The 125,810-nt window shown below is 37.7% G+C and overlaps 4 protein-coding genes across 6 annotated transcripts in view; 1 reads left to right on the top strand and 3 right to left on the bottom strand.

Annotated features, from left to right (window-relative positions):
• Positions 1-24,772: 24,772 nt before the first annotated feature.
• Positions 24,773-76,800, bottom strand: ATP6AP1 (ATPase H+ transporting accessory protein 1). Its single transcript, XM_054399847.1, has 10 exons — positions 76,688-76,800; positions 68,721-68,847; positions 68,547-68,615; positions 60,704-60,897; positions 59,615-59,658; positions 54,619-54,704; positions 36,671-36,912; positions 36,020-36,073; positions 29,615-29,852; positions 24,773-24,982 (listed from the first exon to the last, which is right to left on the bottom strand). The coding sequence occupies exons 1-10, from the start codon at positions 76,798-76,800 to the stop codon at positions 24,773-24,775; spliced, it is 1,377 nt and encodes a 458-aa protein (XP_054255822.1).
• Positions 76,801-84,514: 7,714 nt separating this feature from the next.
• On the bottom strand, positions 84,515-105,241 carry IQUB (IQ motif and ubiquitin domain containing). Its single transcript, XM_054399977.1, has 11 exons — positions 104,779-105,241; positions 103,838-103,999; positions 103,557-103,732; positions 103,206-103,361; positions 101,707-101,917; positions 98,599-98,774; positions 95,993-96,163; positions 94,422-94,598; positions 92,559-92,807; positions 86,855-87,040; positions 84,515-84,682 (listed from the first exon to the last, which is right to left on the bottom strand). Exons 1-11 carry the CDS (start codon positions 105,239-105,241, stop codon positions 84,515-84,517), a joined length of 2,295 nt encoding a protein of 764 aa, XP_054255952.1.
• A 3,474-nt stretch (positions 105,242-108,715) lies between these two features.
• On the bottom strand, positions 108,716-113,285 carry NDUFA5 (NADH:ubiquinone oxidoreductase subunit A5). Of its 3 annotated transcripts, XM_054399421.1 has the most exons (5): positions 113,213-113,285; positions 112,630-112,674; positions 111,027-111,143; positions 110,257-110,322; positions 108,716-109,714 (listed from the first exon to the last, which is right to left on the bottom strand). In XM_054399421.1, exons 1-5 carry the CDS (start codon positions 113,231-113,233, stop codon positions 109,613-109,615), a joined length of 351 nt encoding a protein of 116 aa, XP_054255396.1. In that variant the 5' UTR covers positions 113,234-113,285; the 3' UTR covers positions 108,716-109,612. The 3 variants fall into 3 exon arrangements, with proteins under 3 accessions (XP_054255396.1, XP_054255398.1, XP_054255397.1); XM_054399423.1 differs by lacking the exon at positions 111,027-111,143; XM_054399422.1 differs by lacking the exon at positions 112,630-112,674.
• Positions 113,286-122,770: 9,485 nt separating this feature from the next.
• The window catches only part of ASB15 (ankyrin repeat and SOCS box containing 15), an 8,093-nt gene continuing 5,053 nt past the window's right edge, over positions 122,771-125,810 (top strand). The window contains exons 1-4 of the mRNA XM_054399708.1: positions 122,771-122,886; positions 124,173-124,225; positions 124,319-124,450; positions 124,831-124,989. Of these exons, the coding sequence (XP_054255683.1) occupies positions 122,771-122,886; positions 124,173-124,225; positions 124,319-124,450; positions 124,831-124,989 (460 nt within the window). The remainder of the gene's footprint in view (positions 122,887-124,172; positions 124,226-124,318; positions 124,451-124,830; positions 124,990-125,810) is intronic.

The following is a 125,810-nucleotide window of genomic DNA, read 5'->3' as shown; positions in this document are numbered from 1 at the left end:
GAAATATATTTTAATTGAAGACTGCAAAGGAAATTTCTGATAAGATGTCAGAAGTAAGAAGAATAGAGGGATTTAGTAAACAAAAGGGAAGGCAAACTGCATACAGTCCTGGGGTATTCAACATTCTCTTTGCTTGAGTCTTCACAAAGGTAAATGACAGTCAATTCTCTAATGAAATTGATTTTAACATGGAAAAGGGAATGCACTATGGGCATGGTGCTATAGGACTGCTCAATATTTAGATTTAATATATATTCCAGTCAACATTTCAAAATGAAATTCACCCATGAATCATGGGTGAGAATTCATGCAGTAATCTGAGAACTGTTTTAGAATGTATTTGAATATATCCATATCTAAAATGGTCACGATAACCTCTTTTCATAATATACAGAAGAGATGTAAGTGCTTCCACCTTGCTTAACTGAGGTGCTTATACCAGGCTGAGGTGAATTACACTCTAAAGACATGTTTGTCTTCACTGATGTCAAAAAGCCCTAAGCAAATGGGTTGGATCAAGATGCCTAACTCAATTTTAGATGTCTGTGCTAGGATAGAAGTGTTCTAACCCCTGCCTGTTTGGGAAAAAAAAATCTTAAGAAGCTGTCTGCAGCCAAGAATTGCTGCCAGAGACCTGGAGCACTGAGCAAAGAAACAACTCTTTTTGCCTTCAGTCCTACAGTTTAAGTAAACAGGATACAGCATGTACTCACCAATAAACGAGGCTGCACTGGAATTATAAAATTCATTATTATTATTGAATAATTAGCACTGACCCCCTCCTTATCACTGCATGAAGTGGAAAACGTTTCAAATTTTATTAGTATATTCATTGACTATTGACTGGGATCAAAGTGATTCTTTACCACCAGAGAAAGTTGAAACATTTTTAGTATGAGCACAACATTGATTGTCACCTTTTGAAAGCTGCCACTGAGAATAAATATTTACTAAATTTAAAGTACACAAATTAAATCTCAAGCAATGGATCCCCAAGATCTTGCATATGTAAGGCTTTTAACTAGCTCAGGAAATTTTGCCTGCCTGCTTCCTGTTGTTACTGCTCATTATTTTTCCTCAGATTTTGGGACTGAAATTTCCTGAATACAATTAAACTCTCTTTCTCCCTCTCTTTCTCCCTATTACAGTTGTGGAAGAAAGGAAATTAAAGTAGCCAGAATTACACTGAGGATTGGTGGTGGAATTGGATGTGTAGCCACAGCTGTCTCTCATCAGAGACAGTGTCTCCCATTGAATCAATGGTGAAGAGAAATGATAAGATGAAAGTGCTGGGCCTTGATCAAGAATTGTTTCTCTAAAAACCACAGGGGAATCAAAGCAACAGATGTTGAGAAAATGCAATAGCATATCTAAGATTAAGCACCTAGTGGTCTCAGATGAAATCCCACCCTGAATAGCTCTAAGTACACATCCAATGTACTAAGTACATATCCAATATAATAACAGAAAACCATTCCAGCAACTACAAACGCTCTAAAAGCTCTGCAAGTTAGCAAATCTTTATGGAATGCAGTTTGATGAATTTTAAACTGTATTTTCTCATTTTTCCATTGGACTTCTCCTGAAAACTGTCTCCTAAGGAACAGTCTCCTCTAAGTTTAGCAGATTCTATCATGGACAATGAGATTTTTATGTAAAAGGAAGTAAACTGACATGCAGAGCAACCAGCAAATAAGCACCTTTATGGAATTTCACTAGCATGAGATTCAAGACTCTGAACAGTATGCAAGGTTTATCACCACACTGAGGATGGAAGCTTCTGAAGTAATTTGGATGTTCCATTCCTGTGATCTTTGCCTGATTTGCTGAAGAGTGGTGGTTAAAAAAAGCCTACAACCCATTTTTTCTTTCCAATTTTCCTTGCATTTCTGCTTCTAAACTACATAACTGTTGGGAAAGTGCTATTTGGAAGAGATTATTGACAATGTTTTGAGAAGTAGTTCACAGAAAGCAGATGAAATCTATTTTCAACATGTGATGAGAGAAGAAACACATTTCATACCTGCATTCAAGCTATATTCCTGAATGGACAGAACCTGACATACTGAATGTGTTTCCAGACTCCTTACTGCATAAAAGCAAGTAAACTGAAGAGAAACAAAACCAAATGGCTTGACTTTAAAAATTTTAATGGCTAAAAACTTCACAATTTGTTGTAAGGAGGTTGTATGATTTCTTTCATTTCTGAATAAAAATCCTCTGTTCCTGGAGGATATCAGTGCCATGATTTTTTAAAGATTACCTGTACTTACAGCATTTTTCTTAGAATCACTTCAAGTGGTTTAGCAATTACTATATAATCTTCCATCATTCTGAAACAGAATCCTGTCTTCTAATGACACTAGATAGCACAAACCTCCTCTAATATGCTCATTATTCATCCCAGATATTCTATTCCTGTGAATCTTCCCACCAGAATCACTGGCCAGTGACATAAACTACTATTTCCAAGATGTAAACGACACGTAAAATTCCCTTATAAGTGTAAAATACAAATGAACAACAGGATTTGAAAACAATAAAAAGCCCAGATTCTGGTCTCTTACACATGAAGCACCCTGAAAGCTTAAAAAAGTCCAGTTACTTGAGACTAATTATCATAGAATCATAGAATCATAGAATCAAGAAGGTTGGAAGAGACCTCAAATTATACTAAGTCTCTCTCTACATCAGTCTATGTCTCCCAAACCACCCCTTGGTAACACTTCACTTCTAAAGTGGCTGTAAGCAAGCTGACTTCAGAACTGGAAACAATTTAGCTTCATCAATGCAATATTGTGTCTACAGTAAAGTTCTGCTAAGAGTGTTACCTGAATGGAGCATGACATTAAGCAGGTGAGTTCAATTCCAAATACTGGAACCCATCCTGGAAACCTGCCAGGGGAACCTGCCAATCGGCTTCCACAGCATGTCGTTTACTTGGTTGGGACCTCGCTACTGAGCTCAGTACTGCCCTTCTTGATGAAGGAACTGCCATGCTCCCACTTCATCTGATGCTTTGCACCACTCTTATTCCAGAAACTTCACTGAATATCTCAGCCTTCTGCACATGGTTGTTCAATGTGCCCTTTCATGGATGTCATTCTGCCTTTGGGCAACTGATTGCTGTGCTCCTAAATTCTGGCAAACTTTCCTTGCCAATTATCAATATGCAATGAAAAACCCATGAAGCCTTCAAACACTTTCCATCTTGCTACACATTCTGCTCACTGACTGAACAAGCAATAATATCATTCTTTAAAAGACACATCCTCCAGGATGCTGTTACACAACTCTAGCACAAAGCAGAGCACTAACCTTGAATCATTTACAGGCCCAATTCACCATTTAATAAATTTTTGCCTCCCAAAAATATGGCCTCCATGTTTATTCTTGTTGCATGATTGCCGTGTAGTTGGTGCTGTGTGAATCCAAGATTGCTGTGTGCCCCAAAGCTTTAACTGACAGTGAATCTTTGTGGACAAGTCTCCTCACTAGAAGAGATGCTCCCAAAGCCTGGGCAAGTCTGTGTGCCCACCTGACTGGCTAGAGAGGCAGATATGTTTGCCATGCACCATGGTCTACTGCTCTCTTGGAGTATTTAGCACAGACTTTTCAAACACCTTTGCATAGGAATGTGTGCATTCCTTACAGAACAAGGTGATAAAGACTGTGCTAGAGGAAACAGAGATCTGTAGGCCTTCTTGTTTAACTAAGTGCTAATAATATTCCCCAAACTTACAAAACACAAGCTTGGCAGTGAATTTCAAAATGTATTTCTCAAAATAATGCACAATTTTCAGAAAAAAAATCTGAGCTGCAATGAATCAGATGTCACCTGATTAAACAAAATGCCATGCTGTAGATTTTTATCCTTTCAGAGGAGGAATGTTTTGTTTATTTGTTGTTTTGGTTTGGTTTTGTTTTAATTAGTTGCACAATACGATTTCCAGATCGGGGTTTTAATTTTGGAAGACTACATGTTCAAGGTCAAGTTGGATGGGTCTATGAGCAACCTGATCTAGTGAAAGATGTCCCTGCCCACAGCAGGGGAGGTAGACTAGATAAACTTTAAAGAACCCTTCCAACTCATACCATACTATCTTTAGTCTCACACAGAATGCAAAAGCAGAAGGGGGAAAAAAAATCTGCCTAGAATGGCACTGTACAGTGGGGCTTTGTTTACCAACAAAATCTATTTTATTCAATTCTGTATCAAGTAAAATTTGGGTCAATCATACCATAATGATGTCTGTTGAGAAGCAACATGAGAAGGGAAAATATTTAAATAATTTCATCAGTTGTTTGCTATCTTAAGAGCTTTTGTTGATTAATTATTTCAGGTGATGACAGCTAATTGGAATTGGTATAATTATACTTTTTGCAACTGATATTTTCTGTGTGTCGATAGCATTAGGGTGTCATTAACTGGTCTGGCTTTTGTCTAAGATGTTTGATCAGTTATTCCTGTTGTTCAGAGGAAAGTTGTTAATCAGCTAAGCCCATTAACTATTATATTTGTTTTGTATTTAAAACAGAGTTCAGCTTCTGTTTTTTTGGATGGCACAGAGGATCATTGCAAAGAAGAGTACTAAATTTATTCTGGTGAAACACAATATTTAGTATAGTTTGTTGAAGGTACATAGGAAGTTTTAAGTGATCAAAGTCACTACGTGAAATTTCTCAGTGGCATAATTATTCTAAACTGACAATTCCTAGACTTAATCTCTTTTTTTTTTTTTTTCATTTTATAGTTACTAATAACATTAACAGTTTGTTTCCTTTCAGTAAAAGACATCTATATTTTCATTTCATTAATACTTTAAAAGTTCCTACATTTATTTAACACTCCTCCATCACATTTAACTTTGTAGGAAAATAAGTGCTTTTTCTTTTACCCCAGGAGGCATTTTATTGGTCAAGTTTCTATTCGATTAACTCTATGGTCTCCACAATCACGCTATGCGTGAAAAGTCCTTTTCATCTTTTTGATACAGATTTTTTTATCTCTTCATTAGATCTTCTCCTGTCTTGACCCAAAACTTCACATTACTACTTTGTTCTCCATGGTATGGAGAATATGGAGAATTTTCCATAAGTGTCCACATGTAAAAACACAGGAAAAGATGTATCTTATGTGTAAAGGTTGGACTCCATAATACTTTTGAGTTTGGAGGTATATCTGCTCTGACAATATTATGTATTTTTTGTCTTTATAAGGCTTACAAAACTGCTAGACGAGTTCATCCAGAGTCTCTCATTGATGGACATATATATTTTAACTAATCTTCAATTTCATTTTCCTTGTCCTTTCCTTCAATTTTCAGTCATCCTTTGTCTCTTTTTCAGAGACCAGGTTGTCATCAACAATAAAACTGTGGCAGTCAATTATGCTGATAAGGTCCTGAGAATATTCCATAGCCAAATCAAAGTCAGGTTTATATTAATCAAGATTTTGCTTTCTAAACTTTCACTAGTTTTGGACAATAAGCACAGAGATATATTTACTCAGACATTCCTTGCAATCTAGGCTCTCTCAGAAGAAAACATCTTGCTAGAGAAGTTTAAATCTCAGGTTGAGGCCCCACTGATGAGAGGAGGCTGCAGCCAAACAACTTCCATTAGGGTGAGGTAGGGGTGGAGGCAGTCTCAACGCCCATCTTCATGCCCATATAAATGAGTACTTCTTTTACTACTGCCTGAAATTAATCATAGAAAATTACTGTAGCTATGTTGTTAATTAACATGTCTTAAGAACAGTTCAAAATGTAGACACAGTTTTGGGATGTTTGCATCTACATCTGCGTTGCCCCAGTGTTTAAAATGTCCTTGCCAAGAGTGCTCGGGCTTGTTGCCACAGCAAGACTTGCTACTGTCACAGCAAAGAAAGTAGTAAGTTCTGCTTCATAAGAATATATTTTAATAGATTCTTTTTTCAGCATTATCACAGCAATTATCTGAAGGAGTAATTGAATGGCAGGAAAAAAATATCATCTGAGATTTTTTAAAAGATTAATGCTTCTGAGATGGAAAATGACCAAATGTAAATTGTCTTACACCCACAGACTTATTCTGCATGAATTAGTAGGTGTTTGCCTTAATTTAGATAAGCAAAGGGTTTTCAGCTTATTATCATACAGCTTTTGGGAGCCATCCCCTTAATGCGTCGTCAGATGCACAAACAAGACTTCATGTGCCATGCAGCAAATGATTTTTTTCTTCTAATAAAAGTGTTTCTTGCAGGATAAAAGTGCAGTCTCACAAAAAGAGAGCACATTTGTATCAATGCAATTTAATCAACAGTGAAGGAAAACTTGTTTCAACTAAAATATACATTTCAAGGAAAACACATTTCAGTGAGTAAAGACTAACATTCAGATGTGAAATCACACTATAAACCCACCTTTGAAGTAATACAGAAAAAAATATAGATTAATAAAACATTAATAAATTATTTCTTAACCACTAATATTTTCTTTTTAAACAGGTCTGTTTCAGAGATTAGGTCCAGACTTGCACTGAACCAGATTTTAAGGCTGTTTAATTTGCCTCATTTGAATTTGAATCAGTATGGAACTCTAACAGTCTGAAAGAGATATGACTACCACCTATCCCCTTCTCTCTTATTCTGAAATAATTACTTATTTCAGATTCAAAGCAAGCTATAAAGTAATATTAGAAGGCCCATGTTATTTTTGTGGAAAAATACAGAATTCTTAATTGTACCTAAGAGGATATGTAAAAATCACAGAAAGCTGCTATTACTTTGTTATTAGAAGTAATTCTGAGCTTGTACTTAGGATCTTAAGATATATTTAAGAGAATTTTCTTCCTTGTATGTGCATTCCAGGTCTTCAGCAATTGTTTACTTAAAGCCTATCTTTGTGATCCTTTAAAGTCAACATGAGCTCTCAGTACATAGGGGACACATAATGAATAAAAAAATCTGTTCAGTTATACTGCAGTCTGTGGTAATATTCACACCTCCTCAGGAGCTGTCCATGACAGAAGAAAGAATAGAAGCCATAATGATTTCCCACAGAAATGGCTAAATGCAAGAAAAGGTTCAGGGATAGGAATTCTGAAACAAGCTGTTTGTTGGACACTTCTTGTCCCATGTTTGGAAATGTTCTGCAGAAGCTCTGACTCCCAATGATGAATTTTCATTGAGTTTCCTTCAGAATTCTGCAGAAATTGGTCCTTCAATAGAATCTCCCAGCTCCCTGCCAGCTGATTCTGAGCCTCCAGCCTCAGAGGACAATGGGTTCACACAAGTTTACATCAATGGTGGACAAGGCTTCTCCAACATGTGAATTCAACAAACTTTAGAAGATAGATTTACAGCATGTCAGCGATTGCCTTTGTGCAGAAGATAAGAAGCAGGAATGAATGTCTGTTCTAGACAGGAAAGAAACATAGAAACTGATCCACAGAAATTTGTTCAGGTAGGCAGGTTGCATTTCCAGCAGCAACTTCCAATACCAATGTCAGATGGACGATTTAATTTTGCAAACATCTTATGCATTAGAAGGATGTGCTTCCCTCTCTCTTCACTTACTAACTGGCAAAAAGCAAAGGTAAGTTTTTACATTAACAACTCCTGTGAACTGGAAATGTCTTGCCTTTGCCAGCTCTGCTGACCCATTCTAATTAGCTGCTTTCCTGGAGGATCTGCTTAGGTCAGAGAAATCAAATTAGTAGATTCAGTGGGTGTAAATCAGAAAGAAAGTGACAGAAAACTTTCTGTTAGGTCAGAAAACAGAAATATCTTGTATGTCTTACAAATCAACAGTTTTTCATCACATTAATATGAAAGGTTTCATTTGCTGTATATTTCCAATTTCCAAGAAAATCTGAAGGAAAAGGAGGAGACATATACATCTCAAAAAAAATATGTGAAGTCTGGAATTCCTTACTGAATTGAGTTGTGGAGAGACGTTAAACACTGTACCCTCTAACTTGGCTTCGGGTCACTACGTTCACTCAATCTTTGTAAAGATTAACAATCACCTAATTTGCACATATAGCTCTGTAAAAGATTTACAGATACAGATTGTAAGAATGAGCTCCAATTATCCCTGAAAGCTTTCTGTCTTTCTAGGTCTTTCAAGTTAAGTCCTGGCTTATGTTACTTCCCTGTCTTCATCCCCTTTCCCCTCTTGGCCCTCCTCTCCACCTAAAATAAATTCGTCCAGCCAGAGTGGAACAATAATTTTTAAAAATACAAAAAGTACTTATTTGCTTTGATTTTTTCAGAACAGGGTAATTTTTTTTCTACTCATATCCCAGGTGAGTATAACTTTAACCATCAAGAGGGCAGAAGCAAATAATTCAGGGGGAAAGATTGTGTGCTTCTAGGTAGGAAGACACAGCAGCTCTGGACTCTCAAAGACTGGATTCCTACTTAAATGAACTTCCTGACTAATTGTTGGATACGGTTTGAAAAAATTGTCAGCATTTTAACTAAATTAACCTTTTCTTTCCTTTCCTGTTGTGTGACACAGTAACTTTCATGGAAAAAAACCACCCATACAATCCCAGGTCATCTTCCCTTGTGCTATATTGTTTCCTACCTGACTCAGCAGTTTATAATCTCACTATAGCGTATCAACTTGTTCCAGACAAAGTAAATACTTCATGAAAATGAGAATTAATGTTCCAAACTCTGGTATTCGAGACCAGACAGACACTGTACCAACTATTAATCCCTCAACAGGGGCAACACACCTTCTTTTTTCTGTGTCATGTGTTGAGATTGGCACAGCTCAGTGTTGGCTTATCCTGCATCTCAGCTTTTCCTACAGGCCACTTCCACTAGGTTCCCTAAGAAGGGGCAGCAGCTGGTTAACAGCAACCATTACCCAAACAGCCAGACTCCTCCTGCCTGCTCACAGCTGCCAGCAGACTGCACAGACCAACTCTGCATCCTTGGGCCGCTGAAGGGATGGTAGCCTGACCTGTGGTTTCTGAAATCAGACATGTCTCTTCTGACTGCTGATGCCAAAACAGTTTGCAACAGAGATTTCTGCTGTATGTCTTAAGAGCATCCACCAAATGGGCTCCTGTTTAATTTAGGGTCCTTGTGTTCTAGATACATACAGACAGTAAGTACTGCTAATCAACTATAGCCAAGTATGCAAAGAGTGGTCACGACAGCTCTCCCTATATGCACACCTCTATCCTGAGGTATTCTGAAAAATGGCAATGGAAGGTTTGTGAGAGTTTCTGTCAGATTCTGGAAACTCTCTCCTGGCTAATCAAGCAGTCTGCAAATTCCTCTGTCACAAGGTTCAATGATTCCACATTCTTTTGCAAGAATGTCATGCTGATCTAACAACAGGAAACCTACTTCTAGTGGTTGCAGAGCAACCAATGAGACAATTTTCTCTATTATAACCACCTGGTCTTCAGCCAGGCTCAGGTTCATGTTGCTGGAGCTGGGAAATATTCCCTGACACTCTGCAGGGCTAGTTAAGATGAGAATTAAATTTTATAAATAATATTTTCTTAATACATAGCTCTGCTTCTCCAGCACAGTCCTTTAATTCTGGGCTGGGTTAGCCTAGTTTTGTGGCTTCCTGACCATTGCAAATTCTGCACAGACTTTCCTGAGCTGAAGAGGCTTCCCCCTATCCCTGCCAGGAGCTGTCCAGAAGCTCACTGCTCCTCACAGTGGTTCCCATCTCTGAGTTCAGGTTCCCGGCTCCATACCTTGCTCTCTCATTACCTGCCCAATGCTTCATCATGTTCACTCACTCAGGAGCAATTTCCCCCATTCTGCCTTTTTCCAGCTGGGTGAAGCTGTCCAAATTTCTATTTCAGGAACCAGCATGAAAACCCCTATACTACCAAATCCACCAAAACCAAAATAAAAAAGATGGCATAAATATAATCAAAGCAAATCCATTTAGAAGGTTAATGTTTATTCGTGGTATTCATTCAGCTCTAGTTGTTATGTATATTCCACTTTTCTTACTCTGGCCATTTTGCTGAGATTTTCCTATAAACAATGCCTTGTTCTCAGTATCTGAAGCAGCTTTTCAAATGAAAAATTAGATTTCCCAGTGTTTTCTTATATTGTCCTTCTTTCTTTTTCCTTTTTTTTTTCTGTTGTGGTTTTTTGTTTGTTTTTTTGTTTTTCATCTCAGTTTTGGTACATTCTATTTATTTCTGTCACTGTGCTCTGTCTTTCCTTTCTATCTGCTCCTCAGTGGACTCACTGGCAGTCTGACCTCCAGAAAAATCATAATTAAAACTGTATTCCTTCCAGCTCAATGCATTTCACCACATCATGATTCATGTCACAGTCAGAAAAAAAAAGCAGTATTACTTCAGGAGAAAGGGAGAAATTTTCAAAACTCGCTTTTCAAAACACTCTACTTCATCAACACTAAAAGTCTCCAGGTTTCAAAAGAAATTTAACCCTCTGGATTATTTGTCTCTAGTCAAAGCATAAAGTCAACCTGTTAGTTTTCATTAATTCCTTAGATAATGAAATATAAAAATTAGTATCATGCACCTAAGATTATTTAATGTCTACTGGGGTCTAAGGGTTACTTGTCAAAATGGTGTTCAAGGAGGACAGACTTCTACAGGAAGAGTAAGGGATTAAATGTGTGGAACTTTTAAAAATCTTTCAAGCAAAAGACTATCTACCAAGCTTTTCTGTTTGTTTTGGGGTTTGTTTGTTTGTCTGGTTTTTTGTTTGTTTTGCTTTGTTGTTGTGTTTTGTTTTGTTTTTTCAATTCTTACACAATTAAGAAGTCAAAATTGTTTCTCTCTTCTCCATACACCGTAGAGAAACGATGTGTGTTAGATGCCTGAGATTCTGATACAGGTACATACTGGATGCAGGTTTTAAACAGGTGAGGAAAACCACGGTGGGAGAATTGAAGAAATTAAAATGTTCTGAACATTTGACATTCTGGAAACAACAAAACAAATTTGAGAGTAGATAAGATATTCAGAGTAGTTTCTGAAAGCACAGACAACAGGAGAACTCTAATCTGGTATTTTATGTTCTTATCATTTTGATGGAATTGTTAGGCACAATATTGTGAAATGATAAAATAAGAGGGCAAAATAGCAGTATGTGTCAGTGGTTTGAATGTCAGGCACAAAAAAAGCAGAAAGAATTGGGGTTTTGTGAAGAACTATCCAGGCTTTCTCTGCTTCTCAAAAGCAGGTTAAAAAAGCAGTGGAAGAGTAGAACAAAAAAAACCCTCAATAACTAGGATTTGTCATTTTGAAATAGTTTCGTATTGCTTCATATTGAAACACAAACAAGAATGTAACTTGCTACAGATTCCTTTGAATTCTGGGAATCCTTTTTTCCAGCTACTTCATTTTCATCATCAAAACATGTTGGAAAATTTCTTTCCTCCAGAGAAGTGTTCAACTTAGATTCCACTACAAAACAGGATAAAATTATTAAATTTATTGAAGTAACTTGGCTAAGTAAATAATGATCAAGGTTTATGTGCTTTGGGTTTTTTTTTTTTTTCTTTTTTTAATTAGCCCCATCTGTGTGATAAATTATTTATATTACAGTCTGGCCTACAAGGCTCAAACTGAAACTCTGGACACATTGCACTGAGGGTTTAATGGCTAATTTCCTTCTACTTTAAAAACTTGTCATTATCTTGAAAAAAGAAAAATATAAAAATCTGCAATAAACCAACCAAAATAACATTTAAAACTTCTTTTCATTTATTCAGTGAAAGAAATCTTGCTTTACCACTACAATAAATGAGGGGAAAAATAGGACAGCTGTCAACAATCTAAGTACATTTTATCTAAAATAAAAGCTTCTTCTTTTCCAGTTTATTATGAACTAATGCTGCTTCACTGGAACAAAAGAAATAATGGGTCAGATCCTTTACCTGAAAAGTAACCTGTTCAGCTATCAAAAGACAGATAAAACACTTTGCAATTCCACAGCATAGTTTTCTTGGGCATCTCATGGCACATCTTGGTGATTCACCATTTTACCTGAAGCAGAAATTGAGATGCACAGAGAGGAAGGTCTGAATTTTTGAAAGTAGCCTGTAACTGAGAGTGTTCCTGTATTATGGAGACCAGCTTTTTACAAAGTTAGTTTCTAGTCTCTGAAAGTTTAGGTTCTATTGGTATAATGTTTGCTGCATTGGACAACCTCTGCTTTTACTAACCAGCCTGGTGTTTGAGGGCCTTTTCCTCAGTTCTGTGTCCAAATTCCAACTGTAGGTAACATTACCTTGTATCCAAAATTGATAATGATGATTTGCCACTATTGGTAAACTAAAAGACACTCAGAAGAAAATGGATTTGCACAGTTCTGAGCTACAGGTAACATTGCCTCTGCACTCCAAGTCTTCCTGATGTACTTGCAAATCTTTTTTTTTTTTTTTTTTAAGAATTGTATTTAGGAGCTTAGTATTTTAAAACCTAAAGAACACTAAGGATGAAGCATTTTATATCAAGTGTCTGCTTCATACAGAGTAAATTAGAAAAGCAGTACAGAATAGTGATCCAAAAAGATTAACATCAAGCACTAACAGGGGAACATCTATCAGTGATACCTACCTCTGTGCTGGACCAAATATTACGTCACAGAACAGATTTCTGCAAATGGGAATAAACTCACAGCTCCTTACCATGTGTGTCCTACTGTATAAAAGGAGGCAGAGTATCAAATTGTGTACTTATACAGAGAGCTTCTGAGGGGCAGCAAGTTCTTTTATTTACTCCTAAAGTGTCCTTAGAAGAGGATTGTAGAGTTTGGTGCAGAAAATACCAGGGTATGCAAGGGCTGGATAGGAGCAAGTGCAGAAGGGTAAGTCATAGAACTAAAACGTCCACCAATCTCTTAGTTGGTTTACAGTCATGGAATGAGAGGAAAACAAAACAAAACAAAAAAATATTTGGCTAACATGACTGTTGAGCACTTAATCAGTTTCAGAAATTGATTAACTGCAATCCAACAGCGGTTACTTTGTCTGCTAAAAATGGCCATATTCACTGATTACTTCTTGTTCTGCTCAATGTGAAGGCTATGCTGTCAGAGATGTGACAGAAATATTCTTTAAGAATAATTGGTTCATTTAAGTGGTGCACTTCTAGCAATAAAGTTTTACAAGTTCAAGCTTCAGTTAGGGAGCCACTTAAGCAGTTACTTGTATCACAACTGACTCATCTGATGCAGTGAAAAACAAACCCTGTTGCCTTTGGTGTTCTGTTGGGTGTGCTTTTGCACTTCTTCTTGCAACAGCAATTTCTGATTTGTTTACTAGAGATGTATGAGAGCAATTTTTGTTAATGAAACCACATGCTTTTGTTTGTATATCAACACTTCATTTAACAACTCTCCCTTTTCTCACAGTGTGTGTAAGCCTAATAATAAGCCCTTTGACACATGGACACTGTAGCCATCTCTGGTGATACCTGCATGAGCCAAACAAAAGAAATGGAGAAAGTGATATAACATATGGATCTGAGAAGTTAAGTAATCTCTCTTTTTCCCTGCCTTGTGTGAGGGGATGAAAATCCCAGGGACCAGATCTGATTTAGACTTAGAGGAGGTTCACAATCCTGTCAGTCAGCCATGTGCTTCATGATCTCTTACTCAGTAGAGCATGAAATGGGCTATGCCACATTTCCAAGACAGGTCAAATCTGAAGCCCACAGAAAAAGATGGAAGAATTCCAGTGCCTAGGAACAAAGCCTAAGGGATGCTGTCCCTTAAATCCAGTTATCATCACAGGGCATCTGCTGGATAGTGTGTGTTCTCTTTAGGCAGAGGGGGAAAGGGGCCCCACACTGTGCTGGCTCATGCCCTGTTTTTGCAGGGATGAGGGATGCCTGACAACTGAAAGAAATCAATGCCAATTTGCTTGTAACTTTGTCAGAACATCAATTACTTCACTGATTAAATAATCAGTTAACAAACAGAGGTAAAATTCAAGTCAAAGGAAACTCCACAGTGTTGCTATGTAAAATTTTCTTTATTCAATTTTCAAGATATTATATGGTCTGATGAAGTCTTACTTTGTTCTCTCAGAACCAGTTGCCATGGAAGTGACTGAAATATTATAAGTTAAGCATTATAGCCTCTATTGCCTAAACAAATAAGTAGCTTTTCCCTCTGCAAAGGACCACAAATGGTACTTGTGCTGGTCTCAGATAGACATTGCACTTGTCAAGCACTGAGCTCAGCTCTTAGCAATTGGGTCACCTAACAGGAAGGACCAGCTGGAAGGTATTGCCTTATGTGTATGCAAAAGGGGGGGTATTCTTGTGTTTCATTGTATTTCCAAATCAGATGAGGTCACACTCGCTTCTGCTGTTCACTAGCAAACAGGCTCAATGTAAACATGAAGAAAAGAAGCAGCAAAGTGAGCTTTGACTGAAGCAAAGCTTAAAGTCAGACATGCAGGTGGACAACAGGACAACATAGTCTCAGGAACAAAAAGGATGAAACAACAGAAGACTCAGTATTCACCTGCAAAGCCACTTCTGCCTGATAGAGAGCAGAATGAGACCGTGTTGGGTCTTTTTGGAGAAGAGGCATAATACTGTGCCTGATGTGCCTTTCAGAAACACCCTGCATTCAGAAGACCAAAGATACTGATGTTGTGCCTGCTGATTGCAAGGATAGAGAGGGAGGAGAGAAGGACACCTTTCTTCCCCATTTTATAAAACACAAAAAGACAGAGGGCAAGTCATCCCATAATCTGCAAAGGGGTGGGTCTGAACACCACAGCACGTGTTTGTTTTTCCTGCCTGACACATTCAGTACAAGCGAACAGGAGAACTGGGACCAGCCTGATGCTGCGAAGTCTCCCTTGGAGACCATATTCAGAGAACAAATATAGCAGTGTTCACTTTTTCAGTACAGAGAAATCCTTTCTCAGAATAAAAGCTTAACTCAGAGAAAAAATCTGTTTGCATGTTGTTTTTCACAACATATGCATTCCTGCTGAACGATGTTTGTGGTGACTGAAACATTCTTGACATTTTAAAACAGCTGCTATTTTGCCCCATTCTGTCACATTTTCCCCATTTATTTGATTTTGCATTATTCCTCACAGGAAGAAAACTGGGAAGAAGAGAAGAATTTCATCTTCTGTACAGGTTTCTAATCAAAACTTTTGTAGCATTTCATAGATTTATACAAAAGTCCTATATCCTGTGCAGGTGTTCCAAACTCATTCTAGAGCTGCTGCATATGAGATGGATTTTATTACATCCCTCCGCTTTATAATTTCTAATTTGAATTTATCTAGATGGGAGCAAGTACAGCACTTTTCATCAGAAGAGGTCTTAAGATTTGGCCCTTAAATATTGATCCTTTAAACTAAAATGTTTTGGAGTAGATTTAATTTCTGGGTTGCTTCTGCTTTTGGTGAGCTTACAAAAAATGAACTTTGGAAAAACTAGTTAATGGCTCATGATCTCCAGTCCTAATCACTTTGCCTAGGACTGAACAAGCTAAGCAAGGTCAGGTGCAGTCAATGAGATCAGCAGACCTGGTGGCTGTGACTGGATGCTGCACTGGTGAGTGGTACTCACCGCGGCATGGTGGTATTTCTGAAAGGTGATGGTAATACCACACTGCAGAGACATAAATCTAAGAAATCTTTACATTAATATTTGTTGGTTTGGATAAAAACTTCTACTATTAATGTTTTGGCCAGACTGTATGGCCTATATAAATAGTGTCATCCCAGATATAACCTCTGCTCTTCACTTAATAGAAATTTTCACACCATGCTGTACCACACCAAGAAATAGAAGCTATGCTCCGTCAAAAAGTCTTTCCATACACATGAACCAATTTCCATCAATATATTTTGATTTGGAGACCATTTTGGGTATGAAATTAATACCACTACAGCATCACCAGTAGAGCAAGGTTACTAAGTTCCTCAACAGAAGTATCTAATAGGCAATTGTTTACCATTGGACTTAGTGTTTAAAGGAAAAAGAACATCCTCCTTCCTCCAAATACAGTAAACCAATAATATGTAGTGACAACAATGAAATATCTTTGCTTAGAACACTAATAACAGATATCACCTCCTCTGCTGCAAGTGTCTATTAGACCTGCTTTCCTACAAAGCATACAAAGGGCTGGAGCACAGTTTGTATTGCAGTTGAAGATCTATGTTAACACTTTGAGACAGGAGGCCTAGTATATTACAGTATGAGAGTAATACCTGAGCTATTATTTTGATCACTGTGTAATTTCCAGATACAACAAGGGCCTCACCATATGCAGCTTTTAGAACATGACTTCCATTGCACAGCAGCTAAATCGAGCCCTGGATTTGCATCAAACACACTCCTGATTAGACAAGGTGCCGATTTTACTTAATGAATAACGTGAAATCTTACTGAACCTTTGAAGTCAAACCTTTGGCTATTCCAGATGTAAATAATGACCCTATTGAAGGAGTCCTTAACCTTTCTGATGAGGTAAGGTGGTAAAAGTAAGTAGCTCAAGTGTTAACCAAGAATTTCATAAGAAACAAAAGACAGTTGTTCTCATTAAGCAAAACCCCATGTCTTTCTAAATTCTTAGACACCAATTTTATCCAGGGAAGAGTTTCAGATATTACAGTTATGAAGACTGACTGTTGATATCCAGCTCATTTATCTGTTGACAGAAACATGCTCAGTCCAACAATATATAACCAGTAAACTCTTTCATGCCTCCTTGAGCTTTGAAATGCTATAGAAAATAATTACAGCAGAAATGGGTTCAAATGATGTCATGAGCAAACTGATATATCCAATAAAACGTATTTTTGAAACTTAAAAAAAAAAAAGACAACCACCTTCCCTTAATTTCTCCACATTTAGGTATCTGGTAGATATATTAGACCACATAAATTGGTAGCAATATGACATTAAGGTCTAAATTCTGGCCTCAAAATAAAACATTTGTATTTGACTGCTAGAATATGACATTTCAACAAGTTTTAGTTGTGCATTATTTGTTTTTCTTTGGTGTTTGGGTTTTTTTTTTTAATGGGGAAAAGTATCCACTCAAACTGCTGTTTGAACCTATTCTGATTGAAAAATTGGAATCATCATATCTGAAGATGAGACTGGGCATGGAGACTTCAAGCCTTTTTTGAAGGGTGGAAATCTAAATCAGTGAAAGCTGATGCAACTGCTCCACTCTTGCTTTGTAACTACACATCCATGAATGTTCTACAAGCCAAAGCAGATGATCTGTTTTGTAACTGTACTACTAGCTAGTTATAATAGGATAGATGAACCTCCGATTTTTCCCTTCAGAATTCAACTGCTTGTTTCAAACATTCTCAGGGTTCAATTCTGTCACTTTGTACACATGGCAAAATAAAAGTGGTATAGCTGCAGGGTTCCCTTCTCCCACTCACTTTCAGAGTCTCTGGAGGACAGCCAAAAGCAATAGCTCCTGTCTTAATTCGTAGACAGTCCCAGTGAGTGGTTGTGGGAAAGAAAGGTGAGGATTTGGGCAACCTTCCAAGACAGCCCAGCATCACACAGGTGTGCACACTCTCACTGGCAATGGCAGGACCCTTTGCTGCCATGCAAGGACTCCAGTGACAACTCAGAAGTGCAAGGAAGTGAGGAAAAGAGGATCTATATTGCCTCTTCTCTTTCACATTTGCTTTTCCTCTTTTTTACTAAAGAGAAGGGTTGAGGCAGTGGAGGGCCTGGGACATCCCTGCTCAATTGTAATCTAAAGAAACAGAGTGAGAGAAGGTCACCACAGCTGCACCTTGGTGATCCTTCGGTCTTTAGGTATCTTCTGCCAAGGACAGCCTTTAAGGGTCTTTGTAGCAGGATATATTACAGAGCACTCCTGAGCTTGCTCAGGAGGTTATTAGCTGAACTGTATTCAGGCATGCAGAGGCAGGAAACTCACTGCCTAAAGTGGAGCCAGTCTTGCCTTTAGCCTGCAGACTTTAACCCTGACAAGGCACATGGATGCTGGCATGCTTTGTTTTCCCCTTTTGACAGCAATAACAGAAGTCCTTCCCCAGTTTGCTTCTTTGCCAGGATTTTATTACTCAGCAGCAGAAATGACAGACTCAGACAAGGACCTGCATTTCAGCCATTCTATTGCAAATTCTGATATATTGCATCCTTGGTGGGAAAAGAGAGCACAGCGGTGTGAACTTAATGAACAACTGAAGTGCAGTGCATGTGAATGAAAGGGTAGGGAGGGATGGCAATATTTCAAATCATGCCAGTACGCATCAGTGAAAGTGATCTGTTACATAGCTAAATTTATCACTCTGCTATCCACATGTGTTCATATTTATGCAGAATAAACATGATACACACAATCCTAGTTCAAACATTACATCAGAAAGTTGTTCACTTATCCACCTTCCAAGAGTACTTTTATGGAAGACTGGGGAGAGGAGGGGTGGGGAATAACAGGGGAATGTAGTTCATGTTGCAAACTTTTTTTTTTGCACAGCTTGCATTAACTAAAGAAAGTCACATATGATGTCATGGTGGCTGCACACCATTCATTTTACAATATTTCTGTACAATTAGTTAAAGGAGCGTTAAGACAAACTCAAAATGGGTTTCCACTGGACACCCACGTTGCCATTTGCAAAACAGAAAATATATGATCATTCAATAAACAATCTTCTGTTATGGCAGTAATGAATGATATATAAACCAGTCTAAAACTACGTTCAACTACAATAATTCAAGAACATACCAGATCCGGGGCTTATGCAGAATTCCAGCCAATCTGGAGCAGGGAACCTGTGCTCAAACTGGAGGTATACAAAAAGTTACAGCGGAGATAAGGAAGCCACTTCATGTGTGGCAAATCGACAGCAGATAATTTGCTCTTGGTTTCAGTCACTGTTGTAAGTCTCCCTTCCACCCACACAGGTAGGAAAACTCCAAAAAGACACTGTCCCACGTTGTGGAAGTGAGAGGTTACTTACTTAGGGAGCCACCCCTTGGCAAGATGTCTTGTTTTTTGGTTTTTTTTTTTTCCCTGTACTTCAATAATTTTTAAGCCTTTAGAAATCTGAGTCTGAAGAAACAGCTCTTTTTTTTTATTTAGCATTAAGTTTTGATAGGGAACAGACTAATGCATCCTATCCAAGAGCAAAACCTTCATTTGCAAACTGCTTCAGTTTTCAGGCTCTTTTGCTAGAAGATATTAGACGCTACAGGAATTTTTGTCATTAGAGCCGACTGAAAGTGTTTTAACTCTAGTTTTGTTTTTCGCTATTCAACCTATTTTAATCAGGAATAAATTAATCTTCCATAAGTGTTTTACCCATGATGGTAACTGGTGAGTGATGTTGCTGTCTTTATCTTGACCTACAAGCTTCTCCATCTTATTTTCTCCCCCTATCCTGTGGAAGAGGAGGAACAGGAGGAGTGAGAGAGCAACCAAGTGGGTGTCTGGCAGCTGGGCAAGGTCAGCTCACCACAGGATGAAACATTAAAAACAGCCTGCAAGAAAAGGAGTCACTGCCCATCATATGTGGGTTGTCTCATCTTGTTCAATGCTTATCACTGTCCTTGCCCCAACAATCATCATCGTTGCTAGGGTTTTTTTTGCCAGCAGTGACAGGTATCCAACATTTGGGCTTATTGTATCCCTGATTATCTTAGGACTTAGCTTTTTTGTGGTCATTTTGTGTTTTCAGCATCTATGGTTTTCGCTGCTTGACTCCATTTTATGCTGAAATAGTTACAGAGCCTTTTAATGCCTGAACAGTCTAATGCCTGAACACTGCCTAACAATTCAGCTGATTTGGATTTTCATATTAATTATTTGCCAGTCACTCAGAAGGAAAGAAGGAGCCAGTTACTTCATTGAGTCTTCCTTTGACAGATGGGTTCAACTTCTCAAACTGATGCTCTTTCCATCATCCCCTACCTCTTTCTCAAAAATTTTCATACTTGGTAGAGAAATGAGCTAACACTCACAAAAGTCAGTACTTCTGATAACTTCAGGGAGCTCTACAGAAAGTCTTAAAGGCTCACAGCTTTCAGACAGAGCTAATCCTCTGGCTGGAACAGCTCCCAAAGCAGGCATGTTTTAACAAGTGCACCTATGATTAAGCCAATTGTGAAATCAGAAGTACACAGAACTGGAATGCCCTTGACAGGTTTCTAACTTTATTCAGAAAAGTAAACAAACACAAGGAGGCACAAAATCCTGTCAGAATTTCTGGAGGCCCAGCCCTATGTAAAGGCCCTGTTACGGAAGGAATCCAGCTCTGCAGAAATCAGTGATCCGTTTTGTTTTCTTCAGCCACAGGTCACCATGATGTGCAGCTGCAGGGGTTCAGAATGGCATAGGGACTCTCCCTGGTCAGACAGGAAGAACCAGAGTACTGCACGTGGCATGCGCCTGGGGCTCCCCTTCCCTCTAACTGTGGCAGAAGGGGACTGATTTCTTGGGGTACACCTAGTAGGTGAGGCACTGGCTCGTGGGAATGAGTTGGTGCAGAGGTTATCTTCAAAATTCTGGAGCCAGGCTGACACTACCTCCACAGGCTGTGTGTCCTCATCCAGATAGTATGCCAATGCTAGACTGCTTGAGTACAATGCTGGAGCACCTTGGATCACTTTCCTCCACATGGCCCGCGTGCATGGGACATCCTCTGGGTCTGTGGAGACACTTTGATCATCTAAGTCACCATAGATAACTTCCAGCACTGCTAATTCTCTTAGGTACTGGATGCCTTCATCTGCAGTGTTCCATTTCCCTGGAGAGCTCATAAGGTCCTCCTTGCATGGGTACCTTGCCCTCACACTTAACAAGAGTCGTCTCCAGAGGCTACATATGCCTGTCTCCTTTGCAATCCCTTTTTCAATACCTCTGTTTCTGGCAATGGGACCCAGTTGTTGGGCCTCTTTCCCTTCTAGCAGTTGACTATCAGCCCCATTGTCCCAGCACCGGAGCAGCCAAGCAGCAATCCGCTCTCCTGGCTGGCGGCTGTAATCCTTGCGCAAGTCTCTCAGCTCTGCCGAGGTTAAGGACCGAGTAGTTTCTGCTTCTTGTTTGATCTCGCTCACTGCCTCTGATCTGCCAGTTGATGGACCAGCCTCTTGATCATAATCTTCCTCATCCCTTATCAATCGATGAGAGGGACCTGTTGACCTCCTTGTCCACTGTTTCTTTTTCGCTACTGGGGCAACCTCTTTGGCTGTCATTTGGGTCCCCATCTCAACCATGATATCCTCAGGTAATGTTTGAGTACCTGCCTCAGCCACAGTTCTCTTCGAGCACTGAACTGTGGCTCGATAAGCATGGGACAGGCCCCAGTAGAGTGCAAGAAGTTGTTGGTTCTCACTGGGATAGGCAAAGCACCCTTGTATCAGATGGCGAGTCAGCTTAGTGGGATTGCTCAGCTCTTCTGGGGTAAAGTCCCAGGCTATGGGAGGAGATAACCGTCACAGGAATCTGCCCAAATCCTTCTACACACCCTGCCACCCAGGGACTGACCACCTCAGGGCATGTTTCAATATATCCCCACCCAAGGGCTGTTTCCTGTCATACCATGATGGAACCAAACTCCACAAAACCCGTAACACGCCAGTGACATTGATTAGCAGTACTAGAGAGCTCACGTAAGGATGGATCAAAATCTTGGGGGCCTGCATAATAAAATTCTCTATATTCATTTCAGGCAGGGAGAAAGAAATGATAACCTCTCCAGCATAGCTCCCACAGAACAGTAGCCCTACAAGTAGGAGAAACAAACACATAGCCATTATCTGCCTCCGCATGTTCCCAAACAACCGAAGTGTTTCCAAAACAAAGCAAATATTATCAACAAGCCATGTGACCAACACAGAAGCTTGTATCTTCAGCAGGCTTATAGACAAAAATGCAGAGTTTACAGCTATATTTTATATATATATATATATATATATATATATGTATTTTTTCTTCTTCCAGGGTTTCAGCACCAAAATAGACTGTGGTGGTTTGGCCCTGGCCTGGAGGCCAGATGCTCACCAAAGCCGCTCTATCACTCCCCCTCTTAAATGGACAGGGGGAGAGGGGAGGAAGAAGAAAAAAATTGACCAACGCTAATAATAAGATAGAGGCGATTTTAATAACAATAATAATAGGCAAAGCAAGAGACCGCGCGGAAGCAAAAAAAAGGCAAGAGAGAGATGTTAGTCTCTACTTCCCATTAGCAGGACGATGGTCGGTCTCGGGAAGCAGGGCTCTCTAAGCTTGATAGTTGCTTGGGAGGATAGACGCCATGGACCAATCCCCCCACTTCCTTCTTTTACTTCATTCTTATATCTGAGCTGATGTCATATGGCATGGAATACCTCTCTGGCCAGTCCTGGTAAGCCAGCTCAGCCATGTCCCCTCCCAAGATCCTGCCCATCCCTCAATGTACTCTTGGGGCAGGGAAACATTGAAAAGACATAGCCTGGATACTTATTCAACAGTAGCCAAAACACTGCTATGTTATCAACTGCCATTGCAAAACACAGCACTGGAGAATTAACTCCAGCTCGACCAAACCCAATACACAGATCTCATAAGAACAACTGTACCACATCAAGGGCTACAGCACATGGCTGCAGCTTTCCATCACATGCATATCCAAACTCACTGTCGAAACAGACTCTATGCTCCCACAGGCCCTACTTGCTAAAACATTCATAATATCACTGCTATGTGAGAAGGCAGAAGGAAAAAACTATTATTTTTAATTAAATCCAGAAATGTTTCCCCCTTTACCCTGGAACATGTAGTATCAAACACTGCAGACAGTCCAGTCTGATCCATTTCAGATGGCATCAGTTTTACTGAGTTAGCTAAAAGCTAACCCAACAAACATTTCTTCAAACATCTCTTCCAATCTGAGCTCTTCTGAAAGAGGCTTATCTCTTTCCCATGGTACAACCTGTATGAGATTACAGTGCCTCACTACAATCAGGACACTGTGAGCTCTAAGAGAGTCCACAGGCTCAAGAGGAGGCTGAACAAATTCATGGATTATAATTATACCCAGAGTTATTAAATGCAATGACACCACTGCTGGCTACAGAAGTCTCTGAGCTTAGATAGTGAACATGGAAGAATATCTGCAGGAAGCACTACCATACTCATTCATCAGCTGGATCTAGGACCCTGAGCTGGGTGGCCTTGTAAAGCTGTTCTTCAATTCTTCTATATCAACCCAGTGGAAGAAAATATGTTCCAAACTTTGTTGAATCTAGATAAAAGTCATAAGACAGCTGTCTTCCATAAACCAAGTCCTTTGTACTAGCCTTCCTCTCTCCTAGCTATCACATATTTATTATGTCAATTTTCAATTGTCACATTCATATAACTTGCTTTGAAGGGAGAATTAATAAAACAAGTCCAATTGTCTCTCCTAGCAACTAATTTTTGTGAAGAAAATGTACCTAACGCAGTGTTCTTGTGTACAGCAAATGGCAGCATTCTTTGAGATATTCAGAAACATTTGGGGGAAATATTACAGCAGAGTAATATGCCAGTTAGATGACAGCTTTCTTTCTGTTTTCCAGGTTAGGATTGAATTATTTGGGAGGAATAGCTTCAGGCAGCATTTAATTTATCTCTTTGACTGCATAATAAAAATGTGACATCCAGGAATAATGGGTAGAAACTATTGTTAGTCTAGTTAAACAGTTGATTCTAACTGTCTTTCCTCTTCATTATTGTCTTATGTTATGGATCAAGATCAGAAAAGTTAGATTTTTTTTCCAGGTGACTAATGTAATTCTGTCAAAATTATATCTGTTTGTTCTTTAGCTACTATTAGAGCCATCACGAAACGTTACAGAAGAAAGAATGAACATGTTGTGTCTTTATTAGTTGCAGAAGAATTCAGGACACACTGCTTTCAGGCTTCATTGGGATGACCATAAACATCCTCAGACCTACACAATACAGTAGTACAGTGCTTCTAATGACTCTTTTTTAAAATGCAAACTTCATAACTGCACCAAAGATACTTGTAAAAGGAGAGATAATATGAAAATTTCCTTGTCTCTGTGAAGATGCTGTCTGCACTGGCACATTGAAACATACTAGGTTATGAGCTTGAAAAGTTGCATTCATTGCCATGACACCAAGTATAATTTTGTGATCATTTTGGACATGGACCTGTCTTGCTTTGTAACTCCATCAGCTGTCCACGGCTAAAGCAAACACATGACTTAGAGTTACTTAACATAATTCTCACCAGCCTAAGATAACATTAGAGGGAAGGTAATCCTTAAGGTAAACCCATTCTCATCTGTGATACCACATCTGAACAAAGCGATGGAAAGACTGTTCAAGACCATGTATTTAGTGACTTATACTCTACTATTTCTATACATTTTTCATTGGTTTTCTCAGGAGAAAAAATGACAAGACACAGTTTCAGATGTAGCATCAACATCACATACTGAAATAAGTACTTTCCTATCAGATAAGTTATTTTATTCTTATTTATCTCTGTTGTGATATCATTTCTTTGCCAATAATATATAATCTGAAGGCAGTTTGTAATGGGCTTTCCAATAGCCAGGTAGAGTGATATCTCTATAGCTTCACCTCAGACCCTGAAGACAGATAGTTGTTAATAAGTGACAGTAATAACCGAGTTGAATTACTATGCCAAGCATAAGGATCCCTTTTTAATGTAGCTTAATTATACCTTTCTGCTATGATATCTTCTGGGTTACTTTACTATGAAATAGAAATAATCATAAATATCAGATGAGGAAAAGTCATAGCAGCATTAAACATTAGGCATTAACATGGCTATTCTGTTTGAGGAACCGACAGAGCTGGACCTTTGGGATCATCAAATCTGCTGTTTGTTGTGAGCTGCATGATCATATGGATTCCATAGGCCAGGATCCACAGTAAAACTATAGATGTCACCAAGCCCATCCAGATTCCAGGAGTGAAGAAACCTGTACAGTCACTTGCATAGGAAAATTGGTTGTTTTCAACATTAAAGCCTTGAATCTGAAAATGAAGAAAGGTATATTAGGTGAGGGCTCTTAAGTGTGGAGTGCAGGCCCTACTTTCAGGATATATGTGGTAATTACAAAGAATGCACCTACATTCTGCCTGTTAAAGAGTGAGAATCCTTTAGGTAACGATTTTCACCCAGGAAATTAAAGATTCAGAATTCATTTTTTTGGGAAGAAGCAGGTTTCCTAGTTCAGAAATTTGTGTTACTTTTAGAAGAAAAGTCTCAAAGGGGACATATGATCAGTGTTATTCAATGACCACTTCAGAAACAGGAAATTCAAGGCACTCAAAGACATGAGAGCTAAGGTCTCCTTCCCAGGCCATGAGATTTGTTAAAATACTAATAATTCCTTGAGAAGAAGGAGTCCTGAAATCTATTTTACAATGCATCTAATGAAGATGGTATTTTTGGATGAGTTTTAGTGAAATTCCAAGGAGAAAACAGTTGTGAACTTTCTTCCCTCCTCCTTAGACATCAGACACTCCAGAGAGTGTCAAGAGAGAGGGTTTTCTTTATTGAGATGTGGGAGCTGGGTATGAAACCCATATAAACTTTTCCAGTAGTTAGAAAAACCTGTAATATCTCTCCTTTGTATTCTTGAAGATAGCCACTGACTGAATTCCTACCATATTATTTTCTCCAGAAAAATCAGCTAATTTGGGGAATCTATCTTCTGCCTAACTGCCAATTTTGCAAAAGCAAAAGCATTCAGCAAACTGAATGCCTTTGAGTACACTTAAACTTTCTAAAAAGTTCCTTAAAACCAGTCAAAGCATTAGAAAACTGTGAAGAAAGGGAAGATATTCACCCCTCTACACACATACACATAATGACATAAGCACTGATTACTTCAGAAGGAAGGGAATCTAACTAGTAGAAGAAAATGAAAGAAGGAAAGAATTAGTGTGATCTTGGTTTTGAGTCTTTCTTAAATAACTACATTAAGACAAATGAATCCTAGGATTCCTATGTATTCTTTGCACCCAATATCACAAACGCAGCAGAAAGAAAAGAGACCTTAAAGAAAAAAGACCTTAAAACAGACTATTTTCTATAAAATATTATATCATAAAATTTTAAAATTATTATTTTATTTAAATCTCTTCCCTAACTAGGCACTAAGCAAGGAAGCAGATAATGGATTTCTACTTTTCTATGTTTCCACTCCAGGGCTACTCTATACTTTAAAACAAATTAAATGGAAAACTTTGTGGTAATAAAAGAGTTTGTACTTCCTAGGAAAGGTGTTGGTACAAACATTGAAGAAATTATTTTGTGGCTTGTATACATGCATTCTGGGTTTGAGTTTATTCATGCTCTGGCATCTAAATTTAATGTGTACAGAATATGTGTGTAAAAATAATTGACTATACCTTCCAGAATGCTGCTTAATAAAACTATTATCATATGCAGAACTAAGGGCTATTTAGATACTGTGAAGGTGAAGACAGTTTTAGCAGTTCAAACTTTTCTCGGCCTCTTTTCATGGTAGCTAAGTTGCAAAGACTGCCTATTTTCACAACAGGCAGTCAGACTTCTGATTTAAGCAGGATTATGGAAAATAAGCTTTTGGGTTGGATAACTGTTTTCACGGTTTTAGAGAGTACAGGTAATTACCAAAGCCTTTTCCTGTTAAGCCACTGCTTTGACCACAGATGAGAATGTGAATAGGAGTAGTGAAATGTTATCTGAAAGACTTATCTACAATAAAGACAGAAGCAGGTTATGATTTATGTCATTATGTTCAAAAAATGGATTAAAATTCCAGAAAACAATTCCCACAAGAACTCTATGAAACACTACACAGTTTTATTTGGTTTAGAAAGACTTTATCACTTCTGATTTAGACCCAGAAATACTGAATTTTATAATGTCAATCCTGTTGTATTCGTTTGGGTTTTGGTTTGTTGTTTGTTTTGTTTTTTTTAAGTAGGATTATGCTTACTGAACCTTCAAGGAGAAAGCTTTAATTGTGCATTCTTAAAAAGCTATGTCTACTTTTAGGTGGGAGATGAAGTATATTCAGGATTCTTTTATTGTTTTTCTGAAGTTTTATCATTTCTGTGGGGGTGTTAGATCCTAGGTAGGAGATAAAAACATGACTTCTAGCAGTATTTCTATCTATAGAAAAGCTAAAAATACTTGTGGTTCTCTAATTTTTTATGAATGTAAAGCCATTTTGGATAGAGGCCTCTGTACCGTGGAAGTTTTGATTTTAGTATTTGGACCAGTGTCATTTGTCTTGGTCATAGTGGTCTGCATTTGCCATGATTTTTTTTAAAACATTTTTTGGAATGGAGTTTTCTCATAATTTGACCTTTGGCAAAGGCTTCAAGTAAAATTTGTTGTTTTCATGGCTCTTAAGTGGCTCTTACTGAACATCTAATTTTTGTAGCTTAGAAATATTTTAGCCACAAAGAATCTTTATATTCTTAATTTTAAAGTTTTTGGTAGAATTTTGTAGGAACAAAGGGGATTCTAAACCACAGTGACACGTTATAAAGACAAGCAGCACTTCTGGTGGCAGCTTCCTCTTCATCAACAATACTGTGATACTCAAAAGGATAAAAGGTATTGTGGTAGAAGAACCATTACTGTAACAACCACAAAGTGAAATCAAAAACCCCATCAAAATCAGAGCTGTTTGGTAATGTGCACCAAATGTGGTGACATCCCACAAAGGTTCTTTAGGTGGAAGTGACTGAGCTAGCTCTAGAACTAAAATAAAAGGCTGCACCCATTCAGGCTCCTTGGAACAAGCTATGCAAGACTTTGCCATGCATGTGCCATGTTCCTCTAGTACCATGATACTGTTTTTAGGACTCAACATTGCAAAGTCCAATTGTACTAGCTAGAGTGGCATTGGATCCTCTTTTCTAATGTATTCCACAACATGTACATAAAAATCATGTTCCTCAGCTTCAGTAACAGGATTTTGTGCTGCCTGCAACCACTGAGTACATCCCATGTGGGTTTTTTTCCACCACGCAACAGAGCTTGGACATTTCTAAACCTCATTCTAGGACAAAGACTTATAATTAAGATCAATTGGATTTCACTATGTATCATTGGAAGATATCTGGCAAGGCATGATCTACTTCAGAATAGTGTCTTCCTGTTTTCTGCCACAAAAGAAGAGATCAGAACAGGACTGAAAACCAGAAAAGATCAGGACTGGTAGTTGAGTTAGAGTTGGACTCGATTTTAAAAGCCTTTTCCAACTTTTATGATTCTTTGACTTTTCAGGTTGTGTTTCATGCTTTGGACTTGACCAGAGCAATAGGCCTTTCCCAAGAGGAACCAGAAGTTCTGTTGTCAGAACAGTGGAAGCAGCTACTGCTCTGAATAAATAAAGAAGGTGAGAAACCTATGTCTTCTACTCATGATCAAGGCCCCAGTGAAAGGATGCCTGCTATGGACGGCACTTATACTGCTCTAATCCTTGAGAAGGCAGCAATGTCAATGTAGGTAGAAATTCAAGGAAAACATATGTTGCAAGTGGAAACTTTATATTTTCATAGCTCGTGTACTTCCATAGTCTCATGATTCCAGAGTCTAACTTCAAAGAACTGACTAGGGAAAACACAGTTGCATGGACTCAGATATTTTCAGACCTTTCCATAAAAAATACCATCAGGAAGAATCTTCACAACATTGGTGTGTATTGCTGCATTGCTTTTCAAATAACTGTCAGACTTGACCCTGGAATTTGTGGAAAATAAATCTGAGGAATGATGCTATTCCTTTAAGATCTCCATTTTTTAAGCAGAAACATCAAATCTGGACTCAGATTACTGAGACTTGGATTGCTATCAAAATCATAAATACAATTACATCAGCATTTGTCTCCATTATCATGGGGCTAGCTCATCTTTGACAAATGGAGTACAGTTTGGAATTATTCCTGTCATTTCCATGATATCTTTATTCAAAGAGATCCCATGGTGCAATGTTGTTTGAAGATAAAAATGCTGCTGTGCTTCTCGAAAGTCAGAATCAATGATCGCAATAATAAAGGTACAATCACCTCTACCTCACATATCTACTCTTGTACTACAATACTAAATACACATAAAATCTATGCCAGGTCAATATGGCATCTATTATTGCTTCCAGTTGAAGTCCATGGCAAACCTTTAGCTACATCTAATTGCACTGGGCTTTGTTTCTATCTGTAGAAGTGCAGACATTCTAAGCCACTAAAAAAACAGGAACCATACTAAGCTGTACTTTCCTAGGTAAACAAACTGCAAAGAAATCAGGTGAAAACAGAGTAACATAAAGCCACTGGCCTAAGAGGATCACGTTTCCAATAGCAGCCCAATTCATTAGACAAGCACAGGGACTTAGACATTCTTTGCCTGATTAAGCCCGTGTGGGTTTTTTCTTTTCTGTAGACAACTTCAGAGATTTTTGTTTTTCAAAGCTGTGCTTTTGTGTTCTTATTGTTCAGCAACTGCCATCTTTTTTGCCCCTTTTTATTGAATAGCTCACCTAGGGGGAACAGCTTTTCTTTTACATTTTCCCTCAGGGTGAAATGAGAATAAGGGAATTACAAACGTGTGTCATTCAGCACCTACAATAGCAAGTAATAGTTCTCTGAACTGGCAATGTGTACTCACTTGCAAACTGGAAATGAAAACTTCCCAGTTTTTTGCCTCATTGTTGGATGGAATCAACCTTGCAGGATAGAGATTGCTTGTTCCCACCAGCTGACAATGAAATGAATACTCTGCAGGAGCAGAGATGACAGAAACATTAAATTTAGCAAACTTTTCTCCATCCTGTACAATTTCAACTGAATCTAGAGTAGACCAGTTTCTAGCTGAGCCTCCGTAGAACTTGTTGGACATTAAAAACCTAGGAAGACAACAGAGGAAAAAAAAAGTCAAAATAACAGAGGAAAATATGTTAATAGTCATTTGATAAAGTACTGGTGGCAGATAAAAGCTCAATATTACTAGCTGCAAACGTCACAGTTGTTATCTTAGATTGGCCTCCCATGTCATTAGGTTTGTTGATAAGAGAAGAGACTCTGAATGTTTTTACTACTTCTCAGAATTTCATCTCATAAGCACAGCTTTCCATAGCTGTGGCAGACAAGGATCAAATGCAATTTCATTTTTCAAGGACCTCTGCCAGTACAGTATTTCATCAGTTACCAACAGTATACAATCAGTGGAGCAGAATGTGAGAGACTGCCAGTAGGCCTGCAGTGGCTCTCAATAAACATTTTATGGGATTTTTTTTAAGATTGCTTTTGTGATAGGTACAGGCATGATAATCTTTCTGATTTATCATTGCAATTCTTCACTGGCTCAAATGCCTAAATGGCAATTTCCTTTGCAAAAGTCCGAATCTGCAGAAGAGTTTTCTCTTACTGAGGGTGGGAAGGGGTCATCAGCTCTAGTTTCTCAATATTTTGCGGGTTAAGCACAAATAAATATTTTCTCATTTTGAAAATGTCTATGTGCAGTATTGCAGCAGTTTCCAGTAATTTATAATCATGGGATTTACATATATTTTAGTATCACTGTATTCTGAACACCTCCCAGACGTTCTGACACAGAAATAATTGAGACTATTCAGACATACATCCTGATCCTTTACAGATCAGGACTATGTCCCAGTCTTCAACATTTTTCACCCAGTTACTTTTATGTATTCAAGTTATCTCATCAGGAAACAATAAACTTTTCTCCTTACTGCATGTTGGTATAACAATTTAACCTTACTTGAACTATGTATTCATTGTTCTATATAGTTTGCTGAAGATTTATTTTTACTTATTGATAACCACAACGCATTTAGAAGAGGAATCTTTTTAGCAATAAATGAGACTTGCTACAAAATAAAGTACTCTAATATGTCTATACACAGTAGATAACAATGTACGTGGACTTTAAAATTTGGGATAACACTTAGATACAATTATGACAGGTTTGGAAAATAAGTAGTCATCTATAAACGTAGCACATTTATAGAATATTTTATGCTCTGTAGTGCATATGTATACACAGAGAGAATATGCCCTGTTGGTTTTAATTGTGTTTTCTCCAGTAATCTGTGGCTTTTGATTTATAAATCATCATAATTCTTAAGCGTTTCACAATGCTCTGAATGAATCGTAGAACTCAGTGTCATTCAGGTGAGAAAAGGACTTTTTTTCTTACAGCAGTCCTTAGGTCTTGAGCATAGACTGCTCTTTCCAAATAACATTCAAATGCAAGCATCAGTGAAAAAGAAAAAAAAATTTAATTTCATCGAGAACACATTCACACATAATTAAAAAATGTTTTAGCCTAGACATTAATTGCTAGAAGAAAGGAAATTTTCCCTGATATATAACACAGTCCGAAGAGTATTTCCATGGTGTCTCACTAGCCATGTTATAGGTGCAAGCTAAAGGCCAATTAAAATCACAGAGAAGTTTACTTAAATGTCTGTGCCAACCACAGGTGCTGGGTGTGCTCGGTACTTTGGCTGAGAAGGTAAGAAAAGCAGTAAGCAAGGAAATTCTTTGGAGTCTTATCAAATGTGAAGAAGTTTTATATGGCTATTCATGTGAGCTCAGTCTAAAGTGACAGCCAAGGAAACACTGTCTCATCACTTTGCACCAAAGACTAAAGTTTTATATTACTTGTAGATTTATGAGGATGAAAATTCTACTTAGTGAACTCTTTGAGCATGGCTAACTTAATAATACAGGCTTTTATCCTTATAATTTTCTCAAACAACTGATAGTGAATGGTCTCCAACAAGCAGACATCTAACTGATACTTGATACAACTATAATTCATTAAATTACAAAACCAAAACCAAACCAAAAACACCCAACATCAACAAAACCCCCAAAACACATTCAAATGGCAAAAATCAATAGAAATAGTTCATTTAGTCTAGTGTTTTCTCAGATGAGTAGATAGCAAATAGAACGAGCACAATATTGGAAATGACAAGAGGAGGAGAAATAAAGATTTTCTTTACGAAAAGGAAAGTACCTTGGCTTTTACAGGAAATGCTGTGTTCTATTAAACATCAGAGCAAATACAGGAAGCAGGCTTTCTCACAGCCAATATGTACTGCATGTATTGTGGCGTAAACAATTCCTGGTCACAGGCTACACTCCCTTTGTGTGAGATAACTGGATGAACTGTAAATGCCACCACCTGTTACTAATGATAATCTCATGTGGCTAATCATTCTGAGGAGAGATGTTTCTGAAAAGGAATTGCTACTGTTTGAGAAGACTCAAAGAGAAACACAACTGTTAGCTAAAGACTTTAAAACATGTTCTTGGACCAATTCTATTCTATACATATACAGACAGGTGCTTGAATATCTGGATGTCTTCAGCTATTGAGAAAGCTGAGATGACGCTTCTTCCAGCAAAAAATACTGCCCACTGCTCCTACTTCTGCTGCAGAGTTCACTTTTCTAAAATTAGCACAACCAGAAGCATTCTACAACTGCTCCCCAACAGCACACCTCTCTGTGGCAAGTGCAGGAGAATGAACGGAGCTACTGCTTGTGCTAGAGAGGAAGACAGCATCTGTTTGCACAGGATGAAGCAACTATTACAGCTGATGGTAGGAGGTGGGATATATCTAGCTGCTTAGTGTCAGTTGGTAGACTAGTGGTGGTAAGGGCAGGCTCTGGATCCACATCATGCTGATGAAGTTAGAGCCTCTTTTATTGATGAATAGATTCATCTCTTTGAATGTGGTCCTCTCTGGTGTGACTCTATGTCTTCAAGAGATGATCTCCTAACACTTAACTAAATGACCATTATAGGGGAAAAAATGCAGGCTTGGCTTTAAGCTCTATTTCTTCCCACCTTTTTGTCTTGCTTGTGTCCTGTTTATTGAGGCAGACTGTAGTCTTACCAAGAGTCATCTTGAACAGGAAGTGTAATCAAAGTTAACCAGAAGGGAACACAGTTTATAAGCTATCTCCACAGGTTTTAGAAGGTCTTGACAATAAACATACTGAGGCAAACAAGGTGAATAGTGTTGTTGAATCGTGAAAAGATCAGTGGATTGTTCTGGTTCTGCTGAGTATACCTTTTCATTTGCATTATATGCCATTCAATGTTGAATTATGCTACCTAATAGAGGTGTAAAATTACACAACTGTCTCATAATCAAGAGATAATCCGAAAGAAAACAGCACAAATAACCACAGTGTCTTTATTAGAAAGTTTTCTTTATAAACACTCTTGAGTTGATGTCAGCCAGCAGTCAAGCACTCATGTGGCCACTTGCTCATTCTCTGTCACCAGCAGAACAAGGGGGGAGAACAGAAAGAGATAAAATGAGGAAACTTATTGGTTGAAATGAAGACAGCTTAATGAGTGAAGGAATGAGATAAAAAGGTAATATAGGATCAATCACTTTACCTCCCACAAGCCACAGCAGAGTTGAATGCCCAGACAATGATTACCTTGGAAGCCAGCCCCCAACTTCTTCCTCTGTTCTATTTCTCATTGCTAAGCACCTCTGTCACACATTAAAAAGAATCAATTTAGACATCTTTGTGTCTAAATGGCCTATTAAGGCCTATTAAAAACCTGGATCACACATAGTCAAATGGCATAAATCAAACTCTCCTGCAAAACTCAGCCAGCCGAACCTACTTCTCACTACTACCTACTACTCACCAGCCATGGCAGCAGTCAGGACTTCACATTCTCTCTTTTCAGGTGCTCACCTATTGTAGAGCCTGAGTTTCTTATCCAGTTTCAAGGGCTGTTCATGTATTTTAGTTTTTAGTTATAGTGTATTTCAGCAGAAGCACAGGTCAAGAGAAATTTTTGTGAGTAATTCTGCCTTTACTACAACAGGATCAAAGGATGTAAAAAAAAAGTTCAGAATAAGAGAGGAAATATGAACCATTGACCTTTTGTACTGATGTTCTCCTTTAATTTAGTAAGTCTGTCTGCAAAGTTGCTTCATATTTCTTCTCTTCAGATGCACCTCAATTTCATGACCACACTAAAGTTTTCTTGCAATAATTAATTAAAATTATTAGATTTTAACAGACTACTAAACATAAATCTGAATAATTCTTATTAAGTCCATATGCATGCACCAACATCACATTTGGTCTTCTTAAGTCTGCTGCAGAAATCAGCATCTAAGATAAATGTTTCAACTGCCAAGGTATTTATAGTAGCATCCTAGGGTTTGCAATTTACTGTTGTAGAGTTGAGTGAAATCTGTTGACTGCTTTAAAGAAAACAACCCCTCTAAGATCTAATGGTTAACTTGGTAGCTAGTTTTGCAGCACAGTGTCATACTCCATACAATTTTCAAATGCTCCATGGTTTATATTTCTTTCTTGAAACTGTAATTTTGCTAGAAAGCATGGTATTATGCTGAGAATAGTCACATTCAGGACAAATGTAGAAAACAACCAGATTTATTCACACAGAAAGAGATTACAGGAAAGCAGCTAAGACCTTCACTTAGCATGAGCGAAAACACAGAATGAGAATCCATGGCACTGTTTTGGTCTGTATGAGAGTGAGACAGGAAAAGCAGACATCAGACAGAAGCACCAGGATAGCAGCAGAGGAAGTGGTATTTTGTGACTTGGAGTAAAAGTAAACACACAACTTGGGCAGAGTCTTCATTTGAGACTAGTATTTTTGTCATGAGATCCAAGGAAATTGGAAATCCTTAATTCCCTGTGCTGTTCAGGGAAATGCATGTCCCTCTGTTAATTTATAGTTTTGAAAACAATAAATGCTTGACTCTAACACAAAGATAATTCTTAAGGTCCTATATGCAGCTAACCACAATAGCCAAAAGAGTAAAAATGCTATACTAACAGCAGTCTTCCCTCATTGAGGGAAGATATTAAATAACAAAGCAATTTTGTTTTGTTGATGCCTATCATGATCACTGCTGATGACTGCAAGTGTCTCTGTGCACTCCTAATACAACTCCAAACTATCACTGACTCTTCAAAACAAGTCCTTTTGGGGGTCCTTTTACCTAAATGTAAAATGTCCTTCTATCTTACCGTAAATACTAGTATTTATACATTTGTTCTTATCATCTTGGTGCCACGTGCCTCTTTTACTCTCCTACCAAAGCACTGATCAAGTTCTATCTCCTCCATTATCACTTTAAGCTTCCTCTCCTTATTTCAGCTTCCCTTATTCAAGAAAGATATCATTTTAGATAGCAGAAGTTATTAAATCTTTCTGCCTCCCAAGCTAATATCCAGTTCATCCTCTGATATATGCAACTTTAATTCAGTGCAAGTTCCTTGGCCCTGGTGCTTCCCAAATAAATTTGAGCAACTAACTGTGAGGTACCTAAATGAAAAAAGCATTCTTTGCCACAGCTTAAGAAAATAATTTTAACTGCTGTTCCTGCTGCTGAGGAAAGAACTGCCTGTGGACCAGCAGCTGGAAGGCAGCCCTCAAACAGTAGCAGATGCTTTCTGCATCCATAGAATCCACCAGTGAGAGCAACAGTTCCAAGTTCCCCCTTTGCTTTTTCATGTAAAGTCTTCCAATTTCTTGGCTTTTCTTTCCACATGGTAGGAGAAGTGTGGTCTTGTTACCATCCATGGAGCAGAAGATTTTGCAGCTCTCATTAACCACAAGCTAGCCACGACAAAGTACACCAGTAATGCACAGTAGGACTAAATACAACCTTGGTCATGCAAGTAGATTTCAGCTGTCCCTAGAACTGTTCACAAATCACAATTAGATTTCCCTAAGACAGGATTGTGATCTGATCCTATCAGCAAAACAGGGTGTTTCATCTACCAGATCCTTATGGCATGATTGTTTGCCTACCCCAGTTTTTCAGATCTTTACCTGGACATATTCACACATTGTGTATACAGAGACTGTACTACTGTTCTCCCGAATAATAACTCCTCAAAACAGAAAGTAAACCATGACTTCAAAAATATTTTCACTTAACTCCACCTCTTTTTTTTTTTCCTCCTAATTTACAAACAGGCTTTGTACACCACAAAGATATATTTAAGAACAAATCATAAGTTACCTTATCTCTAGGCTGCTGATTCCATTCACAGGCTTTGTGTATCTTAATGACAGTCTAAGAATAAGAAACAGATTTTTAATGTTAGAGTAGTCAGCTTTAATTAGATCATTATGATATTTCAGTCAAAGGGAATATTCTAAATCAATAGGCAATTACAAAAGTCATATAGCAAAGGTTCAGTACACAGAAAAATATGACAAAATATTTCTAGTATTTTTCTACCCAAGAGCAGGTGCTTCAAAGTAAAGGAAAACAGAGATCATGTTTCATTAATGTACTTCCAGCTGAATTACTACCTAGTAACTGGCAACTCTTCCCTTCAAGGGAATTTTTACAATGAAATGATGATCTCATTAATGCCAGTGGAGATTTCTGTGGTTACCTGTGGGTTTCTGTGGAAACCTGTTTGGACCAAATATAAACAAACACAGAAGTACGGAATGTAAGAAGAAAAAATTTTGAAAATAAGATGCTGCATCAAAACAATTTTTTGATATTTATTCAATCTTTCTTCTAAGAATATTCCTTTTTTTTTAAATTTTGATCCTTTAGAAGAAGAACATTAAATTAGTGTTACTTGACTGACATTGCATTTCTGATTAGCTTTCAGAATCACATATATTATGATGTGAAATTTCTTGTGCTACTCACGTTGTGTTGGTGTCTGAGCACTCAGAGGAAGAAACATCCACATTCTGGGTTACAAATGTCACATTTGTCAAATCTATAAAAACTGAATTATTAGCTTTGAGGCTGAAATTTCTTGCATAAAATAGGATGCATGTATCATTTCCAGCGGTTACATTCAGAGGAGGATATGATAAACTGTCTTCTTCCTCAGTGGCCATTAACTGCCGTCTTAATTTCCACACCACATCAGTTCTTCTAGAAATCTGGAATAAAAACACATTAACAATTCATCTCCTTTGCAAGAGAAAATCTCAACCAAACACAAACCTTCACCATTTTGTACCATCCACCTTTCTTAAAACCTCAGTATTTGTCATTGTCTGTTGATTTAATTGCAGTGTGGTGGTGTTAACCTAGATTCCCATGGTCAGGTGGCCACATATGGAAGCAAGCATCAGTGACCTTTGGTAAATGAACATAAACCCATGTTGTTAATGATGCCTTAAGACACCAGTATACAGTAGTGATAACAGGTAGAAGAATTAATTTTTTTTTACAGAGGAATGTACTGAAAGAACTTAACTTCTTTTTTTTTTCTGTGACAAAATCACAAAAATCCTTCAACTTGCCAGTTCAGTAACCACTCTTCTTAACAGCAGTAACAGTTTTTGCCCTCCTTAACAAGCATGAAAGGACACTACTTAACTACAGAGTGTTATATTTAGATTCTTCAGGCAGCATCTGAAAAATTGGTGCTCATTTGGCTGATATAATGAAACTCCATACCTTACTACATATATATATATATATTTTTAGAAGGTTTCCAAGAATTTTTTTACAAATGTGTTCAGGACATCCTGATAAACCAGCCCCATTAATATTAATGGTAAATACTAGATGACTTGATTGAACAACAACTTAATCGTGTTGTTCATATCTTACTGATCATTTCTCACTCGGTCCATATCTGGGCTATTTAATTTACTTTTAAGACTTCTGCTGGCTTTGCAACTTTGTATTCTACAAGTGGCCTCTGCCCTTGGGTAACTTTGGGATACAAGACATGAGAGGCTTCACAGGGTTTACCAGAACTATAATTATGTGGAGCTACTGCCTGAAACAACTTTTAATGGGTTTAAAAACAGGTAAGGGCCATGTTCCAGTCTGGAACAAAGGCTATATTATTGCTTTATAACCTGCCTGTGGACAGGAATCCCAGGAGATTGTCACCTTAACTGCTATGGGCCATCTGATATTTACAACATATCTTTGCAGAGACCTATTCTATGAACAAAGCAGAATGAGCTGAGTCAAAAACCTTTGACTAGACGCTCACATGAAGATTGCAATCTTCCTCTCCCCTACACGCATACTATATGAATTTCTTTTTAATTCAGGTTAGTGCCTTTTCAAATACATCAGAATATGCATTATTTTAAAAGAATACCATTTTCTTTAAAAGAAGAATGTACAACAAAAGAAAATATTCAACTTTTGGTATAAAACTTTTAATCTTCCCTTAGCCTGTCTTGAAACATAATCATTTTATTTCAAAATGAGAGGAAGAGCTGAAGTCTAAATTATACCCTGTCTAACAATTGACTTCAGCATGCAGGCCTTGCATATCATCTAAAGAGGGCTTTAAAAACCACCTGCTAATGGCTGAAAACAATGCTGCATTGGAGACTGTGATTGGGCTAACTTAAGGGAGTAGGTTTAAGTATCTTAAAATAAAATGAAAGCTATTAGAATATAATCACAAGACTTTAGCTTCATTTCTGTTGCACTGCTGCCAACACTTTGTTGTAAGGCTCTCACATAAATATCCCATTTCATCTCTGAAAAAGCATATGAATGGAAAGAGCATTTACCTGTGAAGAAGGGGTGCTAGTGAGTACAAGCCCTTGCTAAAAGTGCATTTCCAGCTTTCATGTAGGCTCCCTTTATGTAACGGAAGGCTGCTATAAGATCTGCCCTGTAAATTCTCTTCTCCAACAACCCCCTCAGAAGTGTTCCAGCCCTCTGATAATTTTTGTAGCTCTCCTCTAAACCTGTTCAAAGTGGTCCATGTTTTTCTGAGGGCTCCAGAGGTGGAAGCAGGACTACAGGTGGAGTCTCATAAGACTCCAAGTGGAGTAGAGGGGCAAAATCACCTCCCTTGACCTGCTGGCTATTCTTTTGACGCAGCCTAGCATAGGTTGGGTTTAACGGATGCAAGCACATTTTGCCAGGCCATGCTGAGCTTCCCCTCAAGCAGCACCCTCCAGTCCTTCTCTATAGAGCTGCTCTCAATCCGTTCTCTGTCCAGCCTGTATTTGTGCTTGGGATTGCCCTGACCCATATGCAGGATCTTGCACTCGGCCTCATTGAAATCCACGTTGTCAATCTTCAAGCCATATTTTATTCTTCTGTTTAGTGCACCCTTGACCTTTACATAATCTGAACCATGGCATGTGTGAAACGCTGACTTTTTTCTCTATATTTAACAATGATATTTTTAATCTCAAATATACAGTGAACAATCATAAGATTTGATTAAATACAATACAGAAATGAAAGGATGCCATTTACATTGCTCCAGACCAGAACTGCGCACTGTAGTTACTAACTGAACCCTGTAATTACTAACTGAACCTGCAACAGAAGTATCCTGGACAAAATTTTCCCTTTTGATCTGCTTTGCAAACCTCCTAACTCAGAATCATCTCTCTTGGAAAGGAGAATGACAGCTGATCTGGTAACATTTTGATGAACCAACATTCTGATCTTTTGCAAAACAAACAGACCTTACATCCAAAACTATTCGTTTGTTTTGTTGTTGTTTCTGGCATTTTGTTGGCTGTTCCAAAACAGAATGGCAAGCAAGAAGAAAAAAGATTTGGGGCCATTTTATGTATTCAAAATTACAAGCAAATATAAATCAAATGGTTGCAAACATGTAAGAGAAAAATAAAAAATACAAAATACTGGGAAAATAAAAAGTTCTTTGGCTGAAGAGATGAACGCTAATGAAATACAGACACATGCAAGTTTCAGTGTGTGATTTGTGGATATCAGTTCAACAGATGGTTATGCTTTTTTTTCCAGTCCTGTTCTTCTTGATGTTTTAATTGCTATATTTAGGTGAGCACATCAAGAACAATGAAACTGTTTGTTGCTTCTCTTCGTTTCCAACTATAGATCTGTGACCACATCCTCATTGTGGAGTTATTGCTCTTATTGTAACAGCCAGGGGAAGGTCTTTCTCTACTTTCAAAGACAGAGATGAGGAGGAAGAAATGTCCAATCCCTTTCTCTTTTCATATTGTATCTTAGCATAATCCCTGTCTCTCTATTGTACTGTGCACTAATGGCATTCTTATATTGTCCATACCCTATTTAGATGTCAAAAGGTATTTTATCCAAATTTAATCATAACACGATTAAGCAAGTTCTTGGAATCATAAAAATACATTAAAATTTTAGCTCTTATTAAAAAAAAAAAAAAAAAAGAAGTGCAGTTTAAAAAGCACATATTACTTAATGGTATTAAACTTCACAAATGCAGAAAAGAGCCTGAAAATATCTAGGTCATATAGGTATAGACAAAAGCTCAAAGTACATTGTTGAAGGGGAGTAACACACAAGGAGGAGCAGGTGGACACTGCATGTGTCACCACAGCACCCCAAAGATGATCACCTGCTATCTGAAATAGATTCTGGGTATGGCAGCTTGAACTGCATCTACATATAATGTACCACCAGTAATTCTTTTGACAGAATACCAAGTGGATAGTACCCTTGTCTTAATAGGCATCTTTATGAAGTGTTGTTGTTTTTTTTTTCCCCACAAGATATCATTTTAAAAATTATGCTAGAACATTGCCATATGCTGAGTGCAGGGGCGCTGGCTCCCAGAAGAACAGCAGATCATGCTACTTGCACGATGTTTGACTTGTTTGACTGTGGCACATCAGAGGACACTCAGCATTCACATCCCAGTCAAATATCAGCACATTTCAAATCCTTTTTCTGAAATTACCATTTCTGTTTCCTTCTCATGCAAACAGGACAGTTTTCCTTCATATTTCCTGGCTCATGGAGCATCATGGCCTCACTACAAACAGCATCATCACCAGCCCAGCTAATAGATCTGGGGGTTTTTGAAAGAACTGTACCACAAATCTGTAGTCAAAGGTTAAAAATTTGAAAGGCAGGCATTAGAATTTGGTATAACTACAAAGATCATCTTTGCAGTGTCAAGTTCATACAATCACATGCATAGCAGGCAGAAAGAATGTATTTGATTACACTTGTTTTATTCACCTGTCAGTGCAAGACACATAAAGCATAACAGTGCTTTGAGCTCTCAAAATCTGCAACATTAAGCAAAGTTAATTAACTCTATTTTTGAGGGTTTGAACCATTTACAGTTTTATGATTTCCAGTGGCTTTTGAGTTTTTTTTTTTAATTCCCCTCTAGGTGATCTTAAAATATAATTTCGATCTTGGCCCTAAATTTGATGAATCTTGCATTCTATAGAAATCTGAAGCAGTCTCCCTCTGTTTTATTCAGGAGACTGAATTCATCCTGTGATGCACCAGAGAGTTATACTGCCATCCAGAGGGACTTCCACAGGCTGGAGAAATGGGCTGACAGGAACCTCAAGAAGTTCGACAGGGAAGTGCAAAGTCCTGCCCCTGGGGAGGAACAACCCCATGCACCATTTCACTCGGGGTGGACTGGCTGGAAAGCAGCTTTGCAGAAAAGGACCTAGGGATCCTGGTTAACACTAAATTGAATATGAGCCAGCAACGTGGCAAAGGAGGTTAATGGCACTCTGGGTTGTATTAGATGAGATACTGCAAGCAGGTCAAAGATGGATGCTCCTTCCCCTCTTGGTGAGGCCATATGTGTAGTGCTGGGTCCCAGTGCTGAGCTTCTCAGTAAAAGAGAGACATGGACACAATGGAGACAGTCCAGTAAAGGATGAGGAAGGGTTGGGACTGTTTCTGCTATGTGGACAAGCTGAACAAGCTAGAATTGTTCAGCCTGGTGAAGAGAAGGCTCAAAAGGGGATCTCACAAATATATGTAATTACCATCAAGGAGACTGTAAAGAAGATGGAGCCAGGCTCTTTTCAGTGGTGCTCAGTGACAGGACTAGAGGAGTGGGCACAAACTGAAACACAGAAAATTCCATCTGAACATCACAAAACACTTTTTCTCCTGTGAAGATGACCAAGTACTGGCACAGGTTGCCCAAAGAAATTGTGGAGTCTCCATCCTCAGCGATGGTTAAAAATCTAACTGAATGTGGTACTGGGCAACTGGCTCTAGGTATCCTTGCTTGAGCAGGGAAGTTGGACTAGACGACCTCTAAAGGCCACTTCCAACCTCAATTCCTCTGTGATTTTGTGTGAATCTGTTCTAACACATCTACAGATCTAGACATCAGCATGACATGAGTAGGCTGCAGGGTGAGGAAAGCTTCTTCATTGTAGTGGTCAAAGCCTAGATTTCTAGTTTTTGAAAGACATAGAGGTCCACTCTTGTTAGAATGTATTTTCCTGCCTACTGAGTGAACCACACATATTTCAACTACTATTTTCCCAAGTTCTATTGTTTGAAATTACTTTGAATTACAAAATGTGAACCATGAGATACTGTCTATCCATCACTGACAGATATGAAATTATCCATAGTACTGAAAAAGACCCACTGGTTCAGAGCAGCACAAAAATTTCTAGTAAATTAAAATTCAAATCATAGAATCAAGAAGGTTGGAAGAGACCTCAAAGATCATCGAGTCCAACCTGTCACCCTACACCTCATGCCTATCTAAACCATGGCACCAAGTGCCACGTCCAATCCCCCCTTGAACACCTCCAGGGATGGTGACTCCACCACCTCCCTGGGCAGCCCATTCCAATGGCCAACCACTCTCTCTGTGAACAACTTTCTCCTCACCTCCAGCCTAAGCCTCCCCTGGCACAGCTTGAGACTGTGTCCTCTTGTTCTGGTGCTGGTTGCCTGGGAGAGGAGACCAAACCCCTCCTGGCTACAACCTCCCTTCAGGTAGTTGTAGACAGCAATGAGGTCTCCCCTGAGCCTCCTCTTCTCCAGGCTAAACAGTCCCAGCTCCCTCAGCCTCTCCTCATAGGGCTTGTGCTCAAGGCCTCTCCCCAGCCTCGTTGCCCTTCTCTGGACATGTTCCAGCAATTCAACATCTTTCCTAAACTGAGGGGCCCAGAACTGGACACAGTACTCAAGATGTGATGGGGGTTTTGATGCAGCAACTACTATTTTCTGTCCTCTGTTGCAGATAATCTTACCCTTCCTGAAATTCTTTCAGGTTTTGTTCTTTACAACTAAAAATGACAGAACCAAAATTTCTGCTCTGCTGCAACCAAACCAAGAGGATGTTTAAACTGCATTTTCTAAAGGAAACGTTTGAAGGGTGATATAGTTACAGCCAGAATCCCCCAGACATTGCCAGTGGAGATGCTTTGCTTATCAGGAATTACCAGAAGCTCATTTTAACACACCTTTCCTGCTCATTTAATTATTAATTCAAGGTAGTAGCTTATCACAACTTCAAGGCAGATTTTCAAATTTGAAATTTCTGTTCCTAGTAAATTGCTTGAAATTTTATAACTGGCTTATAATACAGTAAAACTTATATATTTAAATCCCAAGTCATTGCAGCTGCAGGTTTGGTCAGAACCAGAACTCAATTTCTGAAGTTGTTCTTTCATTCCACATTAATTTTGTTCCATGCAAATGGCATGAGGAAAAGCTACAATACAGCTTTCAAGGAAAACAAAGTCAGTTAAAATGTATATTGACTAAACTCAGGAAAATTTTGAAATCTTATTTAGAGAAATTAATTTTTGTATGCCTGCATAAGCCATGGTAAGCTCTTTGGTTTGTGAGAGCCAGCCTTAACATTTTTTACTCAGACATATTTCCTGACAATTTTTTATTTGTATTTTTTTTTCATAAGTTAAAACTTGAAACTAACCAGAATCACCAGTCTGCACAGGAAAACTAAGCAGGTATGTAAAGCACACTCTTCAATGAAACACAAAGTAGAAAATGTGTTCTAAGCAAAGAGAGAAACATGGTTTAAAATAAAGATGATCTAATTCAAAATCCATGCACAACCAAACTATGACACTATGTAAGTATTGCTCCCATACACTTATACACATGCACACTTAAAGAAAGAGTAGAGTGGAAATAGAAGTGGAGAACTCAGAAATCTCATTCTTTTTCCTGCTGACTACGTGGATCTACAGGTAGATCCAGATGGAGAATGCATATCTGATGGCATTTACAAGAGGATCAAGAGAGTGAGCTTGGAGTGGTAGTACAGAGAGAAATGTTTTCAAAGCAGGATTCAGTCTGTGTTGCTGAAACTTGGAATGGACTCCTCAAAAAAAAAAAAAAAACAGAAATTAAACTTGCAGAAAATTATCTCCTTTTTAACACTATACTTTCTCCTATTCACTTCCACTGATAGGGAATTATTAGAGCAGCTGGTAGGGAATTATTAAAGCACTGCTTGTTATCACACTGAAGTGAAGTCTATGCTATTTTGGACATTCATAAAGCAACTGTAAGCCTAACCAAGACAGAATAAATGTCAATAGTATTTAGAGACACCTCCCACTAGACCAGGTTGCTCAAAGCCTCATGCAGTCTGGTCTTAAACACTTCCAGGGATGAGGCGTCCACAACTTTTCTGGGCAACCCATGATATTTCCTGCTACTTTCTCAATCAAACTTTTAGCAGATTTTTATACCAAACCTTTTCAACTAACTTAAGGAAGAGCAGGATTAACCTATAAAAATATCTTGATTTCAGAAAGTAGAATGTGTATAAACTAGAGTAGCAGTGGAAGGAGCTGCTACACTTAATTCTTCCTTTTAAATTTCACATAGGACAAATAATCCAAACACAATCCAATGAAAACTAGGTCTTGGTCATCTACTGGAGTGTTAAAACTAATTTACATTCTTTTAGCTAAGCAGTTTTTCAATCTAATATACAAAAGAGAAACAAACAAACAAACCCAAACAATAAACTGTATTAAGAACTTGCATTGTAAAACAGAATTAATCTAAAAGGAATCTACTAGATATGTCATTCAAGGAGTATTTGTAGATGCCTGTCTCCCCAGATTTAACATTAGATTTTGGGACACATTGATAAAAGAAGCTAGAGATTTTGTGTCATTTTTAGACCGGTAAGGGGAATATCCACTCCAACTGGCTGTTTTCTCCACTTCCTTATGTTCACATGTGGCATCCAAGTTGCTGTGAGAGATATGGAAAAGGATGAGGAGCCTCTGCTGCAATAACAGCAAAAGGATACATAGTGAGGGTTGGACTGAGGTTAGGATCTGGTGGGTTATTCAATTGAAAAACACAGATAAAATATGTTATTCAGTGCCCAGAGAGTTGTCAGCACTGTTAGTCCCAAGTATAGGCTGTCAGGGGGAAATCAAAAATCTGAAGATCACAGAATCATGAAATCATAGAATGGCTTAGGTTGGAAGGCCACCACTATACTCTCCCTCCTTCCAGCTAATACTTTCATCCTGTAGCACATTAGAGGACTAATCTGCAAACCTGGGGATCTTATCTCCCTTATTTTCCTAACTTGAATGAAGAGGTATGTACAAGAAGATAAGTATTCACATGTTGCACTTTGAGTTTTTATTGTTACTTCATGGAAATGTGTTTTTAACTTTAAAATGTAACATATAAAATGCCTCATGTCTGTCTGTAATAAATTACAGTCTAAATACCAGTATGTTTTTCAGATGATCAGATTCTCCCTGTAAAAACACTGCATTCAGTGTGACAACACCATTCTTTGCTTTTGGCATCTCCATCTGTGTGTGACAACTCTTCTGGAGAAATCAGAGAAAGCCAGAACTTGCACTGCAGGAACTTGTGAAGGGAGTCTAACCCCGTTTTCCTACTTTTGCTGAATCAAAAGGCAAAGGCCAATAATTCTAGCAAACTGGATCTCTTTGACAGGGAAGTTAAAAACAGCATTTTTCATAGAAAATCAATAAAAAGGTCCTATCTTCTACTCTGCTTTCTCACATTCATTATCCACCTAATTTCCCTGATAGTGGTGTACGGGAGCTAGAAGGTGTGTGTGTGCATATATATATATATATATATATATATATATATATATATATGTGAAATCCACATCAGAAAGTCTAGAAAAAGCTAACTTAGAAACTGTTGTTTTGAAGATTACCATGGTTTCTTTTCTCTTGATAAACCTTTTTTCCTCTTCTAAGTTTGTCTCAGATGCATTTCCACCAAAGCCTAGTTTACCTTCCCAGTTAACATCTTATCCAGTGTAATCTATCTCAATTTCATGATTTCCTTCATCTCCTACCAGCCTCTAGCTCATCAGCTAAGCCAAAATGAGACCAAAGCATGCAACTTTTGCCAGCAGTTATGTTTAACTGCCACCTCTGTGTCTGGAAGTTCCTGTCATTGATGACTCTTGTCAGGATGCTTTGATATTAAACTTTGGAAAAAATGAACTTTGTAAGGTGAGGGGTATTAGAAAACAAAGACCAACTTCCTTCCTGCACTCCTGTGTGATTGTTTTAGCATCTTGATGCCTATTGCTGTTAGTACACCATAGTGAAGCTTCAATGCCAGGCAACAGAAGCCTCTCTGTGGATTTAGTTTGACCACAATCAGTTGTTCCTGATGGCAGTTCCTGAGAAAAACTGAAGCAGTAGCAAGGAATAATGTTAGATTCATAAGGAAATTATGTATTAGGAAGGAGAATTGAGTTTTCAACATTAAGGAGGCAAAGAGGGATCTAACGTTCACCTTATGATAGTTCTGCTCAACATAAAGTAGGAAACCATCTTCATTCTGTTTGTGGATTTTGCAAATGATTTGGCTGAAAGCCTCAGAGGCAGGGACATCTAGGTGCTAGAATATTTGGAGTTTAACTTTCACACCATTGTGCACTAAAATGCAGACTGAGACTTTTTAGCATTCATTAAGTATCAATTGTTGAAGTTAATCATTTGGGCTGAATCAGAAATCTGACCACAGAAGAATAGCTGCAATGTTTCAAAGTGTAAACATTGAGGTTTTAGTAAAATTGAACAGACAGAACAAGAATAAAATATGCCATGTAGTACAAAATTTCATGTGGGTTTTACATCAACATTTCCATTGACAAATTAAATAAGAGGCCTGGGACATTTTGTCAAGAAAAGATTGAGTTTCTTACTGTTTTTTTGCCTGCCAGTGGCACTAAGGAGATATGTCATACAACAGCCCTATAACAGCTATTTCCATGCAAGGCTGGATAGAACTGGTAAACCTATATGGATTAGAACAGTGCTATGGTACCAGGTTGGATCCCAGAAGAAACAAAGACCTGTCAACCTCATGATGGGCAAATTTGCTTCTTCTCTTATACCATTCTCAGCCAACAGTACAGGGGTTCACTGGGGAGTCCCAGTGCCCTCCTACCCTTAACTCTGAGTCTGTTGCATTTTGTTTGGTGCTAACAGAGGTGAGTGCACAGGGATCTGACTGTACAGCACTACTTGGTTTCCCCCAACTGGGAGTGTATGTCTGCCTCTGAAAAAGATCATGCCTATGGACTTTGGTACCTGAAGAAGGTGCAGAAGATGTATGTCTCTGTGCTCAGAGGTAGCAATGAATCATAGATTTGTAGAATCCTTGAATAGTTTGAATTGGAAAAAGCCTTTAAAGATCATCTAGTCAAAGACCCTGCAATAAGCAGGGACATCTTTAATTAGATGAGATTGCTCACAGCCCCAGCAAACCTGGCCTTGAAAGTTTCAAGGTATGGGGCTTCTACCACCTCTCTGTCAGTGTTCCAGTATTTTACCACTCTCATTGTAAAAGATTTCTTCCTTCCATCTCATCTAAATGTCCTTTTTTTTAGTTAAAACCATTTCCCCTTGTTCTGTCACAACAGGCCCTGCTAAAAAGACTTGTGGCAGAAGACCACAATAAGGTCTGCCCAGAGCCTTCTCTTCCTCAGGCTGAACAATCACAACTCTCTCAGTCTTTCATCATAAGAGACATGTTCTAGCTCTCCGATCGTTTTTGTGGCCCTCCACAAAATGAAGAAAGAATTCATAAGTCTCAAAGGCAACTTGCAGATTCTTAATCACATGTACCTTGAGAATCCAACCTATTTCACTGCACTAAAAGTAGGGGAAAAGGCACCAAGATCAGGGTGCTACCTATGCAGTTTCTAATTGACAGTCACTTTTGGTTGTGGATTTCCTGGTTGCCATCAGAAAAATGTTTTATGTGCAGCAAGCTTTTGTTTTCTTTTGGTTTTTTATGAGGCAATTATTTTCATCTTCATAAGTGACAATTCTGTAACAGCCTAATGTGGAAGCATGAGGAGAAAATACCATGAGCTTCCTTTAATGGAGTTTGTGTAGTCTGTGGGCTGCATCCTCTGGCTTATGGCCTTTAGTTAAATAAATTACATATTACCTCTCACATTCTTGTCCCAGAGAAATGCTATGTCATCCACTGCCAAGACACAAGACCAGCTAAACTGTGAGAGAACAAAGGTCTACCTAGCTCACTGCCAGTGCTTCAGATAGTAACTGCCAGCTAAAAATAAGAAAAGGGTAAATACAAACAATACTTGACCCAGGATACCCTCCTTGATTTCTGTAGTCTTTGGATTTGAAACCTTCTAAGTCAAAGGTTGCATTCAAATAAGCACATGTAATAGGATCTTCCTTCCATCTTTCCTTCCTTCCTTTCTTTCATGAGGTCACCAAATCACTGAAATCCAGGTACTTTTGTCACCCCAAAATAGTTTGTTTTGTTTCTTTAGAGGAATATAGTACTCCTGAATTCCTGTGTTACGGTCTGTGAGTGGTAATAATTGTGAATACAGGCCAGACAGTGAATAATTATTTCCTGTTTAGCCTGTTCATGTTATTAGTGTTTCTACTATTATTTCCCTCTCAAATTGCCGGTTTTTCTAGCTAAAATATTTTCATCTTGTAGTTCTACTGCAGCCCTTTGGAGATAGGGTGGTAAGAATCACACAGCACTGTTCCTCTGACTGACTTGCAGTCAGCAAGGACTCAGCAAACTAGTTGATGCTTAGTGCTTTGCCTCCTCCTTTTCCAAATGATTTGTAAGGTGTTTGCTATTCATTCCAGTGCTGACTGCTGGGATGTTCCAAGGGATCTACCCACATTCACACCATAATCTCCCTTCTGAGAAATAGCAGCCACTCATCACAGTGTGATATGTATATTTAAGCTTTTCCTTATGTGTTACTTTCCTTCATACTGGATTTAATTTTAATCATTTTATCACCAAGTAACTCTCTTCTCTCAGTGGTTTCTCCAGCTTGTCAGCACATCAGCAAATTTCAACACCTTCAAATTTCAGCTGACTTTCCATTCTAAAAACAACTGTGTTGAATAGCGTAGGCATCTACATCAATCCCCAGTGAATTCCACTGGTATTTACTCTCTATTGTAAAGATCAATCTTTTATGTTTATCATTTTTTTGCTACATTCTTTTTTTTCTGCCACAAAATATTTTCACCTTTTTTTTTTTTCTGTAGCAACAGGATCACTTTTTATGCCTCTCAAATAACACCAAATCCACACAGTATTTTCTTCATGTGTCCACTTATATATTACTTTACTTTCAGCAAATTTTGTCAGTACAAAATATCTGGTTTGTGATTATATTTGTTCAGGGATATTAAGCCTCTTCGTAAATCCCACGTCACACTTGCCAATTACTTCTCCTCAGGGATTAAGACCAAATGATATAATTTACAAGGTATATATTAAAAATCTTGATGATTTATAATCTTACAGATTTTGTTTGTTTAAAAACTAGGTGACAATTATGTGACATCAATGATATGATGACATTATGACATTATATTCTGAAATCTCTTCTGCCTCCTCAGTAACAGCAACATTTTTTGACTCTTGATGATTACTGAAAAAAAGTCTTTGAAGTGAGAACTTCTCTGTGTTCCACCATAGAGATCATGGAATGAAAGGTTCACTTGGCTTTGTGTTGTCGTTTATTTTTCCAAGTTCCTCTTTGTCTTTCAAAAATGCTATTTGAGACCTAATTTGAGATGTTAGTATGCTGTGTTTAAACATTTCCCATTCTATTTGCAGTCAAACAACAGAATTCCTGGAGCTTACTGGGTAATTTGCCACTCACAAACGTATGGATCATTTCAGGTTAGGATTTAAACTTTAGGTTAAAGTTAAATCTCTTGGATGCTGGGTTTGTCCTCAGTCTTTAAAGACTCTATTCTTAGAATAAGAGTCTATAATTCCTAGAATATAACATTACAACACATGGAATGAATCATACAGAATTTCTAGCAAGTGTTTCTCACAGCCTGAGCATTCAATTTCCAAGACAATTTGGCTAAATACTTCTTTTTTTCCCTCAAGAATGACACCTAACAGGTTTTAAACAGTGCTTTTGTAATTATTTAAAGAGGTTCTACCTCTATTAAGTAAAAACACTGAGTTAGCTAGGAAATAATTAAGTGTATATTCTTCATCTACAAGTTAAAGGGGTTATTCTATTATAATGGAATTCTTTGAGTGGGGAAAGGACTAAAGGATGAGGAATTCCTGTGGTTTCTTCTTTTGGGTTGGAAGGACTGATATTTTATTACACTATGTAAAACTAGAATTGCTCCTACAAATGTGGAAAATACTAGAATAAATGAATAAGACATTTCCTCCATTCAAGGATGTATGAAGGCATCTACCATGAAACCCCAATTTTAGCAAATGGCATTATAAGCATTTTGCTAACATTTGGTTCATGGCAAAGTTCCCATTATATAATGTTTGAGTATATTCAATGGTTAAAATCATTTAATTAATCAGAAGCTGTGAAGTCAGTGGGGTGGCTGTTGCTGACTTTAGTTTACTCAGAGTGCTGAACTGGATAGTCAACAAAAATGAGAGGAGCTGCATGTAAGTGGAAGATGCAGCACTGCATTAAAAAAATGCATTAAATAGAAGGCCAAAACAAAAACGAGGCAACCACAAGTACTTATCAAAGAATGTAAAACCTTATCACACTCTTTTCAGCTGAGATGCACCTGAGGACACTCTCAAGAGGCACTATTTAAGAGTCAAGCCACTTGTGCTGCAGGTGCCCATGTTACTTATGGCAGAATAAAGTTTCTATAAGTCATATTGGTCTCCTCCAAATGGGTTCAAAGACTCAATGCATTTAAATCCCAACTAGAGCAGACTGCTTGTAGAGTGAAGCAATCAAAAGCTCATGGTAGCTGAAACTCTCTGAAAATGAGGAGACAATAGAGAAGGATTAAACATAACCTCACATTGCATCTGTAAAAAGTGGAGCCAGCAGAATTAGTATCAGCTGGGAAGCAGCCACAGGTCTCCTTCTTTCATTGTGTGGTTCCTCAGTATTCATTCTAACCGGGAAGAGATGACTGCAAAACTGACTTGAAGTTTCAGAACCAAACTTGTGAAAATATGACATGGATACCATGAGGATTCAAAAGATAGGAAACATGGTGAGATTTCTGATTTGAAGCACATCTATTCTTCAAACACTGAAGCCTTTTAACCTCTGCAATTACAATAACTCTACAGCCTTAAGCCAAAAAAACGAACTAGCCGCAAGGAGGAGTAGAGGGGTGACTTTGATCATAGTTCCCAAGAACGCTGAAATTCATATATTCAAGAGAACTTCTGATGCAAGAAGGGAATAAGGACTGCAGAAAGGTTTGATTCTCCTGAAGAAAAATAAGCTATCAAATGAATTTCAAAGGGAAGAAAGGTCTTGACAGGAAACTCCTCAGTTCTTTGGATAAATTTCCAGTTTTTAATGGAAAATTAAAAATATCTAATCAAAAAGATTAGAAATGTTGAGTGAGAGTTGTCTAACTAAATATATGTTAAGATTTGACCTAAGCATTAGGACTGTGTTATGGTTGTCAGAGACAAAGAATATTATAAAGGATGAAATTCATCTCATCCTGCAGCAGTCCCCTACAACAGAAGTCAGAAGGATCAAACCCTGAAAAGCCTTTGACTGTAAAAAGAACCTTGGTTGATGCTGTAGACATTTACACTTCACTTGCCCAGAATTAGGCAATACAAATCTCTAAATGTCAGACCAAATCAGCCAGACCTCAAAGGCAAAGCATTTTAGAATGAGAGTGGCAAGATGTGGCAGCTGCCTTGCTTGAAAGCTCCTTTATTACATAATGGAATATCCAGAGGAATCTTCAGCTGGTTAGTGAAACCATTTCATGCAGGTCATGAAATAGCCTCTGTTTCAGGGTCTTAATTCTGTCTTCCAGCTTCAAATGCTGAAACTGGAACAGAACAAGAACTAGCCTGAATAAAACTCCACCATGCATCATTGTAATTAACTGATAACTATGATAGCCCACAGCAATCTGTGGCTCCACTGACTGAACTAAACAGAATCAGAAAACCAATCAGAAAAGAGACTCAGAGAGGAGTTTTTCTTCCTGTCTCATTAATGACTTTTTGTGAAGCCAATACCAGTCTGGAATCTTTTCCAGTATACGCAGTCCTCACATCCATTTTTCTGTGCTCGAGGCAACGAACGAATGGGAGAATGAAGCAAGATGATGCTATGAAGCCATTAACTACCCAACAGCAAGGAGGTATTGCTATCGAGAGAGAGAAGTATCACACAGCACTGGTGTTTGGGAGCTTCATTTAGTAAAATTAACATACCTGATCAGGAGCTGTCCTTTTTATTTATTTATTTAAGTCTCTTGCTTAAAGCTCATTTCCTTCACCAACAGGAAAAGCCAGATTTTTATACACAAATTTTTCATACTGAATGACTGCTATTGATTTTCAAATGTACGAAGCAACCTAAACTCTTTTCCTATATGATCAAAGCCTTTTACTTCCCACATACAGTGATCTTGATTATATCCGGGGAGTGACCCTGTAATGTCTAGGTCATGGAATATAGTCTTTATAGTTTAAGCAAAGAGGGTTAGTCCTTTAGCTTAAGGTTATGAAACAGTTCAAGCACAGCCAAAGATATGCAATGCGTACCAAGAAAAGGTTACATGCAAATGACTGACAGATGAACACTCGAAGGTACTTTCGCCTTTTCTATCGCTGTACAGAACTTGATAAACTTGAATGTACTGAAATAACTTAAAGTTACTGGGGGGAAGCTTCATATGGTTTTATACAGCATTGAATTTACAGAATTAAGAAAAGTTTAAATTGCTTATATAAAAAAAATGCAGAACGTCTTAAAATACATTGCTTCAATTATTTAAAAGTGCTCCCATTGCTCAGACTAAGACACTTTAATTTAAAAAGCCTATTGAAACATGCATAGATTTAAAATTCAACAAACTTTTAAAACTGCTCAAAAAACTTCTTCTCTTGACTCCAATTCTTTTACTAATTAAAAATATTTTTCATTCCAATTGTTCTAAATGCAATTTTCAGCTAACAATGCCCATGTCCTTTGATTTCAAACTGCAAAGAGCCACAATAACTAAATAATTTTTTATTTTTATTTTGGATCATTGTTAAAAAAAATTACAAAAAAAAAAAGAAAAAAAAAGATCAAATGTGCTGGACTCCTGTCCTTTCCTTCACACAAAAACAGGGCCCAGAGAATATCAGTATGAGCTTTCTTCCTGATGCTGCTCTGTCTGCACATTCTAAGCCTGGTCTTCAAAACCTAGTCTGAAAATTTATTTCACGTGGTAGATCATTGTTTTTCTTCAGTAGAACTAGACTTTTTCCTAAAATCTGAAGGCACTATTCTGATTATCATGTTGGACAGCCAAAGGTTCAAGATCCTACCTCCCTGCAAAACTCCTGATTATTTCTGATTAAACACTGAACACTTTGTGGGGGGTCATACACTTTGGGCTTAATGAACTGCAGTCAAGTTGCCTCTTCTCTACTTTGGATATGTTAAAAGAACTTAACTCCATACCCATTCAAAACAGGTTTTCTAGGTTTTGTTCTTGTGTTAAGAACAGTTGTGAATTTTTCTTAGCATCCCATCATGAAAATCCTCCAGCTTCTCAAGATTTTTTTGTGCAGTGTTCACACTGTATCTAGACAATCCCAGTAATGGCTTTCCTGTTGCCTAAACCAAGGAAATTATATCTTCTGTTTTCCAAAATGACATTACTTGAGTTTGAATTAAAATTCAAATTGAACTAAGCATCATATTAAGAGATAAGATGTGTTACCATTGGAACAAATAATTTTCTTTCAACTTTGCTTAGTTTTAAGACACAGTCCTAAATGCCCCTCTTCTTAGTGGGCACTGTATTCTGTTTTTCTCAACACAGGATAATCTTCCTTTTCATCACATTACAATTAAAATTTGAATATTCCTTGCTTACAACCCCTATGTCATACAAAACAGGTAATTCTGTGATCTATAAATGGCATTCTGACTATCAGCAAATGCGAAAAAACTTTACCTTCCAGATGTAAATACCAAGTATTGACTAAAAGGAAGGAAACCAGGGAATTTTAAAATAGATACATTAGTAGTTTTCAGTTAATTAACAACACTGTCTTGTCTGACCAACCACACTAAGAAGGTCAATAAGGTTCCACATAGAATTACTATAAAACCCTTGGAGTTAAATGGAAAAAAAAATTCTAAAATTACAATCCTTAAAAATCATAGTGAGTTCTAAAGAGAATCACAAATTTCTGGTCTCTTATAGCAGTAAAACTTCAACTATGTGATACAACTATTGTAAGTAAAAAAATATGCAATCATTTCTGGTCTAAATCTCACATAACGCAGGCTGTTTGCTTGTGTAATCTTGAAAATAATCTACAGCATTCTCCTGTAAATGTTAAACTGGTATATGCCAAAAATCTGACAGCTTTAGACACTGAAGATTACTCACCCTTGAAGGTCTCACTGCAGTATAAATCACTGAAAAATGAATCCCTTGTTCCTGCAGATCCATAGTCAGTCTTCCAATTATTTTATCTATAAATAGAAACATCTATAATTTAACAAACTCTCTAAGCTGAGAAAGCTAAAATCCTGCAGTAGGCAAAGTAATGGGCTACATGTTTAAGCTTATTTAGTTTATTTAAGCATTTTAGATTCTCATATAATTTTGTATATATATCAGTAGGTACAAACAGGATAAAACACGTTCAATGTCTTTGGAAAAAAGTACAATTGCGGTGAGACAATATGAAACAAATTACAACAGTTCAGAAGAAGGGATGGTTTTGAAACCAAAAAGTAAATACTTTACAAATAATACCTGAAAGGTTGAACTTTGGGCAACAGAAAGCAAAAGCAGAGATGAGAACAGGATGTTAAGTACAGTTATGTCAATTGATCAATTAATAAATAAATAATAAAGCTAGGGTAGTATTACTCTGTGAACTGCAAAGTATACAGAACCAATCACTGAGAAACAACACTCAAAACAGTCCTTATTTCAGGGAATTATATACATAATATTGGCAGCAATATTCCTTTTTGATTAGGTGGATTTAGAGCCTGTTTCTCTGTCCTCAATAGGATATGGGAAATTTTGCTGTTAACCTACTGGGGAGGCCAAAGGGAAAATATGGTGGAATATTTCTGAAAAAGGGAAGGGAAAGTGGAATAAGGAAGAGAGGACCTCTCAAAAGGATCCAAAGACACCTCTACAGACGATCTTTCTTTAGTTCTGAAACCACAGGCAGTTGTGACAGACAGTTACATCTGATAAATGTTTTCAAGCTGTATGCAGAAATATTAACATCTGCTTATGATAAGGAGTATAATAGTTGTGAATCAAGAACCAGTATTAGTGTTATTACTGGGACTGATAGAGAAATAAGCAAGAAAACTCTCATTTACTGTTTCAGTGCCTTCTACTTGTCATCCATATGCCAGTCTGGTGGATGGATGTTTTATAGCCTGGACACACAGGCCTCTCAGATTTCGGGGTTATACTTTACAGAAATTGTATTTTGTTTTCATCTACTGGAAGTGGAATTTATGTTAATATACTTTTTACCTCTTCTATTTTCAGTAAATATGGTCTCTGGCTGAGTAAAATGTTTAGCTTTGATTAAAAAGGCAGACTTTTTTTCCACATTTTTAACTAAACTGATTTTCTTATTTCAGTCAAGAATCACAGCTATGTACATTTTCCTTCTAAGAAATTATTGCTAAAAGGATCTACTATATGAAATGGACTTACTGAGTAAAACAACTGCTTATATACTACTAGTGTAATTATACTGAGCGTGGACATCCAAGGCATTATATAATGTAGATTTTACATTCTGTATACACAGAGTGCAACTCATTGGAAATTCTCAGCAGCCTCAGCTAATACTTGCAGAAGGAAAAATAGCACATAGAAAAATGCATACATTGTTTTGTTGTTTTTTTCTTTCATTAAAGCAATATCAGGTTATTTGCATTTCACTTCAATAAGGAACTGCATGTGACTATAGTTACCAGCAACACCTATATCTCTTGCCTTTGGGAAGATTCTAGAAGCAATTTCTTCATTCAGAGAAGCTGCTGTGAGCTCCCCTATGACAGCAGGGTTGATACAGATATTTGCTTTTGATCAAAACTCTACCTTGCTTATGAAGTGCTTGCCCAGATTCTCCATCATATTTTAAAAGCACATAAACTACATGCGACCACTACTCATCTTAGGCTCTTTCTTTAAGGGAAAAAGAGATACCTCCAGATAGTGATATTGATGTTAGAGTGACTTTAGAGTGGTTCTGCTAAAACGTGGGGCTTTTTTTTGTTGTTGTTTTGTTTCTTTTTTTTTTAATTTATTTTACTTTAGACAAAAGAAACACTACATAGATCTATGAATGTAAAAAAATTCCCTTGGTTCAAAGGAAACACAACATAGATCTATGAATGTAAAACAATTTGTCCAGGATATCACCTTCTAATCAGCATAATTGCCTGCTCTGGTGGAAGAATTAAATCTCTTAACTCGCTGAAGACATATCTTGAATGTCCCCAGTGAGTGCAGGATTAAGGCTATTACTAATTTCTAATCTATCTTATTTTCTTTGTGTGGTTTTACACATGGATGGAAGAATTTAACAGGGAATAAGTGTTCTGGAAGGAGAAAAGTGAAAAGAATGGAAGAGTTTAAACCAAGAGAGAAATTAAAGAGCAAGCCTGGGGCGTGGGGGGAGGAAGAGGCGAGGGGGAAATAGAAGAGAGCAATCGGAGAGCAGGATGCGCTAAGAAACAAGGTGGAAAAAATAACAGATTCAAGAGCAATAAAGAGCCTCATCTTATGCAGATGGAGTCACAGGCAGCTTTGCCTTTGATTTTGAGGTATGCTGGACCCAGTAGGTAAGACTGACATGATAAAATGCAGCTTTCTCCTGAGCAGAGAAACATTTACAAAAACTGGCAAAAACTCAGTAATAACTTCAAACTCTACCTCCTGCAAAAGAGAAAGAAAAAAAAGAAAAAAAAAGTGAAAAGAAGTATAATTAAACAAAGTATAAAGTAACTCTGAATCCCTTGAAATTTCAGATTTGGATTCTGAATTCCAGTTTGGATTTCATGATGAGCCTCCTTTTAATAATACCTCTGCTTACTCCAGCTTCTAGATATTTTAGAACAGCACACTTCCCTTGGGCAGAATCTGAGCCCATTTGTTCTGTCTTACAGAGCTTCCTGTCTGCAGTGAGTAAAACAGCAGGAGAGATTTCTCTGACATTTTACTACAGCAGGTTTTAAAGCCCTCTGCAACAGAAAGGAAAGAAGTTGCTGTGACAAACCTAAGAGGCTTTGTGAATGTCTAGGCAGACTACTGTGGATCTGCAGGGAATTTACTATTGATACTGGGGAAAAAATAAAAAGGCAATATTTATGGGTTACCGATTCTATTGTCACATGGCAGGCATATGACAAATAGTTCTTTTTGTTGCTTACTCAGGTAGGACCTAGCAGCAATCCCTACATAATAAACACCAGTAACTCATGACCTTGCAAGACATTCTGACCTTGAAGGCTCTCCTGATAGCAATATTTAGCAAATTACTGTGGTTGTACTATACACAATACCTAGACACCCAGACCAGCTGGAGCCTGGACTGAATGACTTGGAAGACTGCGTTTGGGGCACATCTACTACTTTTGGAATTACTCTCTTTTGACTCTCTCCCATCTGCTGCTCAGATGCTCAGGGGGGATAATTTTAAGGAACTGTGGCTTAGTAACTTTAATCTGACTTGAAACTTCTTGTTAATTTTATTTCCTGTTTTCATTCAGCAATGCCTTGAGTGGCTGCTTTAACAAATAAAGCAAAATATTCAGTACACGCTCCCAGAGTTCTAGAGCACAGCTGAGATACAGAATACTAAGGGCAGATTTTGAATGTGGCCATACGATCTGGCACATCTTCCCTGATCTACACTCCTTTTCCTGAAAACACTTAGTTGACATGAAACAGAAAGTTGGTATTGCCTGTTCCTCCATCATTCCCCTGGTCCCCAGAAAATCTTGCTGTTCCAAAATAAAGTGGCCTTACATGACTTTGCAGAGCTTATTCTTGAGTTTGTGCAGCTGGAGAAAGAAATGGCCTACAAAGAAAAAGCTAATGTTTAGCCAAGGCCAACATTAAGCCAAGGCTTTTCCTATCTAATACGTTCCGGGAACAACAAAAGAGAACGAAACAACCCCTTTGCAATTCAGAAATGGAAATCCACCTGGTTATTTGAGCGTAAAAAATAGCCTCACTTTGGAGCAGTGCAAAACCAAAGGGAAAAGGACATGTCACTGATTTCAGGATTAAGATATTTTCTCTGATTTTGAAATCTGCTTCTGATTTTATGCCTGCAGCCGTGGGCAGAAACAGTCTTAGGCACCAAGGACACGGTTTAATTATCAGCCTACTACACTGCACTACACCACACACTACACTACACTGCATGTCCCTTACACTACCACTACAGTGATCTGAAGGCTTTATACCTCAATTACGGTACTCAGAGTAGTAAGCAAAACCCTTGCAAAAACCCTACATGTCTCTCAGTTCCTCTTTGGTATATGACACCTCTTTGTCAGACAGATGCTGGGCAAGAAGTTTTATTATAGTGTTAAATGCAAAGATTCAACTTTCATAGAATCATAGAATGGCTTAGTTTGGAAGGGGCCTTAGAGATTGTCTAATCCAAACTGCCTGTCATGGGCATGGACACCTCACAACCAGACTCAGCTGCTCAAGGCCTCGTCCACCTTGAACACCCCTGGGGAGGAGGCATCCTCAACCTCCCTGGGCAGCCTATTCCAGAGTCCCACCACCCTTGTACTGAAAAACTTCTAAGATCCAGTCTAAGACAACTTTACCCAGTAGTCTTTAATACCTGCAAAATAAACAAAAGGCTCTAAAATCAAAGCTTGTGAATGGCATCAGTGTTGTTTTACAAAGCTTAGAAAAACATTTCCTATTAACTCAGACACCTCCTGTTGAAACTAGGACCTTCAAAGTGCTGGATGAGCCTCACAACTTCAGCTGCTGGTGTCCAAGGAAAGATTAAAGGGGATAGTCCAAGCTGCACAGAGATCGTGGAATCATAGAATGGTTTGGATTGGAAGGGACTTTTGTATTCTGAACCATGAAGATTTCAGACTATGAGCAAAGGCTCATGCTTGAAGGACAGGTGAATTGTCCTTACCTTTCAGGTAACAGCTGTATCCGTTTTGGTGGGTTTTGAATCAGACATTTGGTACTTCAGCACTATGATATTTGACTGCTTATAAGTACTATAGATGCAGGCAAAGAAGACCTTTAAATAGAAGTGTTACAATACAACCCAGGAAAGAGAGAATACAATCTGCACAAGTGAAAACACAGACTTAAATTATGAAATGTTAGTTACCTTGGTCATATTGCTTACCATTTTCAGCAATTGCTTCCAGCGTGGAAATTTCATTGAAACCACTACAAAATAGAGTAGGAAAAAATAGTTCAAAATCTTTTCTATGCAAGAACAATGTGAATCAGAAATGTACAAAGACATTGACTATTAAAAAGTCAGCATCAGTCCGTCCATCATTCTCTCATCTCCTCCTCATGACCCTTTTCTTCTGCAAAGGCAGTAATAGTACAACAACCTCACCTTCAGCGGATTCCCCAAACTTCTCATATGTCCTCAACTGCAGAGAAGACAGACTACTGTATTTTGGCCAATTTTGCACAGCTTTCTTGTCATTTCGTGTTGGCCCTTTGCCCAAGACTAGTACATGAGCTTCTTAAAATGGGTATAATGCCCTTTTTTGTATAGTGATGTGATAGCTATAATTACACTTCCTGAAGACCTGTTGTTACATGCTCCATATATTGATGTATACAAATGCCCAAGTAACATACTAGGGAGAAGAAAGAAAAGGAGAAGCTAAGCAGAGGGGCTCAATACACACGTCCTATATTTTCTAATAAACATTCTCCTGAAGGAACAGTTTCTCTATCTCCATTAGATCACAGTTGTCCTAGACCAGGAAACATGAAGAATCGTAGCCCTACTCTTCCTTCTAGAGTAATGAAAACCAGGCTCTTTATTTTTATTAAGCATAGGTTTTCCTGTATGTTTATTTGCCTGCTTATTTATCCTGCTGGGTTTTTTGACCCCTGGAATGTTTTCTAGTAATTAATTCTGCAGATTAATCATGTGTTGAGTGAAACAATTCAGCCTTTTTACTGAAAGTGTGCTGCCATTTAGTTTTATTAGCTGTCCCTTTGTTCTCATATAATGAGGCTGGAAACATAGCAATGCCTGACTGACTTTCTCAGCATAATTAATCTATTACACCTGGTAAGCTCATCAGGGGACTTTAACAAAACACTAAATCCACCCTTGCAAGAAAAATAACTGCTAACCCTCTAAGCTTCCATTTCAGTTTTTAAATTTCCTGAAAACAAGTGACATTTTCAAAAGCTTTAAAAATCATGCACACATGTGTCAGTTTCATTTGTGTAAAGCTCCTACCTGACAAGTGGTTGTAGCTGAATCACCACTAGGTTTGGTTTAGATGTATTCACTTCTAGATGAGAGACATTGAGATTTGTTATTTTTGTTAATTTCCAGTCTCTTGACTCCTGAAGAAAGCTCAGAAGATACCTGGTAGCCTCACAGTCAACAGCTGGCAAAACTAAAGATGAAGGAGAAGACTGAAGACTTTCCTGTAATACATTTATGAAGAGTTTATTTACTTGCTTAATAATTAAACACAAACTTTTTTTTTTTTAATGTCTCCTTAATTTAGTATTAAAGGTAAGGAACCACAATGATAAACATGATGCTGGTTGCTGGCTGTTCCTGGAAGGGGACAGTGGAAGGGCACATGTAGCTCTTATTCCTTCACTTTCCTGAGGCAAGCTTAAGGCACTCAGTGACATCAGATTCTTGCTGTCCTTTCCACACGTATGGTGAAAAAGGAGAAAGAGGTGATGCAGAAGTTCTTGAGCTAAAAATGTATTGAAAAGTCAGGTTATGAATGCTGCCAGAAGCAAAGTTCACGAGAAAACCATCTAACTAAAGGCCCTCAGAAGTGAAAAGGATCAATGTCAGACACCTCAAGTTCCAGCAGCTCTATTCAGTACAGAGTCATATTTTGCATAATAAATACCTTTCCTCCTAGTACATCTGGGTAGTAGAGCACATGGTATTGGTAAGTGTTTAATTTGTAAATACTAATTAAAGCAAGCTACATGTTTCAGGTTCATCAGAGCCTCCAAAGACACAGAAACAAGCTTCATGTCATGTACATTCTTTCTACTCAAAATACAAATTATTATAAAACTCAGGCTGAACTGCTTTAGATACTCAAGCATCAGGGTATCTATCACTTTATTATACTCATAACTGAGTTTCTCATAAAAATCCTTAACTGAAATGAATTTAAAACCATTTTCGTTTTATAAATTTGAAATATACATAGTCAAAAAAATTCCAAATATTTTTCTTAATAATAAAATTAATTTGTAATAGTCATCAAAAGAAAATGCAATAGAGGCTTGATCATGATCAAAATTAATGTACCTCAAATATAGTGTGAATATTAGAATATATTTTTTAAGTTCTAAATTTCAACTTAACTTTGTTTTCCCATTTTCTACATTTAAATCTAGATTGAGTTTGTCACTTGATCCAACATTCAGATATTCAAGTTGTTACAGACTTTCTCTCCCCTTCTACCTAATACAAGTGATGTGGTGTTGCTAACACATTTCTTCCTCTGATCTTTTTCCTTTTTTCTCTTTTCTCTGACTGCCTACCACTTTTGTGACCTGCTCTGTTTCTTTCTTATTGCTCAGATATTTTCCTTCCTAGGCAAAGGCTAGTTGTTTTCATTTTCTATAGATTCTCATAAGGGAGAATAATGCAGAAATTAAAGCAGAGCAGAAAGCACTGGTGTAGTTCACAGATTTTTGAGTAGCATTTTTAGTACCATCTGAAAGGAAGGGATGATACATTTCAGTTTAGTTTGCATATATGGATTTATAGCTAAAATTCGGAGCACTAGCCAATTACTTAATTTTAGTATTTTAATGCCTTGCCCCCTAGCAACAGCCACTTCTTCCAAGGATATAAATTAATCAGATCATTCATTTATTGCAGAATAAGACTTAAAATGCGTCATTACTGAGTAATATCTGAATTGTGCCTTAGCTCCTGACCAATCCTGCACTGCCACCTATCTCAGCAGAAACTTGAAGCAAAGAATCCTGAAAAAATTAAGCTACTTTAATGAGGGAGAGGCAATCTTCACATGGAAGTATGTAAAGAATAGGTAAAGAGACAACAAGGGGCAGAAAAAAAATATTTCTTACTTGATTAGGGACTGATCTGTTCCATATATTCATATATTATCTGGTAAAAATGCATAAACATTGAGCTAATGAAATATGCTGATTACACTCAGTTATCCAACACAGTAAATATAAGGACTGACTGAAGAACTGGAGAAGGAACTTCTGGTGCAGTCTGGTGGGCAGCACAGTAACATGAAATTCAATGCCCATTGCTTTCAGCAGAGCACAGAGTAAAAAAACCAAAAAATTTAAACCCCACCAATTTTATGTACACAATAATAGATAGACTCAGAACTGAGTGCTACCTTTCAGTAATGAAACCTTAAGAGGCATAACAGCTCTTTGAAAATGACCATTCAGTGGCTGAGAGTGATCAGAATTTAAAAAAAAATAATCAAATACTAGTATTCTTTTTGGAAAAGGCTAGAGAAAACACACATTATCATGTCACTGAATGAATCAATGATGGCCTTATATTTTGATAATTATGCAGTTCTGCTTGTCCCCTTGTAAACAACAACAACCAAAAAAAGCCAAAACCAAAGCAAACAAACAAAAACCCCCACAAAACAAACCAACCAATCAACAAACAAACAATAAACCCTACAAAAGGTAAAGAGAAAGAAAACAATCAAAACTATAGCAGGACCTCTGTAACACATCAGACTAAACAGTACTCCTCAGTCTATGACCACTGACTGAGGATATGATGGGGATATAGAAGCAGGAATGGCAATGACACAGAATAATAGTTATACAACTGCACTTCCGGAGTGTGTTAATATACACTGCAGTTCTACAAAGTTGAGCACTTTTGGGGTAAAACCAAAGGTAGTATTTAAAAAAAATAGCTGGTAGGGTAGGTGACTGCTTGACCAAAAAAAAAAAATTCTCTAAGTACCAATCTTTGTACTTTATTATTTAATTAAAAAGTTATATGAATGTTTAAAATAAATGCTCTACCTATATGATTCCTTTTGTATTAACTGGAAATAGAATTCTTTTAGGGCATACAAACCCATTGATCCCACAAGCTCGAAACAGTTGCTAAAGTAGTTGAACAAATCTAATATCTGCAAATGGCTCTGTGGTTTACAAGTCTGTAACTCTTTTATATACAACACTTCCTCCTTGTAGTACACATGCTGCTACATGCACATATACATTCTAAATGAGATCTCCAGTTTAGGTTTGTGAATACATTAGCATTTTTTAATTTCAAAGGGAGGATACTAGAGTGACATGTAAAGTCTACTATAGCTTAATGAATGACTTGTATAAAGTGTGAAAGTATAAAAATTTGTGATTATGCAACATCAAAGATTCTCATTTCCCCAGTGAGAATTCAGACTTGACCTTCACTTTGTCCTGTGTTCTGTGAATATTATGACAGTCTTTCATAGCATGATTAAAAATGGATTTCTTTCCCAAAGTAACTCAAGTGTAACTGATGCAATAGCAACTGATCAAATTTTTGTATCCTTTGTTACATCCAAGATGGAAATAAATGAGTATAAAGAGAATTTCTGGCCCCAAAGCCACAAGTCTATGCAATGGATATTGACAAAATTCTACATATGGACACCTAAGTAAAAAAGAAATATTTAATTTGTACATCTCATTTTCTTTCACTCAAGTTGCAGCACCTCACCCCCACCAAACTTTGATAGGAAAGCATTAAGAATGCCAAGTCCAACAGAACAAATCTAGAAAGTGCTGGAGTTAAGGGAAGCAAATTGTGAAAAGAAACTTTTCAGTTTTAGAAAAGCTGTAATGTAAAAATGTTCTCAGCTCCAAGACAGAAAGGGAACAGAGGCAAGGTCATAAAGCAAACAAACCATTACTGACATTTATTCAACTTGTTGAAAACCTGGGTTTAAATCTTTGCTCTGGCAGACACAGACCAAGATTTACTTAAACATGACACTGTTCAGCTGGGGAACTCAGTAGGTTCCCAGTCCACTCAGGATACAAGCCTATCAGTCTCTGGACTCATCTCCAGCCTTTGTTTATAAACTTTATCTACAGTGCTGATGGAATCCTGATTACAAGGCAGAAGAAGAAAATTTGAAATCCATCCTCTTAAGCATCCAGGGCCTACTTAAATAAGACTACCACATCATTACTAGCTTGGAAATCACCTTCTGAAATCAACCCAGTTTTGAAGCCAGGCAGCAACCAAATTTGCTTCAGACACAGTTTTGTGTAGATTTTAAACCCAGAGAGGGAAGGTATACCAGAGAAGAACTAGCAGATCTGCCTGTGGACACAACCAATGATCCTTATACTACAAATGAGTATTACTGAAACCCCATGTACAGACTGTATAGTTGGTTTTGTTCCAGCATCACTGTTAAAATGCTGTTCTATGGCAAAAAGATTAAGATCTTTAGTATCAATGACATAAGGAAAATGTCATGAAGATGTAAGGAACGCTGCCATGCTGCAGATGTAACAGGCACCAATCAGACAAAAATAAATTATTTTCTGCAAAGTTGTGTTGCAGTTTGGTTACAGATCCAGCTTGCACTCCCAGATCACTTAGACCTCCTAGGAAAAGACCAGGGCCTAAGCCTAATGTGATTTGTGCTTCTTACAGGGTTGCAAGCCAAATTTCTCCAGGAAGGCACAGCTGATGATTGCTGTCTACAGAGCCACACATAGCAAGCCTGATTAATATGAATGCAGTGGGATAGAGGAAGAGCCTCCCAACCTTTGCATACATTTATTTTTGAGTGAAGCAACATGTCTGACAAGAGCTCTCAGAAATGTAAAGTTTTATTGCCTCATAATGGAACAAAAGGATTAATTTAGAATAGGTCTGTAGCCACTTGTAAAATATTTCATTCTAATAATTTATACTAATGGAATATATGATGTAGGGAGGTTCACATGGGTTTCTCCTAGACAGTTGTTGACAAGGCAAATGTGGCTGGGGAGTCTTGGACTGGACTCTTATTTGTTTGTCCCTGGTGGAATTGTGGTATGTTAAAACAAGAGCAAGCAGCAGACAACACCTTTAATTCATCTACTCATGTCGCTCATCAGATGGCAATGCTGATCAGCTCAGCAGGTTCCTAAAACATGCACAAGGAGAAAAAAGTTAAGCTTTTATCTCTGTAGTAAGTAAGGAAGCCTAATTTTCCCTTCTAACATTAAAAAAAAAAAAAAACCCCAAACACAACAACCCTCCAGTGTGAGCACAGAAGAGCTCAGTAACAGCAATGGTTTCAGCACCGAGAGGCGAGTAAAGATCTAGAGAGTCACAGACAGTGCAGTGGGTCTGAGTCTTAGAGATGTGGCTGAAGCAAGAACTGGATGCAATAGACAAGAATTGTGCAGTGTGTACAGAAAGAGGGTTGTATCTTTTTCCACACATGTGCTGTAAATCTGTTATCTCCCTTTATCCACCTGAACTGTGCTTGTGTTGGATATTTCTGATGCTCAGTTTTGCACAAAAATCTTAGAAAGGACTGTGGGGGCTTGGTATTAGGCAGGGAATCTTAACCATGAGATTTGCAGAAATTCTTCAGTCTGTTTCATCTGTGTTGTTTCATAAATCTGTCTGTACTCTGACAGTATCACACAGAGACCAATACCTCAGTAAGACATTTCTTCAACTCTGCTATATGACTGCAGAGAGACTTTTCATAAGGGTGTCTAGAGACAGGACAAAGGGGAATGGCTTTAAGCTGAGAGAGAGTAGGTTTAGACTGGATCTTAGGAAGAAGGTCTTCAGTAAGAGAGTGGGGAGACTGTACAATAGGCTGCCCAGGAAGGTTGTGGATGCTCCCTTCCTGGAAGTGTCCAAGGCCAGGTTGGACAAAGCCTTGAACAACCAAGTCTGAGAGGTGTCCCTGCCCATGGAGGAAAGGTTGGAATGGATGACCTCTAAGATCCCTTCATCTAGTCATCTAGTTTAATGCCCCTGCCTCCCCCACCAACCCCCTTCATCTTCCTAAAGCAGCTTCTGCTCGCTCTGTACCATCCTTCACTCTACCTAAACAGCTCCTGCTCCACCACCACCAGTTCTTGCAGCCATCCTAGAGCCAGGAGCAAGACCTTCCACCAACTGAGATACCACACAGAGGAGCTCAGCCCCAGTAAGGAGGCCCAGCCAACATCCATGGATGATATTGGAGTAGTTGTTAACCCTATTTCTAACTGACCAGGGGGCCACCAGGCCCCCTGGCCTTTGCCCACCATCACCAATAGTGCACCATGAGGACTCACCAGTGAGGAGAGAAGGATCCCTCAACCCAGATGGGCTCAGCTTGAGGCTTAGCCTTTCCTGAGAGGGATTATAAAGGGGAGTGGGTGGGGAGGGCAAAGTGGCCACACCTGAGGTGGGAGGAGACTCAAACAAGGCCCAGGTGCTCTGGGATATGAGGGGAAAATGGGGTGGGTGGGGTGGAAAAGGGGCAGATATGGTGGGAAATGGGAGGTGGTGGTGAAAGGAGAGGATTTTAAAATAACTTTAATTCTTTTATAATGCATAACTGCAATTCATGGTTTGCTTTGCCTCCACACAAAAAGAACAACCCATCAATACTTCATAAAATAAAACATAATGGTGGCTATTACAATTAATTATTTTCATAATTAATATTTTGCTTGGTGGAAAAATCTGTGCTTTTCAGATCAAGATAACAAGTTCTAACCAAAAAAAAAAAATATTCTGCAAGAATGAATTTTCTCCCTGGATACCAGCAGACAACACCAGGATGATGAAGGGACTGCAGCATATGCCCTATGAGGAGAGGCTGAGAGCCCTGGGGCTTTTTAGACTGGAGAGGAGAAGACTGAGAGGGGATTTAATAAATGTTTATAAGTATTTGAGGGCTGGGTGTCAAGAGGGAGAGGACAGGCTCTGCTCACTTGCACCCTGTGATAGAACAAAGGGTAATGGATATAAACTACAGCACAGGAGGTTCCACCTCCACGTGAGGAGGAACTTCTTCACTGCGAGGGTCACAGAGCACTGGAGCAGGCTGCCCAGAGAGGTTGTGGAGTCTCCTTCTCTGGAGACTTTCAGGACCTATCTGGATGTGTTCCTGTGCGACCTGTGCTGGATTCTATGGTCCTGCTCTGGCAGGGGTTTGGACTTGATGACCTTGGAAGGTGCCTTCCAAACCCTATGATCCTATGTGAAGATCTTAGACAGTATAGATGTAGAGACAGGTAATATGAAAACATTTATGTATTTAATAACACATACAGCTTGTTGTGTGGTGCTTGGGAACTTACTCTTCCTCATGTGCTCTGCTACCAGTTTCGTTACTAACAGCTCTGTTCATCCTGCAGTGCCTGCAGGAATGCCTTTATGACTTCCACATGTGAACACTTCCTTTGTCTAACTACATTCAATAAACTGTCATGTAAGTAAAACCACAGATGCCATACACAAAATCCATAAACCTTCTCTGTGAGGACAGAAGTTACAGCTGCTGACTGGCTCAGGAGGACTCAGTCTTAGATTCTGTGCCTGAAGTTTATTTCAAACTACTCAAGTAGCATGACATCTTTTTTCATGAAGATTAGGGCAATACAGTATCTAGTCATGTAATAATTGCATTCAAATATGAAATAATTAAGTCCCTGCATGAACTTCAATTTCTATGAGAATAAAATGGCTGTCATTTCTGAAAATCAGGAATAATGAATTCCTATGGCTTCTTTTGTTCCCGTGGCTTTTTTTTCTTTTTTTTTTTTCCTTTTCTTTACACACACATATATATATAATACAAAACAGCAGCATGTTGAGGAACAATTTGGTCAGTTACAATCAATTCTGAAAATCTGATGTTTGGAAATAAAGTAGCTAGAAAACACACTTCTGCAAACTCAATTGACTTCCTCTAACCCATCTGCTCAAACTAGAATAATCTCAATACACAATTTCAAGAGGAAAACTGCTGTAATTTAGCTTAATTTTTCCATTTTATTGTCTGTTTTCATCTTTCTTACTTAAAAAATTAAATACTGCATATGAAGAAATAGGAGAAAGAAATGCTTGCCTGAACATTTTGAAATGGATTCTTGTTACCGTAGGATTCACTGAAGTATGTGAAATCATCTATGCTAAGCTGAAAAACAAAGAGAGTAGATTGGTGAAAAGGAGCTGTGGCATCTCATTTAGGTACAGACTTGTACTGAGCATTGGTGAGACAAAAGGAATTAATGTTACATACCTTATCTTGCAGAAACAAGACGAGGTTTCTGGAACTCTGGGTAAAAACAGGTTGCAAGATTTCAGTCAGCTCCTGTGCTGAGACAATATGTCCTTCATGCACAGCAGTGTCTGGATTCCACTGTAATCTACAAAGAAATTACTTTTTTCCTGTAAAATTAGCTGCCAATTATGACACTTCTTTCTTTCAATATGCTGCAGCAACAAGTAATGATATCATTTTTGGATTAAGATCAAGTTTACAATTCAGTTTACTTTCATTCTACTCAAAAGAACTTGTCCATTTATGCCCATATTACCTTAACTGCTACAGCAGGAATAAAATTGGTCCAATCAAGATAATTGTTTCTCTCTGCTTTCTTGTTTGTGTACAGCAGCACAAAAAAGGTATAGATACTAAGTAAAATGAAGAGCAATATTTTGAAAACCTTCAGAGAACATTCCCAGAGAGAATCCCAGCTCCCAGAAAAAGTTGTCACAAGCTGTCATAAAACAGTATGTTTTCTAAAACTTTTCTTATGTAAAAGTGGTTTTTCAGCATCACTGTAACACTTTGTTCTCTCTTAAGGTTTTCACATGAAGGAACCATTCTGCCAAATTGGCTCAGAAAGGCCACCTTTCCAGAAGCAAGGAGCTCTTCTGAACAGAGTGGCTCAAGACAGAAAGAAAAGCTTATGATACTTTTGCCAGCCTTTCATTACGAGGAATGGAGAAATAACTCATGTATTTAGTTTTGCTGCTACAAAAGACAGTTACAGACAAAATGAGGTGGCATTATTTTTTCAACACCTGATTGGGATTTTAACAGTATGCAACACGTGATTACAGTGATGAAATTCATTATGAAAATTTTGGCTGTAGGTGTTTTGATTAAGGTAAAATTATCACTCCATAGAAAACTCAGAGCTTGAAGAACAATCTCCCATCTTCCCCAAATACATATCAGTTGCTAACGCCTGAGAAATCAGACATTCCAGGCTTCCTAACTGGTTCTAATTCAAAAAACAGAATACAGAGAACTGCAGTGTGCTATAGCATCAGCTATTATATGATTGTAATTTGGTGAAGTTATGATGCTGATTAAATGTTCTAATCCAAAAGCTATTAAAAAAAATGACCCTTCCTCAGCAAGCTTTTATGAATGAGAACAATTTTTACAGTCTCTTAAGACAGGGCAGTTCAGTGTTGTTTCTTTGAAAAGGAAAATCTCTATTTCATTTCAAGACTTCCCAGTAATTCTAATGAAGATTGCTGAGAATCAATCAAAGGCCTCTAATTGCATCTGCAGCAGAGATAAAACAATGTAGCCCTGCAGTACTAGATACCGAGCTTACTTCAGACCTGGGGGTTTGGGGAAGTGTCTTTCAGGACAACATGCTGTAAATGTTAAAATTAAATTAAATGTTTGCGACTTTTCAAGTTTTAGAAGTAAATATTGCTGTGCAAGAATGACTCTTTTTTTTTCCCTTTTTTTTTTTTTTGTGTCTGTGTTCTTGAAAGTGCCATCTGATATTTTCCTAGTTTTAGTCAGCATCTTCACTTCTTTCTTAATTTGTGCTTGGAAATCCACCTTAACTTGCATTTATGAAGCTAAACAATTTAGAAATTCTAAAACATGCCTCAATTTTCCAGAAATCCAAAAAATCAAATATTTAAGTCTAATCTTTAAAAATAAAATATTGAAAAACACAAAATCACAAAGATTGTGAATGACTGTCCAGGAACTGATTTTCATATTGACTTCATCCACTGCTTGGCCACACCAAAATACTTATGATAGTAAAGGAAAAGAAGATAGATTAAGTTCAGAGGTGTTAAAAAACAGCTTGTGCAAAAGAAAACAATAATTAATATCTTGGTATATTTATTTTAAAAGCTAACTAAATAGATCTGGTTGATGCTTAATATTATAAAAGATTAAGATTTTGAGAGCTTTCAGGACTTAAAATTAATAATAAAATGTAATAGAAAGCACTTGAAACAAAACAATTATTTGCAGCAGCTCAATGCCAAAGGCATTTAATGATCCTGTTTCAAAGCATACTTGCTCCTGAGGTTCCCTGTTCCTTAAAGCAACTTTTTGCTAGATATCTAACCTTGAAAAGCTGCTTTTGTGAGATCTTTTGTCTTCCAGTCAGTCTACTTTATTAACTCCAGCATCATATTAGAAACATAAATCCACCCTGGTTAGTTAGTAATTCTATTACAAGGCAATGTTTGCCTAATACTTACTTATATTCACCATATCATTATACATGCACTTATTTTGCTTCTTTTAAATAGTTTGCTGAACATTATGCATGGCTGTAGGCAAGGCTACACCTTTCGCTGAATGGGCTGTTACTGTCAGCTAGCAGCAACAACATTCTCACCAGTGTGCAGACAAGGAAATGTATGTTTTGCTAGCTGGCTTATTGTGAACTGCAGAGTGGAACTGAGATATATCTGACTGCCCCGGACAGTGTATCACGGATACACCCATGGTGTGCTTTACTGAATGCAATGAACTGATCCATCCCTTTGAACTCTGCACTGAGAGTGGTAAGCAAGAAATCAGTAAAGGAAGCCATAGGATGAAACAGGCAGTAGGCCAACACACGTATTGATTGCTAGTATTGATTGTTCACAGAAAATGTGCAAAAAAACCCAGCCTCATCTGCATGCCAAACGCAACAGACATAACCTCGCTGTAAAACCATCCTGGGGTCATCAGCCATGGAGTCTCACAATGAGGAGCATCTCTGTTAATGCATGTGCTTTTGTGCTGGTTAATTAGGAGGAAACTTAAAACTCAACTTCTTTCTCTTTTCCCCTACAGCCAGACAATGCTCTAAAGAAAGAAAGGAAAGAAAAAATCCTTTATTTTGCCTCTTTTTTGTCCCTAACTGCTCTGGGATGTCATTAAGTTGAAGCATATAGGTTCTTCTCTACCCAGTGTCCTTCCTAGGCAGGACTGGGATTTGTGATCTTATTTTTGATGGAAGCAAATATTTCAAGATTTCTTGTATCTGGACCCTCAGAAGAGTAGATGGAAAAAAAAAAAAAAACAGGACTTCTATCATCATAACTTGTGAGCTTACATTTTTGCTCTGTAGCTAGCTTCTGAACTCTTTCCTACAAGTTATTTTTGAGAGTTGTCTCTTTTAGTCATCTTGTGATTATCATATAAGAAATAATATTTTCTCCTGAACATTGGAAGTAAACACAGCTAGCTACATGCTAACACACAGTATCTCCAAAGAAGTTCAATAAAGTTACAGCTAAAACATTCTATTGTATCCTTTTTATATTCCACCTTCGTCCAGTAGATTTTTTCAGTAAATTCCTTGAAGTTTTAGGAAACACTGAAAATGTACTATTTGACATTAACAGCTCCTCAAAGTGCCTTATTTGCCAGAAAAGGATTTCTTTCCCCATATAAGCATAGAATAAATGAAAACAGTAATATATTTTCAATGATTGTACATAAAAATAATTTCTAAAACACATGACAGGGGAATCACAAAAGCTAATTTTAATGAAGGTATTTATCCAAGCTCCCTCTCTAATCTGTGGAGGGAAAGAAATTCCTTTGATTATTGGTTGAAAATAGCTAAATCAAGTTTCTGCTTTGTATTGTATGCAGGAGGAACCTCTCCATCTCTCCTTCTTCAAAAAGCAACCAGGAGATATTAGTTTAAAGGCTAATAGAAGATAAAGGCCATTTTTTTCTAGGCCAAAGTTAGCTAGAGAATGTCTATTGATACTTCAGCATGTCTTTGTGAAAAGCAGGACACTGTGAGCAACTGAGCTATTCCCACCCCATCTTCCTCCAGACTTTAATGGAGAAAGATGTTAGTTTGGCAGAAAACATTTGGGTTTTTTCTCAAAGTCTAGATCTGCATTTTCATTTTGAGAGAAAAGAGTTATTTGATTTACTTTTGTCCCTGTAAGGATTTATATCATCTTCCTGTATGATTTGCATACTACATGTATTTATCAGTTGCAGGTTCCACCTGTATCTGACATCTAACATTATTTTAATAGCACGATAACAGTGCATAAAACAGACAGTGCATAAAGTGTTACATTCTTCTGATATAGTGTTCTGAGATATGGCTTTACAAACAGTAGCTAGTTCTAAAGAAGAGTAAAATGTATTAACTATTTGATATTGTATCCTACCAGACAACCTGGTAGAGGATGGTGGAATAGATCAGTGAATCTCAGCTTCTGTTGATCAACGTATCACTGAACTTTTAAACTGGCAGGACATGTTTCCACAAAGTGAATAGAAATCCATGATAATTGCTGTGTTCTATAGTTACCCTTCCTAAAACTCTTAATGGTAGTTTTCAGATGTGATAAATTTGGAGCTTACACTTACTGAATACCTTTTGTCACAGCAAAGCACCAAGAAATAAAGCAGAGTTAAGGGTTAGCAACCAAAAGCTGCTGTTACTGTTACTTTATTTTATAAAATAGCACAAATCTTTCCAGTTCACAGTATCACAGTGTCACAGTATATCAGAGGTTGGAAGGGACCTGAAAGAGGTCATAGGGTCCAACCCCCTCCACAAAGCAGGATCACTTAGGGTAGTATGCACAGGAATGCATCCAGTTGCTTCATTGACTTTCACCAGAACTAATTTCTTGCCCTGCAAGAGCTTTACCTTTCAAAAATGAAAAGGTCATAGGAGGTGGAACACCTCTTCCAGAAAATGTTCTATTCTAACATGAAACTAGTTTAATCAGGATAGTGGTATCCTGTTTTTCTTGCTCTAAATCTGTATAAACCTGAACAATCTGCAGTAGAACAAGTTGCTACTTGCATCTGGGTGGAAAGTTTGCTTTTATGACTAGCCAGGATTAACTGATAAGATTTTGCTTATATTGGCAACAGGTGTGTTGTTTATACAAACTAGGAACTAGGACAAAGGAACCACTGATCTTTTCTTAGACACACAGGATAACTTTTATCCTAGGAACAATTCTTTCCAACATTTAATTTGCCTTTAAATGCAGAGATATAGTACTCATACACATGCCTGTATTATCTACAAGTGAACTGATTAAGTGTTTTGAATACAAAAAATGCCTTGATCTTGAGACATCCATTTATTTCTTTCAGGGGGAAAAAAAAAAAGTCAAAGTTACCAAATCAAACCATATCAAAATTTGCAAATTTCATATGCTGTGACTCTCTAAGGAGGTTCAGTTCCTCGAAATACTTAACAGATGGTTAGACATATGTCAAAGCTATTATTAATTACAACTGGGAAAAGAATCCAATGTCCAGGCTATGTGTGAAAGAAGCAAAACCAAAACCTCCTGCACATGTTTGCCACTGCCCTCAACATGACTGCACAACATATGAAAAGGCAGAAAAGTACTATGCTTGTTTGTATGGTGTACACCTGGAGAAAGATTCCCTGAAAAAGAAAGAAAAGGAAGGGAAGGGAAGGGAAGGGAAGGGAAGGGAAGGGAAGGGAAGGGAAGGGAAGGGAAGGGAAGGGAAGGGAAGGGAAGGGAAGGGAAGGGAAGGGAAGGGAAGGGAAGGGAAGGGAAGGGAAGGGAAGGGAAGAAGAAAATAAAAGAAAAAGAAAAGAGAAAAGGAAAAAGAAAATAAGAAAAGGAAAGAAAAGAAAAGAAAAAAGAAAAGGAAAGAAAAGGAAAGAAAAGGAAAGGAAAGGAAAGAAAAGGAAAGGAAAGGAAAGGAAAGGAAAGGAAAGGAAAGGAAAGGAAAGGAAAGGAAAGGAAAGGAAAGGAAAGGAAAGGAAAGGAAAGGAAAGGAAAGGAAAGGAAAGGAAAGGAAAGGAAAGGGAAAAGAAAAGAAAAGAAAAGAAAAGAAAAGAAAAGAAAAAAGGAAAGGAAAGGAAAGGAAAGGAAAGGAAAGGAAAGGAAAGGAAAGGAAAGGAAAGGAAAGGAAAGGAAAGGAAAGGAAAGGAAAGGAAAGGAAAAGAAAAGAAAAGAAAAGAAAAAAGGAAAGGAAAGGAAAGGAAAGAAAGGAAAGGAAAGGAAAGAAAGGAAAGGAAAGAAAGGAAAGGAAAGGAAAGGAAAGAAAGGAAAGGAAAGGAAAGGAAAGGAAAGGAAAGAAAGGAAAGGAAAGAAAGGAAAGGAAAGGAAAGAAAGGAAAGGAAAGGAAAGAAAGGAAAGGAAAGGAAAGAAAGGAAAGAAAGGAAAGGAAAGGAAAGAAGAAAGGAAAAGAAAAGAGAAAAGAAAAGAAAAGAAAAGAAAAGAAAAGAAAAGAAAAGAAAAGAAAAGAAAAAGAAAAGAAAAGAAAAGAAAAGAAAAGAAAAGAAAAGAAAAGAAAAGAAAAGAAAAGAAAAGAAAAGAAAAGAAAAGAAAAAAGAAAAGAAAAGAAAAGAAAAAAGAAAAGGAAAGAAAAGAAAAGGAAAGAAAAGGAAAGAAAAGGAAAGAAAAGGAAAGAAAAGGAAAGAAAAGGAAAGAAAAGGAAAGAAAAGAAAAGAAAAGGAAAGAAAAGAAAAGAAAAGAAAAGAGAAAAGAAAAGAAAAGAAAAGGAAAAGAAAAGAGAAAAGAAAAGAAAAGAAAAGAAAAGGAAAATAAATTGACAAGATTAAGCTCTCAGATTTAAATCTTAATAATCTTGCCTCAAGACAAAAGGTTTACAGTGGAATAGATGAGAACAGAATCCAGTCTAATCTCTTCCTAGTGACAGCTAGATAATTCACAGTGTCTCAAATGTGTTGAAGAATGGCTCAAATCCTCATGAAAAGTAGAGTGAATCCAGCACATCTAGCTAAAAAGGATTATTACTTCCCAAGAAGTCATTGGTTTGATTCCTTTCTCAGTTTACAGGAGAGTAAAACACGAATATCACTCTGGGAATTAAGCAATAGAGACAGAAAAGAATCAAGCCCCATGAATTCAGACCTGACAAGAGCTGATGACTAAAGGAGCTCAGAAGCAAAACTGCTCCTGCCCAGGCATACACAGCTTGGTCACGCCAACAAAGAGTCTCAACAGGACTCCCTGACACTAGAGGCCCTTCTGTTCATCCTTAGAGCAAAAGTGAGGTTTAACTTGTGCATCAAAGATATTCACAGTACAAGAAAGCATTTATACTCGTGAAGTCAGCCAGAGGAATTAGGACAAACACTAAACACTATCAGTGTTATGGATTATTTGTATTAGACAAATGAATAAATATCCAGCTGAGATCAAGCCTGTTGAATGAGGTCTGGTACATATGTGCTTGCAGAACATATGAGGTGAAGTAATTTGCTGAGGCCAAAGCACATCTTAGACAAACCTAGAGTACTTGTCATCTTCCTGCCCAGAACAGGAGCTTGCCTTTGGCCTTTCTAAACAGTCCTGTGATACCACAAGCTCCTGTATTTTGGGACAGTACTTCCTAGACAAAACCAAAGTGTATGCCCTGCAGAAACAGCTTTGTGAATAAACGATGCATTGTCCTCTTACAACTTTACATATCCAGGACCCCACCTGAAGCTACTGCATTTCCCAAGCTGTTGTATTTCTGGAAATCCCAAGTAATTCTGTAAAATCCTTAAAGTCTGCATGAATAAAATCCCTGTTTGGAAAAAAGAGATCTCTATCTGGCTCTTTCAAGGCAGGTTCAAAGTCTAACTTCTTAAGTACATGCAAACCCTGAATTTCATGTGTCTTTTTGGATCTGTCAAGACTGCCTTATGGTTGTGCTTTTAAGTCATGAAATCTGTAACAGTGGAGTTCAAGGTTGCCTTAGGGTGAATAAAGCATATCTACTTCAGATCTGAAGAATACGGAATTTATTTACTTCTTACTACCCATCTTGAAACACTAGAATAAAAATAGGTAAATTAATGTGTTAGGTTGTTTGGCTGCTGAGAAGCAAATTTATGTATTGGGTAGTTTTATTGGCCAAAAGTTGTTTACCACAACTGATGATATAAAATACATTCTGCATACACACACACACACAGAGCAATAGCAGAGAGAGAGATTCTCTTTTATTAGATTGCTTACCTCTGAGCTGACCAAAAAAGCATTGGTACATGGTCCACTGACAGAGACATTTTGAGCAGCACAGCGAGGGTGCACAACAGTGGGGCTAGAGCAGCGGAGCAGAGCTGCGGCATGACTCCAGGCAACTGCGTCTGTGACTGGCCAGCTGCAAAGGAAAGTCTGAGCATATGCACAGCTGCACTTCCCGGTTCAGCAGCAGCTATCCGGATTCAGCCAGGCTGCTGGGTGAGGTTGCTCTCTAACAGCACTGGGAATTTTCAAAACATGAACTTCCTTAGCTTGAAGTTGGGATTTACACACATTTTTAACGACTTTTACATGTGTGACTTCAGCAGCTCATAAAACTCACCTCAGAGAGACTCCTCTAACATTCCAGTAGATAATCCCCTTCACAGATGGGCTGTGGTACAAGGGAGAGTCATGAAGTCCAAATTCCTGTCCTACTGTTTTCTAACTTCTTGATAACTGCAGGCTGATAAGAGTTACTCAACTTCAAAATGGAGTTTATAGAAAAGTTTCCCATGCTGCACAAAATGTATTCTACAGAACTTCTATCTTCTTCCGCTGCTACATATTATCGTGTCCCTCAGATTAGTTCTTTCACATGTACTGAGAGCTGGTGTCACACATTTGGGTGTTGACAGGTTTGAAATCTGCAGTAAATCTATCCATTGCAGATTCCAGCAAGAAGGAAGAAAGTGAGAAAATGGTACATTTGGAGTCTATCCACTGAAACATAGAATTGTTCAGCTATCTTTTGCATGGTGCAATGTTGTCCCAAAGATGAAAAAATATCAAAAGTCAGGAGCAAATTATAATAACTTAAGAACATGGTATGACATGATCATGCAAGATCAAAATAGTCATAGAGAATTTCTTCAGGCTGGGAAGCAAATTCCTCTGGCATACTTTTTTTGCTCTTGCCAAGAACCAAGCTGTTTCTAAACCTTCTGACTACATTAGGTGGCAGCAGTCACTCAACACTTGTTCAGCACAGGGCACAGACACCTCTTCAGAATCAGAACATGTTAGGGGTAATGCACAAAAGAAATTGTTAGCTATGTTGAGAATGGGAAAATAAGGAAGCACAATGAAAACTGTAAGAGAAGATAGAAACAGATGTCAGAAGAAATGCAGTTCTGAATTTGAGCAAATGCAGCTTAATTAAATCTATTTGCCTTAACTCATAACATACTGTTACATGGCTGTTGCCTCATATAAGGCAATTTTTTCCTTATTTCAATCTGAAATCAATTTCTGAGACAAAAAGAATAATTTTGAGGGAAGCAATAAAGCCATCTACATGTTCCTTCTCCATGTTATCTTTATATAACACTGAATTTAACTCTTTAATTGCATTCTTTCCTCTTTTTCTCTGAGATGTTAGATATTCTTCATCTTTCTTTTTGACAAGCCAGTGTTTGGTTGGTTGGTTGTGTAAGGGTGTGTACAGGTAAGACAGCGACCCAGAGCATAAAGAAAGGGGTAGAACTGGAATGCTCTAAGGGAGACTTTAGTATGAATTGTAATAGCTCAGTCAACACAAACAAAATAATTTCTCAAACCAGAATGTGGGTAATCTGTTTTTTCACATAACTGTCCAGAACAGTCTTGACAGTTTTGGTGAGCACGTCCCACCCACAAAGCCAGTGGGCTGTAAGTCCGTCTGTCTTCTTACAATTAACCTTCACATGAAAAATGAAGACGGTCAGCATTTTATAAATCAAGGGTGCACAATGTGGTTGAGCCCAAAATACTAAAGGAATCATGAAATTTCCAGCAAAGCTTCCATTTTGCTGAACCTGCTAATTTGCATTGCAGTTGGCAACCCAGAGAAATAGTGCTTTATTACTCTAGTGTTATTTCATTAAGCCCATGCCTACCCACACTGTGATTCCTTTCATTCTTTAGCTCGCACAATGCAGAGACCTTTGCAAAACAGTGCAAGAAAGCAGTGCTCTATTCACTATTCTTCTGACATGTGACAGTGAAGAGTAAGGTAATTGTGGGTCACCTCCGTCACTAACAGATTTGATAAATAAGTTCAACACTGAGGACTTCCACACTAGAATAAACCCTCAGCAATCTGATCTGAATGTATGGAAATCAAGACCAACAAGGGTATAATGTTGTACAGTTGTTATGTGTTGCAACCTGACAGGAACTTCATTACAACAGAAAAATTATTTCTTATGTAATATTTTACAATTCTATACTTTTTAAAAGGGTAAGTAGTACTCAACTCTCTTATCACAGAGCTTTTTCAGAGAGCTAAAACATTTATATAGTTTCAAAAATTCCACTGCTGGCATGTGCAACTTCTTTTACAACTTTGTACTCAGATGCTGACACCCTGGGCAAGGAGCCAGTCATGTAAGAGATTCCTGCCTTCTTGCATCTAAAATGGCTTAAGAAAGAAGCTAATGTAAGGGTGAGAATTACAAAAGAAAAGTATATTGCCCCCATCTCTTTCCAGCTGGCAATATGTAAAAAAATTAGATTATCTTGTAGTTTTTGCACACACTGCCTAAATCACACACAAGTGAGATGGAGCACAGTAGGTAGGTATGCTTTCCATATTCTGCCTTACAGAAACAGTCTTAGAACTTTTGGAAACAACCAGATCATTTTCTCTCAGATTACTTTACTACTTACAAAAAAACTTTCAACTGAAAACACAGTGAATTTTCCAATTTTCCTTTTTATTATTTCTCCACAAACCCAGTTTAGGAAGAACTGAAGTGAAGAAAGATTTGAAAAAAACACCAAACCAAACCAAACCAAACCAAACCAACCCAACCCTGTTCTGTTAAGATGGACTTTATTGTGCCTGTCTTGGTAAATTTGCCTCACAAACATATCTGCATACATTTTCTCATTTTCCTTTTTTTTTTCCCCTTCACTCCTAAAAATAAAGACTTTTACCATGTGATAAGGAAAAAATACACCTATTGGAAAGAGATTTTTCAAAATTTCATTTCTTTCATTTAATTAAAATGAGGTAAGATCACAGTGATGATCTCAAATTGAGGTGCTGGAGTAGCTCCAAAGAAGGGCAATAAAGGTTGTGAAGGGTCTAGAGTACAAGTGTTACAAGAAGCAGTTGAGGAAACTAGAGTGGTTTAGCCTGGAGAAAAGGAAGTTCAGGGAAGACCTTATCACTCTCTACAACTACCTGAAAGGAGGTCATAGTGAGGTGGTGGTCAATCTCCTCTCCCAAGTAAGAAGTGATAGGAAAATAGATATGGCCTTGAGTTGTGCCAGGAGAGGTTTAGACTGGATATTAGAAATATTTCTCCACTGGAACTGTTGTCAACCATTGGAACAGGCTGCCCAGGGAAGTGGTTGAATCACCATCCCTGGAGGTATTAAAAAGAAGTGTAGATGCGGTGATTAGGGACATGGGTTAGGTGCAGATTTGGCAGTGTTAGGTTAACAGCTGGACTCTTAGAGGTCTTTTCCAAACATAAATGATTCTAAAATTCCATGGTTCTTTTATTTGTGAGAAGAAATCTAAAACATTTGGTTGATGTCTGCTGGTATACACAAAAGCACACATACTTTACTGTTGCATGTTCCACAGGGCTTTTTCCTTGAAAACCCTGAGTAAAGCTGAATCCAGGTTTAGAACTTCATGAACATGAAGATATTTTTAAATCCCACACAAATTCAAAATACTGAAATCCAGTGTTAAATCATTGTGAAACGGCAATGAAGAAAAAAAGCACCTTCCATTACAATGTATGTCCACTTAACTAAAAAAATTTTGTTAAGAGAAGCTATAGTATTGACATACCACATGTTTAGATTCTACTCCTAGCCTGGATCTACTCTGGATTTACACACACCTTCCTTTACAGATGCATGCCTATCATATACTACATATTTCTTACCCTGTCAAAATTGAAATATATGACTCATACACAACAATCAGAGACAAAAGATCAAATGGTAGATGCTTAATCTCTTTTTTTAAGAAAAAATCCACTCAACTTCAGAATTCTGCATTTCTGGTGCAAAAAATTTGAATTAAAAAAAAAAGTGTAAATGCCAGATTTGTGTGGGATGCAGGTAAATTTAGGGCTACAATCAGGCTGAAAGGGATGTCTACTGAAACAAGGAGAATTTGTAGTACAAGATAATCCAGAAGAGCTATCTATAGGCAGGTGATAAAAATGTATCATTCATTTTGCATGCAAATTTCATCTTTAAGCGATGCAATGGGGAGATAACATGGTACTACAGCAGGATATTATAAAACCAGTGCTATTCAATATATTCATCAATGACCTGGATGAGGGAATAGAGAGCACTGTCAGCAAGTTTGCTGAAGACACCAAGCTGGGTAAAGTGACTGACACAGGGTAAGGTTGTGCTGCCATTCAGCAAAGACATAGACAGGCTGGAGAGTTGGGCAGGGAGGAATTGAATGAAATTCAACAAAGGCAAGTGTAGAGTCTTGCACCTGGGAAATAACAACCCCATGTTCCAGTCCATGGGGACTGACTCGCTGAAGAGCAGTGAAGGGGAAAAGGACTAATGGGTCCTAGTAGATGGGAGGTTGACCACAAGCCAGCAATGTGTTCTTGTGGCCAAGAAAGCCAAGGCCATTCTGGGGTGTTATTAGAAGGGGTGTGGTTAGTAGGTCGAGAGATTCTCCTCCCCCTGTACTCAGCCCTGGTGAGGCTGCATCTGGAGTATTGTGTCCAGTTCTGGGCCACTCAGCTCAGGAAGGACAGAGAAGTGCTTGAAAGAGCCCAGCGCAGATTAAGGGAGTGGAACATCTTCCTTACAAGGAGACATTGAGGGAGCTGGGGCTCTTTAGCTTGGAGAAGAGGAGACTAAGGGGGAACCTCATGAATGTTTATAAGTATGCAAAGGGTGATTGTCAAAAGGATGGAGTCAGGCTCTGCTCAGTGATTCCCAATGACAGGACAAGCGGCAATGGGTGGAAGTTGAGGCATAAGGAGTAATGTAAATGTGAGGAAAAAAATTTTCACTGTGAGGGTGATGGAACACTGGAACAGGCTGTCCAGGGGGTTGTGGAGTCTCCCTCTCTGGAGATATTCATGACCTGCCTGGATGTGTTCCTGCGTGACCTGGTATAGGTGATTCTGCTCTGGCAGGCGGGTGGACTAGGTGATCTTTCAAGGTCCCTTCCAGCCCCTAACATTCTGTAATTCTGTGATTATATGAACCTCTTTCTCCAGCTCTCCAGATAAGAGACATATTCAAATCTAGGGTCTTAAATTAAAAAATACAAGACTTGAATGATTTATTTTTTAAAAAAACTTTCAGTTACTATTACTACTATCATCTCCTATTAAAAAAGTATTTTACATATGCCAAACACTGGCCAGCAACTACTTTGCTACACTCACATGTTTAATTTGTAATCCTGGTTTATAATTATTTATAGTCATTTTATTATTGAAGAAAGGAATTAGTCCTTTGTTCATTGGGATGTCTTTTAGGGGCAAAGAGGTGGAAGGAGAAAATACTGAGTTCTTTTTCTTTTGAGACATAAAATAGGGAAACTTCCTAGAAAAAGCATGGACTTTCCTTTTGGGAGCGGGGAGGCAAAATGTATGTGTTTTGCCAAATTAACACATTACTGACATGTGCATATGGGAAGAAATCCAAAACTTTTCCCTCTGGAAAGGGATTACCAATGGTATTAAAGCCATGTAGAAGCAAATTTTGCTTCATGATTGGAGAGTCCTGCTCAGAAAAAAAAGAGTCCTGTGAGATAAGCTGCAGGTGTTAACTAGCCATGTGTGTCTGCTAGTGCAGAAGGCGAAACACAAGTCATACGGACGGATTCCCTTTTCCTGGTAGCAAGTATCTACATCTGGGAAAGAACTGAGGCAAACCCAGCACTTCTCAAGGCCATCAGCATCATAGCTTGTATCAGAAAACATGACCAGCAGGACTAGGGAAGTGATTGTCTCCTTGCACTTGGCACTGGTGAGGCTGAACCTCAAAGGCTCTGTTCAGTTTTGGGCCTGTCACTAAATGAAAGACGCTGAAATGCTACAGCATGTCCGAAGGACAGCAAGAAAGCTGCTGAGGGATCTAGAGAACAAGTTGTATGAGGAGCTGCTGAGGGAACCGGGGTGGTTTAACCTGGAGAAAAGGAAGCTCAGGGAAGACCTTATTGCTCTCTACAACTATCCAAAAGGAGGCTGTAGTTTAGCGAGTGTCTATCTCTTCTCCCAAGTAACAAGCGACAGGATGAGAGGAAATAGGCCTCGAGTTTTGCCAAGGGAGGTTTAGATTGGATATTAGGAATTATTTCTCCACTGAAAGGATTGTCAAGCATTGGAACAGGCTGCACAGGGAAGTGGTTGAGTCACCATTCCTGGAGGTATTGGAAAGATGTGTAGATGTGGTGCTTAGGGACACGGTAAAGTGACAGACTTGGAAGTGCTAGGTTAACAGTTGGACCTGATGATCAACCCAAATGATTTTCTGATTCAAAAAATCTCTGACAACACATGACACCAAAAGCAGCAGACTAGTGGCTTTTCATCTATTTCTTTAGTGTTTACTTAAGTCACCCTTCTGGGCTTATAAAGTGCCTTTTTTTTAATAGCTGTTTAATAAGAAAGGTAACTTCAAAACTAACTTTACAAAGGCAATTTATAAAGACATCAGTTACTATTTATATGGTTCATGTTTTACTTCTTGCCATTCAACACCTAAATGTCTTCAAAACCCCTTTTATCACTCTTGAAGAAACCCAGCCTTAACAGCCACACATATCTTAAGACTCGGATCCTGGAAAGCTCATGTCAACTGGAATGCTCATGTCCTGCAATTCTACAATTAGTTCGCTAATTATTGAATTAAAATTCAGAACCTGAATTTAATAGTACAATCAACAGAAAGTCTCCACTGATGTTAGAATGCACAGATCACTCAGTTTCATATTCTGTTGAGGGACTTAATCCAGTTTCCAGCTCTTTGCTGCTAATTACACACTTATTTCTGTTTGTAAATGCTACTGCTTTTTTCTAGAAAGTTTTGTCAGAACAAAAGGCTCTGTCTTGGATCAAAAGCATGTCTGGAATATAGGTTTCAGCCAGAACTTTGCAACTTTTTGCAGGACTTCATTGAACATACATTGTATTTTCTCAATAATTAAACATAAACATAACTAAAGTTTAGGGAGAGAATTTACTTTTACTTTAAATAACACAAGCTCCTCAAAAAAGAAACATTCCAAACATTCTGTATCATGTGTTTCAAATTATAAGTGACTTACAACAATTTCAAGCATATAGTACTTACATGTTGGCAGTTCCACTATGACCATCAAGATGAGCAATAAAAACTAAAATTATTGTTTTTGCATAAATGCTTGCAAAATAGCTATATTTGGAAGGGCATATTAATTATGCTGTTCTGTAGGAGTTCAGCTTTTGAGAGGTTTTCTGCTTTATATGCCTAAGACAAGAGAAATAAATTTAATATAGTGTTTATAGTATTATGTTTCTAACAAAGAATTAGTTGCATTCTCCCCACAGGAATATTACACTACATATAGAATGTTCCAAGCAACACAGGCATAGATAGAATGTTCCAAGCAACACAGGCATAGACAGAATGACAGTCATTGCTCTAAAGTTAGAATTTACAACACTCATCACAACAACATTTTACTTTTTAAATAATGAGGCTATAAAACAAATTATTTTATCCTTAGAAGTTTATTGATTAAAAAGTACATTTCTTCAAAACCAAGGACATTGTATTAATCAATAATTCAGTTAACTTCTTTAACTTCAGTTAACTTCTTTAACTTCAGTTAACTTTGCCTAAGATTTATGGTTTTATAACAGGAGGAATGGGTGTAGCTATTAAAAATCCATTTGCATTAGCCTGATTGTCACTTCTTTGCAAAAACAATGCCATCGCTGGAAACTGAGCAAAGTAGGTTTTTGCCTGGATATGCTTATCTTTTATTCCATCAATAAATGTTGCTTCATAAGCCTGAAAGGGGGGAAAAAAACCCAAATCTCATTAAATACCTTTAAAATGTCTAGCAATCTACATGTTGTTTCATATTTTAAACAGTATAAATAGTGATCCTTTAATAAACTAAGCCAGATAATTTTTTCCTATATGATACATAATGAAATATTTTGTAGTTGTATACTGCTATCTTATGGCCCAATAGTGAAAAGTACTAACCTTTCCTTGTGAAGTAGCAGTCGCCTTTTAAAAAAAGAAAAAATCTGGCATTTTTTCATCCATTCAAGATAAAACTTTTTTTTTCCATGTAAGAACATTTTTACTTACCTTTGAAAATGAATAAAGACAATGCTTAAATGTCAAGATTTGCAAGGTCATGACTATAGGAAATTTCCTTGATAACAATAATAGTGATTATTTACAAATAATCATAGCTGCAACCATTTTGCAGCATTTAAGTCAGCCTTCAAGTTCAGTGGTGACATTTCCTAAATTTCTACTGATGAGTTCAGATGATGTAATAAAAAACCAGAATATTTAGCTGAAAAAACTCTCTACTACTGCTATGAATAACTGCTATTAAAGAAAGTGCTTAAGAGGCTTTTTTTTTCCAGTGCATAAGAAACAATGACTCAACTTAATACATTCTAACTTTGCATAATATTCCTTATTTCACTTTTTTTTTTTCCCCCCCCAATCAAAGCTTTGACAGTTACTAGCAAAGACAGGTGACTTCTCTCTGGTCCATCTCTATTTTTGCAGTGAGAGCTAAGTGAAAATACCTTACAATTTACAGGCAAGCTTACATACCTTACCTTGTTGGTCTTCTGGCCTAACTCCCCTCTCCACTAGAGCTCTGGACCCAATCATCCCTTTGACTCTCACATTCAGGCTTATTAAGTCAAACCAGGTAAGTGCATAATCAGAATCTCGGCCTGCCATAATGCTAATAACATAAATATATGGACACAGGGAAGCATGGCAGTTCTTGACTGCCTGCACAGCCTCATTGACTGAAAATGAAGAGAGTCATCAATAAGGGAATTTCCAGCTTGAAACTGATTTTAGCTTTTAAAGCTGACACTCACACACACACGTGTCACCTTGAAGACATACGCTGGCACACACACAAAAAGTATTGTGGATGGCCAAATTCTCCTTACCCTTAGAATTCCCCAACTGGTATATTTTGTCCCCAAAGCAAACATTTAAGACAGCAACTAATTTGCTCTGTCAGTTTAGTTACTACATACCCTTAACAGTTCCAAAAAGTAGGGCAATGAGTAAATGCTGAAGTTGCAGTTGTGAGGCACCCATATTGTGTTGGAAATTGAATTAAAAACACCCTGAACAAGACACTACACAACAATGACCTCGGATCACTACCCTTATAGATCAATAACCTAGAGGTGAAAGGCTTAATAATCTATTACTAATTGCAGCTCATGGGATTCTAAGGCTCCTGTGCATTAGCAAACTAAAATAATATAATACCCAGCACAGTGAGATATTTACCAGACTGCCATGTTGAACTATGGAATTTGGGGGCAGTGCTATAAAAATACATAGTTTCAAGGACAATTTTAACAAATTCCTGATTTTTTTTTTCACTTAGAATAACTATTATATTGCTATTGTTTAATTGCAAACTATAATTATAGATTGTCAGGAATACTTACATCACACATATGTAAGAAAATAAATTGAGATGTTTTATTAAGACAAATCACTGAGTTCTAGACAGTGTCATTCTGTTATTTGATGACAAATTTGTAAGGCCAGAAACTAATGAGGCCTGAGCATGTGCACAAGCACACAATTTTCATAATAACTATGGTTAGTCTTCAGTATATTTTTCATCCAGACAAGCTCTTGTCTGATCTCAGCTGAGGGAGAAGCACAGGCACAGCACTTTTCTCAGTAGGCAGCATGGATGAGGCCCCTTAGCTTCTTGCATTTTGGGAGGAAGAATCAAGGCAAGACAGAGTTCAGCTACACAGATGTAATATGTACATGCCAGCTGCCCTCTGGGCAGTTTCATTTACATAGTACAGATGCAATCATTTAAATACTCAGAACAGGACAGTTTAAACATGGATTAATATAAATCTGGCTGAACAGCATTAGTCACAAAATGCTATTATAATATATAGCATAAATATTGTGAAAAATAAACTCAGGACATCTTACCTTCTCAAGGTTACACAGCTTAAGATGTACATCTGCCTCATCTTCCGTGAGGAGAATAGTGTTCCATGGAGACCACTCATGCTGCTTATCCCATCTGACCATAACCAAATCATAGAGGTCACTGCAGGCACTGAGAGCTGACTGACAACCCCATATGGTCTCAACCATGTACTGCAGATCTTGATGCTGAAATGGAAAATATGGTTAAGAAGGAAGAAGCATGCTTCATTCTACAATAAAAGCATTGTAACCATGTCAGAATCCAAATAAAGCTTTCAGTAAAAAACCTTTCTATACATATGTCATATAATCCCTTGATTAAAGAATGGCTAGATATACACATCTTCCTCCAGCATGTTAATAACTGAATTTTTTGATATCATCTCTAAAATATTAGATTCTTACTTTGATTGTCTCTGTCAATGCCAGGTCACATCGTGATTGCTTAACTGCACTTATAAAGCTTAAGCCTGTTCAGACATTTTTAGTTTATAACAAGAATCCACCTCTATCATTACTGAGATGATTTCCTCATTTCATTCTTGGATTCAGAATTAAAGTTATTCAATAAATGAGTTATTACACTACTAAATTACTTAAAGTTTACACATCATTAGAATAATCTGGCCAGGAAAATGTGGGAAATTAGGACAAGAAAAACTTCCACCTGTCACAGACCCCAAATCACTGCCTGCTTTGCTTTGTTCCCCTCACTCATAAACTCACATACAGAGAGTTTATTATGCTTATGACACTGCTGCTCATTTTACCAAATAGCATTATAAGATCAGGTAACTATGCTACAATATTAGGAAAAAATAATAGAAGATCTGTTTGTAAAGGTTCTCTAGTACAGAAAGGCCTTTACATGTACTTCCAACCTATGTATAAGGTCAATCTAAGTAATTATTAATTTGTTTATTTTATTACTAGGCATCTGAAATCACTTGATAAATCTTGATAAAGACAGCCTCTTGAATGAAAGAAAAAATAAAAGTGGGACAGCAGTTACCACTGAACTTTGGCAAGTTTTCTGCCACTCCCTATTAATTCTTCTCTGTATTAGTCATGGAAAATTATTAGATTTTTATCTACAGGAGTCTGTAAACAACAGACTTTCTGGTTTTCCTCCAAGCTAGCCTCTTGAAGAAGACTTGTTCCTCTTAAAATAAATTTTTACTTAATTAATTAAATAATGGTGTTTATATATTACTGATTAATTTCTTGACAAAGGATGAAGAAAACTATACCAACACAGTACTTTAGTGAAAAGTAGCCTTATGGATTTTCATCCATCTTGCTCTCAAAACCCATGAGTTTATGCAAGTGAAAATGTAAGTTTATGCCAGTGAAAATGTAAGATAAAAGACAGACTTATAACTTCCACTAGTAATAAATTCATGTCTACTAATTCCAAGCACATAAATCTGGTCTTTACACCTGGTCTAAAATTTTATCTCAGATTTTTATCTCAGATGGCCTTCTTTACCACATTTCACTAATTGGCTTTTATATATATATATATATATTTCCTCCTTTTTCACAAAGTTTCAATTAACTTCTGTATCTTCTTCTCAGAAGCCAGAAATTTGCAATCAGACATATTAGCAAGTACTATTTCTTGCTAAACTACACATCTCAAAAGTTATCAGAACTTGCAAAAATGTATACTGAAGCATATAAAGGTCTGTGTAAAACAGATTTATCTTTTGGCTCTTCCTTTTTCCTGGATTATAATTTTTTAAATCTTTTTTTCCCTGAAAAACAGGAAAAAGCTTGTTCTACCTTAAAGCTTCTCAGGAAAAGTTTAATTTAAAAGACTTCGCCACTTTCTAAAGCTAGGTGTGCATTCTGCTGTGAAATTTCACAGTTAATTAATTTTAGTTTGTTCTGTGCTGACAAGAAATGGAAACAGCCTTCAAGTACTGTCATCTGACACGTTGGGAGCTCAGTAGATGAGTCTGGGAAACAAGGGTAGGCAGCGAACCAGTAAAGGGGTTAAGTGTATTTGTAACTTCAAATGAACACAACATTGCCATTAGGATGTTGCTTATCAAGAAAAATCAAAGCCATATTACACACCATTGATTCTAAGAAGCATGCCACAGTTAAGCCTTCTGAAAGGTTTAACTTTCAGCAGCCTCAGGACGTATTTGCTAGGCTAGCTCATTTTGATACAAAATAGCTGCAGTTAACAGAACCTACTGGAGCTACTGTAACACTCACCAACAGCTTTTTGCCTTTTAAACCTAAGCAGAATTCATATAGGTCAACCCAAATACTGAATCATTGTGCAAGAGATCTGAAGAAAAACCTTCTAGCACAAAAGTCTTGCACCTATCTACAGACAATACAATCAGAGCCAGTAATGGTATTGAGCTGGGCAATGAACAAAGCTGTTGCAGCTGCTGCAAAAGACTCTTAGTTGTGCCCAAGCCATTTCTAGATCCCCCAGAGCTGTTTTCTGAATCTAAGTGCAGAAGGGGACAGATGATTGTTGGAAGAGGAAGGGCGGGGGGGAGGGGGAAATGGCAAGTAGTTCAGAAAAATATTAATAACTTAAGGAAATGTTAGGAAAAATCCCAAGGAAATTGGTGATATAAGGTACAAACCACTGTTGTTTAGGTATTTACAACTCCCAACAAAAGAAGTTAATGTGTATGTAAATGACACAGTATCTACAGATATTGCAGTGCTACAAACAGAACTGCAAGTGAAGGCTTTCAGCACCAGCAGTTAAGAAAGTCACGTTTCAGTGCATCAACATCCACCAGCTACCACCAGGAATGTGATGAGAGGTCCAAAACATTTTGAAGAATGCTTACATATAGAGATAAACAAAGTTAGACACAGACAAACAACTTTTCATCTTATACACCTACACAATCTAGTTATTTGATAATATTTCAGGGTTCTGCACCTGGACTCGAACAATCCTCACTATCAATACGGACTAGGGAATGAAGTGATAGAAAGCACCCTTTGGAAAAGGACTCGGAGATGCTGATGGACAAGAAGCTGGACATGAGCCGACAGTGTGTGCTTGCAGCCCAGAAGGCCAATCAAATGCTGAGCTGTATCAAAAGATGTGTTGCCAGCAGATCCAAAGAGGTGATTCTGCCACTTTGCTCTCATAAGACATCACCTGGAGTACTGCATCCAGGTCTGCAGCCCTCAGTACAGGAAGGACATGGACCTGATGGAGAAGGTCCAGAGGAGGGCCATGAAAATATTCAAGAGGTTGGAACACATCTGCCACAAAGACAGGCTGAGGGAGCTGGGGTTGTTCAGCCTGGAAAAGAGGAGGCTCCAGGGAGACCTAATAACAGCCTTCCAGTACCCAAAGGGGGCCTACAAGAAGGATGGAGAGAGATTGTTTATAAAGGCCTGCAGTGATAGGAAGAGGGGCAGTGGCTTCAAACTAGAGAAGAGTAGATTTAGATTGGATGTTAGGAACTGGTTCTTTACTATGAAGGTGTTGGAACACTGGAACAGATTGCCCAGGGAGGCGGTTGAGGCCCCGTTCCTGGAGATATTCAAAGTGAGGCTCGACAGGACTCTGGGCAGCCTGATCTAGTTGAGGATGCCCCTACTTACTGCAGAGGAGGTTGGACTAGATGACCTTCCAACCCTTCCAAGCCAGACCATTCTATGATTCTTGACACAGGCATTATAATTAAAGAATCTCAAACTTCCTTTTGACAGCTGGCATTGGCTAAACCATAGCATGGCTTGTTTTGGTAACAGTGGGATATTGATGATTGGTTTTTGTTTGCTTGCTTGTTGTTTCAGATGTACCAAAAATACATTCAAGAACTATTGCAAGAATGTTGATGCTGTAGAGATTTTGATTGCTAAATTTCAGAAAGTTCAACTAAATCTCAGCTGATTCATATTTTCAATAAATAACACTCTGAAATTACCTCAGATTTAAAACTTTCCCAATGAATACTGGAATTCTTTTGTTGACAAAATAAGTAGTCACAACTAAAAGAATTTGCTGAAGACAGAGGCAAAAATTCTGTGAAGTGAGTTGCTCCAGTAATGATTACTAAGAAACATTAGCTACTTCGTAATATTGCAGAAAATTACAGATTATGAAATTTTAAAGACTAAACTATTTAATGAATTCCTCTTCTAATAAATGCAAACCAGCAATACTTCCAACTATATAGATAATCTACTGACACGGTATAGAAATGTAAAATCATCAGCTCTTTTGTCTTTTTTTTCCTTCCAAGAAAATAAAATAATTTTGTTGTACTACTGAAACAGTCCAAATAATAGGGCTCAAAATGTTTTACTAGTGTGGTCTGGATAATCAGGTAGTGTGGTGGATTGTTAACTGGTTGAAGGAAAGAAGTCAGAGTTTTGGTCAATGGGACGGAGTCTAACTGGAGGCCTGTATCTAATGGAGTCCCTCAGAGGTCAGTACTGGGACCAGTGCTATTCAATATATTCACTGATGAGCTGGATGAGGGGACAGAGAGCACTGTCAGCAAGTTTACTGATGATACAAAGCTGGGCAGAGTGACTGACACAGGAAGGTTGTGCTGCCATTCAGCAAAGACTTAGACAGGCTGGAGAGTTGGGCAGCGAGAAATTGAATGAAACTCAGCAAGGGCAAGTGTAGAGTCTTGCACCATGTACCACTATAGGTTGGGGACTGACCTGCTGGAGAGCAGTGAAAGGGAAAAGGACTAAGGGGTCCTAGTAGATGGGAGGCTGACCATGAGCCAGCAATGTGCTCTTGTGGCCAAGAAAGCCAAGGCCATTCTGGGGTGTACTGGCAGGGTGTGGTTGGTAGGTCAAGAGACGTTCTCCTTCCCCTATTCTCAGCCCTGGTGAGGCTGCATCTGGAGTATTGTGTCCAGTTCTGGGCCACTTAGTTCAGGAAGGACAGGGAACTACTTGAAAGAGTCCAGCGCAGAGCCACAAAAATAATAGGGGAGTGGAACATCTTCCTTACGAGGAGAGACTGAGGGAGCTGGGGCTCTTCACCTTGGACAAGAGGCGACTAAGGGGTGACCTCATTAATTTTTATAAGTATGTAAAGGGTGAGTGCCAAGAGGATGGAGTCAGGCTTTTCTCAGTGATGCCCAATGATAGGACAAGGGGCAATGGGTGGAAGTTGAGGCATAGCAAGTTCTGTGGAAATATGACGAAAACATTTTTCACTGTGAGGGTGATGGAACACTGGAAGAAGCTGCCCAAGGGGGTTGTGGTGTCTCCCTCTCAAGATATTCATGACCTGCCTGGACGCGTTCCTGTGTGACCTAGTATAGGTGATCCTGCTCTGGCAGGGGAGGCTGGACTAGATGATCTTTCAAGGTCCCTTCCAGCCCCTAACATTCTGTGATTCTGTGACTATGTCTTGAAAAATATTAGTCACAAATCCACTACTGATGCTGTACAGAGGATGCTAGTACCTTTAAGCCACAGGACAGTCATAGAAGACTTTGATTTGTCAACTAGACTTCTACCTTTTTTTAATGCATAGTTTGTAAACACCTTTGAAAGTACAGCTATACTTCAAGAATTTCAGTGCTTCTTCTTCATGATATGGAATATCCCATACCACAGGAAGAAATTTTGGTAGCTTTTAGCTTATTTTTCAACCTGTCAACAACATACACAAAGTAATGCTAAAATTCTAGTTAAACCCATTGGTTTCTATTATTAGCAATGCTCTTTCAGAATGTACCTGAATTGAGAAAACAATTTTAGCATCATCTTGGTAATCAGCTTCAGACTTTCTGAGATTTTCTAGAATAAGCTTGTACTTCAAAAATGTTTCTCGCTGCCGAGCCTCATTGTCAAGCTTGTAACACAAACGACATCTGCCAATGGTGCGGGAATTAGCAGGAACTGGAAACTCAGTAGACATTAAGTGGTTTTTGCAACTCTGACAGAAATGAACAGTTTTATAGAGCTTTAGGGGATCTGGTGGAACCTAAAAAGAAATTAAAAAAACCCAAATTAATTTACTACAAAGTACCTTTGTATTACTTGTGTGTCACTAACTCTGTTGGAATATATTTTACATATATTTATGCAAGTATTCTAATATGCAAAAGCTAGTAATATTTATTTTAAAATAACCAATAGGGTGGTTGGTTTTTTAAACAAAAGACCAAACCTGTTGTGTTTTCTTACTGGACTTGTTAAAATAAGTTATATAAAGCAGTTAATAAATCAAGCCACATGAAGACTGTAGACATTATGGTCCAGTGCTCTTCCTGGTGCTTTTACATATGCAATTTGTCACACATTCTGAAAAGATGATAACAAATATACAAAAAAATAACTCTTTTGCATTTTATTTTTCATATAGAATCTACACTTTATGTCAAAGATGAAATGCTGAGATCATGGGCATATTAATATTTCAAGCAAATAAATATAAAATCAGAGCCACATGTCAAAAAATAATATAGGGGAAGATAATAAATTAAACTTCCTAATTACCTCCTCATCCTCATATTGCTTCACGGGTTTTGGAAAGACTATAATGTAGTCTGTGCAGAAGGCCTATATTTGCAATTGGGTAGTTTGAGAAGTCTGATAATTGAGCTATGTACTGTGGTCACTTGCCTTTATCTTTTTTGAAAGTACACCAAGGATTTAATCACTTTGACTGACTGTTGATGAATTCCCATCTTTTTTTACGGTCTACAGAAGGTTACAAGATTCAAACAAAAATATAGGGGCAATTTAGCCTTCAACTCAAGGTACTGTTAACCAAAAGCTGTGGAGGACAAAGATGTCCCATCTCCAGTCTCTGTTACATTACAACTAGATAACCCTGTTCATCAACCTAGTGTAAAATAACTGTTGGTTGGTTCTAAATCTGACTAACACTTCCTGACAGATTCTTTACTCCTGAGATACCACCAACCACTGTATGAAGAATCCTGTTCTGACAGATGCAGAATACATGCTGCTACCTAAAGCAGCAACAAATGATAGTGAATTTTATTTTTAATTGCAATCTGTGGTCAGAAAATAAAAACAATCAACTTCAGAAGTGCCTAGCACTTTTTACACTTCCTAGCTATTTCTTTTTTTTGACAAAGTAGCAACTGGTTGTATAACATAAGGTTGTAATAGCTCTTGCTTAGGTGCAAGCTCATTAGACATCATCTTGACAAAGGCAGTGTTCCTCCTTGCTGGATGCATGGGATGCTGCCCCTTGTCCAGTGGAAAAAAGATAATTGTTCTCTCTGTTCTTCCCCATTTGCCGTTATTTTACTCTTACTATCCCATAAGATCCATGATTTCTAAGTCTCAGGGTCTTAATTTCACAGTTAGAGTTCCTGGGTTCTCACAAATGCTACCAGTCACTTGTCAGGTTCTTATACACAACCATGCCCTATGCTTCCTAAATGACTATGTAAGATTATTGGTGTGAAGTCTGCGTACTTGCTAGATTTTACTTCTTAAGGAACTCCCACAGCAGTTCTACAGCAAAATGTAAAATAAAAAATCTTTCATTGTTTTCCATTCCCCTTCTCCACCATCCTTATTTCAATGGCCCCTATGTCAGACTGCAAAACAGGAATAATACCTTAAGTATCCTAGCAACTTCAGGGTTAAACTTTGGATTTTTAGTATATTGAAGAAATAATGTACGGATTCTTTTTCTCAGACCTTCTAGGTTGCATTCTTTCACCTCTCTTGACATAAGATCAACTTCCCTGTCAATTAATTCCACTATTTCTTGTGTTAGTTTACATTCATGTTCCTGAAAGAAAGTACAAATAAGAAGGAAAACAAATTCCACAACAACAAGGAAGCAAACAGAAATGAAAGCAAACTATGGATTCTATGTACATCATTATTCATATCATAGAAGAACCTTTTAGTGTCTTAGGAACAGCCTCAAAGAAAATTAATGGAAAGAATTACAAATTTGAGAATGCTTAGATTACTTTTTAAGTGGCCTGTGGGTATACACTAAAGCTGAAACTGGAAAATTGGAGGCATTAAAAAAATGCTAAGCAGAGGCACACAATGCAGGCAAAATCTTCAGTTGCCATAAGCCCCAAGAAACACCTCCCTAAGAGGCTTCCTTGGGATATGTGATAGGAGGTGCAATGTATATACACAGCAGATGGTTAAAAAATCCCCACACTGCCAAAAAACCCACCACCACCACCAAGAAAACCAGCCAAGAACAACAACAACAAAAGCCCCAAACCCCACCACACAAAAGGCATGGAGGACTTTATATGTTTGGAAATTAGTTATTTCAGTTATTCTACTTTGTAGAAGATTCTCCAGAGAGATAAACAGGGAAGAAGTGCAATGTTTTGCAGATTGCTAATTTACAGAAGTTCTGGAATTTGTTCACTGCAGCAATATTAACTTCTATTAAGATGGGCAAGAGTTCATAGGCCGGGAGTGCTCCCAATGCTGGTACCCAAATTCTGGTACTACTGAAGCAAAGACCAAGGTTTTTTGACAAGACCAGAATGAAGCATTCTCTTCCAGCTGGATATCCGTCAGTATCACCCTGGAAGTACTTTGAAACTTCTATTATTCTTTTTCTACACGAATAAATAAAACAAATATGAAAGACTAAAAGAAATGCAAACAGCAAACTACCACATATTCACTGGGAGCACTGGCAGCAGCAGTGGGGATAGGAAGCAAGAGGTAAACAAAAAGAAAAAAAATCAGTATTTGATACCCATAAAAATGGTAACCTAAATCAACAGACTGATAAGGTTCTACAGAGATACTTCAATGAACTGAGAAAAATACAGCAATAGCCACTTATATCTCTGCCAAGTATAGTACATCCAGTGCAAGTTTTTATCAATATTAAGCAAAACTTTGTACTAATATTGTATTATGTATTGATATACAAAAAAGTCTAAAACCATGCAATTAAAATTTTAACACAACTTGAAGAAAAATGTGTACATCACAAAGTGAGTATGAATTTAGAGTGTATCTTTAATGTAAATTACACTCTTATGTGAGGTGGTACACTAGGCTTTTTCTTGCTGCCAGCTGATCATCCTGGCACCTGTCTGTCATAAGAAGCATTGCTCGTGTGCCAACATAATTAACTGACTGTATCTTTGTGAAGTACAGCTTCAAGCTAAACATAAATACAAAACCAAAACATACCTTCACTGTATGTCTGAGCGTTAACAGCACATCTATTCTCTCATCTTTTGGGATGCCTTTCATGCTAATGCTGAAGTAGATTTCAAACAGCTCTCTGGCACGGAGTGTGTACTGCGTATCCATTTCAGTGATTTTTCCATCATATGCTTCCCATCTCTTAGGCTGTGCACACTTCAGAAAAAAATTGTATAACTCTGAGCTATTGGAATCTGATTATCAGCTGAAAAAGTGCATTATATGACACCAAGTTTCACCAGAGCAAATAGGAACTTAACATTAGCACGACTAATAAAAAGGGCTAATTCTACTGTCGATACTTATACAGTACCTGTTCCACCACAGCAAGCATTCAATTGCACACTTTGTTTAAAGTTACAGGTCATTAAAATTTTGTCTTACAGTATTTTAAAAGTAAATAGTATCTCCCACAGGGATAAGCTCTACGTCTTTAAAGTGAATTTACCAACAGTGGTGTTAGAATACATTTGTTCTGTATTTCATCTTGCAGTCATAAACGCCTTTAAACTATCAGTAAAAGAATCAGTGGGCCTGTTAATTGTGTAAAGATAGCAAAGTTAAAACTTTGTAGTCTAATGCAGTACAAAATATCTCTGGGGAAGTGTCCTATTTATGCTAGCCATACAGATGGGTAGAGGGCAGACTGTCGAAGCTGACTAAGGCAAAGTATGAGTTTACAGCTTATCGAATTCTTCACTAGCTTCTTGTTTGATAACCTAACTACATATGATGTGAGTACTTCAGTTGTTACTTTGCACATAGCAACTCCTACAAACAGCGAGAAGTTACATGGTGTCAGTTGTCCCACTTGGTTTGAAATGTCCAACTACTCTCCTCTTTGAACAGGACTGGTTCTGACTGCAAACCACACTGCTACATGTGGAGGTAGGTATCCAAAACTCTCTCCTTATCATTACCTAACTCCACTCCCTTTCCTTAATTGGAACAGCTATTTGGAACCTCATTCTGTGTATCAATTACTCTCTTTCACTATGTTTGGAACTTGAGTGTTCGCAAACATTTATGAACTTCACTTTGCAATCTCAGTATGAGATAACCACAGCAACACTTCATGCATCATCTACATGTCTAGTAGTTTTCTGGGTATGATCCAGCATTGACCTGATCATTATTTTGACTGAATATATAGGCTTGCTATGAGCATCAGTTATAAAAATACCAAGAATATTAGGTAGAACCAATATGATTAGCCCTCACCACAATCAAACCAAAGTTTTCCCTATTTTTAAATAAACAAATAAAATAAGGTAAACAAAACAAAATAATTGAAAAAAAGAACTGACATTGAATAACTGGCATTTAATCACATTATCGGTGGGGTGAAATTCTCGTTAGAAGTATTGCTAATCAAAGTTCACAAATCAGAGCCAAAATTCATTAAGAAATGCAATATCAAACACAGACATTAGTAAAAAAAATAAAATTCTTAATTCCTTAGTGAAATTGTTGAACTTCCACAAAACCTAAAGAGACAATTTTCTCTCTGACATAAAATGAGAGCATTCTATTCTTGTGCAGCAACAGAAATTAAAAAACAACAACAAAACCAAGATGCCAAACCAAAAACCCCAAGGAAACAACAAAAAACACCCACCAGCTTAGAAGCTGTATCATGCTGTAACTCTTTTGTATAGTAGACTGTCAAAATCACTGGTTTTTCACAGAGTAGTTAATTGTTAATTCAGTAGCTATATTTGATCCTCTTCAATTTAAGTCACTTATTACAACCCAGAAATGTCAATTGCTTATGCTAAGGAGAGTCAATGGGCATAGCTTAGTCTAGAAATAGTTACAACCAGATTCTTCTGATAAATTTGCAACAACCCATACATGAGCTAGTCTTGGTATTCCACTCTGCAAAAGGCCCTTAACACAAACCAACTATATTATGATAACATCTAAATTATTCAAAGCAAAATATGCTACCTGTAATTTCTGTAATTTTTTCTTACTACCTCATAATAACTGGGGATTATATAAAATAAGATTATTTAAAAAAAGCAGCTTTTTACTGAAAAATAAAATCAAATACAGAGGCCTCATCAATAGGAAGGTTTCTAGTATTTCAGCTCCCTGATTTCAGACCTATTTTGATGTATTTGAGATTGGTGAAAGAAAATAAAAACTTCAGAGATTTTTTTGCCAGCCTTCTCTTGCCTTGCAGTCTGCTGGCAGTGCTGTGGAATTTACAATAATCCTGGTATCTGTATAACCTTAGAGAGAGCAAGACTCCTATAACTGCACTCTGGTACCAATGCATGAAAGCAGAAAAAAATGACTGCATATTATATATATACACACCTGAGATTTACCATAGACACAGGCAGTTAACAGTCTTAATGATGCACTTCTAGTTCTTCGGTCAGCCACAGATGTAAGAAATTGTTGGCTTCAAAAAAGAAATTTACTAAATTGTATCGACATGAACAACTAGATAATATGGATGCTTACTATCGTTCACACAATTAACTGTACAAAAGTTACTTTTTGGCAGGCAGTTTGCAAATTCCTCCTCTGTTCCTGTAATTTGGTATTCTTTATGCTCAGGCTAAAATTATAATACTGACCTTATCCAGAAAGTGCAGTATTGCTTTCTGTTGATTCTCCTCATCTGCATTTAGTTTGTGTCTTCCAATGGAAGCAATCAGCTGTGCCTCTTGTTCCAGAAGTCCACAAAGTGCAGCCTTTCTTTCAGCTCCAGTAAGACTTCTGTTAATCTTCTCAGTCTCCTCCCGCCTCCATACTACAGATAAAAATAATTTGGGTATTTTTTACAGTATGTTTTTCAGTGAAACTTTTACTTTCATAATTAAGAAATAATTATTTTTCAATATTCATCAAAAGCCAGTTTCAAGCCCATAAATGAATGTAAATTATACAGATGTTCTGTGAGGGTATGTTTGTGTACATCAATTCTAAATTGCCCATTCACACTCTAAACTCAAAGATGGATGTGAGAAAGAGAACTTAGCTCCTTTGGAAACACATGATGAAATTCTTTTTTATGATTTTGCACCTGAATTAACTGTTTAAGATTCAAACAGCTCCAGAAGGTATAAGCAATAGGAACTTTTAAATCAATTTCTCATCAAAGTCTCAAGAAAAGATATCTTCTCAAATGATTACAGACAGCACCTTACTGTAGTGCCATTAGTACTCAGTGCTGAGAATGTAGTGCTTCTTACTGAATAAAAAAGTAAAACCTAAAGAAGATGTCCTCCAAAACTGAGATAAAATTTGAGTGAGAGTCAGGTTTAGCACTCCAGGTCTTACACTGAATATTTGAGTAGTATCATCTTTTGCCATCTAAGGCAGATAAAAGTGCATTGGTAATTAGACAGTCATTGCTTTACTTTCCCTTTCCTCTTCTACAACTGAACTTCAAATGGAAGTGATATATAAACCACAAGATAGCAATAACAAAAGTATGTGAATCAGTACATGCTGTAGAAGAATGTGGCCTTAGCATCAAATGACCAAACACAGATACTTGCTGCACTTTTAAGTTAGACTAATTAATGATGGAAACATATAGATGTGCCATATGTACTGATTGTGGTTTATTTTGGAGTACCTATTTTTTTTACTGTAAGTGCTGATACATAATCATATGTCCTTTACAGAAATTGGTTACTAAAATCAAATTGTGCTTTCCTTTGCATATATTGTAATAATTCTTGGCTTTTCCAATGAGTCTGTTGCATTTCAAATGCATCTAGAGTTTTGTAGGGATTTTATAAAACGCAACAATTCAATAATCTTGAGTAATATATCAAATCATTGTTGTTGTTCTAAAATATTTATGAAAAACCAAAACCCAACATAAAAAAAAACAATCCAATAAGTGAGGTACACTTACTGAAAAAAACATAACATCCTGTGTCAGGTATGATTAGAGGCAAGAGGAGGGACAGGAGGAAGGTTTATTTTCTGCCTATGGCTCCCTTATCTACTTTACCTTATGCTCTCCATTTTTGAAGATTTCAATACATTTCCTTAAGGTTCTCCAGCTGTTTGAAAAGTTCTGAGTGCCCAAAGACATGTTTTTAAATAAACACTTTTCAGCAAACAAAAGCACCGCATAGAATTAATTTACATGAAGAATTATAATCCTGAAGGGGGCAGCAACTTCAAAGTTAGATCTAATAAGCATAGGAAGCAATTTTGTACTTAAAGAAATGAAGCAGCAGCCAGTTATTGTCAGTACCTCCTGATTCACCATATATATGCAATTGAGTTCAAAACATTCCTCATAAATGTGTTCTATGGACAGCACTTCTTCTCAGTATAATTTTTATTCCAGTTCTAATGAAAAGAAGTAGTTCATGCTTTTCAAATAAATAATCAATGTCTCTATATGCAAATGCACTGAATATACTAATACATATTTGCACCATACAGTCAACAGGCAAGTTTTTGTAACAACAGGAATTGCCTGTACTGGCTGACCCAGACATAGTAGCCTCCTGTTGCGATCAGCAGCAATAACCTTCACAGATCTCTAGAGGACAATAGTCTCATTCTATTACTGTCACAATGATTTAGCTTGCGTAGACTGCTGCCAATGTAAGAATGTAAAAGTAGTTTCAGATGCAGGTAGAAAAAAATCCACTTCCTGGAAGCACTAAGCTCTATTAAAATAAAGAGCATGACTGCAAGTCTCCATCTGGAGAAGCAACCAGTCAACACTGGTAAACAAAATCAGACAGTTGAAAGTCATAATGCAAGCATTGTGCTTAAGAAGGAGACATTTTAAAAATGAACTCTTGCAGTTTCATTATATGCTGGTACAAGTTCTCTTCTTCCTATTGTTTTTGTTTTTCCAAAGAAACATAATACAAGGCATTTTGTTACATATGCAATTATGTTACATACATTCTCCTGTAACCTATGTCAATTATCTGCAATATTCACTTCATTTTTCCAGGAAAATTTAGAAATGCTTGCAAATATTAGACACCATCCACTCCAACCGTAAAAGTAAACTTTTCGGGATGCTCTGTAGGACTCCTGACAGACTTTTTAAATTTTGACACAGTTTTGTGAAACATGGAATAAAACAGAAAGAAGAAAAAGCAGGAGAAGATATTTAGGACAAAAGGAATAATCTCTGTCATATATTGTAAAATCTGGGAAAAATATTGAATTGATTATTAAAAATGTCTATATTATGGTATTATCTTCAGCATCCTAAATACAGAGTAACAAGATTAAAATAATTCTGCTATAAAAATCCATTGGCTCTTCCTCTAGCTGACCTTAACATTAGAGATGAATGAGAAAAAAAAGGTAAAAAATTTTCAAATAGCTTTATTCAACAAGCTGGTTGTTTCATAATAAGGTGGACTAGCTCTTGGCTGGGATAAAGTTAATTTTCTTCATAATAGTTTGTATAGTGCTATGTGCTATATTTGTAATGAAAAAAAGAGTTGATAACATAGAAATGTTATTGCTAAACAGTGCTTATACAGAATAAAGGCCTTTTCTTCTTCAAGAAATATATTACAGTCAAATAATTATTTAAAAATAGAAGAAATTCCACTGCACATCAAAAAACCAAGGTATTATCTATTGAAACATGTCAAAATCAGAAGAGTTTTCTTAAACAAACTGTACTCTTCTATTGATTTAAGAGCATAGCTTTACAAAAGAAAAAAGACAACTTACATACTTACATTCTACAGCATGGTACAGTAGTTCAAAATCTTCTTTTGTTTTAGGGTTCAGTCTTCGTTCATACTCCCTTCTCAGTTTATCTTCTTTTGCTTTTTTTCTCTGTAACTCTTCTTGTGCTTCCCATGCCAACCTTAGCCTTTTTAATTCCCTCAGATTTTGCACTACATTTATAGCATGCCAACGACGGAAATATGTCTGTAATACTATTACCTACATATGAGACAATAATAAAGAATCACAAATTTAAAACAACACATTTTTTTTCTTCACTGTCTACCTTTTCTAAGATTTGGCCTGTACGCAAACTGAAGTCTAAACACTAGCATACTTAGTTATTTAGGTAATTAGTTTAATCAATGGAGAAACTAGGTTCAAATAATCAAGTATCAAGAGGTTCCACTTCTACAAGACACTTATTGCTGTCACCCGATGCTGACCAGATAAAAAGTTCTCATTGAAAACTTCTATCCAGAAGTTTTCAAAGCATCTGCCAACCATATCAATACAATTTCCTACTTGAATACATGCAGAATGAGCTGTTTCTCTATTTAGATTCAGAATGTCTATTTTTAAGAAATCAAATTTGTAACTAGACTGTTTCCAAGTCAGTAGTCCATCTAATATGATGTTGGGTGCACAGCAGTTAGATGTGCAGTCACTGAATACATGATTTTCTAAAAGCAATTTGGAATGCCTAAATGGCATCTTCTGCACAACCACTATACATAACCTCTCATCAGAATCACCTGTATGATGCAACTCAGTATACCAAAAACCTCCACAGGACAACTGCGTGTGTTTGAACAGCCAGTTTCTAGTTTAATGCCAAAGCAGGAGTTTCAAGACAATCCAGAACAGAACAGTATGCCATAACCCACATGTTGAATGCAGGTCTGCTGAAGCCTATCCCAATACTTTATTTGAGGCCATACATTAAACATCTAGAATCATTGAATGTTTTGGATTGGAAGGGACCTTTTTTAAGGCCATCAAGTCCAATCTCCCTGCATTGAACAGAAACATCTTTAACTAGATCAGCTTGCTCAGAGCCCTGTCCGACTCTGACCTTGAATGTGTCCAATGATGGGACACCTACCACCTCTCTGGGCAATATGTGCCAGAGTTTCACCACCTTCATTTTAAAGAGTATCTTTCTTACATCTAGGCTATAGTTTAGATCATGACATAGAGAAAAGTCTAGTTTAATTCCTAATAGAAACATAAGCATCACTGAAAGGCAGAAACCAGTAAAATCACAATTCTTAATATTTAAGAAACCACATGGTCTGCTACATCATTAAAAACATTAATATTGTAAATGAGCAGACACATGCTTCCCCCATATCTGAAAGATTAAAAAAATCTGAAGATTCAGGTTTAAGATTTTGCAGCTCACTGTTAACTTCACTCTTTGAACATTCTGAACATTCATTTAAAATTCAGATAACCTTTATAATAATTTGCTTTAGAGATGCATTTCAAACAGATGAGAACTTACTGCTTCAAGTCTACGTTTATGGTATTCTTCTGCTGTAAAATACTTTCCAGGGCTTATTAGTTTGTCAGTCGTATTTGACACATACAGGCCAATTTTAGTCATCTGTGTTGATGTTGTGTTTTTTGTTTGTTGTGGCTTATTTTTCTCAAAAACCGTCTGGGGAAAAAAAATGCATGTCAGATCCTCATTACAGCTATTTATATCAAAAATCACAAGATACTCATCGACTAAATACTTTTAACTGCACACTTATTTCTGACGTACTTCCTCATTGCTATCAGAAATAACTGTGCCAAATTCTATCCTGTTTGGCAAAAAGATTCTAAAAAGACACTACAAAGCTATAATTACCTGTGTTTCCCTACAAAATACTTTAATTCCTTTGTCAGGTCGAGGTTTGGGTATTGTTTGTGATCCTGCATTATGAAATTCCACTCCTGTTATCCTGTTCTTAAATCCACCCAGAAATGGTTTATGATAGGTAGGTCTTTCAATTTTTACAACTACATCTTGGAATGAATCAGAATCTGTTAAAATGGAAGTTCCAAGACAGAAAAGATGTTTCTCTTAGTAACATATTACGATTAGAGCACAATTATACTTACTGATACACGCTTTAAAACAGCATTTACCTCTTTGTACCCTAACAGTTATGACATCAGGCATGTGGTAGTCCTGTTGAACTGCTTTGCCAGGCAAACCATCCTGATCAAGACGTAACTTCTCAGACTGGATAGTTTCATCACAGTTAGCCCTAGCCCTCCTAAGAGCTTCATCATCCTCGATCATGCTCCCTGAAAACAAACAAAAAATTAATTCCTAATACATTTCTAAAAAAACCCCAGATAAATAAAACAACTCAAGTTTATCCTGAGATGATTTTATTGAAACATTGCAACACAGAATAATCATAGATTTTTGAGCTGGAAAGACATTCTACTTGAAAGAATATTATCATATACTTTTAAAAGAAATACCAAACTAATACTGTCACCACAAAAAAAAAGTCATTATTACTACAGTTAAATAATAATTAAAAAAAACTTACAGTAAGTAAATGTTTTATTTGCAAATGCATAATTTTAAATAAAAGCTACCCATTGATACAAGGAACTTTTACTGAAAAATCTTACCCAAACCTGCTCCAGTTTTGATGACTGAAGAAAAAAGGCATGGATAACAGAAGGGTGGCAGGTAAATTACAGTGGAATCTGAAATATCTCCTATTAAGGTGATCAATACAGTCTAGTTTAAACAGAAGCCCACGCATGCATGTGAATCATGCACTGCTGTTTTTCAAATGTGAGTACGAAATACATATACATACATCTGTTTCTGGAAATGAAGATTACTATAAAGTGCCGTCTTATTTTATAAGCTGATACTATAAAAAACGCATTACTTGTCTTTTCAAGCATGTTTTATATATGATTTTTAAAAGTTATTGCAACACCAACATCCAGTGAACATGAACAGAATGAGGGTGAGGGGTGTGCAAGAAGCCACAGTCAAGTTGCAGGGGAAAAAAATCTTTTTAAAGCTTTAATGTCCAACTCCTTAGTAACTTCTTTACCTGTTACTGTCCCAGTTGCCATATCCTCTGACAGTACCAAGTTTTGAGATGTTTGTTCCTCTCTTCCTGAATCTCTTATTTCAAGTAAAGTACGATCATTCTCATTGGTGACAAGAGACATGCTCTCAGATGATGCACTGAATGGGGCATTTGGCTCAAGTCCATCCTCCCCATCATTTCTGGTCACTTCATTGCCTAGTCCTTCGCAAAGTGATTCCCACTGTGCTAAACTCGGCAGCTTCTGTCCCTTCCTTGACTGCTCCAGAGAGGACTGTTCCTTCCAGTCCTCCTCTGCACACCCTGTGTACTGCGCAGTACCTGTAGCTTCTGAAAGCAGAGGTTTCTCTGCTGGGTCCCTGTTCTTGGCCTCTCTAACTAGTCTTTCTGAAGATGCTGATGGCTGCTCTGCACCTGACTTTTCTGCTCTAGCAACTTCAAGACAACTATTTGATGTATCATCCATCTCCTAAAGTATCAATTCCACATTTTTAACCTATCTGCAAGAATAATCACAATTATCTATTTAAAATTGCATACTGGCACATTTCTGCTTACAAGAATATGGGTGGGAGTCTTCACTTCCACCAAACACAGAACACTTAACATTTCATTGGTCTTTAATAATGCTGCACAGGCATTGCCAGCAGGTCATCTGGAGAACTCTGATGTAATGAATATACAAATTCTTCATACAGCTATAAAGTCTTTACAGAGCAGTATCACCCAGAGACAGCACACCTTTAAGGTTTTCCGCGCTGCCACTGAAAACACATGGGCTGGGAGAATCCAAATCCCACGTACATGAAAAAACTGCCAACAGTCAAGGGGTAGAAACCCCCGGCCGGAGCCAGGCCACTGGGCGCCTCCCCGCCGAGCGCCCGCCCCCGCGGGCACGGCCGGCCCGCAGCCGTGGAGCCACTTCTCCCGCCGCGCGCCCCCTGGCGCCCGCTTGGCCCACGGCGCGTAGCGGTGGACAAGCAGGCGCCACCCACCGGGCCGCCGCGGCGAGCCGCGCACAGGAGCCCCTGGCACCGGACGCGCTGCGGGCCGGAGGGCTGTGGCCGCTGTTCGGGTCACGGGTGGGGCTCCCCTGCACCCCTCTCCTGGCCCCGCACCCGCTGCTTTCCCTCCCCACGGTTTCCGATGGGCCTTCCTCTCTGGGCGACTCCCTGCAGCGTCCGCTCCTCAGAGCAGCGGCGTGTGGCGGTAGCTATAGTAACCGGGACTGGGCGGCGACTCGTGGAGCTCGGCGCTGAGGGGCGGGAGCCGCGAGCATGTGCAGTAATAGGGGACATGGCCGGCAGGCGGAGCGCCAGGGTGTGCTGCCCACGCCCCAGGGACAAGAAAGGCCGAATCCAAGGGGAAAGCGCAAGCACCGTGAGAAGGGTCGAGAGACATCAGTGATTCCCTTTTACCCCACCGCGGTTAACGGAAGCACCGCAGCACCTCAGAGTAGCGCTTGCAGCAGCTCCTGCTTGCTGCTGCCGCTTCGCCCGGCCTCGTTTAGGTTCATCATTGCCTTGGCATTACACAACCAGTTACAGACACTTGCCATGTCCTATATTGTGATCTACAGCTAGGTGAAGACCAACTCACCGTCTTACAGTGGCAATAACATAAAACAAGCTGTTTTCCTTTCAATTTATACTTCAGATAGTAGCAGAAATTGTGCTAATACCCAAGACTCTTTCCTGGGTATTGCTGAAAGTTGCTATGTTTGGATGTTGACAACCCTCACTGTGCAATAACCCTTCCTAGCTGTGTGAGCACTTAACTGTGTGATGTGTTCAGTCCATTATTAGTGTTCTCCCCTGGAAGGTTCTAGTGAGAGGACTGACACTGCTGAGTGGAAATTAAGACACAGCAGACAAAGCCGTATGAATTTCCTAGTGTTTGATGTGTGATTTCTGAGACAATTCATGTGAGTATTTCAGCACAATACAAAAAAACAGACCACTCTCACTTCCCACAACTATTTCAGAGAGTACTCAGTTCTGTGTCAACAACTCTGGGAGAATATTGAAAAAATTTTTCTTTCAGCAGGCACTGATTTTTTTTTTTTTCAATAAAGGAATAGTATATACCCTGTAAGTTAACTTTCACTCATCCCCTCTCTTTGAACACAATCAGAATACATATCCAAGATTCAAATGGTGCCCTGCTCAAAGCACAGCCACTCAGAATAGGTTAAGCAGCACAGACAGCACGCTTGGAACTCAGTACTGCAATCCACAAGTTATTTTTCTGGTTTCACAGGCTCCATCTCTACCCAAACTTGCAGACAGGGTGATTTTCACTTGCATAATGATTTCCATCAGAAGATCTCAGCACTTGAATGATCTAAAATTTTTTAGCTCTAAGCTTGCAATGATTTGCTTTACCAGCAGATCATGTATTTCCAACATAATTAATGGAAAAAAATCAAGCAGAATCATTACAGTCCGTCTCCAAATTATGCCTTGCTAGCATAGTCATCTGAAAATAGTTTCACAACACAGTACTCCTAATATAGATTCTCTCTTGCACAGTAGAATGTGTACTGTTTTGCGGCTACAGCATGGGTTTAAATATCTGCTATAGTTACAGAGTTAATAGCAAGGTAAATATTAGTGTTTCCCTTCTTAGCAAAGCTGTACTTTTAAATTAGACAGGAGCAAAGATGCGGTGAACTATGTAACACTGTATAAAGTCATACACTGCTACATCTCAAAACATTTTCTTTCCTCCCTCAATTCTCAATAATTGCTAAAGCTGATGCTACAACATAATGCTAATTTAGTAATCTTATGTAGCAGAGATGAACAATTTAAGATAATGAAACCAAATTTAGCCAATGATGTAAGAATGAAAATAAACCACAACACTGGTGTTTTGATAAAAAAGCCCAGAAAGTGGAAAAATATTTATTAATGATTCCTAGTGTTACTTTCATTAGAACCTTTATAAGACTCAAGTTGATTCCTAAACTAAAGCATCTGTGAAGGTTAATCCAGTGTTTTGGATAGAAAGATTTAGAAAATGACAGCAAACATGTCAGAGAATTTACTCAGGATTACAGATTAGGAAATCTAGTTCTACAAAAATTCCTATGCCTCAGAACAGTAAACAACTTAAGTTTTCTGTACTGAGAACCTATTTCCCCATTTCTGAAAGGGAGCAGATGGGAGAGTATGGTTTCCATCAGTGAAAGTCAGTTTTAAAACGCCAGGTATCAAATTTCAGCAGCAATGGGCCCAGACCTCCCCAGCAAAACCAGTCATGGACTTGTAGGAGAGCTATTCAAAGTCGTATGACAAATACAGCTTTAGAAGTGGAGAAAATAAGTGAACAAAAAAGAGAGCTCAGCCAATGTCTGTTATGAACATGAACTTCAATACCATACTCTGGCAACGGTTTTTTACCCTCCTCAAGTACTGCTTGCCACTATTATTCATACTAGACTTTGAGGTTTTTTTCCTTGGTTTTTATTTTGCTTCCTCTCACATGAGCTCAATACTTATTACCTAAAACCATTCATCTTCATTTTTCATCTGACATTGTTCACCCTCATTCAGGTTTGTAATACTTTAATATTTCTCATTGGCAAGTTGCTTTCGTTAACTTTAGCAAAATCCTGTTCTGGAATGCCATCTAGTGGTTTTATCTCAGAAGAGGCCAGCTTCTACCTCTTCAAGACTGAAAAACCAACCAATGAAGCAAAGTATTTTCTACATTTTCATTTTCACAATCTAAAGGATTTCTGTAATTATAGTTCAAAGAAACCATGCTAAAGAATGCCATGAAAATACTTGCCAGTCACCCCATGTATACTGTTTTTCTTCCCTTTAATAGATTTATTGTATCAAATATATAATGATGTAATCAATTATTAATAATCATGTTGCCACAGGTAAACTTATAGGCTTAATGACTATGAAAAGAAGCGGCACTCATCGTAGAAGTTAAGCAAACTGTGGATTTTACCTTTAAACTTCCAAGAGCTTTATTAATGGAATTGAAAACAATTGATTTAAGGCAAACTTGCACAGTATTCTTAGATCTAGTTTGGTTATTTTACTTGGGGCTTATAATCTTAAATCGCTATATTATTAATATTCAAGGTCTGAATCAATAACATACAAATAGATTTATGAAGTTTATATGCAAAGCTATTGCAATGGCCCCATACAAAGTTTGTGTCATGTGTATGCTGCTGAGCACAGTAACGTACCTGCTAACCAAGAAAACTGTTCCTGCTGTCACCTTGAAGTATAGTCTTCATTCTCCCTCCTACCCCTCTTGGGTCTTCCCATTGCATCCCTTGAGCCAGAGTCAGTTTATGTGGGCAGCAATGTCAGCCACTTCAAGACACCGAGTCAGTCAAAATCTAAAAAAAACCTGCTTTTTTTTTGTAAGCCTAGTTTTCATTACACCAGATTCCCAATCTCAGTATGTCATAAGGACAATAGTGGCTAGCAAAAAATACACAGCCAAAGTGCAAGAGAAGGGTGGAATCATACTTTTAACAACTTTCATGTTGAATCCAAATAGCCTATACTATCTGTATTTGTTAAGATACAAATACAGATTATAAAACTAACTTGTAATGAGTAACAAATATCCTGCTAATAATAAAAAAGGAAATAAACCAAAGGTTGCACAACAGCTGAATTTTCTTAAACTCTTTCTGCAAGAAATTGGAAGCAGTCCTTAGACTGCTAAACGTTAAGTGGACATTAAAACAAAACATGTTTTTATGAAGCTACTATCTTTAATTTAAAGACAACTGACAGTGAGAATATATTAATAATAACTTGTTTTGTTTTACTTCCAAGAGGTTATACCATTTTGAAAATTACATTGGCCATTTCCACTGGTCAGAAGGAGGTTCTTCAACTAAAGGTTCCCATGGTTTCCACTGTATCATCTTTCTTGCCAGGGAAAGCTCATTTTCAGCCTGTTAATAAACAACATACACAAATTCTTAAATTCTATACTACTGCCAAAGTATTAAATTACCTGTATTTCAGTTCATTATCTTAATCACTACCTGTCACAGTCACAAGGAACTGTGTGCTTTGGGGGTTTTGGATTGTTTTCCAAAAACATTGAATCATCCCCAAATACTCAGTTTGTTCACCTAGGCATTCCCAATGACTGCTTCATGATGTGTTGTGGTCTATTTGGATCATCAACCAGTATTATTAAATTATCTTCTGCCCTTTCTACTGATTTACCCTCTGTAAGAAGCAATGTAGGTCTGCACGGTATATATGTAAGCATAATACAGTAAATACGTGTGGTGTAAGATTTTAGCATGATCGCACCAATCACTCCATCACAATTTGTTTTCAGATCTTTTTTTTTTTTTCCTGATTGTTCATTTTGCAGCAAAGGATGATAGGAAAAACTGCCAATCTTCCCAACAGAAGCTCAGCCAAAGGAACAAGGGAAAACACTATTCCCTTTTGTACCTAACCTTAAGTTTCCTCACTTTACCTGTACAATGACTTCTTCTATTTGACCACTATTCAGTTTGTCCTCTAGCTTTTGCACATCGGTTTCCTGTGTATTTAAATACATAACAGTATTTAGTTTTACTGAGGAGAAAGCCCAGATGAAACATGAAAACAATAATTTAAGCAGATCACACTCTATAGACTTCCTCAAAGCTACCAAATAAGCTAGCTTCTGTCAGTTTACATTATCAAAGAAATCTCACACTTTACTGTAAAGCAAGCATCGAACTCTCAATGATAAATACAAAAAACAAGTTGCAGTTAATGACATACAAAGAAGCATTACCAGCTGAGGGCTTTACTATATATCTTCCAAGTTAAATTTTGATCACAGCCTTTTATAAAATAATACACAACGTTCCAATTATTACCTTAAATACAAAATAGCAATATTGCATAGTTTTAATATACCAGAAAGTTTTAAAATGTTGAAGGCAAAAACTGTGGTAAGAGCACATGCATTTTTTTTGTGAAAACTGTGTTGAAACTGCCACTCCTCTATGAATCTTAATAAAAAAACCTCTTTTCTTCTAATTTTCACAGAAAACATCAGGAAGAAATGAACAGTTCTTTTTAACTTTCCAACAAAATATTCCAGTCAATAACAAAAATATACCTGAAGACTTCAACTACTTCTGAACTGATATCTGAAATTTACACATGCTCCGAAAAACAGTCATTTTGAAAAGCATTCTTCTCATCCTAAAAATCTTTTCATGTGTACTGTTTAGGAAGCAGCATTGTACTTACCTTTTGCACCAAATTAAATCGTTCATTTACAATCTGTTCAGTGTATTTCCTATATGCTGCATCTTTGGGAATACTTTGTAGGACACCAAGTATTTTTGTGTACAGTATTCGCAGGCGCTGAAGTGACAAAAAGACATGGTTAAAATACATAACTAGAATCATTTAACTTCTTATCCTACTGAATCTACTAGCTAACTTTCTATACACAGATGGTTATCCTACAGAAAAGTAGGATTAACAAAATAACTAAGTCTGAACAACAGAACTCTGTCTCAGGTAAGATGGCTGTATCAGCCATCTTTATCAGGGAAGTTAGCATAGGAAGATTCCTAAAAGAAAAAAAAAAATGAAAGAAAGCTGCAATCTGAAGATGCAAAATAGCAAAAGCTGAGTTTCTAATACTAATCGTACCTCTTTTTAACTAAGTTAAGTTCATGTATAAACCATCAGTTTCTACAAAATTAGCTGGGAAAGATATAAAGAGGCACATAAGCTACCAAAGCATAAGATTGTATTTTTGGGGCACTTATCCTCATGCTGGTGCAAAGTTCTGAGTCAAAGACAGATTTAAATTAAACTAAACCCCAAAACTTTTTAATGTCAGATTTAAATATGATAAATGACACGTTGAGGGGAAGAAAAGGCAACTTTTGGGCCGCATTTTCACTGAGTGACTGTACCCATCTGAAGAAAATAACAAGAAACAAAAAGGGAACTGACACAGAACCTGTACTTCAACTTCACTGTTAATCTTTTTATTTTTCGGCTTTAAGCCACTGGAAAAAAAACAGTAATAAGATCATCCAGAAGGTGTCTGACAAGGCTGTAGTCTGAGCTAGAATCATCTGTACAGAACAGTGATGATTTTTTTTGCAATTGTTCTCTTTTAAAAATATTCCTGAGTGGCAAAATCATGTTTCAAACAGAATCCTTGTACAGTGATAAATTTCAAAGTGGAGAAATTAAAAAATTACTGAATCAATGAGGTCCTTTCAAAGCTCAGGCCTTCTGAATGAAAAAGCAAACATAGTTTCATCACTGAACCTGGGCTGGTAAAAATAAAGAAACAAACTGTGACAAGAACTGTGGTTCCAAAGAAGCAATGAAGTACTCCAACCTCAACAGCACTTGCCATCACAGGGCCTCGATGTGGCTTTGTACCACACGGTTACTTTCTATGGTGTAAGACTAGCCTATCCCTTTAGTACAGGCATGAGTTATTTCAGTATTTCTTGGAAATAAACCACAGCAAGGCAGCAAAAATCCATATGCCTGTGAAGTGAAAGTTACATTTATGGAAAACCAAATTTAAAGAATTCTTTACTTTTGCATCAGATATGAGATTAATTAAATACTGGCTCATAAAAGTACTAATGCAAAGGAGATTTTTAAAAATCAGCAGATGTAGCAAAAAAATCCATGTGCAAAGTAATTCCAAATTATAGGAATTAAACCTTTAAGAATTAATTTTCTTCATCACTTTGGAATATTTTTTACACTTCCATTAATTTACACTTTACACAGTGCACTTACATGTGCAAATACGTAACAAAAAGCTTTGTTAACACTGACACTAAATACAGAATACGACAGACGATAATACCTCATGAGGGTGTTCAGATACAGCCAATCCTACAAGTCCAGTGGTCTGCAGGAAGAGCATAAACATATTTAACGCACCTGAGCATTTACTTTCGCACAGATTATTTTATTTTGACTCGACATACACCACACGGGGACCTCTCGATGCCATGTGCGTCTGCCTCCTACCGCACATACGCGATCCCAGAATTTTTCACTGTTTTAATCCAGCGCATACAGAGGTGAAAGGGAAAGCGAGGAACGGGGGACGCTAACATCACAAAGCGGCAGCTCAAAAGCCTTCTCGGTGGGGTTAGCTTCAGTTTACACGCCTCACTCTTTCTCCCCACACGATGATTCCGACCTCTCCGCAAACAGTTGCTGTCGTCTCCCGTATAGGCTTGGGAGGGGAACCGGGCCCCACGCTCCCTCGGTCACTTCTAGGCCCGGCGCCCCGCTGTCATCTCTCCACTCGGGCACCCCTCCCTCTGCCCAGAAACCCGTCAGGGCAGAGCAGTGGGGGAAGAGACGACACCCCCCGCTGTCCCCGCAAAAGAGGAGGACGCAGCAAACTACCCTACTCAAAGACCTCCACGACGCCTCACCTTCCTCAGTGCCCCCGCCATGGCCCCGATATGCGGCACCTCCGCCGTCCAACCGCAGGACGCGGGACAACCGAGCGCATGCGCGGACGCGGCTCCGAGCGCCTTCAGGCACAGGTTAGAGGACAGCGCGAAGGACGACGGACTGCGCATGCGCCATAGCTGCGGCGCCTGTTTCGTGCTCAGACCGGAGTGTGGAGGCTGGAACTGACTTGGCCACCATGGCTCAGTGGCTGCTGCTCTAGGGGGCAGGCGAATAGGCGCTGGTTGCGGGGCCGCAGGGGGGGCAGGCGGGGCGGTATCCGATTTGCAGATAGCCGAAGTTCGAGCCCAGTGCTTTTCGGTGGGAGGGTAATGTGATAATGGACACTAAGTTCTTGCCTTCCTGTACTTAAAAGACATACGGATTTCACTGTTCTTTTTTAAGTATAAACGTGGTTCTTACTAGTAAATCTGTCTGTATGAAGCTGCTTATGGCAGCGTATGATCAATTAGCTGAACTTCAGAATTCCTAAAGGAGTGTTCAAAGGTTTGTTACTTGAAATGCATCACATAGAAGTCATAAATGTGTTTTGCATTTAGATGTTGAGCACATTTCTTGTAATGATGCAATGTATATTGGGTTGTGTGCTATATGGTTAATGATAGACTTGAAAACAACTGATTTTTGCCAAGTGATAGCAGACTAACTGCTAGTAATGAGTTCTTGGAACTATTACAGGTTTAGTTTCTGATTTGCTTTACTACCCAAAACGTTTTGCTTAATCCAAGCTTCAGAGTTCATCTCAAAGATCCCTTTCATGAATCAAACAATTCTTTCAAGAAAGCCTCAGATGTGTGTTTGGCTGCTGCTAGAGCAATCTTGTGAGATGTATACTTGGAAATTAAGTTTATATCCACTCAAGCAGAGGTTTTGGTGTAGTACGTGTGATCCAAATATGTATTAGCCTCATTCTTTCATAAACATTTGTGTTAAGAGTTTGCAGATATTTGTAATACATAAGCTCTACATTTTCTGAAATATGTATGTAAAAATTAAATACTTTGGTCAAAAAGTGACACAGTGTGTAACAACATTTTTTATACCTGCGAATAGGGTCTAATTTAGAAATTATGCAGAAGTTTATAAACAAGTAGGATATATACATTCTTTTTGAACAAAATTACTATATTAAAGGGATGTATATGCATGCATTTATCAGATCTTCCTGATGTTGACAATTTTCTATCTCAAAGAATAAGTATTCTGGAATTTGTTGTTAAGCAGAAGCATTCATATACTTTCTATGAATTTAAGATGTGAAATTGTTTCACCGTGAAATTGTTTCACCGTGAAATTGTGTTAAAAGGGTTAAAAATAGGGATCACTGTAATAGAATATGGCAAATAGGCAATTTCTGAGCTAATGTGATCAGTTAATAAAGAACAAAAAGCTTTAAAGTAATGATGAAAATAAAAATCTCAAGGGATTTGAGATTGAATGGGAGAAAAGAGCAATAAAAAGAAGATTTGAATTATTGGTGGAGATAAGTAGGTTGCTCACTTAAAGGGTGAGTTGCATATTGAGTAAAATTTGATAACAAAAATTTGATAATTGTGTTGTAACTTTATATAATTAATATTCTAGATAATTTTTTCTTTGTAATGTATTTGGCTTGCTCTTGAGCTCCTCATTTCCGTAACTGCTAAGTAAACCAACAAGCTGAGTTTTGGAATATTGTAGATTTTTCCCAGAAAGCCCATCTTTTAATAATACACACGAGTGCCATTCCATAGCTAAGGCAAGGTATCACACACAGTATATCAGAAGTTGGAGGGGACCTCAAGTGATCATCAGGTCTAACCCCCCTGCCAGAGCAAGAATGCATCCAGGTGAGTTTTGCCCAAAATTTATGGTTTGGGCTTCTCCAGTTACAAAACCTCTTCGAGAGTGCGTCAGAGAGACCTAGGGTTTCTTTCCTACCAAAATGACATTTTAAAAAATTGCCCTTTTTTATTGGACCCCTCTGCATTTTTTAACTTTGTTGTGATGGTCCAAACAGAAAATCTATCTCCCGATTACACTTACCAGCCACAGCACAAATTGTTTTGTGTGTGGTGACTTCTTTAGCCAATTAGCTCAGTGTTATTCAAACAGTAGTTCTGTTTAGGCAACCCAAGTGCGTAGGTGTCCTTGCCACATCCTAGTACAGAGGAGAAAATAGTAAATTGATGAGACAGTTCATTAAATCAATCATGAAGTGATACGGTAGGAAGTTCCTGTACATGATTTAATACATAATTTATTTTAAATTAGAACAGTGCCAGGACTTAGCAAGTGTGATCAAAGTACATTTAATAATTGCCTGGTCTTGAAAACGAAAACCCCAAACCACCCACATAGCATTTCAGAGTTTATTATCTGTTTAACACTGGGGACTCTTGTTAGGAGTGTTATCCCATGTGTTAATATACAGAGCGTAGGCATCCTAAGAAGGCCTAAGTAGCTGTGACATCTCTTCCCTTTTTTGTCTCACCAATGAATTTGTCTCACTGTGAAGTCTTGCAGATTGCCATATGTGATTTGATATCTGGACAAGAGTCTGTCTTTATTGTGACTTTACATGCATGGAATGTGATTGACTGATGGTTTTATACCTAGCAAGTAGGTAAGAGCAGAATCAGGCCCTGTTTACATAGCAATGCAAAACATTAAAAAATATCTGAAAAGCAATACAGTATTGTGCTTGTAATGGGGATATGTACTAGTGCTGGTAGTGTCCTTGTGTAAAGGAAGTAAAAGAACTCAAAATGTGTTCTTCATATAATACATATTTTACTTTTTTAAATTATATGAGTATATTTTTCTGTTCTTAACATCTCTTGGCTAGCAGTAGAGCAGTGTCTCAGTACTGATTATGTCTCTTCATGTTGTATTGGTTTCTTTGAAGGCTCACCACACTTGGGTCACACTGGCAAAAGAAGTAGTACTGAGTATTATTTATCATCATTAAACGGTTTTCTTGACCTTGTGTCTGAGATGCATGTAGTGCCTTAGTTAAGCTTACCGTTTTATGGTTCTATAAATGCAAGTGAATCATGAGGCATGGAAGAGTTCACAGTGTACAATTTCATTTCATCAGAACAGTTCAAATTAAGTTGTTTCAGTTTGTTATGTTCCCTTATTGTCTGTTCACTTTGGTAAATGTAACAATAACTAATTGGCTAAAATCAAATCAAGACCAAGATATTGCATCAGTGATAAGTATACAGCTTCTTCCTCATCTCATTTCTGTGATTTAACTTGTTTGGTACTGTTATTCTTGATCTTACTCTGGGTTTATTTTGCTTTTGCATCACTTCTGTCCGTGATGCTGTGCCCCCTGCTTCTCTGCCCAATTTGGAGTTATTCAGTCTACTTAAATAAGTATTTTAATTGGCTGTTGTTGAATCTATAAAGCTTTGCTTCAGAGAGAGAGATTATAGTGTTTGGTGATGTAATATGTTGGGATCTACAGCTAGTTAAAGGCTAAACCTTTTCCAATTTGTTTTAATTTATGTAAATATGTTACCAGATTTTGTTAATGTAACACATGAGACTAAGTTGGCAAGTAATTTATTTTGTTAATGAGAGCTGCTGGACCAATGAGGGCACAGATAGTCTTATTATACCATCCAGACCTCGTGTTACATTTGACGAGATTTTAGAGAAGTCATGTGTAATACTTTCCTGTGGGGCGACTCTGCTTATGTTACAGTTGTACAAGGTCAGACCTTAATTTATCTAGCAACTGTGTGTTTAATTTTAGAACTATCACAGGACACATCAGCTTGCAGGGCACCATTCCTGGCTGTTTAAAATGCAGGCCCCAGAGTAACAGTGGCAAGATAATGGGTTGAAAAGGTGAGAATATGTGGTATGCTCGCCAATTAGACTAACAGAAATAATTTAAAACTATAATATTTAATAGACTGAGTCCAAATTTAGGCTGTTATTATGTCTTTTATTGCTATGAATAACCTCTTTGCATGCCTAAGGGCCTTCTATTTATAGAGAGCAAATCTAGGATTGTCTAGTTTATTTTAAGGATAAGAAATTAGAATAACATTAACACATAACTTTAAATGTGTTTAAAAGTGATGAACATGCTTCTCTCCAAGGACAGACGCAACTTCCATGATTAGGAAGTAGTTCAGATTTTTTTTCAATCTAAAAACTCAAGAGAGTAAACTCAAGTAACTCAAGAGAGCAAAACTTTTTTTTCCTATTGTAAGGAAAACAGCAGGAAGTAATATCTAGTTTTTCAGGCATAAATAGAAAAAATACCAGACTACTCAAAATGGTGTTTAAGAAAAATATTGGTGATACAAACGTTTGTTTAGAGTAAGCATTTGCAATTGTTTCTAGTGATTTACTGCCTGGATCTGGTAATTGTGAAACTTCTATAGGTAAATGGAAGAAGGTTTTGCTACTGAGCATTTAGCCTTTTCATTGCCACATCACGTAATGCAGCAGGGATGTCTCTTCTGCTGCTCAGTGTACCAGCCATGCTCTTATATTCCACCGTGATCCTCGTGGAACATCCACGCTTCAGTCAGATCTTGTCGCCTCAGCACAGCAGTGATATAGCAAATCAGGATCTCAAGGCATGTATAGACCCCAGGCCATGTGTCCAGCACTCATGCTGTGGTTAGCTTTTTGTCTTATACTTACTCTGCCATGTCACAGTTACTTGCTACCTTACTAATTTTCTCAATCTTTGGCATCTTTGGCAATATGTTATTAGTTTTTGTGGCATAATTTGAAAACAGTACCTGCAGCAAATCTGAAATACTTCTGATCTGAGACCTTTCTGGTTAAGCCTGTATTCAAGCAGAGCTCTCTGTTGCCTGTTGCATTATTAGTTCTGGGGTATATAGCAAAGCAGAAGTGGTTTTGGATGTTGTATGACAGGAAAAAAGAAACAAATTTTCTCTGATTATTGGTAAACTGATTTCTTTCTCTGATTTTTGGGAAATAAAGTGGAGGTAGAAAAACAATACTTTTTTTTTCCCAGAAAAAAAAAGAATCCTAGTAAATGACTCTCTGTGCTCTTAACTCTTCTGGGCATTGGTCACATTGGAGAGTATTGATCACCTCACAGGACTAAATTGTATATGACTGTCTTCATAAAGATACTGTAGTGTTTTTTCATAGAGTTTGCAACGTGAGGATCTAAGGCCTATATAAGTCTTCAGGAGTCTTTTCAATTCAGGCTTTAAGGCAAATATAATATGATGGGCTATAATACAAGACTTTTCAGTCTCAATTCTCTTAAGGACAGCAACTTCAATAGGACTTGTAGGGTATGAAGGTCCATCCATGTAGATCTGATAGCATGGGAATGATTCAGTAAAGAGATGCTTCAAAAAGTTCAGCAGTGGCATGAAGTCTTTAAATGGAGGGCTTTTGGAATGAAAGCTGTGAAGAAAGGAGAGGCAGCTTCTGTTAGTGTTTAAGCTGTTGCAGAGGAAATGAGATTATGAGTATTCCACATTTTTCCTTAAATTATGTAAATTAACTGCTTAGCCTGATTACTAGCACCTCCAACTGCCAGTGAAATGTTGATTTATTGTAAAATGTACTCTTTTTTTTTAGCTGATGGCAAGAAGAGGTTGTAGATATGTTTATTGACATGCATTTCTAAAATTGCTAGTGGGTATCATGTTGGAAGCATTAAGGTGCATCAGAATTAGAAAAGTGTTTAAGAAAATATGAAGAAAAATGCACAACAGAACCTTGTCTGAGAATTCTTCTGCCTGTCAATGAAGTGCATTGACAACAAGAGATGAAGAAGAGTGACTCAGCTTCAAGGCCTTATTCATGATAATTTTGCATTCTGGTTAATAAAAAACTTGTGGCAGCATTTAGAAAAAATGACAAGGTCAGCTGCTTTCTTTTGTGTAGCTTTTTTATGTTGCTATGTTTTGGTTTATAGCTTGGAAGTTTGACATGGGATACCTTCCTTTCTACATAAAGTAAATTATATTTAAAACAAATATATATTTATTTTTAATTTCTTTTTGCTGCAAAAAGTGGGATGGGTTTTTGTAAGTTTGTTTTGATCATAGATGTTTCAGAATATCATTATCATTGTTCTTTAGGATTATGGAGAAGGATGTTGACCTGTCAGCTTTCTTGGTAATTTCAGAAATCTTTCTTGCTTCAGAAGTTCTACCTACATTTCTTTATGCCAGGACATAACTTGGAGAACTTTTAGGAATTAATATGACATGCAGCAAATTTAACATTAGGTAACATGTCAAAAGTTTTGGTACATGCGTTAAGATTATACTGACCAGTTGATGAATTTAACTTATGTGTGAAATCTTTTGGAGCATTTGCTGAAGCCTTGATTAGGGACACAAAATGGAGGGAACACAGAACCCTTCAAAAAAGTGTTGTATTTTATGACCAACATTAAGGTCTATTCTTCTAAGCTCGAAATGAACATCTCAGAATCATGTTGGTTGGAAGAGACCTTTAAGATCGTCAAGTCCAACTGTTAACCTAGCACTGCCAAGTCACCACTAAGCTATGTCTCTCAGCACCACATCTATATACATCTTTTAAATACCTCCAGGGAGGTGCACTTCACTGGGCAGCCTGTTCCAACATTTGACAACGCTTTGAGTGAAGAAATTTTTCCTAATATCCAGTCTAACCTGCTTCCTCCACCTCCAAGCAACTTGAAGCCTTTTCTCCTTGTCCTATGACTTGTTATCTGGGAGAAGAGGCTGACACCCACTTTGCTACAATCTGCTTTCAGGTAGTTGTAGAGAGTGATAAGGTCTTCCCTCAGCCTTCTTTTCTCCAGGCTGAACAACCCGAATTCCCTCAGGCACAACTCATAAGACCCCTCACCAGCTTCATTGCCCCTCTTTGGACTCAGTCTCAATGTCTTGCTTGTAGTGAGGGGCTCAAAACTGAACACAGTATTCAAGCTGTAGCCTCACCAGTGCCAGGTACAATTCCTTCCCTAGTGTGTCCATGAATATTTTTGAATTATTTGTGAATTTTTTTTTTGCAGTCACAGAGATGGCAGTAGAGACCAATGTTGTCTATATTTTATCCTTCAAAGAAGATGGGACTGAAGTGGAGATCTTTTTTCCACTTTCCTTCAGATTGTCCACAGCTGCAGATAAAAAACTGGGCCATGGTTCTAATGCATGTTGAAGGAAGTGGGAAACTGCATTATTTGGGAATCTGAATCCAACAGATTATCTCAGTTGGTTTGACTCTAAGCCCTTACTAATTTAATTTTCATTTACAAGCTTTTTTTTACTTTGATGACTTATTTAAGGGAACAATGCAGAAATTAGTCTAAAAAAAAAATCTGGTTTGCACTTTCTCTTGAGGGTCATTTTTAGAAAATGGCCACCAAATAATTTCTGCATTTTTCTCTGTTTGCAGAGAGACTTAGGACACCTCACAGTGATGTTTCTGTAAGAAATATGCAACAGGTACTTAGTATAGTTTTTCAGTGTTTGTGCAACACTTCAATGATAGAAAGTGTTCTGTGATAGGTACAGTACATTACTGCATACACTGTGGAAGCAGAAGTTTAAATGTTTGGGTTTGGGTGTGTTTTGGTTTTGTTTGTGGTTTTTTGTTGTTTGTTTGTTTTTTTTTTTTTTAATAATTTAACATCTAGTGTCCTTAGTGTGATTAAAGGACAAACATGTTAAGGCATTTAGATCAAGTCAACCAGAGAAACTTTGGAAAACCCCAAAGTCCCCTTGTAAAAACCTAGGTAGGTACAGCTAGGCATGTGTTAAGTTTTTGTTCTTTATATATCATTCACAATGCATTAATATTACATTTTACACTTCAAGAACCTACAGGACAATGATGCAAAGAGCAACATTCCTGACCTTCCCATTATAATTTACTAGCAAGATGTTTGGTTGTTGTGATATCACTAGCAAAAAAAAAACCAAACATTGTAAACCTGAGCCATAGTTAAAGTTGATGATATGAACACATTGAGTTTAAGCTGGTGATTATAGTTAAAAGGTTTGACATACTCTATTATGAATCCATGGAGCTTTCCAACTGCACCCACACCTTGAAAATAATAGCTGTCATGGCTTGACCATCACACAGGCTTATGTACCCAACTGCTGTGAACGTCTGTTAAACTTCCTGATTGCAGGAGTAGTGCAGAGACTCCAAAGTCCTTAGTGTGCTTTGCTAGACCATGCCTTTACAGTGTAAAAATAATGCAAGATTTGTGTTTGTTTTGTGGCCTAGGGTTTTTTTTATTTGCTTTATTTTTAAATATAATGATGATCTTTAAAGGTGGCACATGAGCATTGTGATGTTTTGTTGTACAGCTACCTGTCCAAAACTCTTGTATATTATTATGTCAACATCAAATAGTCTTTGCATTTGGTATCACTTCTCTCAAATTCCGTATTTTTTATTTGAGAAAACATTCCCATCCAGCTCCAGAAGAGGTGAGTACTGGTTGCAGCTGAAAACATTTCATAACATCATAGAATGTGTTGAGTTGGAAAGGAACTTTAGAGGTCATCTATCTGACTTCCCTGCAGTGAGCAGGGACAACTAGATCAGCTTGCTCAGAGTCCCTTCCAACATCACTTGGAGTATTTCCAGGGATGGGACATCAGCCTGGGCAACCCGTTCCAGTGTTTCACCACCGTCATTGTGAAAGAATTCTTCCATGTATCTGGTCTGAATCTACTCTTTTTTAGTTGAAAAACATTTCCCCTTGTCCTGTTGCTGCAGCCCAAGTCTGTCCCCATCTTTCTTACAACCCCCCCTTTAAGATTGAAAAGACAGTAAAGTTCTTCTGAATTCAGAACTGGGTGATGTGTCACTGCCTAAACTGTAGTGATATGCTGGCTTTCACATGATGAAAACCTGTGCCCAAACAGCACTGGTGCTTGCTGCCATTGCCACCCTGGGGGAAGCAACCAAAGAAAAACACTTTTTCCCCATGTGAAAGAGTCAACTTACTTCAGAGCTTCTCTGAAACAATTCGATGTTTGTGTAAATCCTAAAAAAATACAATGTGTGATCACCCTTAGAACTGATCATGTCTTTCATTTTGAATTGTACACCCTCCCTGTAAATAATTCTCAAGCAATTTGAGTATTTTTTGTCTATAATTTTGTTTGTGTTCATACATTCCTTGTGAATGTCTGTGATAGGAATCATTCATGAGGTAAGAATTTTTACTGCTCATGTACTGAACTCATATGTTCTCTGACTTGATTACAAAGTGTCTTTTTATGGTTTACAAATTGCCCAGTGTTTGTCTAGATGACTAATGTAGTGTGTGAAATAATAAAAAAGCTTTTCCTGAATGGCGTGTCTTGTACTAAATGTTTCCAGGGTTGTTTTCCCCTTAACATTTTTAAAGAGGAAATAAACTCACCAGAACATTATTAAAGTAAAATAAATTTATGTAAACACTTGATCTTATTCTTAAAAATGCCTTAAGTGGGGTGTGATTTTTAGCAGTATATTTCTGTGTGAATTTCAAAATACTACATCATTATAGCTCACTACCAAAAATGATGGATGAAAGAGAAGATTTCGTTGAAGATCTACTCACTGAGTATGCCATCCAGCTTAGCATTCAAGAGTCAAATGGGGCCATACCACCGGTTTCTTCCAGCTGTAATGACAGGTACTGTCATTTCAGTATGTGTTGGAGATGATACCATATTTTAAAAGGGTTTTGAGACGTTGATATTTAATGCTTTATGTCATGCTTAAAACAGTTCTTAGTTTGGCTATTAAGCCTCCCTCAGTGAAGCACTGTCTGAAGCAATGACTGTAAATAGTAAATAAAACAGAAATGTTGATTTTTATTTTTTCTTTGTCAAATATAAATTTGGATTTATTAGTAGTCTGTTGGCCCTGTGATTGTAACAGTATCCCAGTCTTTCTATGTGCACTCAGATACATGTGTACAAAAAAAGCCAGACTAGAGTAACAATAAATTCCCACAGGAGTATTCAGCAAGGGTTCATACATGACATTAAAGTTATATTTAGGGGTGGTTCCTGTGATTAGGAAATGTAGGACTCAGCCCAGCTATATGGGGTGATAAGATACTTCCCTTAGCTTTTCAGTCCAATTGCCTTCTTACAAAAAGTGTACGTTGAAAAATGTCTCTTAAGACAAAGCTAAATGTTAAAAGTTCTGTGGCAGTAATGCCATAAATATATTTTGTAGACTGCCCTGTCTAAAATGGAAAGAAGTAGAAATTTGAGTTTTGGGAGACTGATAGAGTTTCCTCATTTCTTGTGTGATCTAATGACAGTTTGAGTCTAATGGAGCTTCTCTTGTAGAACCAGAACCTCCCTTATCCTTGAAGGTTCTCAGCAGAGCCACTGAGTACTCTTGTTGGTTGCCTGTTGTGTTTCTTGTGTTTTGTGGTGGGTTTTTTTATTAGATCTGCTCTATTTTTTAATATGTTTTTATCACCACAGTATCTCAAGGAACTAGCAGGCATCAGCATTTAAATTCCACCTCATGGAAGTTTAAATGTTAAAAACATTACAACTCTTTTCCAGGGAAAATGGTACCATTGATATAATTAAAGGCTACTTAATTGGTGAATATTGACATTGTGATGCCATTGCATTTTCATTCACTGTTTAAGGTTTCTGAATCTAAAAGGCTTATTTCTGTAGTGTGGGCAAATACAGCTTTTTTGGTCCATTTCAGAATACTTTGCAAAATTAGGACTTTTATCAGGTTGGCCTGCAGCAGGAGTTACACCTAATTTAAGAACTTGAGATACCCTGAAGATGTAAATTAGGAGGTCACAAGGCTAATTAAGATTGTAGTTGATGTATTTAAAGGAAAGTTGGCTCAACTGAGAACCTAATGGAAAATATTGAATAAACAATGTAGTTAATCTACTTTTTATTTATATTTTCCATTTTCTGCTCCTTTTTTGGATAGTTTTGTGCCACCTAGTGAGGAAAATAGGAAAATCGTAACATCCATAAAGCAAGGTAAAACCCCTAAAATAAAACAGTCCCTTTGTAAAACAGCTTTCCATAATTATTTTTCCAACTGCATCTCATTTATCTGTTGGATTTTTTAAGGTCAAGTATTTGGGCTCCAAGAACTTGTGAAACAGAAATATGCTTTGGATGAAGCTGATGAAAGAGGGTGGTTTCCACTGCATGAGGCTGCAGCTCAGCCAATTCAGCAAATACTTGAAGTCATTTTAGACGGTGAGTAAGGTAAAAATGTCCCACAAGGTAAGGGGAGCAGCAAAGAAACAGGACAATGAACAATCCACAACAACAGACTAGAACTGTTTACTAAAAAAAAGTATGCTCAAATCTTCCATGGCATGTCTTGCTTATGATATTTAAATATTTAGGCAAATTTTCCTTTTGGGAAGGCTGCATCACCATCAAAGAACTTGGATCATTTTTAATGTTTTGTTGAAAAACCTACAGAGGAAAAGTTACTTTTCAGTGTGTTTAGCAGTACTAGTTAGGTTAATTAAAAGTAATTTTCATAAAGATTCTCAGGATTTCTGGTATATATGTATACATTAACAGCTTTGTGCTTTAATTTTGTTTTATCTTTTCTCACTCTCTTCTAGCATCTTATAAAACAATGTGGGAATACAAAACATGTGATGGAGAAACACCTTTGACACTGGCAGCAAAAGCTGGCTTTGTGGAAAATGTACAAACGTTACTGGAAAAGGGTGTTTGGCCCAATACCAAAAATGACAGAGGGGAAACTCCACTTCTTATCGGTATTTGCCTCCTCTCCCTGTGTTTAAGCAAAGTGAATGGGTGGCACTTCCCCTCAGCTAAGTACTTCTGCTGGCTGGTTTAGGTGCTGGTCATCTTTTTAAAAGAATCCAAATGCCCAGCACTTGGTGACTGTACTTGGCATTCAGTTCAGCACTTACTATGCTTTAGGTGATCACTGAGATGCTCCTAAGAAAATGAGACCTATATCTTTTGTTCAAGGTAACTTCTCTGTATCTTCAGGTGCTACCAGCTTGTACCATCTTGTACCTTAAGATGTTTGACCATCTTAAGGTACAAGTAGGGTACAAGAATAAGCTGTTGCTTTAACTTCAGTGTGCCTTTTAAGGAGCAGATCTAGAGGTTGTTGGAGATGTTTCGTTTTATCAGATGATTTCTTCAGGAGTGAGCAGGTATTTTTAATTTCCTGTCTCATTCCCCTTCTCTCTTGCACTGAAAGTAAATTCAACTGAATTTCTTAGTAATACCCCAATGTAATGAAAGATGATTGCTTTGAAAATTCTATACTATTGGAAGACTTAAATGAGCTTTACTATACGTGAGTAATTTAGCCATATTTGTTCCTAATTTCTGCTGAATGTCTAAAGATCTCCATTCGTCTGAAGAAATAAGTTAATACAATATAGGAGACTACAATATGTAATACAATTATCAATATTAAAACATTAATTTCGTTGAATTTTTCTTAACTTTCATTAGATGTGACTACTAGGTTAACATTTTAAGGCCTTGAGTCATTTCTAGAGGGTTCCTCTGCAATGTCTTGCTTCGCATTTTTTCAGCTCTTTCCAATAGTTATGAC

Source organism: Indicator indicator, chromosome 3, assembly GCF_027791375.1.
Source record: "Indicator indicator isolate 239-I01 chromosome 3, UM_Iind_1.1, whole genome shotgun sequence".
Taxonomy (NCBI): domain Eukaryota; kingdom Metazoa; phylum Chordata; class Aves; order Piciformes; family Indicatoridae; genus Indicator; species Indicator indicator.
The sequence above is the reverse complement of the archived record's forward strand: the minus strand, read 5'-3'. Positions and strand labels throughout refer to the sequence as shown.

Coding starts and splice junctions, on each gene's coding strand:
- ATP6AP1 (XM_054399847.1), bottom strand. CDS start 76,800: ATGCCGCAGCTCTGCTCCGCTGCTCTAGCCCCACTGTTGTGCACCCTC. Junction 68,616..68,720: donor TCTTGTTTCTGCAAGATAAG/GTATGTAACATT, acceptor TTTGTTTTTCAG/CTTAGCATAGATGATTTCAC. Junction 60,898..68,546: donor ATCCATTTCAAAATGTTCAG/GCAAGCATTTCT, acceptor AATGTATTACAG/GAAAGTCTTCAGTCTTCTCC.
- IQUB (XM_054399977.1), bottom strand. CDS start 105,241: ATGGATGATACATCAAATAGTTGTCTTGAAGTTGCTAGAGCAGAAAAG. Junction 98,775..101,706: donor ACTGTACCATGCTGTAGAAT/GTAAGTATGTAA, acceptor TTTTATCTGTAG/TATGGAGGCGGGAGGAGACT. Junction 96,164..98,598: donor TACTGCACTTTCTGGATAAG/GTCAGTATTATA, acceptor TTTTTTCTGAAG/TGTGCACAGCCTAAGAGATG.
- NDUFA5 (XM_054399421.1), bottom strand. CDS start 113,233: ATGGCGGGGGCACTGAGGAAG. Junction 111,144..112,629: donor TATCTGAACACCCTCATGAG/GTATTATCGTCT, acceptor TTGTCACTTCAG/CGCCTGCGAATACTGTACAC. Junction 110,323..111,026: donor GATTTAATTTGGTGCAAAAG/GTAAGTACAATG, acceptor TTAAATACACAG/GAAACCGATGTGCAAAAGCT.